Here is a 142,349-nt window from a genome sequence, read left to right as displayed (position 1 = left end):
GTTCCCTCTTCCAATGTAGGACCAACCAGAGAAAGCCGAACATGCCCCTAATCAATCACACAGGAGGCTCCATTTCTAGTTAGCCATCTGCAGCTCACCCACATCTACAGCCTCCGCACATGAAGCCTTCCCTTCGGTCTGCTATGAGGCTTTCTCCCCTGCCTACTTCTGAGTCTCTGCCAAGCAAGTGATGGTGGCCAACTCCCTTGTCAGAGCAAGCTCTGGATAAATAGTCTGCTTATTCTCGTTTGGGTGGTCTTTGTTTATTTCCACACCCTGCAGAGGGGAGAGTTGAAACCTTTACCCAAATTTAGGCATCTATCCATCTCTACAACACAGACCTCATCCCTCCCCCAGCCAACAGCCTGATGTTTTTCAGCAGGTGGGTTCCTCTTCCCCTGTCAGCCCCACCTGCGGTCTCAGCTTCCCAGAAGACTCGCAGTCAACTTGAGACCATTTTTTCTTAGACTTCATTTTCCCTAGTCATATTTGTCTCCTGGATTGGAGCCATAATTACCCTAAACACAGGCTAAACTGGAGCTGTTCCATGCCTCAGATTGCTATTTCATTGCATGGCATGGCCTTCATCAAATGATTCCATCTGATATTTTAAAGAGAAAATTGAAGCCAGCAGGTGGGCACAGCCTCACATTTACCACCAAACCTTCTGGCTGAATCATCTTGGCATCTGTCCCTTCTCCCTCCCTCTTGTTACACTTGGGGAGGTACCTCTTCTGTTCACAGACAGTTTCCGCTCTGGATTCTGAGTCCCAATCCTCTCAGCCTTCCCAGGACCTTTACACCATGTCCTTCTCTTCTGAATATTGGGTGCTCCTGTCTGAACTAGATCTTTCATGTAGAAATTTAAAGCTCAATGCTTTCTCATAGTTAAAAACAACACAACAACAATATTTCTTTACCTTTGTTCTTACCTGAGCTGTGGTCCTGGCTCCCTACCCCTTTTCAACCCAGGTGTGAAGAGTGGTTTCTGCTGTCTCAGTTCGTTGTTGCTGCTCACTACTGGCTTGCCCTGTGCCCTCCTTTTCACTTGCTCAGCCTTGGTGAGGGGAACCAGCTGAGGGAGAAGAAAAGGAAAAATCTGATAGGTAGACAGTTTAGGCTCGTTTTTGGAGAAGCAGCCTGCCTGAAAAATCGTAGCTACAGGCAAAGATAGAGCGGCCTGGGGAAAACTCAGGCCGCACCTGAATAGATAAGCAGCACCGAAGCCTCTTGTTCTTTGTGTGATTAGTGAGGTCCCAGAAAAAAGTTTCCTCCACTTCTCAGACGTGTACATAGTGGGCTCCATGGGAGCTTACACGGGGAGGGGATGGGGGCTTGCCTAAAACAAACCCAGTTATACAAACAAGAGAAGCTAACTTTATGCTTACCTGGAGACATCCTACAGCTGCATAGATAAGGGAGAGTTATACAGACAGTTTTACAGATAAGAGAAGTTACTCAAACAGCTACAGAGATGAGAGGAGTTTCTTATAAAAGCTTTTGGATTCAGCTGTCAAAGTGGTAACCCACTCAGGCTGCCCTCTTCGCTGCAGAGAGCCTTCTTCTTTCACTTATTAAACTTTTGCTTCAACCTCACCCTTTGTGTCCATGCTGCTTAATTTTCTTGGTTGTGAGACAATGTGTGCAGATAACATCTGAGACAATGAGACCATTGACTCTGACCTGTTTCACAGCCACTCTTTTTAGATACACACAGTGGATGTTTTCACATGGACATTCTAACATGACTCGACCTCCTGGCAGCATTTATAACAGATCTTCTCTCCCACTGAGCCCTGCCCTGGGCAGGCTGAGGGCCACTCTCCTGGCTTCCTTCCACCTTCTTTGGTAACTCCTTCATTTTCCTTGTCAGTCCATGGGCTGAGCCACTAAAGGGTGCAGCTTGTCCAGCTCAGTCCTGGGCATCTCTCCACTCTGTCCTTTGTTCCTAGGTAATTATATTCATGCTCTTTCTTAAATGATTATTTATAGGCTGTTGGCTCCCCTGTTTGAATCCTCATCAGTGCTTTTCTGAGTTCCAAACAGCCATATGATCTTCATAAAGCTCATTCTGGGAAGAACATGTTATTATTACACCCATTTTAAATTGAGAATTTACCTGCCCACAATCATACAGCTGGCAACATGGATTGCTGGCCAGGCTCTGTCCCTATCAGGGTCCTCTGGTCTCTGAGAAAGCCCCGAGGTGCTCGGCATGGAGGTTCTGTCTCCTTCTTGCTGCTGCTCCTCGCAGGTCGGGCAGGATCCTGATGTGAGACGGTACGAGGGCTGCTGTGCAGGTGGCACAGTCGGACTGGCTGGTGGCTGAATGAGGGAGGGAGTTTGGTAAGAGAAAGCTAAGAGAAAGATCAGTTGTATGAACTTGGAAATCATCAAATATGTATATTTTTCATTCATGGAAACAGAAGGAAAATCGGGAAGAATTGGAATATGTACTTTGCATTTTTAGCACCTCTAAAAGTGAGGTCTAAAATCACTGCATTCATTTGCAAACATAAAATATATTACCTATGAATTATAATAAGCAGAACATTTTAGGCTTTGGGCTGGTAGAAGCTACCAGCTTTCATTCTTTACAGTTGTTAAACTTCCCTGCAGATTCTACTTTTTTGAGAAAGTAAGCCTCATGTGTCTAACCTCCATTTTAAATCTCTTTTTGGGCAATATAACATTTATTTACGTTTATTTTTTTGCTCTCTGCCATTTCACTTAGTTTGTGAAATTTTAAGGTCACAAAAACCATGAGAATATTATTCTCACCTCTCAGCTTTAACTGTCAGTGTATTTTTAATAAAAGAAAGGAAACATTAAAAGGGTCTCTTCTGGCTCTCATCCTCTTTTCCATCTCTTGTCTCCTTCACCCTTCCCAGAAACAGCCACTATTATGAGTTTAACCAGTCCTTTCTGCTTGTTAAAACATCTAAATACATATTCAGTTGCATTTATGTATATAACTATGTGAGATTTTGAATATTTTAAAATGTATGTAGGCATATATTATTCTATAGTTTTGTTGATAAATAACTGGTGCACAATGAAATGCATATATTTAAAGTATTCAATTAGATGAGGTTTTATCTATATATACACCCATTAAACTATCACCACAATCAAGATGATAAATATATTTGTCATCCTTCCAATATCTTTATGCTATTTTGCAATCCGTCCTCTCCTCCCTTCTGCCCCATCCCTAGATAACCGCTAATCTGCTTTTCTGTGTATAGATTAGTTTGCCTTTTCTGTAATTTTATGTAGTTGTGATCATACAGTATGTAACTTTTGTGTGGCTGCTTTCACTTAACATCATTGTTTTCAGATTCATCCATGTTGTTTCATATATTGATAGCTCTTTCTTTTTTATTACTAAGTAGTGTTTCATTGTATCAATATACCACAATTTGTATGTTCCAGTCATCTGGTAATGGACATTTGGCTTGTTTCAACTTGGGGCTAGTATAATGAACGCTGCTATGAACATTTGTGTACACATCTTTGTGTAGACATGGCTTTTGTTTCTCTTGTTTGATTGTTGAGAAGTGGATCATACAGTTTGGGTATATTTGACTTGAAAAACTGCCAAATTATTTTCCAAAGTGGCTGTGCCATTTACACAGAAGCGCTTAAAAGATTTAGTTGTGTCATATCCTGATCAACGCTCAGTGTGGTCGATCTTTTAAATTTTAGCTGTTCTAGTGGGCATATAACACACATTCCAAAGTGCACGTTAGGTTCATTGCATGCTCCCAGTCTGAGTGAGTGTGGGTGTATAACTTCCTCCTGCAGTAGGATGGTGTCCTGTCCAGGGCTGTTTCCTGACTTGTGCATGAACTGCCAGGATAGGCTCTGGTCACCCGAGATCCTGAACTGGAACAAGTAGGTTGTAAAATGAATGAAGGAATGAATTATAATTATTGTGAAATAAAATTTTTAGTCAAGGTGCTGCTGGCTCATGTCTGAAATCCCAGCACTTTGGGAGGCTGAGGCAGGAGGATTGCGTGAGCCCAGGAGTTGAAGACTAGTCTGGGCAACAAAGCACAACCCCTGTCTCTACAAAAAAAAAAAAAAAAAAAAAAAAAAAAAAAAAAAAAAAGGGCATGGTGGCACACAACTGTAGTCCCAGTTACACTGGAGGCTGAGGTGGGAGGATCTCTTGAGTCCAGGAGGTTGAGACTGGCAGTGAGCTATGATTGCACCACTGCACTCCAGCCTGAGAAACAGAGTGAGACCCTGTCTCTAAAAAATATCATAAAACATTTACGATAATCATACAAATGCATAGGATATGATGTGGTACAAAAGTGCTTAGCGAGCCCACCATGTTTTCTTGTTTGATGTGTGGTGGTAGGAGAGGCTGTTTAAAATTTTTGTTTTGCAAACACTTATTTCTTGACTTAACCCACTTCCACTATTACCACCACGACTCACTGCTTACCGAAAATCCAGTAAATAATGAACTTACTTATTTTTATTAATCTTTCTTAAATTCAGTATAACTCATATTTATTTTGATATTTAATATTAGAAGTGTTTTGTGTCTTTATTTACAAGTTTGATGATGTTCTTGTGACCAGAAATATGCTGTAAAACCTAACTCTTCTTTATATTAATTAGCCTATGGTAAAATTGGTTTCATTGCACATCGTTTTGCTTCAAGTTTCTTTAAGTTCTTTCCAAGAACCTAATGACATTAAATCAGGACTTACTGTAATTTGATAACTTATATTTATGTGTGTGTGCATATATATGTGTCTGTAAAATCATTATGGCTGTATACTTATGATGGGCAATGAACTTGTCCATTACCTCCTAAGGAATTCTCATTTCTGTAATCTCTTCCTGTCTCCAGGCAGCCACTGATTTTCTTTCTGTCACTATAGAATAGCATGCAATTTATAGAGTTTTAAATAAACAGAATCATACAATATGTACTTTGTTTTGATCTGGTGTCTTTCACTCAAGAATAATTTTGAGTGTCATTCATGTTATCACGTGCATAAGTAGTTCTTCTTTTGTATTCTAAGTAGTAGTCTATCATATGGATATACCATGATTTGTTTATTCATTCACTTGTTGATGAAAATTACATGTTTGCCCATTAAGTTATCTGTTCTGGATCTTTTTATTTCTTTGTGGGAATCCAGATATTCACCCAATATCATTTTCTTTCTGTCTAAAGGACTTCCTTTAACATTTCTTGCCGTGACGAATGCTAGTGATTTTTTCAACTTTTGTATTCCTGAAAATAAGTTTTTATTTCACCTTTGTTTTGAAGGAAATTTTCACTAGATATAGAATTCTGCATTGATACTTTGTTTCTGTTGCTGCACTTGTGTTTTTTTCTATTTGTAAATCTGCTGTCATACTTATCTTTACTCCTGCTTATATAATGTATCTTTTGTTCTGGTTGCTTTTAAGATTTACTCTTTATCACTGATTTTGAACAATCTGATTCTGGTGTTCCTTCATGTAGTTTCATCGTGTTTCTTGTGCTTGGGTTCTTTGAGCTTCTTGGATCTGTGACTTCACAGTTTGTGTCAAAGTTGTATTGCTGGATGGCTCAGGAGGGTCTCTGGATGCTGGTGAATCCCCAGCCTCAGCCAGTGTCCAGGTTCTTGACACTATCATGAGAAAGAATTCAGAGACAAGTCAGAATGAAGTGAAAGGCAAAAAGTTTTTATTGCAAAGCAAAAGACACTTAGGAGAGAAGTGTTCTCTCTTTTTCGTTTGAAGTTCTGGGGTGCATGTGCAGGATGTGCAGGTTTGTTACACAGGTAAATGTGTGCCACGGTGGTTTGCTGCACCTATCAACCCATCACCTAGGTATTAAGCCCAGCATGCGTTAGCTGTTTTTCCTAATGCTCTCTCTCCCCCACCTCACCCCTGAGAGGCCCCAAATGTGTGTTGTTCCCCTCTCTGTGTCCATGTGTTCTCAGTGTAAAGCTCCCACTTATAAGTGAGAGCATGCAGTGTTTGGTTTTCTGTTCCTGCGTTAGTCTGCTGAGGATCATGGCTTCCAGCTCCATCCATGTCCCTTCAAAGGACATGGTCTCATTCCTTTTTATGGCTGCATAGTATTCCATGGTATATATGTACTGCATTTTCTTTATCCAGTCTATCATTGATGGACATTGAGGTTGATCCCATGTCTTTGATATTGTGAGTCTACAAGGAGCTTAAACAAATTTACAAGAAAAACAACCCATTAAAAAGTGGGGAAAGGACATGAACAGATACTTCTCAAAAAAAGACATTCATGTAGCCAACAAACATATGACAAAAAAAAGCTCAACATCACTGATCATTAGAGAAATGCACATCAAAGTCTCAATGAGATACCATCTCTCATGCTAGTCAGAATGATGATTATTAAAAAGTCAAGAAACAACAGATGCTGGTGAGGTTGCAGAGAAATAGGAATGCTTTCACACTGTTGGTAGAAATGTAAATTAGTTCAACCATTGTGGAAGACCGTGTGGGGATTCCTCAAAGATCTAGAACCAGAAATACCATTTGACCCAGCAATCCTATTACTGGGTATATACCTCCCAAAATATAAATCATTCTATTACAAAAATACATGCATCCGTATGTTCATTGCAGCATTATTTGCAATAGAAGTGCTCTCTCTTAAGAGAGAAGGGCATGCTTGTAAGAATGAGTCGCACACAAGAGAGTTTTGGTTTCTGGTTTTATAAGCGTTTCTTTAGTTAGGAAGTGAAATAGTCATAAGGTATTCTGGAAAAGGACAGGATTATAGGGACCTCCCAGTTACTCCCCCCCACCTTTGTTTGGATTTGCCCAAGAGTCATGGACACGTCTCCTGGATCAGCATTTTGGCTGTTTTCTCTCCCTTATTTTAGGTTTACTGTTATCCTGCAGTTTCTTTGCCTACTTCCTGTTTTAACTGCTGTTTGGGTCTTTCCAGCCTCCTGCGACTAGCCAGTGCTATTCCTATCTCAGTTGAAAATTTAAAAATTATGATTTCTTCAAACACTTCTTCTGCCCCTTATCCTCTGTTTAAAAACAAATAGAGGATAAGAGCCAAGTCTCTAAAGTTATTTTTTCTCTCTGTGTTTTTGTTTAAGCTAGTTTATACTGTGCTGTATTCAGGCTCATTTTTTTTTTATCTTATGCAATGTATAATCTACTATTAATCCCATCCAGTGTATTTTTATCTTAAATATTGTAGTTTTCAACTCTAAAAGTTCATTTCAGGTCTTCTTATATCTTATACATCTCTACTTAGTAGGTTCAACCTTTCACTTTTTGAACATATGGAGTAGTTAGTAAACTGTCATTTTCTGTTAATTATAGTATCTTTGCAAGTTTAGGTCAGTTTTGAAGTGTTGATTTATCTCCTCTTTATGGGTCACATATATATGTATTTTTTTGAGATGGAGTTTTGCTCTTGTTGCCCAGGCTGAAGTGCAATGGTGCGATCTCGGCTCACTGTAACCTCCTTCTCCCAGGTTCAAGTGATTCTCCTGCCTCAACCTCTTGAGTAGCTGGGATACAGGCACCCGCCACCATGCTGGGCTAATTTTTATATTTTTAGTAGAGATGAGGTTTCATCATGTTGACCAGGCTGGTCTTGAACTCTTGACCTCCGGGTGATCCACCCACCTCGGCCTCCCAAAGTGCTGGGATTACAGGCATGAGCCACTGTGCCTGGCCTTAGGAGTCATATTTTACTGCTTCTTTGATGGCCTAGAAAATTTCAGTTGAATGCTAGACATTGTGAATTTTACCTTGTTGGGTGCTAGGTATTATTTTTGTATTTCTAGATATTAATATTTTGTGTTTCTGTAACTAGCTGAGCTGTGTGCTAGGATGTGATTAGGTTACTTGAATACAGTTTGATCCTTTCAGGTTTTCTTTTAAGATGGGTTAGGTGAGAACAGAACAGCATTGATCCCTCTACTAAAGCAAGACACTGTGTACTCTACCAATGCTTCATGAAATATGAAGTTTTCCCACCTGACTGGTGAAAACAGGCACTGCTTCTGGCCCTGTGTGAGCACTGGGACTTTCCTGTCTCTCTTTAATATGCTTATGCTCTTCTCTACCTTCTTTAACATGTAAAATAATCATAACCCTTTAATGTCTGCTAATTTTATCACATGTATAATTTCTGAGCCTGTGTCTATTGATTGCTTTTTCTCTTCATTATGAATAATATTTTCCTGCCAATTTTCAAGCCTAGTAATTTTTTATAGGATGCCAGACATTGTGAATTTAACCTTGTTGGGTTTGTTAATATTTTAATATCTCTTTAAATATTCTTGACTTTTGTTCTGGGACACGGTTAAGTTACTTGGGCGCAGTTTCATTCTTTTGAGGCTTCCCTCAAAGCTTTGTTAGGCAGGTCCAGACAAAGCGGGCAGGCTTTAGTCTCAGTTAACTTGAACTTATTATTGAGGAAATATTCATTTGAATATTCCGTATGCATTACAAGGTTGTTCCACTCTGGCTGGTGGAAACATAAATGATTTCTGTCCTTGGGTGAGCTTTGGACATCATTCCTTCTGTTCTTTTCCACATATTGAGTAATATCCTTACATGTATGCGCTGATCAGTACTCAGCTAGTGACTTTAGGGGAATCTTCTGCAGGTCTCTGGAGCTCTCTCTCTCTCTCTTTCCCTCTCTCTCTGTAAACTCTTTTTCCCTGGAACTGTCTCCTCTCTGATACTCTTGCCTACATATCTAACTGTGTTAGTGTTCCTAAATTTTCAACTTGGTTTCCTCAATTCAGGTGAACGCCAGTCTCTGTTGGGTTCTGCTTTCCTTGTGCTGCAGCTATGCCCTTACTATGCCCCATGGTAAACCGGGGCAATTCTAAGACTCACCTCATTTCACCGCTTTCCTCAGACCCCACTATCTAGTGCTGTCTGTTATCCAATGTGTAACAAACAATGCTTTGTATATTTTGTCTGATTCCTAAGTTGTTTAATGTGAAAGGGCGTATCTGAATCATGTACTTCATCTTGGCTGGAAGTGGACAGAAGTCAATCTAGTGTTTGACTTTTGCCACCTATGTAAGAGTCCACAAATAATAGCATAGTGTTTAAGAGCACGGGCTCGGGTTACTAATTTGAGTATCATTCCTTTTTATTTATGTAACCTCTTCTTAATCTGTACCACGGAGCTAATATTTATATCTCTTCACATAATTATGACAGGGAGCATTTGAGCTAACTCCTAAAAACATAATTAGCCTAGTGCCAGGAAGTACCCACAGGAAGTACCCAACAAATGTTAGCTTTTATTAATGATTAAGCACTTTTACATGATTGCTCTGGATATTTTTCAAAAAGCGTCTTAATATTTGGCGGATTTCTAAAATGCCATTATTGGGCCAATGCTTGGCTGTTTTAAATTTTTTTCTAGTCTCTTGTCCTTGGATCTTTCAAATCTGTAGCTATTAATACATGGCAGGCAGCCCTGTACACCTATGGTCACGTTTCCACCTGTTGTCTTGAGCCAAGCAGAGGCCACATTAGTGCTTCCACTGACTGTGCCCCTGGTTAGGAGGGAAGGGGGCAGGTGATTCATGGAAGGACAGGGGCTAGAAAATCAAATGTGAAACTCAGAGCCTGAAGCGAGTTTGTCAGCTTGGTCATTGGAAGGTAATCCTCTGGTGGTTCTCAGCCCAGGCTGTACCTCAGAGTCACCCAGGGGGCATGCCATTGGACAGCAGTCCCATTCTAGGAAAGTCTGATTGAGCTGTAGGAGGCAGAATCCTAGGATCTGTACCCTTTAAGCATCCTAGATGACAGCCAGGTTTGCCTTCTAACAATTCCTCACACCTGGTAGCACCTTGGATCTCTGTCCCCCAAACCCCATCGCAGGATCACCGGGCAGACTTTGAGAAATAGCAGTCCTGAGGCTCCATTCTCAGGGATTCAGGTGTACAAGTGCTATAGGTGATTCTGAAGAGCAGCTTGAGTTGACATCCCTTTGTATAGGACAGAATTTCTCAGGCTTTAACTTGCTTCACAATCACCTGGAGGACCTGTTGAAATAGATTGCAGGGCCCCATTCCCAGAGTGTCTAATTCATCCATAGCTCTGCAGGACCTTATGATTTGCATTTCAAACAAGCTTCCAGTGATGCTGGTGTGCTGGACTGGTGGACGGCACTTTGAGAATGACTGGTCTGGAGTTTTAGAGTTCACAAGGCACTTGTACCTTCATTTTCTGGTTAACCCTGAAGTCAAGCCTGCAAGGAGCCATGAAGAGCTCTGACTTATGGGAGCAAGAGATAGAGGCTTAGGTGAAATCACTTACCCAAGCTCTTCAGTCCTTCAGTCAAGGACCTTCCCACACTGACTTGGCAGTGACAGCATCCTAGTGCAAGGAACTCAGCTTAAGGTGCTAACACCGCAGAGGGCTGTGGATGAACTCGGCCCTGTTACCAGAAATCTGCTTTCTCCCAGAAACTCAAGCTAGAAAATTCTCCAGATTATCCTGTTGGTGAATGTGGCTAAATCCTGGCCACTTTCCCAAGGAGTCTGTGCTGCCGCTCCTGGTAGGTTCCGCCCAAACCCTCCTGGGGCCCTTGAATCCCCTTCTCTGTCCCAGCCCATATCAGAGGCTCATTCATTCTTCCTGCAGTTAACAGGGTGCATTGGAGCCTCATTCTGGTCCAGGAATGTCTGTCCTGTGTGTGTACCTGGAGCCTTCAATGCGGTCAACACTGGCTCCACTCTGAGAGGTGAGAGAATCACTGCTGTGCCCCGACCCAAGTGCAAGAGGGTGGGGAAGGAAGGGCAGGACCCAGGGAGATTTCATGCAGTGGTGAACATTTAAATTTAATGATCCTCCTCGGTTTTGAAGCCCATTGGCCAGGAGTCTGTGTATTGTTTTTGTAAGTGCGTGTGCTATGTTGGAGGAGGAGGGAATATGATTTTCCTCAGAGTTTCAGTCTTGCTGCTGCTATCTGTCTTTGAAAATGGGGGCAAAATTCATTATTTTCTTTATCCTTGTTTGCATCAATCACCCAGGCCATCCTCATCTCTTGCACTGTAATTTTGATATGGCTTTTTGCATCTTCTGCTCCAATTCCATCCACTCCTCTCCACCTCCAGGGGCTCTTCCAGGATGTCTCTGGAATGCTTGGTTCATCCTCTGCATGTTTCTGTACCTCTTCTTTAACCCTTCCCTTCACCCTCCTGCTTTTACTGCAATCTGGTTCTGCCTGAGGGTACTGCTTTATCTCAGTCCTTTCCAGGGCTGGCTGTCTTTTTTCCTCCCTTAACTCTTATGTCACAGGGCCCAGGGATGGAGTAAGGTCCTCCTTGATGCTTCCAGATCATTCTTCCTCCTCCGATTCACTGTGGTAGCTCCAACTCCTGCCGCCCTCTAGTGTGTCCTCTTATGGCAGTCATTCACCATCTTCCTGTCCCTCGCCTTAATTTGTTGGAGGGTAACTGTCACTTGCTGCAGCAGAACCCTGTCCCAATCCTTGATGGTTCAATACACACATAGACATTCCTTCTAGTAGGGCAGCCTCTCAGATCTTTAATTTTCTTCCCTTCAATAACCTTGCAATGATCCCCCAGCTTAGCCACTTACTGCCAGATCGTTACCAATAACTCCAGCCCCTCCTTTTTTTTTTTTTTTTTTTTTTTTTTGAGACGGAGTCTCGCTCTGTCGCCTAGGCTGGAGTGCAGTGGCCGGATCTCAGCTCACTGCAAGCTCCGCCTCCCGGGTTCACGCCATTCTCCTGCCTCAGCCTCCCCAGTAGCTGGGACTACAGGCGCCCGCCATCACGCCCGGCTAGTTTTTTGTATTTTTTAGTAGAGGCGGGGTTTCACCGGGTTAGCCAGGATGGTCTCGATCTCCTGACCTCGTGATCCGCCCGTCTCTGCCTCCCAAAGTGCTGGGATTACAGGCTTGAGCCACCGCGCTCGGCCCACCCCTCCTTAATTCTAGTTTCTAATATCCTAATCTGTGACCTCTTCATTCTTATCCCGTGAGTCAAAAAATCCTTTGATCCATGCAATCCATTAAGTCATCTACCTTTTCACCATTATTCACCCCACTAGGGTTCTCATTCCTTTATTACCCAGATGAAATTCCAAGGCCTGTTGGAATCACTCCCTTGCAGCCACTGTCAACACTTCTGCCCCTTTTACTTCATCGTCCTTATGTGGAAAAACCACAGCCCTGGTTGAGTCTAGCCTTATCCCTGCTCTGTGCCGGCACCCGCACAGCACGGCTGATGGAGGTTGGAAAAATCCACACACGCACAAGGCACTATGTGTCCATATACTTGCATATGCCTCAGTGCTGCCTGGCAACACATTATGTGTTTTCCTTAGTTCCTTCAGTCTCCTGGGTTCCTAGGTGAGTATCTCATATGTTCTTCTCTCTCTGCAAACCTCCAACACCTCCACGTCATTTTCAGCTGATGACTTTGTTTCCTATTTCACTTGAAACACAGAAGCAAACATAAACAAATGCCACGCACTGCCACCACTCTGCCCATCTGCCAGCATGGCACCCCCCAACCTAGGCCTATCCTGCTGTCCCTTGGGGTGAGCTGACTACGCTCCATCCAAGTCCTTTTAACTTATACACTCATCCTGTACCCTCTCACTTGCTCAGGACGTGCCTCTAGCAAGTCACCTCATGCTCCAGCATCATCATGGTTCCTCTTCAGCAGACAAGTTATACTGGCACAAAGCATGCAGCTGTTTCTCCCATCTCCACCACTCTCTCCATCTCTCTTTCCATGTTGCTCTATTCCTAATTATAGCAAAACCCATAGAAAGTGTTATAGAGGCCCCCTTTCTGTAATTTCTCCTATTCTATTTTAAACTCGCTCCCAAAGTACACACCAAAGTGGCTGTAGTCTTTGCCACTGCACCTAAACTGCTTTTACTGAGGCCATCACCAGCCTGCACATGGCCAAACCCAGTGCTGTCTCTGCTCTCCTCTTATTTGACTTGTGAGTCATGTGAGCACATACATGATCCTAACTGCAATACTCCTAAGAAATGAAAGGAAGCATATTATTAGTTGTACCCGGACAAGAGGTATAAATTGGGGCCGTCTTAGAAAAGCAGAGGTACAGCCATCCTACCTTTAGGTACTCGCTGTTGGATGCAATCGGTCACTCTTTCTTCCTTAGGACCTTTCCTCCCTTGGCTGCACTATCCACACTCTCCTGGTTTCCTCCCCTCTGGCCGCTGTCTTTGGTCTCCTTTCTGATTTTGCTGCATCCTCTGTCCTCTGAATGATTGCTTCTCCAATCATTTTGGGGTGATTTTGCTCCCCAGGTGACATTTGGCAATGTCTGGACATTTGGCAATGGCTGGAGAGGTCTATGGTTGTGTTTGAGGGTGTTGCTACTGCCATCTAGTGGGGAGAGGCTGGAGATGCTGCTAATGCCCAGGACAGTCCTCGTAACAGAATTATTCAGCTCAAAATATCCATAGTTCCAAGATCAAGAAATCCTGCTTAAATATTAGCATGTGCTGAAGGCCCTTCTCTTTCCTTTATCAATATCTGCCTCCTTAGGGATCTTTTCTAGTCTCTGGTTTAACATTTAAAATCCCCAATTAGGCAATAAATTGGGTCCTAAACTTAGTTAGCATAAAATGTAGAATTGTGTTATTAGAAGGCATCTGCAGCTAGCCTGTAAGCAATTCTGGGGACCACGTTCAAGACAAGTCCATCTGTTCCCTTGGTGTAATGTGGCGCCGCCTTGTGGCAGTTTTTTCCTCGGGTTAAATATCTTTGAGGATGCAACTTGTCATGGTTAACGGCTGTGTGTCATGGTTAACAGCGCATGGTGATAAAGGAATTAATCAAGACAATAATGAATTTAGAAATGCAGATTTATTTAGAGAAAAGGAGAGATACGTTGCAAGGGAGCAACGGGCAATACAGCAGAGGGAAGGCTGTCTGCAAAGAGGCAAGGGCTACAGATGACGTAGGGCTGCTAAGGCTGAATGCTTGCAGATGGGATGCTTGCGTGCAGGTGGGCTGTGAGCTGAGTGCTCGTAACTGGAAGCTTGGGTGCGGATGAGCCATTGGCGGTTGACCCTATTTCTTGGAACATTCGCTCCCTGAAAACATTTTAATATTAAACCACCAGGTCAGTTTGAATTTTTTTTTTTTTTTGCCTTTAGTAGGACCTGCCATTGTGAGACTATCTGAGGTAAATTAGACACCGTCCTGGTTTAAGTCACTGCTCCAGTGACTAGGCAGGGAGCTCGTCCTCGGAGAGGGTGTGGGCAGTGTGCACTTCGCATGTTGTCCACACCAGGCGAGCTGCTGCTTTAAGGCCTTTGCGTTTGCTGTTTTCTTTGCCCCAAATGCACTTCTCCCAGTGTTCACATAATTTTTCTCCCTCTTCTCCTTTTAGTCTTTGCTTAAATATCACCTTCTAGGGAGGCCTTCCCACACCACCTCTTCGAGATTTGAGAGTATGTACCCCCACCCCTAGCCTTCTTATCCCTCTCCATTGCTTTCTTCTCAAAGCACTTGTTACTTTCGAATGAAATACATTAGTTACTTTCTAGTTCTAATTTTACTTTTTTTGTTTACTTCATATCCATACTCATATAATCTCTGGAAGGAGTGTTTCTTTTTGTAGTGCATTTCTAGCACCTAGAACAGTACTTGGCACATAGCAGGTGTTCAAAAGTATTTGTTGACTATATTCCCAAAGGGCATGGAGTCTTAGAAGTTTGAGAACACAGTTCTAAGCACAGCTGTTTAGAGACTGTGGATGATGCTAATGGCTGTATTCCCAGTAGGTGGGGCAATTTTCAAACTGACCTGGAATCCTTGAGATCTGGGGACAGTCACCAGGCACTGGGCTCTGTGGGGAGAGCTGTGCTGGTTTCTAGAGAGGAGAATGGCATCCTGTGGGACTTGGCCCCAGAGCTTTCCTGTCCCAGTCTCTTCCCAATTGAATCCCAGAGGCAGGAGGCCTTGTCTGTGGCTGGTCAGTCCTGTAACTGTTTCCCAACCGTCTACACAGATGCAAAGAAGCCTAAGAAAAGCAAGCTGTCAGGTGAGCAGGGGCCTTGACTCCTCCCAAGAAAGCACTAAGAACTTCCATAGGGCAACTGGAAAGAAGGTTCTACTTCCTCACCGGCAGCTGTTGCTGGGGAAAAAAACAGCCTCAGCCCCTACCCTGTGCTGAGGACCTTGCTGCCATTTTCCATATGCTACAAGGTTGCATCTGCAGTAATGTGTTGAGACAGCCATCCTCACCATTTTACAGATGAGAAAGTTGGAACTCAGAGGGGTTTAGTAATCTGCTCAAGGTCATAGGACCCGTAAGAATCAGACCCAGAGTTCAAATCCAGAAGTGCCTGATTCCAAGGCCTTAGCTCTTTCCAGGCCTCCTTGACTGTCGCTGGCACTGTGTCGGGCACTGTGAGTGTTCATTTCTTGTAGAGCCCTTTGGATGCTCCAGTACCCGCCCGGGGATGTGGAGACAGGGCTGCTGAAGCCTGGTCCTGAATGTAGAAGAGAGTAACAGCACAGTGTGGGCAGTGCCTTAACAGAAGGAGGGCCGAGCATGCAGGGCACAGCAAGCTGAGGAGATGGGCAGGACACCTTCCTTTGAGTCTGTGGCCTTACTCTGCTGGTTCACTGTGGCCCCCTGCAGTGGAGGCCAGCCTGCCTATGTGACATCAAAACCGGAGACCACATACAACACTGATTTTAATGTGGATATCATGGATTATTGAGCCCCTCTGGAGATGAGTGGGGTGGAGAGCTCATTCTAGTTTTGAACTCTCTACTTCTCAAAGTGCTTCCATGTATGTATCTCTCCATGTCACTGGCATGTCATTGCAGGCTGGCCTGACTTTGTTCTCTCTAATTTTAGAAGAAACAAAGACTTGTGTAATATTTGAGACATAAAGTCTGGGATGAGTATTGGGTGGGAGAATCTAATATCAGGTTCTCCAACAAACTTGGATCCAGCTGACCCTCCCAAGGGGTCAGAGGCAACTTTGTAGCATATGGAAAATGGCAGTAAGGTCCTTGTGTGGACTATGCCTAGAATCTAAATTAAGACAAGGCCTCAGAGGGGCTAATGACATGTGTCTCCAAAGTTTCACAGCTTGCATGTGGCTAAATCTTGACTCCACCCTCTCAGGTTTTAACCATAATCCCAAAAAGGTTGAAACAAGAAAAGTTATCTTTGGGCAATTACCTTTTTCTATTCCTTGCTTTACCTACTGACATTCTAGGCTCACCCTCTGGTCTGTAATCTCACTGAACTGACAGATCCCACACGGCCTAAATGATTCTCACACTGGGTTGACTAGGCTCTCCCATTGCCTGTCCTACTGTCTAAGCCACCTCCTGGGTAGGGTGCCCAGGGTCATTCTGATGCTGCCTGACTTTCTTTCCAGCTACTTTTGAAACTTGGTATCCATGGCAAAGGGCATGTTCCAGATACTTTTATTTCCAAATTCCCCAGTGGCATCAAGGAAATCAACGCCTCTGGATAGCTCTACTAATGCTTAGTTCTCATTGTCCGATCTAGCTCCTGGGTCATGGGAGGCATCTAGGAAATGTTTGAGTGTAAGAGTGAGTTGCTTTACCTCCAGAATATACTTCCAAGGGCTCTGAAGCAGGCTGTGGAGTCCTGCTGGCTGACCACAGTTCATAGGTGGTTCCCAAACCTGTGGTCTACATCCATCCTTTGTCAGTGTCACTGCCATTGTCCCAAAAATGTCATTTGGGCCTAGCCCCTGGGATAGTAATCAGTCTTTACATAGATATACATTGTGCTTTGCATTCACAGTAATTCTGAGTGGACCTTAAAATAAGTTCCATGTCAGGTCTCACAGCCCATGGGTTAGAGATGGGGTTACCTTTCAGCCTTGTAAAGTGCTCCGTCTTTGAGTGTGGATGTGGACTCACAACGAGTCCACTCCTGCTGTTCCTCTGCTCTTGCTAAGGCTGCTGCTACAGCTCTGCACAGGCTGGCCAGCTATGGTGCCTGAAGCACCTGTATCTTCACAGCACCTACTTGCATGGTGGCCAGGGTGTAGTTGGAAAGGGATTCTCAGATGGGAGGCCAATGGGAGCTGCTTCAGGAGGCAAATCCAAGTCACAGAGACCGAGTCACAGAGAGCATAGTAAACTCAAAGTCCCTTCTTTTGCTTAATAACTGAGATGCTGTCCCTGGGTTAACCTCCCCAAGCCTTGTTTTGTCTTCCCTTGGATTGATTTCTCTCTTAGAAGTCTCCTCACATCCTTCTGGGGAAGGTTTCTAGTCAGTCCACAGATAGCTGGACCAGGCATGTGCAGAAATAATCTGATTCTCACATTTGAGTGAGCCAGCGTTCCCAGCTGTATCCCCATTTTGTGTCTATATAAGTTACCAAAGCCCACAAAGATATTAGGTAGCTCCTTAGTTTGCTTTATGATTATGCCTTGTGTGTGCGTGTGCGTGCGTGCGCGCACGCCTATAAGGATTCCTTCTCTTCCGCTCTTGCCATGGCTTCTCTTCCCCACTGATGGGCTGGAGTCCCCTGTCCTTTTGACTCTGGGCTTACTCATGTGACTTTTTTGCCAAGGGAATGTGGGCAGAAGTGACTGGGAGCCAGTCCCAAGCTAAGGCCTTGGGAAGCATGGCGAGCCTATGGCAGCCTCCTCAGAACTCCTTCCCTTGGCCATCAAGAGAGAAACACCTGGATTGTACCTTCAGCCCATGTCCTAGAATACAAACATGGAGAATAATGAACTTGACTCAAAGGCTGAAGGGCAGCTGAGCCCACATGAGGTCAACTGAACTGCAGCTACCTACAGACCTGAGAGTGAAATAAACATGTATAAGTCTCTAACATTTGGGGTTTGTTTATGTAGCATTTTTGTAGCAGAAACTTAAATAATACTGGGGGCTAAATATAGTGGACTAGTAACAGCACAGAATGGTAAAATGGAGTGATGGCTACTTACATCACAACTCTTCATCTCTGTTGATGGACACTAAAATCAAAGCGGCAGTTACTGAGAGTTGGGAGTCGTTGAGTTGCATCATGGTTGTTTAGAATCATTGACACTTTGAGCTCTAAGTGATTACAGAGATGTTTCCCTCAGCTACAGGTAAATAAACAAAGGCACAGAGAAGTAAAGTGACTTCTAGAGGGCTTCATTGACATTTAGCAGCAGAATCCGAGCTACACAATGAGTCTGTCATCCCCAGCCTTTCTATTCTTGTTTCCTAGGTTGGGATTTGGGGAAATAGTGCAGACAGATTAGCAGCAGTGACATGGAACAACGTGAGCCTCAGCTTCCATCCCTGAGGCTGCCTTCATTTTCCAGGGAAATGTCTCCGTGTACAGCCTTGCCCTCTGCACACAGTGTATATGGCCACCTGAATACGTGTCCTTTCATAGCAACTAATGGATTAAAATGGATGCCAGAGCGGTGCTTCTAAAAGCTCCATGTATAAATCATGTAGGGTTCTTATTAAAAATGCATGCAGATTCTGATTCCGTAGGTCTAGGGTGGACTTGACGTTCTGCCCTTCTAACACACGGACCACACTTTGAGTAGCAATGTATTAGATCATTCCAGTGGAAACATGTATGAGTGACGGAATGGACAGATATAATTAATCCAGGTCAGGTAAGTGAAGTACTGATATGTGTTAAGTTGAAGTGAATTTCACATCAGAAATAATGGTTACACAGTGACTTTTACTGCCCCCAAATTCTTTCCTTCTGAGTGGTTTCAAAGTGAACCGAGCCTGCCAGGTTAACTCCCTGGTTTGTTGTGTGATTAGAAGATTTGATCCAGCTTTCTGCTTCTTCTAATTCTTTAAATATGCAATGGCCTTCTAGAAACTTGTCTCTCAGGCTCCCCATGAGCCTCCTGTCTTAATATCCTACCCCCAGGACATTTCCTGGGTCAAGGAAGGAATCAGGGACTAGGAAAAGTGGAAAGTTTGCCTGACAGTGAGAAAGTTTTGGCACTCCTATTTGTTCAGTTCTAAAATGTGGGTATTGTTGGGGCTTCTAATTTGAATCTAACCTGAGATTCAGGCATTTCTAGCTATAAATGACCAAGTAGTAGGATGAGTTCACTAGAAGCTTATTTTCAGGAGAGCAGTCACTTAAATTGAAGAAAAAACACGGGTTGGGGAGGTTACCTCATTAGTAAAAACAACGTTTTTTAATCAGAGGAGTGATTTGGAACACACTGTACATAGTTCAGTGTGTTTATCTTAGATTTATCTCTGGGTCAACTCTTGTTGGACCTGTATTAGAATCATTTAGTGAAGAAAAGGTGGGTGTCATTAGGAAAAGAGCCGTTTATTCAAATGTTCTGTTTGACATTAGGGCACTGGCAAGACTACAGTATCAAAAGATATTCAAAAACAGGCCAGGCGTGGTGGCTCACGCCTGTAATCCCAGCACTTTGGGAGGCTGAGGCAGATAGATTGCCTGAGCTCAGGAGTTCAAGACCAGCCTGGGCAACACGGTGAAACCTTATCTTTACTAAAATACAAAACATTAGCCGGGCATGGCGGTGTGTGCCTGTAATCCCAGCTACTCCGGAGGCTGAGACAGGAGAATTGCTTGAACCTGGGAGGCAGAGGTTTCTGTGAGCTGAGATTGCACCATTGCACTCCAGCCTGAGTGACAGAGGGAGACTCCATCTCAAAAACAAAACAAAACAAAAAACAAAACAAAACAAAAAACAAAAAAAAGAAGAAGAAGAAGAAGAAAAAAAGAAAAAGAAAAAAAGAGTATAGTGAAAAAATGCCCTAAAAAATTCGAAAACCTAAATGAAAGAGGCCAATACACATCAAATAAACCAAAATGGCATTCTAGAGTCTCCTTTTCCTAAAAGCCCTAGATGGTGATAATTTTGTGGATGATTATGATCAAACTTTCAAGGAACAGTTCATTTCTTCTATACACAAATTGTTCCAGAAAAAAAAGAACAAAAGTTGCCCAACTTACTGTATGAGGTAAGTATAATTTTGATTTCAGAACCAGAAAAAGATAATAGTAATAGACACTATAGTACCATTTCACTTATGATTTTGTCTAAAAAGTTCTAAATAAGGTGTTAATTCTTCAAATCTAACAATGTATTAAAAGTATTTTATAATCCTGTAGGATCTACCCTACAAATACAAGGAAGGGTTGGCATTAGAAAATTGTTCTAATTTATTACATTAATAGATAAATGTAAAAAGCCATATGATTATCTCTATAGATGCAGAAAAAGCATTTGATAATATTAAACATCTATTTATGATGATTTTTTTTTAAAATTAGGACTAGTAGGAAAGTATTTTTTTAACCTGTGAAAGGCTATATATATCACAAATGTGTATCAAGCATAAAACCTAATAGAGGAAATTTAAATTTATTCTCTTTAAGAACAGTAACAAGACAGAAATTCTTATTACTATTTAATATTATAGTAGAGATCCTGGAAAATACTTTGGGACAAAGAGGACTGAGAGATATAAGCATTGGAAATAAAGATATAAAATTGTCATTATTTGCAGATTATGTTATCAGAACAAAGAAAGATTAATTAAAAACTATGAGAACTAACAAGAGTTCATCAAGGTTGTTAGAAACAAGGTAACTTAGAAACACCAGCAACATTTCTCTCTGTCAGTAATAACCAACTAGAAAACGTGGTAAAGATATACTACTCATAATAGCAATAAATACTGCATATATCTAGGGATTAACAACCAAAAAGACACAAAACCTAAATGAACACATTAAAAAATCTTATGTCGATTTTCTGATATAAAAATGATATAGAAGAGCATCTGCACAAATGCAGATGTTGCAGGAGAACTGATTTCAGGACTGCCATGGATACCAAAATCTGAGGATGCTCAAGGCCCTCATATAAAGTAGCATAGTATTTACACATAACCTAAGCACATCCTCCTGTATATTTCAAATCTTCTCTAGATTACTTATAATACCTAATACAGGGTAAATGCTATGTAAATAGTTGTTATATTGTATTGCTTAGGGAATAATGACAAGAATAAAAGCACACACTTGTGCAGTACAGATGCAGCCATTCCTTTTTTTTCCCAAATATTTTTCATCTACAGTTAGTTGAATCCACAGATGTGAAACCCATGAATACAGAGGGCCAACTGTAGTATCAAGTACTTATATTTCTCCCAAATTAATTAATTTGTAAGTTCAATATGATCCTACAGTTGAATTCTTTAAGAACTCAATAAACTTATTCTAAAGATCTCCAAAAAGCTAAGTCAATTTTGAAAAGAAAGAGTAAGTAGAGAGACATATTAATTAAGTCATTAAGTGGGGGACTGATAGCCTTAGGGCTTCAGAATATAGTTTATTTTTTGAAAACATTGTCCAAAATTTTATTGTGTTTAAATCTTGTGAATAGTTTAGAAATTCTATTGTTGCATTAAATGTATTTTATATTTTAAGTTTTTCAAAGTTTTATGCGATTTGCTTTGAAACGTCCTTAAGAATAGAGAAATCCTAAATTTTTAGGAATTATCTGAAGCCATAAAGGCCTTTATGTATTTTATATGTAAATAGACATATTGTTTTATGGATATTTGTTTTCTGGCCAGTATAATAGATAACTTTCGATTAAAGTTGGGAGTCTCAGGTTTATAAGGTGACCACTGTTTGTTTTGTTTGGAGAAAACCAAGAAGAAATTAGGTGATATACTAAAGAATTTCTCAGTTTGGATCTGCTTATCCTGATAGTTCTTCTCCTCTTTAGCCTAAATATCTTGTTTGCATAGAAAATTATCAAAACAATCAATATGTCAAACCAAACACTCTAGCAGTTTACTATAATACATTCATTGTGTTTTCTTTTTTTAACTTTACTTTGAAATAATAGTTACTGAAAAAGCTGAATGAATATATGAAAAGGAGTTTACATATACCATTCTCCCAGATTTCTCTAATGTTAAAAACTTTACCATAGTATAATGATTAAATCCAGGAAATTAATATTGGCACAATACTATTAATTTAACTACAGAATGTATTAGAATTTCACCAGTTTTTCCTCCTAATGTCCATTTTGTGTTTCAGGATCTAGTCAAGGATCCCATGGTTCCATTTGTGCATTTAGTTGTTACATCTCCTTAGTCTCCTGCGATCTGTGACTCTCGTCTGATTTGTCATTATGACCTTGACAATTTTGAAAGTATTGGTTAATTGTTTTATAGAATGTTTCTCAGAATAGGTTTGTCTGACGTTTTCCTTAGTTACATTAGAAGTCTGTTTTTGGTAAGAATACTGCAGAAGTCATGTGTCCTTATCAATGTATCAGACTGGGGTCCAGCATGTCAACAAGTCCTATTACTGGTGACGTTAACCTTGATCACTTGGCTAAGGTAATGCTGCTGAGTTTCTTCACTCTACAGTTGTTATGTTTCCTTTTGTAATTTACAAATAGCTTGAGATATTTGGAGACTATGTTAATGTCCTGTATCTCCTCAAACTTTTGCCTACTGGTTTTGGAATTTATTGTTGGATGTTGCCTGTAATGATTATTACTGTGGTTGCTTAATGGTAACGTTGTATTTCCCTGATTCCTTCTTCATTTATTAATTGAAATTTTTCTGTAAGGAAGAGCCATTATTTCTCCCTCCATTTATTTATTTAACTATTTATTTATATCAGTATGGGCTCGTGGGTATTTCTTTCCTTCTATGGGTTCTATTACTCTCTTTTAATTTTAAAGTAGGAATAAAAGATTATAAGTTTAAAAAGTACCTGCAAGTACAAAATAAGAGACACATTTCTTTCATGAAATTGAGCTTAAGGTGCTAATTACGGAGTGCCACCATCAATAGCTAAAGGCACGTGGCAAAATTGCTGATTTCCCAGCCTATGTGATAGTTGTTAGTACCATGCTTGGGACCAACGAAGTAAAGGAACAAGAAACAGGTGCCATTTGGCAATAGTGCTATTGGTAGACACAAAGGCATCATGAAAGATGTTTATACAAACAGTAGAATTCCAAAGACTAATAAGTAAAAAAGCATTTCCTGTGAATTTATGAATAAACAGATATTAGTATTACTCAGTTAATAACACTGATTGAAATTATTGAAAAGAAATGCTTGGAAGCACATCATTTATTTTGTAAAGAAGTACCAAATAAAACTCCTGCACGTGAAGTATTGAAAGTGATAAAATATTGAAACTCTGAAACTAATAAAATATTACAGCTCTGTTGGGATCTGTGTTCTGGTTGTGTGGCTGCAATAACAGAAAAGTGTAACATTGTATTTGTCAATAAAAGAAAGGAAACAGGTATAGATTTAAGGGACAATTGTACTCTAGAAGCACAATTTAAATGTATCAAACCATCCAGACTAGTGGCAAGGAAGATTTCATCAGGAAAAAAACGATACACACCCTGCCATTTGCTACCACTTACCTGTGTGAACAGAGTTTCTTATTGATGGTGGCATCCAAAGAATTTGAAGAGATAGATCATGGTTTAAAAGGCTTGAGTAGACATTTTAAGTGTACAATCTGTTTTAAAATAAATATCTCATATATAAATTCAATATTTAGTGCTTCTCATAATACTTTGTATTTTAATTTAAAAAAATAATACATTTTCCCACAAAGCTTATATAGTCATTATAGAATCCCCTTGAGTTTGCCCCCATGTTGAAACAATGCAAAAAGTTGGGGAACATTGGCTTTCGAGTCTGGAACCCAGCCCTCTGGTCTTGAGAGCAGAGGTGAAGACCTCTGTTTGTGAATTTGTGAGTAACCTTGGACAGTCGCATCGAGTAGGAGAAAAAACAGATGCAATGATGTTAACCACTGTGGACTCTAGACCTTTCCTCAGTTTTCTAGTGGTAGAGAGAACCCCGGTGATGACTGAAATTTACCTTCCCTTTTATAGGTTGGTCACTGTGGGGGACTGAGTGAGCAGACTTAATTTGATTTAGGTAAATGAATGTGACATTTCTTACAGCTGACTGTAAAATGCAGTAACACTACACTGTCATGGTGGCATGAGAAAAAGTGCAGGTGGATTGCAGGGCACCAGGAAGTCAAGTGCTCTGGTGACAATGGTGATTTTACAGATGATGGAGCCAGCTGGCTTCTTTGGACAGGTATGAAGACCATGCAGGAGAGAAAGATAAATTGAAACTGTGAATATCTCATTGAGAACAAAGTGGACAATCAGCAAGACTTCATGGCAGAAGGAATCCCTCATTTCTTGCAGTTCCAGGGAAGAAATAAATGAAAATGGAGCTTAGTACTTCCTGCTTAAGTGCTACAGTTGTGCAGGATCAATTAATCACTTAACCTGCCAGGTTTGTTATGCCGAAGTCAGGGTGCTGATGGGGAAGGAGTCGACTCTGAGACACCACATGGGGACATTTGATCAGACATATATATATGAGTTGAGAACTTTGAACCTTCATATGTCCTTGAGGCTCCATTGACAACTGAGGTAGACAATCACTGTCCTTTCCCACTGCATGTGAAGCATTTCAGTGTCTGCACCTGAGCCAAGTTGCCTCACAGGCTAATGCGAGTTCTCCTCATGACCCCCGTAGAGCCCTGACAGGGAATTTGCAAGGCTACTGTGAAAGCAAATGGCCTAAACTCCAAAAATGTTAAAGAAACTTGTCAACTGGGTGTTGTTCACGGAAATATATTGTAAATGTGTTCAACCAAGATTGGACTGAATTTGTCAATAAGGGTGGGCCCATCTAGGATTTGGGATGCAATGAACTGATTTGAACACCTGGAGGTGATGTTAGTTTATTGTCTGCTAGGTTAACTAATGGAAGCTTAGATGTGGTGGTGGTTTACAATAAGTAAGGCTGAAATACTATCATTTCTTTGACATAATGTAATGATCCTTAAAGTTGGAGCTTTAAAAAACACTGATGCTTGAGTGACTCCCTGGAGATTCTTATTTAAGTGGTTTGTGTTGCCATGTGGGCAGAGGGATTTAAAGAATCCTCAGGTGATTTTCACATGTTGCTAAGGTTGAGTGATTTCTGTACAGGAAACTCAGGGATGAGGATGCTGGAGTACATCTATTATGTACAATCCACACAGCTGTCCATTAATCACACACCTCAGGATGACCATAGAAATGTATTGACAAGGGGCACACTGGCATCCAGGAGAGCTCACTGGACTTCCCTCTCTAGGCTGGAGGTGATGGTGTGGGTGCTGCAGCAGGTTTGCAGCTCTGATGGGAATGAACAGGATTGCAGAGTGGAAGAGGCCAGATGGTGGCACCTCTCATCAAAAGCAAGGTGAGTGAAATGATCACAGTTAACCACAGGGGCAGGATACTAACTAGAGTATTTGAACTTCAGGATCCTGTGGCAATGACAAATTCATCTCAGGGTCTGTAGAAATGAAATACATGGAAAAGCTTCTAAGGTGCTGCTTAACACATATGGGAGGAAGGTTTTTAGGTCTGGTGTACAGAAAAAAACTCAAATTGCTGTAGTGGAAATGAACGGCTTTTAACCCAATTTCCAGGTCTAAGGAAGATCGAAGCCCTGGATTCCTAAGATGAAGGTCAGGTCCGTTTGAGGGGGAGCTTTGCATAGTGGCATGTTATGGTCTGAATCGTGTCCCCTCTTAATTCATACATTGATGCCCTAACCCCCAATGTGACTACTTGGAAATAGGGCCTTTCAAGGGGTAATTAAGGTAAAATGAGGTTATAAGAGTGGATCCCTAATCCAATATGACTTCATAATGCGAGGAAGAGACACCAGGGATGCACACAGGATCATGTGACAACAGAGAGAAGGTGGCCACCTGTGAGCCAAGGAGAGAGCCCTTAGGAGATACCAAACCTGTCGACACCTTGATCTTGGACTTCCAGCCTCCAGAACAGTGAGGAATGAAGTTCTGTTCTTTAAGCCACCCAGCCTGTGACATTTTGTTATGGCAGCCTGGGCAGACTAATACACGGTGACTGGAATATAGTAAGAATCTTTCCCCAAGCCTTCCTCAGACATACCATTTATCAGGGCTGGGAGAGCAAAATAGTATCTGAGGGTTTCAGATACTGCTTCTGTATTGATGGAAATCTCCAGGGGCAAAAAAATGCCACAATGGTCCATCAATCACAGCAAAGGATTATAAAGCAGAGGAGACAGATAGATTTTGCCTGAAGAGGCAGCCTGAGATTATTTCTTTGGGCGCAAAATGTACAGCGCAACAAGATAAATTTAGTGACCGGCAGCATGTCCACACTGGGTTCCTTCTTATAAAGTGAAAGTTATGGAGAGAGGGTCAAGGGGAAGCCCGTAGAGTTTCTCCTGACCCTCTGCCAAGATGATAAACCAGAAACCCAAAGTAAAACTCCATCCCTGGGGGAGTGACTAGAGTTAGTGTCACCATCACAGACTTGAAAGATATTAGGGTATTAATTTCATATCTCCACTTAATTTGCCTTTTTGCTGCTACAGATACTACATAGGTTGTGGAGAATGCTAGTAAATCATTACAATTTTTTTCATTTTTTTTTTGTTATTTTATTTTATTTTAGATTCAAGGAGCACACGTGCAGGTTTGTTACCTGGGCCTATTGCATAATGGTGAGGCATGGCTTCTGGTGTATCCATCAGCCACACAGTGAACATTGTACCCCGTAGGTGATTTTTCAGTTTTTGCCCTTCTCCCACCCCACTCCACTGTGGAATTGTCAGTGTCTGTTATTTTCATCTTTATGTCCATAATGTACCCATTGTTTAGCTCCCATTTATAAATGAGAGCATGCAGTGTTTGATTTTATATAGAAGGGCAGAAAGGGATCACATTACTGGCTGGGCTGATTGATTCTAATTGCTCAGGGGGAAATTGGATTGCTGCTGCTCAATAGAGGTAAATAGGACGATGTCTGGAGCCCAGGAGATCCCCCGGAGCATGTCTTGTTACTCCAGGGAATCTCTTGCTTCTTTTATGTCTGGTAGTTTCAGTCAATGGAAAATTGAAGCACCCAATAAAGAAGAGCACTGAGGACCTGGATTGCGCAGAAATGGAGGCTTGACTCAACTGTAAAGTGAAGAACAGCATCCAGCAGAGGTGCTGGCAGAGGGTGAGGGGAACATGGGATGGGTGGTAGAACAAGGCAGCTGTGATTACCAAACTTGGCTTTGGTGAGTAACTATAGAAATCAAGGAGTCTTGATGTTCTATTTAACTGTTTCCTCCCTATCCCTGCCTTTTTCTCTAACCACCTTACATGAGTAACACTGGGAGTGGCTTTTAAAAGTTTCAGATAGGAGTATGATTACATTGACCTAATGTGATGATTCAGAATTTCACCATTTCACCTGTGAGAGGGAACACAAATGTCTTACCCCAGAAAGAAGAATATGGACCTGAAGGGCAAGAGGCATGGACTATGCTGGATAATTTCCAGTTACCTTTCCAAATCCACTCTCCATGCTTCTCTCCTGGCTGTCTGCCCAGGAAGCTGACCTGCATCTGTGTGGGCTTCCTTGCCTTCTGGCTTCTGGTTGCCCTTGGCTTCTGAGTTTGGCCAAGCGGGAGTAGTGAAAGGAACGTGGAGAATGGGAAGTGTCATGTCAGGTTCAAATCGGCGTACTTGTGCTAACTTGAATGGGAGTGGGGGTGAGGGAAAGAGGTTTCACAGTGACTCAGTGGCCAATTAGATGCTTACAAATTCATGGCTTATTGCAAGGCTTTCATATGCTAGCAATCATGCAAATATATTTTGCAGGGTGTCAGAGAGAGGTGGTTGTCGTTGCTCTTTTCCTGGTAGGGCTCCTGGTGGCGATGCCAGATAGAAAAGAGGACTGAGTTCTCATGAGCAGAGCTTCTACAGGCATCTCGCCATGGCCAGTTTCTTTGTCGTTTTTATGGCCCTGTGCAGGAGTGTCCGTAGTCATGATCTCAGCAGCTTTTGGCTTTGCTTTCTTTTTTTTTTTTTTTTTTGAGACGGAGTCTAGCTGTGTCGCCCAGGCTGGAGTGCAGTGGCCAGATCTCAGCTCACTGCAAGCTCCGCCTCCCGGGTTCACGCCATTCTCCTGGCTCAGCCTCCCGAGTAGCTGGGACTACAGGCGCCTGCCACCTCGCCCGGCTAGTTTTTTGTATTTTTTTAGTAGAGACGGGGTTTCACCGTGTTAACCAGGATGGTCTCGATCTCCTGACCTTGTGATCCGCCCGTCTCGGCCTCCCAAAGTGCTGGGATTACAGGCTTGAGCCACCGCGCCTGGCCTGGCTTTGCTTTCTTGTCCAGTCTTGGGAGTGCCTGACCACAGCAGGTATATATAACATTATCCCCTCAGATGTATATGTTTATCACTTTGAGGGGTCAGCAATTTCACTGCAGGCTGAGTCACTTGTCACAGGTGACTCCATTTTAAAACATCTAGGATCACAAAACGTTATACATTATTTATATATTAGGAAGAAAATGAGGTCAGGGTGTTTACAGTTAGGTGCTATGTCATGACATTTCAGTCTGCACAGGTGATGGTGGCTCCATAAGATTGTAACGCCATATTTTTACTATATTCTTTCTATGTTTAGATATGTTTAAATACACAAATCATTACTATTCTGTTACATTTGCCTAAAGTATTCAGTATAGTATCATGCTGCACAGGTTTGTACAGGAGCAATAGACTGTACAATATAGCCTAGGTGTGAAGTAGGCTGTGCCACCTAGATTTGCGTAAATTCACTCTATGGTGTTTGCACTATGAAACGTCATTAAGCCATGCATGACTGTATTCCCTGGTTCCTTTCCTATGGGGTCACTGCAGGCTATTTTTCTTGAGAAGGTCACAGCTCCTATTAGGTAGCCTTGTTCACAAAGTTCTCTCTCTCTCTGGGTTCTAATAACCTCCTCTTGTCCTTTCAGACCTAGGGATGGCCAGAGATATACCCCACTTTTAGTAGCCTGAGGTTCTGTACTATGCCTTGGGATTTCCCTGTACTCTACCCATATCTTTATAAGTAACTCCTTCATTACATCTACCTCCAATTACCACATTTGAACGTGTCATCTGTTTTTTGTTAGGACCCCAATTGACACAGCGTGGCTCCCAAGTTGGTCCAAACAGACTAGAAAGACTTTGATAGATGTCGGGGAGCCATTCCTTTTTTCTACAAGATGTGAATGACTGAGCACACAGTTCTGACTGACACGGGCAGCCCTCTTATGATCTTGGAGAAACCTGGCCTTAAGTTATGAATTAAATTTGAGGCCAGAGAGAATTTTTAAAAATGCTGGTCCTTGCTCACCTCATAGAATTATCAGGTCAGCAACTCTGATAATTAATAATTCTGGACTTCCAATTATGTAACCTAGTAAATATTTTTATTTTTTAAGCCACTTTGAATAGGATTTTTCAAGTTTTGAAGCTGAAAATAACTTAAATTGATAGACTCTTACAAGTATACATATGAGGTCAAGGTTAAACACATTAATATTTTTAATAACCCCTACAAAATTGCTTTCCAAAAAGTCTGCGGTGATTCACACAGACATTCATGTGGTGAGTGAATCTATTTTCTCACACTATGGCTTACCATCTTTTTAATTTGTGCCTTCCTGATGGGTGGAAACTGAATCTCAGTATTACTTTGATTTGCATCTTGCTAATTACCAGTGTGGTTTACTGTAATTACTTATATTTATTGGACATTTATATTTTCTACTCAGTGAAATACTTTTTACATCGATTGCTCATTTTCCTATGAAATTATTTGCACTTTTCCTGCTGCTTAGTAAGAATTATTTACAAACTATGGATATTAATTATTTGTTAGATGTGTTGCAGATATCTTATCTTGGGTAGTCTGTCTTTTAAAGTTCATTTCATGATGTGTTTTGTCCAAATTTCTAAAATTTGGGTGACATTCAATTTATCATCTTTTTTTTTTTTTTTCATGGATTTTGCACTTTGTGTGACTTGGGGCAAAGAAGGCTAAGGGTTCTCTGTCATTTGGTTCTTTGTCTAGGAGTTTTAAACTCTAGGCATTTAACCTAGACCCCTTCCTCAGGTCTGAGCATCAGTTAGGCAGAGAACCCGTCACCCCCAACTCATATCTGGAGATAAGTCCCGTAAAAGCCCTCCTTTGAGACCCTAGGTTCTTTTGTTCCCTTTTGTTTCCTTCCTGTAGTTGTTACTATCCAGGATACCACATCAATCCCTTAATCTTCTTTGGCCTTCCAACACATGTGTTTCTAGTTCCTTTTATTCAATTCCCTTTGTTTGCAATTCCTAGCATGGATTCTGCTTTCAGAGGGATCCCAATTGGAAACTCAGGCTTAAGGGATTTGGGGTGTCAAATGATGGGGATTTTGGATGCTGTTTTGTGATGAACATCCCAAGAAAGGAAATATGTTGACTGATGTGTAATGGAGGGGATCTTTAACAGGGCAGAGGAGACTCAAGTGATGTGGCATTGGCTCAGGTTGACTTCAAACATAAGTGCACTTGACATTACCATGCTCTCTCCTGGGGTCACAGAAACACTGGAAGCCATAAGTGATAGAATTGGGGCTATGGCAGGAAAGGATCGTGTTCTACCAAGGCCAAAAAGGAGATGAGGGTGAAAAGTAAGAGATATTGAGTCAGGAGACTCTGCAGGGCTGGGAAGAGGGGCTCATGGATGAGCTTATCTGGAAGTTCTGTCTCATTCTTTGTGCTTTTCTTCCTTACAGATGGGTAAACCTGAAGCTGTTAGTGCTTCAGGTCCGTCTCCTAAAACTCACTTCACTCTAGTAGTTAACTTGTATCTCAGTCAATGTTTAGGCTTGGCTACAGAAAATAGGATGGGGTATATAAACAAGATATAAAAATAACAATTACCACTGATCAGGAACCTAGAAATGTCCTGCATTAATAGGGCAGAGGGTGGGGGATAAGTTGGCATCTGGGGCACAGATTTGGGAGAAATCACTGCCCACCTCTTTACTTCCTTAGGCAGTTCTGGAGTCCACTGCATTTTGAGGGTGCCTGAGACCAGGACTGCCTCAGTTAAAAGACCAGTCTACATAGTCCCTGTGGCTCCCCATGTGGATGGAGCTGAAAGAGTGTTAGGTAGGGGAGCTCTACTGCCTGGCTCTCCATTCAGGTGTGGCCTTAGGTGGGGTAGTTGAGAAATGCCATAGGGACCTTGCCTGAGACGTGTGGCTAATTTGGCTCTTACAGGATGCCTTTAGCCTGACTGCAGAGGGCAAGGCTCCCGGTCCCAGGAGATGGAATCCCTGACATGAGAGTGCCTGGCATTTCCAGTTCTAGCTCCAGAATGACATGAAAGGAGAGCTGAACTCCAGGGAAGTCCCTTGGTTTCCTCTTTATGAGAAACCTAGGATCTGTCATCAACCTCATTTCCTTGTGGTTGATTTTGTGTGGGTTGGCTCAACACTTATTTCTCAGGGAGCCCGGATGGGTCATACTTGTGCTAATTCTGTGATTTCTTCCTCCGAGCCTCACAGGATCTTCTGGTAGGAGGAGCTGGTTTTCTTTCATGTCATACGTTTCTCATGTCCCACCCAGGAAGCTGGGGCCTCCCTCTCTGCTCATCCAGATAAATGATCCAGGCTCTGTTAGAGCCCATCACTGCCCTTGGAAGCTGCTGGAGCCACGTTTCGGTCCCCTGGACTGTAGATAAAGGCCCTTTCTTGCCAGGTATAGTCAATAGCTGGAAAGCCTCTTCTCCGGCCCTCTGGAGTCTTTCCTCTCGTCTGTGCTTTGGGGCTTAACGAAGGGAAGGGTCACATCAGGCTGGCTCTGTGCGCTTGTCCTGTGTGGGGCTGCTTGTCACTGGGGAGTTGCTGGGATCCTGGCAGATTGGCCCTGGCAGGACCCTCCCCTGCTCCTAGGCAAAAACAATGCCGAAGAAGGGGTGGAGGCTTCAGAGAAGAGGAGGCATGGGCATCAGGTGTCTGTGGGTTATTCAAAGTCAAATTATATGCCTGACCTTCAAACTCCTAGGGGAGACACTATCATACTCTCTGGATCTCCAGGTGGAGGAAAATTCTACCTGCCCTCCCTTTGCTGATGCTTCCTTCAAGTTTTGTCCCAGATGTGGCTCAGAACTTCTGACCAGAGCTTCATGTCAGGCTAGGTCTCCCAGCTCCCTGTCTAGAATGAGGGCCTGAGGAGCTAGTGTCCTGGAAGGTCTTGGAAACATCTCCATAGGAGAGGTTCAACTCTCCTATGTCTGCCTTCACAGGTGCTGAGACAACCACACCATGAGAGGCACTCCAGGAAACCCTGCTGGTGGAGGAAGGGCCGTCTATCAGTCAAGTGAATCATGTGCTGTTGGGATGGGGCTCTGGAGGCTTAGACCCTCTGCACTCACGCTATCTCCTGTGGAAGCCCCAGCCTTCTCTCTCCTCTCTGTGCACTGCCCTTCCCACGTGGTGCTGCTCACCTACCACTGGACCCTGGGCTTCTGGAGGGTGGGAGCTATTGCTTAGTCACTGCTCCAGCTCCAGTCCCCAGCATCGGACCAAGCACAGAATAGGCACAAAAGAGGGTAGCTGGGCCTTGGCACACAGGTTCTGTGAGATGGCCCATTGCCCTCTGTCTTGATAGTTTGCCCTCTTAACCCAGTGACTTCCCTTGGTAGCCCTTGCCTTCCTCACCAGAGCTCACAGCTTCACTAGAAAGAAAGGCTGGGCTGGTGGGTGAAGTGAGTGTTGCCAGTTTGGGGATGAAAACTCCACACCTTCCTTACATAATGGCCTGGGTTAGATACTTTTCTCCTGGGTCTAGTAAAGCAGCCTTGATTATAATATTTCTTCATTTTTTTCTCTATCCCAAAATCAGTGCGTACACCTATTACTGGGACTATTAATGATTTGAATCAGCAAGTGTGGACCCTTCAGGGTCAGATCCTTGTGGCAGTTCCACGAAGTGACAGTGTGACCCCAGGTGAGTGGTCACCCTGTGTCTGCCCCACTGTTTGCTCTGCTGTGACTGGGAAGCTGGCACCAGCCTTTTGTAAAAGTGTGACTTTACAATGGGGCCTACCTAGAGTGGGGAGAATTTCACACCTAATAGGGAAGAGAAGTCAGGGAGAACTTTGTGTTCCACTAAGATGAAGAAGCCAGAGATGGTGGAGGAGCCTCTTAGGGAATAGGAAAGCTGCTTTCAGTCATCTGAAGCCCTGTCTTATGGAAGAGGAGTAGCTTGTTCTCATGACTTCAAAGTGTCCTAAAATGACTAAATGGGTGAATACCACAGAAAGCCAGGTTTCAGCATCACATTGGGAAAAACTTGCAAAAAGGACAGAGCTCTCCAAGAATCAGAGGGGCTACTTGGTGTAGGAGCTCCCTATCTCCACGTGCTCAAGCAGAGGTGTGAGAATCTCAAGAGCATACTCTGCTGTCTGCTTAGCTCTCTGTGTTTGCTTATTTACTAGGGCACTGATTGGCACATGGTATGAATGAATGAATGAAAGAAGAATGAATATGGAGGTTGACCATTTGGTGGGTCTAGTTGGGATTACACTCTTCGGCTCTCTTCCAGATCCACTTGAGGATACTGCCTTGCTAAATCAAATAATCTTTTCTGACTTCAAAAGAAAACTGATACCATCTCTCCTCTTATCTTTACAGTCACTGTCGCTGTTATCACATGCAAGTATCCAGAGGCTCTTGACCAAAGCAGAGGGGATCCCATTTATTTGGGAATCCAGAATCCAGAAATGTGTTTGTGTTGTGAGGAGGTTGGAGGACAGCCCACGTTGCAGCTAAAAGTGAGTAACTAAGAAAATATTTAAAAAGCCTTTTCTTTTAGAAGTGTTTGGTTGAATACCTAATTTTAGTATTAAAAAAGAAATAGTCTCATTTTCCTAAGCATATTTATTCCCAGCCTCTTTTAAGTTATGTGCATGCAATACAGTTTTCTTTATATCCTGGCTGTCAGTAGTTGAGGTCCTCGTCTTGCCTTTTTTTTTTTTTCAAGCCAAACTGTATCTAGCTTTATTAAATATACTTTCCATAAACAATCATAGTATTTCAGGCAGGATATGGGCAGACAGTCATTAACAGTATACAGTAACCTTCAAACTCCCGTCTTCAATGGACTACCAAAAATCAGAAAGCCACTATAAAACTCGATGAAGTCTTCATCTGATGCTCTGAACAGGGAACGTTTAGAGTGAGGGTTGACATTTCACATTTAGCATGTTGTTTAACAACTTTTCACGAGCCAACCCTGACTTTCAGGAAGTGAAATGAAAATGGTTGCCTTTATCTGAAGATCCACAATCTAGAAACAGAACCACTGCTCTTTTGACAGGTGCCATCTCAGTGGCATCACTGGAAAGTCCAGAGTGCCTGACACACTGGTAACCAATGATTGAGGGTCAGGTCCTAACAGATGTCTGGGCTTAAGGGAGTTAAATCTATGCTGAAAGATGGAAAGGGAGAAGAGGACATAAAAACGAATTTGTTTTCTATACCACAAGGCTTTTGTGCCAAGGTGGCCGTGTGTGTCAAAGTCAGGGAATCCCTCCTCCTGGGATCCAAGAGGAACTCTCTCAAAACTAGAAGGGAAAAGCGTCTTCCCCACATCGATCCAGCTTTGGAGACATTCTATTAGTGACATATGCCCCTTCCCCCCAAAACTACAATGAAGTGTTCTGTGTGCTAACAGCATAGCTTAAAAAAAAGTAAAACAAAAAGCTGCATTTCTATAAAACTTGATAAAAAAAATAGTATTTCAAACTGTACAGTCACCAGAAGTACACAGTTATCCAAAATGCACACACTACGCTTGGCATCTGCAGCAGCTTCAGCTTTCTGTGCCTGCCCTGTTTTGGCGTCTCCATTTTCTGCAGGGTTATTCCCCTCCTTGCCAGCATCAGCTTTTCCCTTTTTCCCTTTGGGTACCTTCTCTCCCTTCTTTGCAGGGGCATTTTTAGGCTTGGGCTCTGGATTTGGAGGAGCAGGTTTAGCAGACAACTTTGCGGATCCTCTCTGTGGTTCATCCTTCACCTTGGCTTACCTCCTTTAGCATCCCCTTCAGCCTTTCTCTTGGGCATGGTGGCAGTGACCCTGAGGGGATGTAGGAACTGGGTGCGGGATGCAGCGGTGTGCGGGTTTTGGTCAGTCTGGGGGCCGTTCTCGCCTTTTCTTCACACTGCTCCGTCTTTCTTAACCTTTGATATATTCTTGGCCATCATTTCTTCGAGTATATTCTCACCCTTATTTTCCTTTTGGAATTCCTATTCATCCATCATTGAAAGTTATGGATCTCACTTCAGTATCTCACGATATCTCATCTAATTTTTTATACTTTCTATCCCTTCATTGCTTTTTAAAATTTTGGTGTTGCATCTGGAAGAATTTCTTGCTTTGCTCTGCCAGCTCATGGTTACATTTTCAGTGTTGTCCCTTCTGGAAATCATCCTTTTATAGCCTTTCCTGAAATTTCAATCTTTACTGTTTCATTCCCAAGCTCTCTGGTTTGTTCTTCTTCTATTTTTTTTTAATGACTGTTTGTCCTTGTTCCACAAACTTCAGTTTAATTCAATTTGATTCAACTCAAGCCAATTCAATTAAGCACATGAACAGGCACTTCCTGGCCTCCAGCACTGCGTAGATGCTTGAGATACAGCTGTGCACAGAATGCAAAGAACCCTGACCACATGGGGCTTGGATTCTAGTGAAAGGAGAGAAATGGCAAGCAATAAATGTAATAGTAGCTAAATTTGTGCTATGTTAGAGGTCTTTACCTCTCCTAGAAAAATAAAAATGGTTAAAGCAGGATAGATAGACCAGCAGTACCAGGAACACAGGCAGGGTCAGGATGCAGTGGTGAATAGTGCAATAGGCATCATTGCCTAGGTGAGATGTTAGCAGGGAGTAGAAAGAGCTAGAGAAGTTAGTCAGCAGCTGTCTAGTAAGGGCACGTCCCAGGACCAGTGAGGACAGGTGTGCAGGCGTGAACCGAGGAATGAGTCCAGAGAGACAAAGGCAGACATGAAAGGCTTGTCCTTTTCAAGGACTCAGCCTTGCAATCTGAGTGAAATGGGAAATACCAGAATGTTTTGAACAGAGGAATGGTGTGAAGGGGCTTAGGTCTATAAAGGATCTCTCTGGATGCTTGTTGATCTTAGACTGTGGCGGGAAAAGGTGAAAGTCCTTCGGGAGACTATGAGGTGATCTAGGTATGATTTGATGGGCCAGGACATAGCAGCAGAGGTGGGGAGAAGTGAGTCAGATTCTGGTAGTATTTTAAGTGGAGGAAACAGGACTGTGAGTGTGATCAATAAGGTCAGGACTGAGAAGGACATTTTCTACTTTGTCCTATCAGCTAAGTCACCCTTATGTTGTGCCTTTGTTCTCAGATGGGGACTAAGAATTGACCATTGCGTTTGGCAATGTGTAGGTCTTTGGGAACCTTGGCAGGAGCAGTGTTGGTGCTGTAGTGGGGGCACAAGCCTGGATGGAGTAAGTTTAGAGAGAGAAATTACAAGAAAGAAATCAGAGACCGCAGATATAGACAGCAATTGCAAGAAGTCTTCTGCAAAGGGGAACTGGCGGTGGTGGTGGGTAAGCAAAGTAGTTAATTTGTTTAAGATGGTAGAAATGACATCATATATGCTGATGGAAATGACTAAGAAGAGCAAGCAAAATTAATGGAGCACAAGAGAGCAGGGAGAACGGCTAGAGGGATGTCCTTAAGTTGCAAGTGCAGATGGGACCTTTCACCCAGTACTCCTAAAGCGGGGAGGTGCAGATGTGGGTGCCACGTGCCGGGAGCCCATGTTATGGGGTGGTTTGTACAAGTCTTCTTCTAATTACTTCAGTTTTCTCAGTGGGTAGGAAGTTGAAGGTGATGATGGAGGAGGTATGGGAGTTTCAAAGGAGAAAGCATTCTTCCATTTATTAAACAGCAAATCTCTGTTGAGTAGAATGCTGGGGGCTTTCCTCTGCGTTGAGGAATACAGTGATGAACAAGTCTAACAATCATTCTGGGATTGATAAATAAATATGCTAAGTTTAGATAGCAGTTGGTGCTAGTGAAGAAAATAATGCAGGAATGTGATCGCAATGAGTGGGAGTGGGGGATTCCAAACCGATTTTGGCTGGGATGGAATGTCCAATGAAGCTCTCCCCAAGGAGGAGACCCAGGTATTGGGGAGAAGCCAGTCATGGGAAGATGAGGGGCTGGTGTGAGGTGCAGGGAGAGTAAGTGCCAGGACCCTGGCTGGGAACAGCTTGGTGTCTTGGAAGGCAAAGAAGAAGACAGGTGTTGTGGGGGCAGAATGAGCATGCAGGAGAGTGGTAAGAGGGCAGGGCAGCAGGTAGGCAGGAGCTAGGTGGCGTAGACCCTGTGGGCTTTGCTGAGGAGTTTCACTGTAATAACAATAGAAAATCATGCAAAAGGGTATCATAACCTTATTTATTCACTTCAGTTTAAAGTTCACTTACCTGCCTTGTGGAGAATGATTATTAGAGAACGGAGTAGGTTCAAGGAGAACATTTAAAAGGTCACCCTAATTGTCCAGGTGAGAGAATGATGGCTGGGATTGGGGTTAATGTTGTATGTGGAGTGCAAGAAGTGACTCGATTCAGGAAATATTTTGGTATTTTGGAAATAGAGTCCACAGGCCTTGCTCCTGGGTTAGATGTTAGGGGGTGGGGAAAAAAAAAAGACATGTCAAGAATGACTCCTAGGTTTCTGGTCACTCAAAGAATCAGATTAACTGGAAGCCATTAATTGAGTAAATTAATGGCTCAATTTATGAGCCATTAGTTGGGAGAATTACTATTCTCCCTATGGGAGAAGAACTTCCCACTCAGAGTGGAATGTAGCTGAATTACAGATAATTTCTGTGTCTCTCTTGAGATCTTGAACACATGCAATTTACTTAGAAATACTTATTTTGCCTAAATATACAATGCACATACATACAAATATTCAGACATATAGAATATAGTTCCATATACAATACAGAAGGCATTTTCTGATTGCTCTATTTACTTTCTTTGTTTGATACAAATCCTTTGATTTGTTAGACCCTCTTGTGTCTTTATCATTGATATTTATCTTTCTCATGTATTTGGCAATTAGTCAGAAATTCATACCCTAACCTGGCTGTCCTTTGTCATACCAGTGGTTCTTGCAGGGTAGTGGCTCTCACTGTCGTGGTATTGGTAAGGGAGGTAATTTCCAGTTTCTTCCTTTTCCTAAGGGTCCCCTCAACCTCTTGTGTGAGAAGAGTTCTCACTTGCTGTTCAAGTGTGGCTGCTTGTTCATTAAACTCTCCCTTGTAAACTTCCTACACCATCTCTAGATTTGAGGGTGGGGGCCTGGAAGGTAAAATTTCATGTATGTTTACCCTGCTGCTCCTTCAAAATGTGTGTTTCTCCAGGCCTGCTCTAATAGATGGATAACATTTTCTGGAACATTGGAACACCTATTGAATTATTATGAATAACCTTGAATATCTCAAACAGCTTTTGTTTCTCCTCATGGGTACTTGTTCTCACATTTCAGGAGCAGAAGATCATGGATTTGTATGGCCAGCCCGAGCCTGTGAAACCCTTCCTTTTCTACCGTGTCAAGACCGGTAGGACCTCCACCCTTGAGTCTGTGGCCTTCCCAAACTGGTTCATTGCCTCTTCCACGAGAGACCAGCCCATCATCCTGACTTCAGAACTTGGGAAGTCATACAATACTGCCTTTGAATTAAATATAAAATAACTGAACTCAGCCTAGAGGTGGCAAGCTCGTCTTTGTCTTAAAGTTTCCGGTTCCCAGTGTGTTTTCGTCTACATTTTCTTACTGGTGCTGAGATGGGAGCAAGGCTGCTGTTATCATCTCATTTTATAAAGAAGAAGAAGCAATTACTTCATAGCAACTGAAGAATAGGATGTGGGCTCAGAAGCAGGAGAGCTGGGTGGTGTAAGGCTCTCCTCTCAAGCTGATGCTGTGTAGGCCACAAGACAACCGCATGAGTGACTTTAAGACTCAAAGACCAAACACTGAGCTTTCTCCTAGGGGTGGGTAGGAAGATGCTTCAGAACTCCTGTGTCTTACCCACGATGGCATGACTAGCATGGAGCTGATCTCTGTTTCTGTTTTGCTTTATTTCCTTTTGGGATGATATCATCCATAATCTTTATATGTTGCCAGTATACCTCATTGTGTGTAATAGAACCTTTTTAGCATTAAGACCTTGTAAACAAAAATAATTCTTGTGTTAAATCATTTTTGTCCTAATTGTAATGTGTGATCTCAAAGTTAAATAAATTTTGTGTATTTATATAATAATAAAGCTAAAACTGATATAAAATAAAGAGTATACTGAAATTAGCAAGAGTAGTTGAATAAAGCCATCGCAGTGGGTAAGCCTGGGACTGGGGCTTAGCTGGGGACAAACGGGCCTTCGTTGCTGGATAGTGATGATGATGGGGGTGAGAAATTCAGTATGTAACAGGGCTCCGCTGTTTGGCTCCTTTCTTTATGGTCGAATAGCCTTGGTTTTCCCTGCTTCCTCTAGTCTTTTCCTTTTAGAGCACCTCACCATTCACATACCTTTTTCAAAAACTTCAGTAAAGGTGTCTTTTTTTTTTCTTCTTGGAAGAGAAAGCCTTGCTTTCCCAACAGCCACCTTTAGAAGATATATTCTGACAAAATTAAATAACTGACTGATATAGTTTGTATGTTTGTCCTCGTCCAAATCTCATGTTGAAATGTAATCCCCAGTGTTGGAGGTGGAGCCTGGTGGGAGGTGTTTGGGTCACGGGGGTGGATCACTTGTGGCTTGATGCTTTCCTCACCATAGTTAGTGGGTTCTCACAAGATCTGGTTGTTTAAAAGTGTGTGGTACCTCCACCCTCACTCTCTGTGTTGCTCCCGCTTTTGCCATGTGACATACCTGCTCCCTCTTCACCCTCTGCCGTGATTGGAAGCTTCCTGAGGCCTCCCTAGAAGCCAAGCAGATACCAATTCCAAGCTTCGTGTAAAGCCCGCAGAACAGAACTGTGAGCTAATTAAAACTCTTTTCTTAATAAATTACCCAGTCTTGGGTATTTCTGTATAGCAATATAAGAACAACCTAACACACTGACTGTGGGTATACTTGTAGAAATATATACCTCAGATCTGATTCTGTATATAATAGATTTCTTTATTTTTACTCTAACACTGAAAATGCAGAGCATTCTGTTTGCTTAAGTCCATTCTTAAAATTGCATAGCAACTTACTTATTTTTCTACTTTTGGACAGTCAGACTGCATCCACGACTAACAATTACAGTAAGCAATCGGCAAGCATGGATTTAATGTGATATTTCTTTATTCTTTAACTTTTTCTTTTTGGGTGGTTAATTATTTTTAATTAAAAATTTAAAAATAATTTTTAAAGCTCAATTTTTATGTATCTTTTTAAATGTAAATTTTAAACATACACGGATAACAGTGTATGTTTTTATTGGGTACCACATGATGTTTTGAAGTACATATACATTTGTGGAATGGTTAAATCTAGTTAATTAACAAATGTATTACCTCACATGGTTATCCTTTTTTGTGGTGAGAGCACATAACATCCACTCTCTACATTTTTTGAGAGAATATATCATCATTTACTATAGCCTCCTTGCTGTACAATAGGTCTCTTGAAATGTATTTCTCCTACATAACTGTAATTATGTAGACCTTGGCTAACATCCCCCCGTCCCTCTTCCTGCCTAACTATACCAGCCTCTGGTAACTACCATCTTACTCTCTACCTCTATGAGATCAACTTTTTTTTTTTTTTTATTTCACATATGAGTGAGATCATGTGGTATTTGTCTTTCTGTGCCTAGCTTGTTTCATTTAGCATAATGTTCTCCAGGTTCATCCATGTCGTCACAAATGGTGGGATTTCAATCCCTTCCTGTGGCTAAATAGTATTCCATTATGTGTATGTACCACATTTTCTTTATCTTTTATCTACTCATCTGTTGATGGACACTTAGGTGAACTCAATATCTTGGCTATTGTGAATGGTCCTACAAAAAACATGGGAGTGCAGATATCTCTTTGACATAAGGATTTGAATTCCTTTGCATAGTGTGATTACTGGATCATATAGTAGTTCTATTTTTAATTTTCTGAGCTTCTATAATGTTTTTCAGAGTGGCTGCACTAATTTAAAATGCTCCCCAAGGGTATATAAGAGCTCCCTTTTCTCCACATCCTTGACAGCACTTATCTTTAGTCTTTTTGATAATGGCCATTCTAACTAGGGGGAAGTGATATGCCACTGAGATTTTGATTTGCACTTCTTTGATTAGGAATATTGAGCATTTTTCATATACATATTGGTCATTTGTGTGTTTTTTTCTGTGAAATGTCTATTCAGGTATTTTGACTATTTTTCAAACAGGTTATTTATTATTATTATTACAACTGAGTTGTTTAAGTTCGCTATGTATTTTTGATATTTACCCCTTGCCAGATGTATAGTTTGCAAATATTTTCTCCCATTCTGTAAGTTATCTCTTCACTCTGTTGATTGTTTCCTTTTCTGTACAGAAGCTCTCTCATTTGATATAATCACACTTGTTTATTTCTGATTTTGTTTTTTGCCTGTGATTTTGAGGTCTTATCCAAAAAATCCTTGCCCAGACAATGTTTCTTCTATGTTTTCTTCTAGTAGTTTGATAGTTTCAAGTCTTACGTTTAAGTATTTAATCCATTTTAAGTTAATTTTTGTATTTGGCAAGAGGTAAGAGTCTAATTTCATTCTTCTGCATGTGGACATCCAATTTTTTCAACATCATTTATTTATTATTTTTTGATAATAATAATGACAATTATAGCATTTACTATAATGACTTTTAATACTCTAAGGTGCATGTGTGTGTGTGTGTCTTAATATTTTACAAATTGTCACAAAGGCACTCTAACCCCATAGAAGATGCAGTATTTTTTAGTGTAAAGCAATTATTATAGTCTTGACAAAAATCATTTAAAATTCTGTCACAAAGCAAATTAATTTTCTATTTCATGAATTAAAAATTACAAGAGACTTACAAAAAACTTTATTTGTTTTAAATCATGTTTCCCTTCTTTTTTGGGGACAAAACAATATCTACTTTGATTAGGTAAATCTTCCTCAGACTTTGATGTTATATTATAGCATATGTCATAATCTTGCCCACTACATTTAGAGATCCTTTCTTTAATTATGTAATAATGCCCATACCTTTATTAACTCTGTTTAGCAGCATTAGTTATGATGATGCTAAAGTTTTTCATATTTCATTTTTTCTCAATGTCATTTCATCAAACCATTAAGACTTATGGTTAAAATATAATAAATATATAATAGAGGCATATATTTATTTAACACAAAGCTTGTTGTTAATATCATGTTCACAATGGTGGGAGCCATGACTAATTCATCAGTGTCCCCAGTGCCTTGGCAGTAGGTCTTCACCATTAAATCTCATGTCATAGAATTACTTGATCACTTGCTTTAAAAAGTGTCATTTGCTTAATAATTTGCTTAGAGTAGTGTTTGCTATTAGTGTATAAAAATGCTACTGCTTTTTGAGCAAAGACTTGGGACCAACCCAAATGCCCATAATGATAGACTAGATAAAGAAAATGTGGCACATATACACCATGGAATACTATGCAGCCATAAAAAGAATCAGTTCATGTCCTTTGCAGGGACATGGATGAAGCTGGAAACCATCATTCTCACAAACTAACACAGAACAGAGAAGCAAACAGCGCATGTTCTCACTCATAAGTGGGAGCTGAACAATGAGAACACATGGAAATGGGGAGGGGAATATCACACACTGGAGCCTGTCAGGGGACGGGGGGTAAAGGGAGGGAGAGCACTAGGACAAATACCGAATGTGGGGCTTAAAACTAGATGATGGGTTGACAGGTGTGGCAAACCACCATGGCACATGTGTGTAACAAACTTGCACGTTCTGCACGTGTATCCCAGAACTTAAAGTTGAAAAAAAAAAAGCTACTGTTTTTTGAATGTTCATTTTGTAACCTTTAACTTTATTGAATTAGTTTATTAGATACAACAGCTTTTTGTTCATGTTTAAGATTTTTAATATATAAGAGCGTGTCAAAAGCAAACATGGACAATTTAACTTTCTCCTTTTCAATTTGGATGTCCTTTATTTCTTTCTTTTGCCTGACTTGCTCTGGCTAGGCCTTCCAGTACTATGTTGAATAGAAGTGGTGAAAGTGGGCATTCTTTTTTTCTTCCAAATCTTAGAATAAAAGCTTCAAACTTTTCCCCATTCAGTATGATGTTAGCTGTGGGTTTGTTGTACATGGCCTTTATTATGTTCAGATACATTCCTTCTATACCTAATCCATTGAGAGTTTTTATCATGAAGAGATGTTGAATTTTGTCAAATGTTTTTTTCTGCATCTTTTGAAATGATTATATGTTTTCCATTCATTTTGTTAACATGGTATATTAGATTTATTGATTTGTGTGTATTGAACCATCCTTGCATACCTGGGATGATTGGCTATTGTGAATAACCTTTTTAATGTGCTGTTGAGTTTGGTTTGCTAGTAGTTTGTTAAGGAATTTTGCATCTATGTTCATTAGGGATATTGGTCTGTAGTTTTCTTTTCTGGTTGTGTTCATGTCTGGTTTTGGCATTGGGATGATGCTGGCCTTATGGAATGTGTTTGGAAGAATTCCATTCTCTTCAACTTTGTGAAATAGTTTGAAAAGGCTTGGTGTTAGTTCTTCACTAAATGTTTGATAGAATTAAGGAATGAAGCCATCAGGCCCTGAGATTGTCTTTGATGGGAGACTTTTAAACTACTGATTCAATCTCCTTTCCTATTCGTCTGTTCAGGCTTCTTATTTCTTCATATTTCAATAGTGGTAGGTTTTAAGTGTCCAAGAATTTATTTCTTCAAGGTTTTCCAATTTGTCGGCATATAATTGTTCATAATAGTCTCTATGATTCTTTGTATTTCAGTGGTATCAGCTGTAACATCTCCCTTTTCATCTCTGATTTTATTTATTTGAATATTCTCTTTTTTTTCTTAGTCTAGCTTACAGTTTGTTTATTTTATTTATCTTTTTTAAAAATCAGCTCTTCATTTTGTTGATCTTTTTTTAGTCTCTATTTTGTTGATTTATGCTCTGATTTTCATTATTTTTTTCTTCTACTAATTTTAGGTTTAGTTTGTTCTTGTTTTTCTATTTCCTTGAGATGCAACATTATGTTGTTTATTTGAGATCTTTCTTTTTAAATGTAGGCGTTTATCACTATAAACATTCCTCTTAGGACTGCTAATGCTGTATTCAATAAGTTTTGGTATATTGTGTTTCCATTTTCATTTTTCTCAAGACATTTAAAAATTTTCCTTTAAATTTCATTATTGGCCCATTGGTTGTTCAGTAACATGTTGTTTAATTTCCATGTATTTGCATATTTTACCAGGTTTCTCCTGTTAATTCTTTCTAGTTTTATACCATTGTGGTCAGAGAAGATGCATGATATGATTTCAATCTTTTAAAATGTGTTAATACTTGTTTTGTGGCCTAACATATATCCTATTCTGAAGAATGTTCCATGTGCAATTGAAAAGAATGTGTATTCTGTAGTGGTTAAAGGCAATCATTTTTGTAAATTTCTGTTAGGTCTATTTTGTCTAGAGTGTCGTTTAAATCTGATATTTGTTAATTTTCTGACTGTGTGATCTTTCCATTGCTGAAAGTGAGATGTTGAAACCCCTAACAATTATTGTATTGTAATCTATCACTTTCTGTAGATCTATTAATATTTTCGTTACTGAATTCACCCCTTTGTCATTATATAATGACCTCCTTTGTCTCACTTTTACTTAAATAAAAAATTAAGTTTTTAATTTAAAATCTATGTTATCCAATATAGCTATAGCTACTTCTGCTGTCTTTTGGTTTCCATTTATATAGAACATCTTTTCCATCTCTTCACTTTCATTGAACATGTATCCTTATAAATGAAGTGGGTCTCTTGTTGGCTGTGTAAGTTGGGCCTTGTTTTTTGTTTTTTGTTTTTTTAAATTCAACTACTCTATGTCTTTTCGTTGGATAATTTAGTTCATTTATATTCAAGGTAATTATTGATGGTAAGAACTTACTCCTGCCATTTTGTTACATGTTTTCTAGTTGTTTTGTGGATCCTTTATTCCTTTCTTTCTCTCTTCCTGTCTTCCTCTGTGGCTAATTTTCTTTAGTCATATGTTTTGATTCCTGATTTTTATTTTTGGTGTGTAGGTTTTTGCTTTGTGGTTACCGTGAGGCTTACAAAGGCTTTTTATGGTTGCAACAGATTATTTTAAACTGATGACAACTTAAATTTGATTGCAAAATTTCTACTGTTTAATTTCACTCCTCTTTCAATATTTTGAATTTTTGATATCACAGCTTATATCTTTTTATATTGCATATTCTTTAAGAATTTGTTGTAGTTATTATTTATAATAGTTTTGTCTTTTAACCTTTATACTAAAGATATAAGTGATTTACATACCACCATTATGTTAATAGAGTATTCAGAGTTTGACTATGTATCTACTTTTACCAATGAGTTATATTCTTTCAAATGTTTTCGTGTTACTCATTTGCATCTTTTTTTCATCTTGCAGAACTCCCTTTAGCATTTCTTGTAAGACAGGTTTGGTGGTGATGAATTCCCTTAGCTTTTGTATGTCTGAAAAATCTTTTATCTCTCCATCATATTTGAAAGACAGCCTTGCTGACTAGAATATTCTTGGTTGGCAGGCTTTTTTCCTTCAGCATTTTAAATATATCATTCTATTTTCTCTTGGCCTATGAGGTTTCTGTTGAGAAGTTTGCTATTGGGCATATAGAGACTCTATTATATGTTATTTCCTTCTTTTCCCTTGCTACTTTCAGGATAGTCTTTTTGTCTTTGACAGTTTGATGATTGTATGTTGTGGGGTAGTCTTATTTGGGTTGAGTTTGATTAGAGATCTTTGATCTTCCTGTACTTGGATATTTATATCTTTCTCCAGGTCTGGGAAGTTTTCCATTGTTATTCTTTTCCTTTCTCTTTCTTTACTCCCTCTTGAGTACCAGTAACCCATACATTTGCTCTTTTGATGTTACTCCCTAAATTTTATAAACTTTCTTCATTTATTTTTATTCCTTTTTCTCCACTGACTGTATATTTTGAATTACCCTGTCTTTGAATTCACAGATTCGTTTCCTCTTCTTGTTTAGTTCTGCTGTGGATGGTCTCTATTGTATTTTTAATTTTTTAAATTTTTTTCTCAGCTCCAGAATTTCTATTTGAGTTTTTGAAAGTTATTTCATTATCTCTGTTAAATTTCTCTGAAAAAATTTTCAATTGTTTTTCAGTATGTTCTTGAAGTTTGTTGAACTTCCTTAAAGCAGATATCTTGAATTCTTTGTCAGGCAGTTCTTCCATCTCCATTTCTTTAGGGTCAGTCACTGGTACCTTATTTTGCCCGCTTGGTGAAGTGATCATTATCTGATTTATCTTGATTCTTGTAGCCATTTGTAGATGTCTGTGCATTGATGTAGGTACCTTATCTAGTCTTTGCAATCTGGCTTTGTTTGAGAACTTTCTTTGGCAGTAAGCCTGTCCAGAGATTCAGAGAAGTTTGACTGGGGAGGTCCATAAGCCTGTGACCATTTCAGCAATTGCAGCACTAGGAGCTGCTCTAAGTCCAGGACCATGATGGCCAGAATCCTTTGGCAGCAGAGGCTGAGGCAGCACTGGGTCACATCCAAAGCTTAAAGTCTCTGAGACCAGCACAGCATTACAGAGGACATGCTCAAGACCATGGCCACTATGGCCTGCCCACTGCTGGCAGTGACTTGTGCCAAACTCAAGTCCATCTCACTGATGCCACAGGTTCCTGTCTGGTGCTAGGTAGATCTATAGGCTCCATCTACAGGTATAAGCCTGGTGGTAGGGATCAAGTAGTTCACCCAGTGGTGGTTTTACTGTGGCAGACCTGGTACTGAGTTCCAAGGTGAAGTCTTACTCTTAATTCCTTTTCCTTTTCCCAAGAGATAATGTCTCTCTCTGTACTGCACTGCCTGGGGTTAGGGAAGGGGTGATGTGGATAATGTAAAACTGTCCTTTCTATTGTCTTCAATGCATCTCTTAATATGATGATGCAGGCCGGGCGCGGTGGCTCAAGCCTGTAATCCCAGCACTTTGGGAGGCCGAGACGGGTGGATCACAAGGTCAGGAGATCGAGACCATCCTGGCTAACACAGTGAAACCTCGTCTCTACTAAAAAATACAAAAAACTAGCCGGGCGTGGTGGCGGCGCCTGTAGTCCCAGCTACTCGGGAGGCTGAGACAGGAGAATTCCGTAAACCCAGGAGGTGGAGCTTGCAGTGAGCTGAGATCCGGCCACTGCACTCCAGCCTGGGCGGCAGAGCGAGACTCCATCTCAAAAAAAAAAAAAAAAAAAAAAAAAAATATATATATATATATATATGATGATGCTAAAATCAAGTACTGTGATCTCTCACCTGGTTTCCTTTGCTCTTGTGATTTTTTTTTTTTTTTTTTTTGTGCATGGATAGTTGATCAAATTGATATTTCTGTGTGGGATGATTAATGCAAAGTCCTACTTTACCTCCTTGCTCTGCCACTCTCCTCTAAAGTTTTCTTCCTCAATTGAATATAATGTTGGCGTTGCAGTTTTATAAAAATCAACATTAAAATGAGTGTTAAAGTTAATTAATTCTGGAATATCCAATAGAAGAATTAGTCGTTGGATATTCACTCATATACTCATACCATGCTAATAAATGGTGGCAGGTTGTAACATCTGCCAATTTATATTATTAATTGGAAGCTGATGACACATTAGCTTGCAACATGATTATGGTTGTAAGTATTACAGCATCTCCATCCTGCTACAGGATGTGTGATGACTTGGTATTCCCACCTCTTTTCTCTACCGTGAAAAACTTTGTTTGTTCAGCCACTGATACCTTGGACTTTCACTTGGCACAAATGTGAGCTCAAACAAAAGCTCAAATATGAGTCCTGACATCATGTGGCTGGACTCAAGGGTAAGGTGTTCATTCTAGTGATACAGAAGAGGCTATGATGACAGAGTATAATCAAAATGAAAACACCAATTTATAGTAATCTCATAGAAAGCATGTGGAACCCAGAAAACATAGATTTCTCTGGGCTCCCTGCCTTACCCATCACATGTGAGAAATAGTATATTATGCCATAGTTTATGAAATCATGGAGGATCCCTGTAAGGAGTAATATCCTTATTTTCAGGTGAATAGTCTGGTCCACACCTGATTTTTACGCATTTGCTATAGCAAATACTTTTGCATTTGGGAAGCATAAGCTCTAGGCTAATACTCATTGAATAATTTGGTTTCTTTGGACCTTTAGCAATTGATGTTATAGAAGGTCTGATGCACTTGGAGAAGGGGATTCCAGCAGGGGGTGAATTAATAGTCTTGAAACCATGCCACCAAAGATCTGTAGATAAAACAGCTGAGTAGGATGTTTCTCTGTCAAGTCGCTTTGGGGCTGATATATTCTCATGTCAGTACTGCTGAAGGGTAATGGCTGTTTCCTGAATCTGGACAGAAAGACATTGTCTCATAATTCACGCACAACTGGGGATGGGGACTGAAGACGCTGCCCACAGTGTGCTGAAAACAATGGTCATAATTAATAATACATGTCAATAAAATATTGTTTTGTTTCTTATACTGTTGCTGTGAGAAATCAGCAAAAATCACCTTGAGCAAGATGGCAGAGCAAAGTCTGAAACATGTCATCATTAGGGCTGTCCCTATCTAGCAGGGCGTCAGCAAATGACCTACCCAGGGTGGAGTCACCCAAGGTGGAGCACCTGTGGCCACCCAAATGTCATTACGTAGTGACACAAGTACAGAAATTTTTAGCACACCTGTATTTCCCAAACTTGAAACTACATTAGAAACACCTGGATATTCACTGAAAAACTAGGGCGCTTGTGCTCACTCCATGCCTAGTAGATTAAAACCCCTACCTCTAGAAATTGCAACTTACCAAGTTTTTGGTGGGACCTAAAGAATATTTTACTGAAGACCATAGGGAGTGCTAATTATTAAGTAAACATGGGAAATACTCTTCTGGACCATCCAGTGGAATTTTGTGTGTAAAAAGACACAAATTAATCATGGTTGGAATGATCTATGTGCTTCTATAGAAATAAAGAGATATGTAAAAATACATACCTCCTGCTGTTTTTTGACATTTACTTTTGTAAATTTCTCTCTTGAGTGATTTAAAAGCAAATTGAAGGAAAATGACTTGTATAAAAAGTTCACATCCTCAAATAAAATTTTATAATATCCCCAAATTGGAAAGAACCTAAATTTCCATCAAGCAGTGAATAGATAAACAAGTTGTGGTGTATTCATTGCTACTCAGCAATAAAAAGAAATTAAGGATGTGGGTGGTGGCACAGTGATGGCAGCAGGCGGCAGCGATCCGCAGGCTGGCAATGTAGAGGAGGACACTTAACAGCTCATGTTTCCTGAAGAGTTTGAAACAGCGAAGACACTTCTAAATTCAGAAATTCATGTGCTTCTGGAACATCGAAAGCAATAGAACGAGAGTGCAGAGGATGAACAGGAACTCTCAGAAGTCTTTGTGTAAACAAAGAAACTACACAGGCTGTTTCAGTGGTTTCAAAAACAGAGAGACCATTGCCAGTATTTGTAGCTTGTTACTCCAGAAAAAGCTTCATAAATTTAAGTTGGTCTGTTTGGCCAACCTTTGCCCAGAGACTGCTGAGGAGTCCAAGGCTCCAATCCCAAGCTTGGAGAGGTGGTTTGAAGATGAGGAGCTGTAGCAGATTCTTGATGGTAGCCAGACAAAGGGCAGCTTTCAGTATTAATCTCTAAACATTACTGCTGCTTGGAGAAACTATGTCCCCACAGGGTCTGTGGCTGACTTGCACAGAAATTCTATTGCAGAAGGCAGTTGGGAATTCCTTTGGAGAAAACAGCCCAGCTTGGTGGTGGGTTAGGTTGCTGTTTCAAGTCACTCTTAGGTCCAGGTGACATGTAATCTTGGAGCAGCCTTGAGCAGTGGCTGCCAGTGGCTTCCTGAGTGTGCCTCTGGGAAGTATGAGGTGGCCGAGGTTGCGGGGTGGGGGGTCGTATAAGCCATACTGTTGACTCCCTCATTCATGGTTTTTGGCCCCTATGCCATCTTGTACTCTTAATACTTCATGTTTTAACTTCAGTGTGTTTATACTTTTTGAAACTAGACCAGAACAACATAGTAGACTTTATAGAGAAAGACCAGTTTTATTAGATGCCAAAGGAAGAATTAAACCACTATGAATGTTCGAGTTTTTTTTTTTTTTTTTTTTTTTTGAGACAGGGTCTTAACTCTGTTGCCCAGGCTGGAGGAGTGCAATGGTGCAATCATGGCTCACTGCAACTTTCTGGGCTCAAGAAATCCTCCTGCCTCAGTCTCCCAAATAGCTGGGGACACAGGTGTGCAACACAAATCTCGGCTATTTTTTTCTTTCTTTCTTTTTTTTTTTTTAATAGAGGGCGGGTCTCACTATGTTGCCCAGACTGGCCTTAAACTCCTGGCCTCAAGTGATCCTCCTGCTTTATCCTCCCAAACTACTGAGATTACAGGTGTGAGCCACTGCACCTGACCTAGTGGAGTATGTAAAGGTCCTGGGTCTCTGTGCATGCCTGAGCAGCTGCTGAGCAGAGACTTCAAGCAGCTCTGTGTCAGACCCCAGGTCCCGGTAATGTGTGCTCACTCCACCTCCTGATCTGAGGGTTGCAAAGATTCATGGGAGAAGTGTGATTTCCTGCTTCCCTTGGCAGGGGGATGGGGATTCCCTTGTCTCTGAGTCGCTAACAGGTGGACCGTCACCCCCCCCTGCTTTCCTTTGTTCTCTGTGGGTTGAGTTGTTTCCCTGATCAGTTCCAATATGAGTACTTGGATATTTCAGTTGAAGATGCTGTATTTACTCACCCCTTTTTGTTATTTTCCATAAGTGCCACACACTGTAGCTGCTTCCAATTGGTCATCTTGGCTCCCCCCAGCAGTTCTTAATTCTAGAGAAAACATTAAGTTATTCAGGAGACAAAATGTAATCGTAATTTACTATGTGGCCTAATTGTCAGTAATGTTTATATTGCAATAGTGTATACGCTATACAAAATCATGATATAAACATTTTGGAAGAATGCATGGATGAAAGAGTGTGTGTGTGTGTGTGTGTGTGTGTGTGTGTGTGTAGTAGTGAGTTAGATGAGCTGTGTATGATAATTAAAACCATTTTCCATGGAAGGATGTTAACACATAATGGCTCAGACCGAAAAATAAAAAGATAGCAACACGCCCATAGTACTTTGAAAAATGGAGGCAAGTATCAAAAACAATTAAAAGAGTAAAAACTGGTTTTCTCTGAGTAGCAGGAAATAATGACTACTCTGTTTTTTAACAAGACTTTGAAGCCTGAGAAAACAGACTACGTTTATGTGAAACATTTGTTTCTGGAGATGAAAATAGCAGAGCCAAGAGGATTGATGAAAAAATTCATTGTTGTACTATATGGAAAACTTAGGCTGTGTTCATGGTCTTTGAGTGAACTATTTTCAAGTAAGTTGTCTACCCCTTGATATTTGAAATTAAGATAGTTTCCTTTTGTTGTTAATACTCTTTCTGTTTTAAGCAAATTGTGATTGTCAATTTTACCAATGGGTTGGAGGCCAAAGCCTGAGAAAGCAACCGTCCTTTTCTGCACTGGAAGGATGCACCGTCATTCTGCCTGTGGGACCCTGCTCTGATGTTGCCTTGGATTGGAATCCAAGTCTATGCAGAGGGACTACATGTTTTCATTCTTTAAATTTTAATGTAGTATACTTACACTTAAAATGGTCATAAAGGATTTTATTTTAGTTTTTCTTTCTGTAAGATTTAGATAAAAGACTTTCTGGCTTTCTCATATAACTGACTTTATTTTTTCATCTTTATTACTGATGTCTGATTTATTTCTGTCTTTTAAATATTTATTATTTTATATTGTTTTTTTTTAGATTTACATATGGCTTTTTAAAAAGGTTCTATAGAAATTTAATGAAGTAATGAGATTATGTAAACACTCAATAAAGAATAGCAATAAACTCAAATAAATATGGAGGTAAATATCAAAAACAGTTAAAAGACAATAAACAATAATACTTATTGTTGTATTGTCCTGATCATCTCCAGGAAATCCAGGAAATTACTTTAGAACCCATTTTCTTTCTATGGTGTAAGATAAATATTGAGTAGGTAAGAAGGAATATTTGTAACAAATATATCCAAGGCCTGAATAAAAGGGACCTATATAAACTCATCCCTCAGCTGAATAAACAGAACTAGGAACTTTGGAAGAACTGTATGCCCATCCTCTATTCTATCCTCTTCTCTTCCTTCCCACAGATGTAATTGTCATCCTAAATTTGATGGCAACTATTCTCGTAAATTTCATTATAGTGTTAGCATCTATGTATATGTCCCTAAAATAGATATTCTTTAGTTGTATATGCTTTAAACTTTATGTAAATGAAATAATACTGTATGCATTCTTTTACATCTTGCTTATTCACATTCTTGGGATTCATGGTGATATGTCATGTCAGTTTGGGTGCTTTGATGAGAAGATGTTAAGAGATTTAATGGGGGACATGCCTGAAGGGCAAAAAAGGGATCAGGAGTAGGCAGGGAGAGCATTCAGACTGTGAGGCAGGGCGACACCAATGACAGAAAAGAGAAAAGGAAAGGCCAGGTGCGGTGGCTCACACCTGCAATCCCAGCACTTTGGGAGGCCAAGGCAGGCAGATCACTTGAGGTCAGGAGTTCGAGACCAGCCTGGCCAACACAGTGAAACCCCACCTCTACTAAAAATACAAAAATTAGCCAGCCATGGTGGCACGTGCCTATAGTTCCAACTACTTGGGAGTCTGAGGAAGGAGAATCACTTGAACCCAGGAAGCGGAGGCTGCAGTGAGCCGAGATCATGCTACTGCACTCCAGCCTGGGCAACAGAGCATCTCGAGAATCTGTCAGAGAGAGAGAGAGAGAGAGAGAGAGAGAGAGAGAGAGAGAGAAGGAAGGAGGAGTGGGTAGGAAGAGCATCAGACCGCAGTGTACCTGTGAAGCTCTGAGAAAGTCTCAGCCTGGCACATGGGGGAGCCCTAGAGCAAAAGCTTGTCTGTAAAGGCATTCCACATCAGTAGGAACGGCTGCCATCACTGGCTGGGAGCAGTCCAAGAAAAGAATGTTCTTGGCAGGAGCACTGCCATGAACCCAAAATTTTGGCAGCTTAGGTTGTCTTCCAGCTGTTCTCCTTGTAACAGGTTCTCTTAAAGGGAAGTCTTAGAGTCACACCTCCATGCTCACAATCCACTCTTACGCTGCATGGACCCCATCCTCTATATATGTTTGGGAGCAGATCCTCCATGCTTCCCATGGGTGTCTACCTGAAGGGAAACTTAGCAGAGGAATGTTAGTGAATGGACTACAGCACCCATTTCTATAGTGGGGCCAACAGTTTGTTCTTATCATCTTTTGTCTCCACTGTCTATTCTAAATTTCCTTTACCCTCAACTAATAGCTTGGCAGGTCTTAGTGGCTTTCCTGGGGATGTGATCAAACCCCTCACTCTGGCAGTCATATACTTTTTGAGCCGGGGTTACTGCATGTCTATTCACAGTTAGTTAGTCAAGGGAATACCAAGAGGTGTCCAAATGGATCACCTGGGTTCCACAAATATTACACACATATACCTCCCTGTTTTCATATGTAAAAGCAGCTATACCTCCTCTTACATATACTGCATCCTGATGGATGGCAGCCCATCCTTCCACAGTATTACCACTTACATGGTGTTCCAGGTATACCTCCAGGAGGCCATTCAATGTTCCATCATGTTTGCTGCTTTTGAGTTGACCAGTGAGTCCAGGGAAGTAGTGGAGCAGGCTTATACTGACTTTGAGGGGTCAATTACTACATTTTCAGGATTTTTTGAGTTGGTTGGCAGCTTGAAATTGCCCATTATAGAAGTATTTACATCAAGGAAATTGACAAATACTACAAATCAGGGCTTTTATTTTTTTTCTGGAGAGGCAGTTATTAAAAATGTACTAGTATACCATTAAGTTCACTTAATGATCATGGACCTGTTTCGGCTCTTCCTTCACTATAGGGTTTGTGTTTTGGTTAGATGCTATGTTGTTTTGGAGTCCCTGGTTGGATGTTGTATTGTATGGGATTCCACAGGCCCCTGGATAGTGGTTACAGCTGAGGTTCTGAGTGTAGGAGAGCAAACCCACACCGAGACTATGTATTCATCCCTGTAAGGACAAACTGCTTTCCTTCCAAGAGGGGAGGGGCCTGATATAGTTTCTGTCTCAGAACGTTCTTGATTTGCCCTTAATCTGAAAAACTTAAGAAATTTTGCAGCATATGAAATTCCATTGGAAGAGTTTCCTTTCTGCATTTTGAGATATCACTCTATTGTCTTTTGGCTTTCATCGTTGTAATTGAGAAGTCAGTTGTCAGTCTTTCGCTCCCTCGAAGGTAGTGAGTTTTTGTTATCGGCTACTTTTACATTTAATTTTTGCCTTTGGTTTTATAAAATTTCAATCTAATGTGTTTGGAAGTGAATCTTTAAAAAACTTATGTTATTTCAGATTTATTGTGGTTTTTGAAACTGTGAAATGGTGTCTTTATTGGTTTGAGAATATTCCCAGCCATTCTCTCTTTAAATAATTACTCTGCCTTATTTTATCTTTCCTCCTAGGACTCCAATCAATATCTTACATCTTCTCACCTTATTCTCCACATTTTCCCACCTTCCTCTGTATTTTTCTGCTTTCCTGTGTCTGTGCTGCAATCTTGATTTCTTCTCATTTGTCTTCAAATTTGCTAATTCTCTTTTCTGTTGTGTGATGCTTACTGCTAAATATAGCTATTGGCTTATTTAATTTAATTTACTTATCATATAGTCATAGAGGTTCTGCTTGACTCCTTCAAATATGTCACCTTCCATAGTTTTCTATTCTAGAAAAATATTTTCACGTTTGCCATTTGTTTCTTAAACATGGTTAGGATGGTTGCTTTAAGCTGTGTGTAAAAAAATTACAAAATCTGAAGTTTGTATAGATATGTTTCTGCTATCTTGTTTTGTTTACTTTGTTTCTTTTTTCTTGTTGTTCTTGTGACCTTGTTTACTCATATGCCTGGTAATCTTTAACTATGTGTGACTTGTGCCTTTGAAAATGTATGTAAGTGACTCTTCCCTCCTCTAGAGAGACTTTCTTTTTGCTTCTTGTGGAAAGAGTTTGACCTACATGAAATCAAATACAGTTTGAGTGTTTTTAGCTCAATGAAGCTATGAGTATTCAGTGTGAAAATCTTTGTGAGAGTCTGTTCCTGGCCACGACCCTCCAGAAATGGCTTCTTTTCTTTTTTCTTTCCCTCTTCTCCTTTGTTCAATGCCAAGACAGTCCTCCCCATGGTTCTCAGAGGTTGGAGAAAGGCAATCTAGATTTCATGAGCTTGTCACCTCCCCAGCCCCAACCCTATGCACTGACTTCCTTATTTTTGTGCTGGTGTGACTACAGTACTGAGCATAAGGTGTACTATATCAGCAGAGAGCATATTGTGGTTTTATTGTTCCTTTATTTTAGATCCTGATTCTGTAGGTCTCTGTAGGACGTGAGATTTTGAATTTTTGGCAAGCTTCAAAATAATGCCAGTGTATCATCCATAAAGTACACCTTGAGTATTAAAGATGTACACAACAAGGACAATTTTATCTAATGATTAGGCAATACATGAGTAATAGTAGCCAAAATAAAAGGTAGAAATTGTGCTATAAGATTTGGGAAAGATTTGCAGGGTAGAGGTGACTATATTAAACCTTGAAGTGAGTAATGAAGGATAGACAGGAATGGACAAAGGAATGAAATCCCAAGACAGGTCTAGTTCTGGATAACTGAAGAGAGAGATAAGGCTGCAACTCTAAGCTTTACTCCTGTGGAGTTCTTTTCTTGCAGAGCGAGAAGTTTCCTTCATCGTATTTGGCTCAGTGTCTTTTCTCAGGAGCATTCACCCTTTTGGCTATAAAGGATGTTTCCTCCATGCTAGAGAGAAATAAGTACAGGTCCTGAACAATCTGGTATCTCCACAGCACTCACCACCTCCATTGATGGCACTGTGGCCTAAGTACCCAGGCCATATAGAGCTCCAAGTATCTATGGGATGAAATAAGAATTTTAAAGGACCTACATCTTAGTTGTTGTCACAAATGAGTTTGCATTCATATGTGCAGCATCCAAACCAATATGTTTTGGCTGTTTACATCTTCATACCTGTGGAAGGACCTTGGGCTTCTTCCCCCAAAATATTCATGTGGGTTCTGTTCTGTGTAGAGAGAGTGGGGCTGATGTCATAGGCTCCGAACTTTCTTCTTTGAGTATGGAAATCATCTTATGCTAATGGAGACCTGAGGAAGCTCCTCTTTATAAACTCAGCTTGATTCCAAATTCTAATTTTGACTCAGGGATATCTGCTACACCTTTAAATTTGGGCTATACATGATTTCACACTCTTGAGGGGATGGCTGTGGGGCTACCTGGGATGAAATTTTAATGGCCTTTTATATCATACCATGTAGTAAGAATATCTGGGAAGGAGACAGGGTGTAAACAGGAGGAAATTCTCCTGCTGGCAGGTAAGTCATTGATGAAGTGGCATAAAAGCCAAGATCCGAGATGATCTATTGGTAGTCACAGCAAAAAACACTGACTGAGCTAAACAGGTCAATCTGGAGCTTGGTGACAGACAAAGGGGACTCATTAGGTCAGTTGCTCCAGGAAGCTGTCACTTATGGGGAGTTTTCATGCTCTTCTTTAACCCACATGACAGCCCAGCAAGGTGTAATGCATTTCACATGAGTCATCTGAGGATGAGGGATGTGATAGAATTTCTCCAAGGACACAGTTCCAAAAGTTGTGAAATCTGATTTTGAATGCACATCTTTTGAATACAAGTATTTTGCTTTTGAACACCGAACTACTGGGTTAGTTTGGGTTCTCCCCAAGGCAGACCCTGGATGCAGGGAACTCATTTAGGGGGTTATTCCAGGAAATCCAATAGAGAAAATGCTAGTGACCTTGTTACTATTATGGGGCAACTCTGAGAAACCTCAGTGTTATCGTATCAGAGGATGGGGAGGCTGAACGTTTGTCTACCAGTTTCTTTCCCCACTTACTGAAGTTGCCCCTGAGATGGAAGCTCTAGAGGTATGAAGCTGACAGATGCTAGGATCTCCAACAGCAGTTGTGAACTCAGGTTGTTGAAGGTGCGGAGCAGAGCATCAACAGTATTACTTCAGCTTCCTTTTGTTGAAGACCTAATGTCAGGTACTGTGAGCTCAGAGCACTGGGGCATCTGGCAGCCAGGCTTCCTTCCCTGCTGTATTAGTCAGGAGCCTCCAGAGAGACAGAATCAGTAGGATGTGTGTTTAGGCACACACACACAGACACACAGACACACACACACACACAGAGTTGGTGCTTTGTATCTGCAGGTTCAACCAACCAGCACTGAGAGATGTTGAACCTGTGGATAAAGAGGGCTGACTTTTTGTATAAGTGGGTTCTGCATGGTCAACTGACAAACCTGTGTAGAGACAGGATTTCACCATGTTGGCCAGGCTGGTCTCGAACTCCTGGCCTCAGGTAATCTGCCTGCCTCGGCCTCCCAAAGTTCTGGGATTAAAGGTGTGAGCCACCACCATGCTTCAACTTTAATTTTTTAGTTATAATTGTGTAGACTGAACCAATTGAGATGTCTATGATATGGGCTATTGTTTCTGCTGTTAATGTTCAGTCCTCTTCAATTAGGGCACAAAAAGACTAGTTTTTTCCTTGCAAAGTGATGTGGATGGTCTGCTGCTGCAGGTGCTAGTTTCAATACTGTCTCACTTCTTCTTAAAATGAGTTATCCATTGTAAACTGCTGATTTCTTTGGGGCATTGTTCCCATAAACTTTTCATAAGCCATCAATGATTTCACCATTTGTCCACCCAAATTTCACCATAAATTTGATTTTTGTTCTTGCTTCAGTTTTAGAAGAACTCATGTTGCTCTGAGAGGGGCTCTTTTCAAACTGATGTCTTACCTTTCTTAGTGCCTCAAACTAGATCCTGTTCAAACATCTTATAACAAGTTAGTACTAGTTTATTTTGGTGCAAAATAATTCAAAATCCACGCATAATTTTTTCATAATATACATTTTCCATGAACTTTTTCACGACCCCTTGTATGAAAGGGGATTTATTAGGAGAATAAGCTCATGCAATTTTGGAGGCTGAGGAATCCCATGACAGACCATCTGCAAGCTGGAGACCCTGGGATGCAGGTAACACGCTCAGTTCAAGTCCTAAAGCCTCAGAACTAGGAAGCCAATGTTGTAATTCTCACTTTGGGATAGAAAGTCTGAGAACCCAGGAAGATGCTGATATTAAGTCCTGGAGTCCAAAGTCTGGAGTTACAATGTCCAAGGGCAGGAGAGAATGTCCCAGCTCTAGGAGAGACAGAAAATCACCTTTTCTCTGTCTTTTTCACACCATCCAGGCCCCTGGCCAGTTGGATGGATCCCACTTACATTGAGGGTAGATGTTCCCCACTAGTACACTGACTTACACACCAATCTTCTTTGGAAACACCCTCATAGACACACCCCAAACTAACACATTACCAGTTCTTTAAGTATTCCTTAAACCAGTCAAATTGACACTTAAAATTAACCATCACGCTACCTATACTAGGGATAGTGATCGGGAGTCCATTGAGGTGACTAGGGTGCTCAGGAGCTGGCTTTGCTACAGTAAGACCTCCTTGGTGGAGAAGCAGCATGCACAGTGGCTCTGAGAAGCTGGAGGAGGGTCACTGGAGTCAATGTGCTTCTGGTCTGAAATTGACCAAGAATATAGTGTCTGTGGACCAGGACTGGTTAGAAGCTACAGAGGTCTTAAGAGACCCATCCCTCCTCAGTCTACCGTGCACTTACTGGGGGCTCCCACTCTTAGGAATAATTCCATTGTTTCATTTTGTGGCATCAGAGACGAGTCATTGGCCCTGAATAAGTCCCATAATGTTTCTCAACTCAGTATCTGTGACTATATTTCCTGCTCTTCAAAGCTTAGCATGTCCTCATTTTTCAGGGTGCTTGGATAAGTCTTAACCATGCTGTTCACATAAAGAGTCACTAAATCCTCTGGCATCAGGAACTAGAAAATATCCTGAGTGTTGGGCAGTCCCAGCCCTAGTGAGGCAGAACTTCCTTCCTTGCCCATGTGGATAAAAGGCCTGGGCCCTGTTACAGCCTGTCAGAAAACCATAGTTCATAATGCAGCAGAAGCCATAGTTCATAATGGTAGGGATACAGGGTCCTTCGTAACATTATCAGTGTGGCCTATGTTGGAAAGTCTGGTGACCTCTGATTTTGTCTTGCTTCTGGGTCTTTGACTTTGGCACTCTTTGCCATATTAGAGTTCCTGGGCCTAGGGCTGAGCAGGATCCATAGGTGCAGCTGCTTTTGCTGGAGGTAGACTGCATCCAAGAAAGGAAGTGTGCTGGGTGAGTTCTGGGAGTAGAGAGTCTGACTGGGGTCACCGCTGGGCTGGCCACCGGTCTTCCTTCTGACCCAGGGTTAAACTGTGGCTTGGGACTGACTCAGGTCCTCTCTTGGGGTCGGTCTGCACATAAAAGGACTCCTATCCTTGGCAGTTCTGAAGCAACACCACCACAATGCTAAAAGGTAAAGATCCTCATGCAAGGGCGAAAAATTGACAAGGGGGTGATACTCTGTGCTCTCATTCTTACTAATTTACATTTTGACTTTCTCAACAGTGTCGAAAAGTGAAATGCCTCAGCCGGTGAGCATTCAGGATATCAATCATCGGGTGTGGGTTCTTCAGGACCAGATCCTCATAGCAGTCCCGAGGAAGGACCGTGTGTCTCCAGGTGAGTAGCCACAGTCTGCCAAAGGCAGCTCCTTTGGCCAGTGCTGTTTTGTGTTTGGTGCTCAGACTTTATTCCACGGTGGGCCTTGTTAACTGGGCATATCTACAGAGAGGAGCATCTCACAGACAATAATGAACAGAGGGTGAGAATAAGGTTGTTCTGGGACTATGGTCATGAAGTCAGAGGAGAGAGAGAAGGCTTAAGGGAGACTGAAGGGTCAGCCTATGATAAACAGTGGAAGACATATTCTGAGATACTTCAAGGAGTAAGAGTAGGACAAAAGAGAGTAATCTATGGGAAGACCAGTTTTTGAATCCATGAAAGACTGACTTTTCTAATGGAAAGAGTTCCCCAGACATAGGATGGGTGTCTGGGTTAGGTGGTGGGTGGCGAGGTGACCACTCTGTGAGTGCACTGTGGGTGTCAGTTAGCAGATTCCCTTAAAACTGTAGCTCAGAGGTACCACCCTGGAAATGGCACCTGAACACCACTTTTCACGTCGCGTTCCCAGTCACTATTTCCTTAATCTCATGCCGACATGTGGAGACCCTTGAGAAAGACAGAGGGAACCCCATCTACCTGGGACTGAATGGGCTCAATCTCTGCTTGATGTGTGCTAAGGCCGGGGACCAACCCACACTGCAGCTGAAGGTGAGTGTGGAAGACAGGTCCTGCCATTTATTTGAAGGAAACTTAGATTTTAGGATCTTTTAAAAGACAATGTACTTATTATGCTCATGCATTTTTATTTTTGGTTTCCTTGGGGTTGTATATGTTATGAAAGACTAAGAAAAGTTGCAGGGATGTTTTGAAACAAACCTACTGAAATGACTTATAATTTTAATTTGCAAAAATACTATTAATTTGGCAAGGACGATGTCTAACTTCAATAGAACACACACACACAGAGTAAAATCAGCAAGGACATTTTAGCAGTTAATTATCACAAAGTAGATGAACTTATTAAAACATCTTTTTGGCAAAAAATACATTGCAACTTTAAGTGAGCAAGCATAATTCTCTGTAACAAACACTTTAATAATTGCAATTTTCTATTATTAAAAAGAGATAGTTATAGCAGGCCTCTGCGTACCACAGGAACTCTCTTGACCCTTTTCACTAAACAAGCATAGGCAGACACTCAATTTGATGACAAGATATAAAACAGTGTTTTTCAGCCAAGGGTGACTTTGCTCCATGGACATTTGTCAATGTCTGGAGATGTTTTGGTTGTGACAACCTGGGATGGGAGTGTGATACTTGCATTTAGTGGGTAGATGACAGGGATGCTGCTAAACATCCTATATTATACAGGACAGACCCTGACAACAAAGAATCATCTTGCCTAAAATGTCAATAGTGCTGAGGGTGCAGAACCCTGACAGAAAATAACTATGTTTTAATTTGAAATTTACAGTAATTGTTACATAAATATTCTTTGAGTTTCTGTTTCTGAACAACAAATATAATGGCTCAATCAATGCTTTGTATTCTCAAAAACTTTCATGTCAACACATTTTTCAGAGCCTCACATTAAGAGCCACTGAAATTTGTAGCCTGAGTTTCAACCACAATCTTAACATATAGAAAATACTTTAAGATGTGTGATTTTTAATCCCATAATATGAAACAGAGGCCTCCAAGCTGCTCCAATGAGTAGGGAATGCTATCCTTGGGCATGGAATATCAGTGTGTAAAGAATGTGAAACATTCAAATGGTATGTTTCTTGCTCGTGTCTCCTTCACACCCTTCAGGAAAAGGATATAATGGATTTGTACAACCAACCTGAGCCTGTGAAGTCCTTTCTCTTCTACCACAGCCAGAGTGGCAGGAACTCCACCTTCGAGTCTGTGGCCTTCCCTGGCTGGTTCATTGCTGTCAGCTCTGAAGGAGGCTGTCCTCTCATCCTTACCCAAGAACTGGGGAAAGCCAACACTACTGACTTTGGGTTAACTATGCTGTTTTAAGGTCAGTTGGGTTTGGAGGTTGGTCTCCATGCAGAGAAAATCTTAGTATAATCTTAGCCTGGAATGGGCAGAGAGAATTTGTTATTGGACTTGCCACCTAAGAATATCTTGCTGCCTCCCAATATATTCATGCAGTGACCTAAGTGCTGGACTTGGTCCCTCTCCCTGGGGCCATGTGGAAAATAGTCCAGGGAAATTGAGGGCCTTACCATGAGTAGGTGGCTGAAATATGGCACCATTACAAAAATAATAAAGAAAGCTCTACTTAACATACTTGCTAATAATGCTCCAAGTAAAAATGAGGGTGGTGACTCTTGAATTTTAAGTCCAGGTCTCTGGATTTTCAGATACATTCCTCTGTGATGGAGTATCAAGACCTTTTGGATTTTGACAAGGAGAAGCAGATATAAATGTTCCATCAGAAAGAGGAGACCAAAAAGAAAGCTGCGCCGCTCCTGGTCTTGGCTTACATCTCAGTGAAGTTACATATGCTGGTGCTGGCTTGGGTGAAGACCTGCTGTGGTTTATGAAGCTTTCATCTAAAGTGTTATCACTGGACTTCGAAAGCATTAAATTTGTGAAATAAAAATGTTGTCATCTCAGTGGCTCTTTTATGAATCAAATGGCTTTAATGGAATATTGTGGTTGTAATACCGACTCCTTGCATTTCTAAGGAGTTTTATAGTTTGTAAAGCAGGCTTACATGAAGGTTCTTGTTTCTAAGAAGAACCAGTGAGACTGTTGGGGAAGGTGGTATCTTCCTAAACTCGGGTTTCTCCAGGCCTCACTACTGGGGTGGGTGGGACAAATAGTGCTTCACTAATAGAAATTTCACTCCATATTTCAGTGCACAATGCAGGTGCACAGCGCAGGTGCACAGCTAGCTGAAAAACCCTCCCTGCCTCTTCCGGCAAGGATTTCTGAGAGTTTTTCCTGTGAACTCACAAACCATAAACTGACATGACTCCTACTCATCTAGAGAACATTGATTTTGAAGACTTGTTTTCAATCCTTTCTTATTTTGAAATAAGTATTCTTCTTACAGAATATTAGTTGAAATTTTATTTCTTGCCATATTATGATTCCAAAAATAGTTCATCTGTGTAGTCCTGTTGTAATGTTTACTTTCCTCTATATTTTTACTTGTCCCTAAGTGTTGTAGGAAGATGTGGAAATACTGTTTTCCTGAGCACACTGATGACTTCCAGGGCCGTGCAGGCATTGCCCCAACCTCCTTATCCTATCCTGATGTCTTCTTCCATTCAGCATTTGAGTGACCACATTGATGTTAGAGATTACATTTTTTCCTGGTGACAGCATAGCGCTCCCTGAGCTTTTCATTTCTCATGGTTCCTACAAAAAAGTAGAACTGTTTCTCCTCTGCCTTTCCCTGTCTTGGTAATTTCTCTAGACTTATGGGATGATCAAAACACTTAGGAGAGTGAAAGGGGTCTATTAATGCACTGGGTTAGCGGACATAAACCGGGATGTATGGAGCAGCTGTTAGACCAACTGGGGTATTTGGTCACCTAAACTCAGGGCTGGGGAGGAATCTGGCCATCTTTGATGTTGCCTGGATGTTTTCTGGAAGAAGCAATTCAACTACTTTAGAAATTTATGTCTACTCGTTTTTATTCTCCTTTATTTTCTTATAAATACATAAAACATTGCATTTTCTCTTAGTGTGCCTTGAGATACATGCTATAATTATTTGTATTATGGCTTAATATGAGATATACCTGCCTAATAAATTTTTAAATGTACAATATAATTAATAAAGTATACTATAGGCATACTCTTTTATAGAACTCTAGAACTTATTTCTCCTGCTTAAATGAAGATTGTATGCATTGAAGAGCATCCCTTCATTTCTCCTTCCCAAGTCCCTGGAAACCACCATTCTACTCTCTGTTTCTATGAATTTGACCATTTCAGATATCTTATCTGTAAATGGAATCATGCAGTATTTGTCCTTTTGTGACTGACTCATTTCACGTAGCATGATATACTCCAGGTTCTTCCATATTGTCCCAAATGGCTGGATTTTCTTTTTTTTAAAGGTTGAATAATATTCCATTGTGTGCATATGCCACATTTTCTTTGTCCATTTATCCATAAATGGGCATTTAGGTTGTTTTTATAACTTGGCTATTGTACATAATGCTGCAATGAACATGAGAGTGCAGAATAAATTAAAGATTTTAATGTAAGACCAGAAACAGCCCAAACTCCTGGAAGAACACATAGGGGAAAAGTTTCATAACATGAATCTAGGCAAGATTTCTTGGATATGACACCAAAGCACAAGGAACAAAAGTGAAAGTAGACAAGTGAGAAGATGTCAAACTGAAGAACTTATGCACAGCCAAAGAAACAATCCACAGAGTGAAAAGGCAACCTATGAAATGAAAGAAAATATTTGGAAACCATGTATCTGATAAGAAGTTAATATCCAAAATATGTAAGGAAGTCACACAACTCAATGGCAAAAAAACAAACAAACATCTGATTAAAAATGGGCAAAGGACTTGAATGGACATTTTTCCAAGACATACAAATGGCCAACAGGTATATGGAAAGATGTTCAGCAGTTACTAATAATCAGGGAAATACAAATTGAAAGCACAGTGATATCAGCTGTTAGAATGGCTATTACCAGAAAAACCAATGTGTTTGCGAGGATGTGGAGAAATTGGAACGCTCGTACAGTTTGGGTAGAAATTTGAAATAGTGCAGTCACTATAGAAAACAATATAAAGGTTCCTCAAAAAATTAAAAGTAGAACTACCATATGACCCAGAAATCTCACTTCTCATTAGACATCCCAAAGAATTAAAATCAGGATCTCAAAGAGATATCAGGACACATCCTATAATGTTGATGCAGTGTTTTCATTGTCTTTATTTCAACTTCAATCTGTTTTGGTTATTATTTTCCTTTAAAATGTGGATTATACATACAATTTCTAAATTCCCAAGTGGTTGGATTATTTGGGGGCTACCTTAGAATCGTCTATGTTTATTATTGCCTATGGTTAGATGGAATGGCCTTACATCAACTTTGATCGTTTTTTGATATTTCCTTTGTGACTTTGTGCACTAAAAATAAGTTTTCCACGCAAATCTAAGAAAAGTTAACACGGATCCCCAGGTATAAATTTAGACATACATAAATATACAATTTTATTTATATGTATTTCAAAATATGAACATATAATATTACATAGAATTACATATTTATATATTATGTATTTTAATATTTTAAGATTAATAGGTACATACAATATAACACATATGTATTTATATATTTATAAGTTGAATTTTGAATTTTGTTAACTATTTACTCTTCGTATTTTTAATTCTTACTTTTTTTTTGCTTGATCTATCAGTTGTTTACAGGGAGTATTAAATTACCTTACTATGACTGTATTTTTAATCAAATAATGTTATTATTTTATACCATTTGCTTAGATTACTTTAATTCTAAGTTTTTTGGTACCTAAAGGTTCATGTATGCCATATCTTCTTTTTGTTTCATACCTTTTATCCCAATGAAATATTCATCTTTGAACCATTATTGTTTTTCTTAACTTCTTCATTGGCTGTGCATACCATTACCTCACCACCTGAAAACACCTTTTTTTTTTTTTTTTTTTTTTTTTTTGCATTTTAACATCTCTGAAACCTAAATATATGTTACTACAATGGATGGCATCTTACTATATTGTCAGCCAAGTGGCAGTCATGACATAGTGGTCGTTGCCTATGCATTTGCAAATACAGTTGGTTTTTCCGATGCCATGGTTGGACAAATATTCCCCATCTGTTTCATTCAGTACATCATCAAGAAAAACCATTCCTTGAAGGAATATGATCCTGGTTGTTGGTGATGAACCTTCTATTGACGCATCCTGTAAATTAAAAAAGCAACAGCATCAAAAGTTGCTGAATGGAGGTCAGCAGCTTGGAATGATGTCTGGAGACAAGGGTTTATAACTTAAGAAATGTTGTATCACCAGTACTCTTGTTGGCACAGGAGAGTTTTATCGGAAACAAACATTGGTGATTCTGAGTCAGAAGTGATTAAGCAGAATCACATTCAAAACGTAAGAAGTTTTAGGGCTGGGTACAGTGGCTCATGCCTGTAACTCCAGCACTTTGGGAGGCCAAGGTGGGTGGATCACCTGAGGTCAGGAGTTCGAAATCAGCCTGGCCAACACATTGAAACCCCACCTCAACTAAAAATACAAAAATTAGCTGGGCGTGGTGGTGCGTGCCTGTAATCCCATCTACTCAAGACGGTGAGGCAGGAGAATTGATTGAACCCGGGGGGCGGAGGTTGCAGTGAGCCAAGATCACACCACTGCACTCCAGCCTGGGTAACAGAGTGAGACTCTGCCTCCAAAAAAGGAAAAAAAAAAGTAAGAAATTTTAGGAATACTTTAATTGACTAATTTCATTTATATTTACCTTTCTGTGAATGAAAAGAATACTAGATTATAAATATATGTCCTTAAAACAGCTCCATTTATGTGTATGATTCTAAGAAAGTATTGTATTATAATTGAGCAATTTTTTTTTCTTTTTTGGTAGTACATAAAATAATTGTACATCTTACAATCCATGGCATTTTAGAGTCAATGTAACATGATATTGTCAGCTGCTTTTTTTGTGTGTTAACATTTGCTTGACATATATCTTCATCAATTCCTACATTTTCAACCTGTTTGGATTATTTTCCTTTACACTTACCTCTTATCAACAGCATATAGCTAGACCTGTGTGCGTGTTTGGTTTAACAAGTCATCTGATAGTCTTTGTCTTTTTATTGAATTTGGCCCATTCACCTTTATTTTGATCATTGGCATACAGAATTAAATATGACATCTTTTCTGTCTTTTTCTGTTTGTCCTGTTTTATTTGGCTTTTCATTTTCTTCTGTAGTTGAATCTGATATACTTTGGAGTATTGCTGCAATCTACACATACCCACTAGTGAGTTCTTAGTTGTTGAGTAATTAGTTTAGTTTTTTAGTGCAGAAATTGTGATATATGACATGACATGTCATTACAGTACAGGAGTGTTTTGGTGATATATGGGGTATTAATTTGGATTTTTAGGTGAACTCGTTATTTTTTCAATTTGATGTAGTGAAATATATGCCACAGTAATTGAAAATTTGCTATCCAACATGGTTTCAGGATCAGATTAATCACTTGAGTTTCTGCTTTGTGAATTGCTTGTTCATTGCATTTGCCCATTTTCTTCTCTTGATGCTATCATATCTTTCCTTTTTATTGTTGGCTTGCAGAAAGTTATTACGTATTTTTAAGTCTTAATTCACTATTTGTTTTAGTTATTGCAACTATCTTATTTCAACTTGTCATCTGCTAACTTTTTCCCGTGGTGTCTTTAACAAAGAGAGAAATTCTTATTGTTTGCTCTCATCAAATCTTTTTTTTTTTTTTTTTTTGAGATGGAGTCTCGCTCTGTCATCCAGGCTGGAGTGCAGTGGGGCAGTCTCGGCTCACTGCAAGCTCCACCTCCTGGGTTCATGCCATTCTCCTGCCTCAGCCTCCCGAGTAGCTGGGACTACAGGCGCCCGCCACCACGCCCAGCTAATTTTTTTGTACTTTTAGTAGAGACGAGGTTTCACTGTGTTAGCCAGGATGATCTTGATCTCCTGACCTTGTGATCCACCCGCCTCAGACTCCCAAAGTGCTGGGATTACAGGCATAAGCCACCGCACCTGGCCAAATCTATCTTTTTTAAAACATAGGGTTTGAGCAATTGGATCTTTTTAGTTATCTTAAAAACAACGTTAAACCTTGCCAAATTATTAATATGTCTTCTATCTTATCTACTGAATCTTTTGAATAATCATCCTGGATTTATTCCTCTGCATTTGGAGTGCTTCCTTCAAGAGGGGTTTCAGAAGCACGCTGTGTGGGACAAAGCTTCTGAGCCTAGGAGGCTCCCTGAGAACAGCTTTTATGTTTTTCTGTATGTTGATAATTCCAGGAAAGGTGATTTTTAGGGGACTGGTAGGCTGAAGAGGGAACAAGGTCATCAAGAATTAAGGTAGTCTATAATAAAATTAAAGTTTGGAAAGAAAAAAAAATGTTGGGGAAAGGCCAGAGTGATCTAGGGCCTGAGAGAACTCAGTATCCAAGAGAAAAAGCAAGAGAGTGGAGAGATGCAAATGAATTTCAAGACAGAGGTAGTGTGACACTAATGTACTTGGTCTATGTGCATTTTTTCTGCTGAATGAATAATGTGCTGAGCATATTATACTTCTTAACCACAATATCCACCCTGAAAATTATTTTGATTTTATAGAAGGGAAATTGGGGACTCAGAGCTGTGAAGAGACTTGACTGAATCCATATAGCTAGAAGCGGGCAACTCCAAAGTTTGGACTCACAGGTGCTGAATATAAACCTTATACATTGTAGGCAATAGTAACCACAAGTGTCTTCCACTGAACCCCTCTTCATTTCCAGGCACTGGGAATTGGGAAAAGGGCACTGGGAAAAGCTGGGAGTTAATGCTTCAGGCTTCAGAAAGATGCCTCCCTCTTCTGGACTTCTGAAAGAGGGAATTTGATTCTATTATTAGGGACAAGGATGCCCACAGTAGTGGCCTGCCCTGGGCTTTGAGGTACAGAGGTTTGTTAGGTGGAGCCAACTTTGTTCAGCTCTAGGAGGTGCACTCTTGACCTCAGGGAGTGCTCATGTCCAGATAGAACAGCATCCAGGAAGCCGACTTGGGAGAGTCCCTCAAAATGTTGATGTAATTCCATTTCTTTATTTTTACTGTCTGGGGATTTCCCTCACCTTCTTTCCTTGAGTATCTCTAAGCAGTCTGACCTGTGCTACCATTGATATTTCCCCACTCAAAGTCTCAACAGGAAGCAGCTTTCTAAAGAGAGAAGGCTTCACATGCTTCTTTGGATAAAGGAGCACAGGGGCTATTAGAGAAACCACACGTCCATTGGAATATGGAGACCCCGATCCACACTGGTGTCTGGACTCCTTGGCCCAGCTCATGCTGGAAGCTGCTCTGATCCCAAGCTCACTGCTGGGTCTTTGGCCTTGTCCTGGCCATTGATGAGGGTCTTTGCTTGTGCTGGAATCAAAGGGACAGCTGCTTCTTGTTTGATAGTGAGTTGGTGGGACCCTGCTCTATGCTCCCCACTGGATACACTGTGTTTAGAAAGTAAAAACATGAGGCTGGAATAACAAGGCACAGATAAAGCCCACCACAAATTAACAAGCAATAATATCTCTCCCAATAATATGCTGCAGCTATAGTATCATAACATTCCTCTTCTTTGAGTGGCTACTATTTTTTTTTTTTATCACTAAGAGACTTTGTTCTTTACAATCATGGACAATTGGACATTTGACTTTTCAAGTTGTATGAACAAGAATGAAGTATCCCAGTTTTGCCTGAATAATATAAATCATGTTGACACAGAGAAGCAGCCTCAATCTCCAGCCTGTGAACAGAGCTTCAGATAAAAGGTTTCTGGTCACAACGTTCTACATGTATCTTAACTTTGCATTTTCCCAGGACACAGACCCTAGATCCTCTTTACACTTCTGACCTAATGCAGACCTCTCTCCATACAGCACTTTTTGCTTTGAGCCCATCTAAACATTGCTTCATTTAAATTTTGCCTAAATATTACTTTTACCCCCAATCCTATAATCATGTCTTCCTTGGTATGGCTCAGGTTCCTGATAGACAGTCTCTCTTACTGCAGTAATTCAATAAATCTGACTGTTGGACTACAGAGTTGTTCCTATTGATTTTAGGCTGATGGGGCTAGGACAATGTGATAGTCAGGCATAGGACCTTCCCAGATGGATCCTGAGGGCAGACCCAGTGCACATCATATTTTTATGAGTAACTCAAGTATGCATTGCTACCCCTATTAATGAGTCATCTTCCTTCACCAGCACTGCTATGCCACTTGGGCTTAGTCATCATTTCAGACTGAATCCCACTATTAGTCCTGTCTGGATTAGGAAGCATCCATTGATAACAATGACCTTGGGAGTAGATAAAGAATTTGTTTTTTGCCAAGTTAATTGCAGTGTTTGAGGGGAGGGGTAATAGGGGTAATCCCTCTCTCCCACTTGAGTTATGAACCTATTAAGAAGTAGGACAAATACTTTTTTTGTTTTTGATACATTTATTGTTGATAAAGCTGATATTAATTGGGGATTCTTTCTGCAAATGAATAAAGCACAGAATGAGACCATGAGAATTGCAGTCACGCATGTCATAGTCGGAACTACAGGGAGGGTGGCTCTCAAAAAAGTATAAATCATGGCTGAGCATAGTGGGTTTTGCCTGTACTCTCAGCACTCTCAGGCTGAGGTGGGAAGATTGCCTGAGTTCAGGAGTTTGAGACCAGCTGGGGTAACATAGTAGGACTCTGTCTCTTGGAGGAGGGAGAAGAAGAAGAGGAAGAAGAAGAAGAAGAAGAAGAAGAAGAAGAAGAAGAAGAAGAAGAAGAGAAAGAGGAGGAGGAGAAAGAGGAGGAAGGAGGAGGAGGAGAAGAAGAGTGAATCATGATAGAACAGATCAAAATGAAAACTTTCTTCAATTCTATTGGCTTTCAATGGAAAGTAGGTAGAGAGCAGTCAGGCCACACATGAAGGAACAGGAGGAGGAGAAGGAGAAAGATGGAGAAGGAGATGGAGAAGGAGATGGAGGAGGAGATGGAGGAGGAGGAGGAGGAGGGAGAAGAAGAAGAAGAAGAAGAAGAAGAAGAAGAAGAAGAAGAAGAAGAAGAAGAAGAAGAAGAAGAAGAAGGAGTAGTGAATCATAATGGAACAGAGCAGAATGAAAGCTTTCTTCAATTCTGTTGGCTTTCAGTGGAAAGTAGGTAGAGAGCAGTTGGGCCACTCATGAAGAGGAGGAGGAGGAGGAAGAAGAAGAAGAAGAAGAAGAAGAAGAAGAAGAAGAAGAAGAAGAAGAAGAAGAGTAGTAGTAGTGAATCATAATGGAACAGAGCAGAATGAAAGCTTTCTTCAATTCTGTTGGCTTTCAGTGGAAAGTAGGTAGAGAGCAGTTGGGCCACTCATGAAGAGGAGGAAGAAGAAGAAGAAGAAGAAGAAGAAGAAGAAGAAGAAGAAGAAGAAGAAGAAGAAGAAGAAGAAGAAGAAGGAGGAGGAGGAGGAGGAGGAGGAGGAGGAGGAGGAGGAGGAGGAAGAGGAGAAGGAGGAGGAGAAGGAGGGAGTAGGAGAAAGAAGAAGAATGAATCATGATGGAACAGAGCAAAATAAAAACTTTCTTCAATTCTATTGGTTTTCAGTGGAAAGTAGGTAGAGAGCAGTTGGGCCACACCTCTTAGTTTCTCATAAGTAGTATGACCACATAATTTCTATATAAGGTGTCACTTTTCAGAGGGGAAGGGATGATATCAGTAATGACAGCAGGACAATAGGTGTGCAGCAGGATGTATGGGTTTCTTTTCACTTGGCTGAGGTGAATGAGGGCAGGAAGAAAGCCAGGTATTTAATAGAAGGAAACATGAGGAAGAAAGAACTGTTCTTCCTTTGGGGATTTATGTCAATGGGAAAGGGGAGGCTAAAGGGGGCCGTGACAGCTGCCCTCACAAACTGAAGGACTTGAGTGGACCTGGGAGTCCCTTCATTCTCTGCGACATCAAGGTTGAGGAACAGGAAGACAGATTTTTTTCTGAGTGAGATAGCCTTGTTAAAGAAGGTGGACTGTCTGGGAAGGAAGTCAGTTCTTCATTTATCCATTTATTCAGTTTTTGATTTATTAATAATTAATTCAACAAAAATTATTAAACACAGACACAGTGCTAGGGACTGGGAATACAAAGGTAAACTAGAAAAATATCACTTTCCTGCAATCAAGGAGATTATAAGGTAATGGGGGAAGGAAAGAAAGATAAAGGCAAATAAATAACATGATTACAAACCCTTTGAAGGAAACAGTCGAAAGCTGACACAAGAGGTAAAGGAGGAAGATTACTTTAGACATGGTGACCAAAAAGTCACATATAGGAAGGTGACTTGAAGGAGCTAGAAAGGGAAAATATGAGAATAAACTAATACAGGTAAAAGGCTGTGCATGAACATAGCATACGCTAAGGTCCTGGGGCTGTGAAGAACTTGGCATGTTCAAAGAGCTGAAAGATTGGAATAACTGAAGGTAGTGATGGAAAGAAAGAGTTATCTGGAAGAGGGATTGGAGGCAGGGACCAGACCATCCAGGCAAGCCTGTAAATGATGGTAAGGACTTTGCATTTTCTTCCAAGTGCAAATGGAAACGTTGAAGGGGTCTAAACATTGGACTGACATGGTTAGGATTTCCATTGGTAGAGATAATCCTGGCCGTCTCATGGAGAATGAATTTAATGGGTGCAGCAATAGATGAAGGGCACCGGGCAGGAGGTGGATTCAGATTCAGATGAGCCTTGGTGGTGGTTGAGCATTCAGTGGTGGGTGACAAGGAAGTTGAAGACAGACAGGTAGATTCAAGACATATTTTGGAGGTAGTCTGCTTTAGAGACAGGCTTGTTCATAGGTTGGCTGTAGGACTTCAGCAAAAGGAGAAATCAAGGATCACTCCTAGGTTTCTGTTGTAATTGAGATGGAGATAACTGAGTATGGGAATGGGCCGGTTGTGGAAGGATCAAGCATTCTACTTAGGACGTATTCAATTTCCAAGTTCAGAGACCATCCACATTGGTAGCTACAAATGCATATCTGGAATTTAGAGGAGGGTTCTGGGCCAGGAATAAAATTGTCAACTGATACGGCTTGGCTGTGGTTCTATCCAAATCTCACCTTGAATTGTAATAATATGTCAAGGGCGGGACCTGGTGGAGATAACTGAATCATGGGGACAGTTTCCCCCATGTATTCTTGTGGTAGTGAATAAGTCTCACGAGAGCTGATGGTTTTATAAATGGGAGTTCCCCTGCACAAGCTCTCTTGCCTGTTGCCATGTAAGATGTGCCTTTGCTCTTCCTTTGCCTTCGGCCATGATTGTGAGGCCTCCCTAGCCATGTGGAACTGTGAGTCCATTAAACCTCTTTCCTTTATAAATTACCCAGTCTTGGGTAAGTCTTTATTAGCAGCATGATCTAATACATCCACGTACACCTGTTGAAGAAACAAATACTGTTACCCAGCGAAACAGTATAAAGGAGAAGAGGATTCAAGGATGAGTTCTCAGGAACTTCAACTACAAGTAGTCACATGATGGGGAGCCAGTAACTGAAAGTAAGAAGAAAATTTCAGTGAGTCTGAGGAAAGCCCAGAGAGATTTGTTGCAGAATCCTTGGTATGTGCAAGTAAAGATGTGGGGGAGCAGTGGAGTGTGCCTAGTGCTGACTGACATTAGGAGAGCAGAGTGCCCACGGCATCAGGAAACAGGCAGGGGTGTCACTGATGGTGCTCAGAAGAAAGGTTTTGGTGGAGAAGTCAGATGTCAGAGGTCAGACTGGACAGTGCAGAATACTGAAGGACTAATCAGTAATCAGGCATGCACAAATGAAAATAACAGTGAGAGATTATCTTTTATATCAGTGGTCCCTAAGTTTTGTGGCACCAGGGACTGGTTTCATGGAGGACGTTTTTTTTCCATGGACCGAGGATGTGGGTGTTCTTAGAAGATCATCAGGCATTAGATTCTCACAAGGAGTGCACACACAAATCCCTTGCACATGCACTTCAAAATAGGGTTCACGCTCCTCTGAGCATCTAATACCCCCTGCTGATCTAAAAGGAGGCAGAGCTCAGGCAGCAATGCTCGCTCGCCTGCCACTCACCTTCTGCTGTGCAGCCGGGTTCCTAACAGGCAATGGAGTATTAATGGTCCATGGGCCATGGCCTCGGGGTTGGAAACCCCTGCTTTATATGCTAGAACAACAATACTTTTTAAATTTTTAAAAAGTAAAAATGTATGGCAGGGAAGAATGAAAACACCACTGGAAGTGTAAGTTAGAAAAGCCACATCCAAGGGCAGATAGTATCTATGGAAAATAAAGAATACACTTACTCCATGGTCAAGCAATTAATTAATTTATTTTTTTTCCAGCTATCTTGTCTAAGATCACTTATCTATTCCACAGGCTGCAAAAGACTTCTTGCATGTCTGCACAGAAGGCATACACTAGAATGTTCACTGCCACATTGCTTGTAAAAAAAAAAAAAAAAAAAAAAGTAGCAAAGTGTGGAAACAGCCTAACTCTCCATCCATGAAGGAATGGTTAAACAAAGGATGGTAAAACCTTTCTGTTGGGTGCTTTGCAGCACCTGTAAAGGAACGAGACAGCCATCCATGCCAGTGTAGACAGATATTTGAACACATTGTTCAGTGAAAAAGTGAGTTGGTCTGGGCGCAGTAGCTCACACATGTAATCCCAGCACTTTGGGAGGCCGAGGCAGGTGGATCACTTGAGGTCAGGAGTTCAAGACCAGCCTGGCCAAAATGGTGAAACCCTGTCTCTAGTAGAAATATAAAAATGAGGCAGGCACCTGTAATCCCAGCTACTCGGGAGGCTGAGGCAGGATAATCACTTGAACCTGGGAGGCGGACTTTGCAGAAAGCTGAGATTGCACCCCTGTGCTCCAGCCTGGATGACAGAGTGAGACTGTCTCAAAAAAACAATAAGTTGGAGAAAAATATGTATTTTATTATTTCAGTTAGAGAAACACGCGCGCACACGGACACGTACATACAGATGCACAGGGGCACACATAAAACAACATTGCATGCTTCCAGTGGAGCCTATGAGTATGTAAATGCATAAGAAATAGCCAGAGTGACACCAACATATAACAGTGGTTACCACTGGGGTGGAGAAAGAGGAACTAGGATCTGGGGGGAAAGAATTTGGATTTATCTGGTATATTTTAACTTTATTTCAAGATGAATGTATTGACGTATTAATAACTGAAAAATTAACATTTTTAAAAGTGAAAAGTGTGAACAGCGTAGGAAGAAAGTAGTTTTAGCAGGGCCTATGTTTCTCAAACACTGTGGTCCCCATTACGTTCTGTATGCTTGAAAATTTTCTGATACAATAACTAGGTGTGGTGCTGAGCAAATCAATGGATGAAAGAGTGGATACCCAGGGTGGCTACTTGGTGGCTACAGTAGGAGGCCTAGACTGTTACTATTCCATTGTAAGAAACAACTGACTGTATTTTCCGTGGCTATAATCCCTAACTTTTTGTTGCTGCATCTTTTGGGAGAAAAAGACTCACTGGGATCCTATTACATAGCAATGGAAATACACGGTTCTGCCCATGGTAGATAAAGAGCAGCCCACATGGGAACTAAAGGCAAATGGATGAAGAAAAATAATATACTATAAAAATAATATCATATAGACTTGATTACATGGGAAAAACTAGTTTATTTTACCAACATAAGATTCTAGAAGTTTTAAGAAGAAATGTCTTTCAATTACTTTTAATCATATGTGTTTCTTTTAACTGATACATACTAAACAGAGCTTTTCTCTTCTCATGCTCTAGGGAATAATTGCATATTATGTAAATAATTTTGAATAATTCTGCTGTTTCTTCTACAGGACTTAACCCCTATACATCAAGAAAAGAAATAACAGACTGAGCTCTAGGAGCTTGTTGCTCTGTGGGAATTCAGGAGCCATACTGTCTGATCTTCCCATTTTTCATGAAAACCTTGACTTTACAATTTAAAAAAAAATACTCTAAGGACTGGACAAAACACATGTACAGGCTATGTAGTCCAAATTGACTTCTAAACAGACTCCGACCTTCTCTAGCTTTACAGGTATGATTTACCAACTCTTTAAAAATAGATGGTGTCTTTGTTTTACAAACTCTCCAGAACCCAATAAAAGAGAAAAAGTTCTGCAGCTTATTCCATTTGTAGCATTTCCTTGATACCAAACCCACTCAAAGACTGAAGAGATGGGAATCTTCCTCCTCTTATTTCTATGTCCTTCCTGGCATTCCTATGTTGGTCCACATGGATGGGAAGCCTTGTCCTTCTTTCTAAGATGGTGATGTTGAAGGGAACTCTTCCACTTCTCTCTACCTGCAGGAGAGAAGTATCTCCTAGGTTTAGCAAGATGTGGACATTTGCTAAACCACCAATTGGTTTAGGGGCTAAGAGGGCAGATTCTACACTGAGGCTGCATGGAGCAGCTTGGAGTTTGCCTTCCACTCAGCCTTACTCACTTGGATCTGCTGAAGAGTGACGGATTATTACTGTGGCTGGAGAAAATGAAATTAGAGTTGGTGGGCATGGTTTTGGCCCCAAAAGTCTAGACTGAGGCCCCAAAAGACTAGGAGGCACCTCTCACTTCCCTAACCCAGCTGTAGCAATAATAAAGACACAGCTATGATTTTGATTTTGGCATCAACATAGTTTCTAAATGTTTGAACGTGGATGGGGATTGGAAGGAGGCACTGTTACCTACAAACCTTCAAAATTTAATGTCAGTTGCATGAGGATGGCCATATTTTCCCCTTTTTGTTTACTACTATGTCCCCAGCACTAAGAACAGCATAGGTTCTCAAAACATATTTGTTGAATAATTCAAATTATTGATCCTGACACTTCCTTTGAGATAAACACAAGCTTTGTTGTTTGGGGTTCAAACTGCACGGTGAGTTCAGAGAAGCTTTTACTAGTGGATTTGGCCTTGGTCAGTTAGATGTGGCTTTTATTATGGCCATACTGCTATTATAGGCATAGATAAAACTGATTTTAGAGAACTAGAGCTGTAATCTGCAAAATTTAACCTGCTAAACTGTACAAGAAACAGAGAACATCAGTGTATGGTTTTTGATCTTTTGATGGTTGCTGTTAGATATTGTCAACTGCACAGTCTTTGCTAGTCTCTGTCTCCTTTTTAATTGCATCCTTAGTTAAGGAGAAATTCATTAACAGAATGACATTATGGGTTTCCATGTAGTTTACTCACTTATTTCTGGTGTTACTTCCCAACCATATGGCCTAGAATCTGAAGTATTCTTTTTATAATCAGAAATCTACTTGTAAGCTACTCAAACTAATAAGGTAGTTAACTGATCTGTTCTTTAACTGCATATTTATCTCCCCTTCTTTCTTATTGACAACCCAAGTTGTTGTTTTCTTGCCCCTAATTCACATTAGATCATCAACAACGTTAAAATAAACTTATTGACCTAAGTGAGAGACAAAGATTCTCAGTTGCAAGGTTATAGAGTTTTTTACATTTTCTCTTCTGAAGAATAAAGGAAACTGAAGTTGAGGGAAGGGCAGGGCAGATATGCATGCTGACGGAAATTGAAGAGAAAGGATGGGTGGAAGCGTGTAGGAATCTCTGAAATGGACTTGCATTCAGGTTTCTGAATGGAAGAGATTCAGGGGACAAACTGTCTTTGAGTGTCACAAGGGTACTCTACCACCCTGTGAAAAACCCACCATTCAATAGTCCTGGGCCTGAGGACCATGACTGTTGCTTAAGAAAGCAACAAAAGCATCAACATCTCTTTGAATATTAGAGTATCTCACAGGCTGGGGGAAAAAAAAAAAAGGTCACAGGAACTAGAACTTCAGAGACTGGAACAGGGGGAATAACACTGCTCATGCTCTTTCTCCATTTATCGATATTCTATTTCGTGTGTGTGTGTGTGTGTGTGTGTGTGTGTGTGTGTGTGTGTGTGTGTTGGCCTTATTTTTTCCATACTACAGACAGACAAGGAATTAGCCTACCTCCTTGCAAGGTTTAGGAAACCCACATTGTTTGGGTAGTGCCTTCTGATACAGATTGAACAGAAATCTGTTGTCCCGTGCCTTCTCCTGTGGTTCTTAGATTTAAGCAAAGAACATCATATCCCTGGATCCAGGAGAGCAAATAAAATATCTGAGGACACCTCTTGAGTCTTTCTGTGGTTTCTCCTCCTCTTCTTCCTCCTTCACCACCACAATGTTCTCACTCCTCTGGCAGAGGGCACAGGTGGTGCGATGTAAGGTGGGCTGGCTGTCTATCTCATCCTCATGTTCAGTACCCCGGGATAGCTGGGAAGCTGATATTTATAAGCACAGTCCAGGATTACGTTGTGTTTTTCATCACCATCTTCCTATAGATTCTTTCTATACATTTAGCTATTTACAGAACTCACATTCTTTGCAGCCCTTCTCAGAAAATCTATGTACTGTGTATCCAAGTATATTGTTGCAAGTCTCTCATGGCCATACTCGAGGCCATCTTGTGCTTAGTCCTGACCTTGTCAGAGAAAACATCTGCAATGGTGAAATTCCCCGGGCTCCTTCTCTTGTGCCCCTGTGCTGTTGTGCTTATGCATAAATACATAAGGGGAAAGGCTTGGACAAAGTGCAAACCCTCAGACTATGCACCGAGCCCTCCAAGAGGGAGGCACAGGATACTGGCTAGAAGCTCCTGGGGATACTCTCAGTTATGTTTCATTTCTGCAGCCATCTCCTCCCGAGTGGATGCCCTTGTATCATCGCATTCCCCTGGGGCCATATTGGCTTATGGGGAAAAGGAGGAAGAATTGAGACAGGGAAGTTTCTAAGCAGCCTTTCTATGTTTTTCCTCTCCATTTTCTTTGAGAAGCTTTCCAGTTCCTTGGACCCTTCTTGAAGTTGAGGGCTGCCCCGGCCGTGATAATGCAGATTCTCCCTGACGCACTTTGGTATTAATGGGAAGATGCTAATACATTAAATGAAAATTAATTTGCTTCAACAATATATTCTGAGAAACTGCTAAGAGGGAGGGAAGATTTGGTATATAAAGGGAGTTCATAAATTAAAGAGACAAATTTCTGCCTCTATGTACCTAGAATTTGGTTGAGGAGAAGAGAGCAAATGGGCCAAGGCAAGGAGAAGAAGCTATAGCACAAAGCCTGAGAAAATAAATGTCCCATGAGAAGGCAAAAATGCTACAGACCTCGCAGAAGATAAGATGTTGCCTTTGGTTGGGGAGATGAGGAGAGTCCGCTAAACAGCTGGAAGGGATTTAGGATGTTAGTAAGACATAGGTAGCAATGGAACTGTTTGAGATGTGTGCAAAGGCATGAGCAGGGACATAGAGGGAAGAAATTCAACGTGTTGGAGGAGTAGAGAAGAGAAGTTGGTTTTGATAGAATCTGTCTTAGCCTGGGTTTATACCAGAAAGCAGAGCCTGGGACAAGCGTTTGCATGCAAGAGGATGACAAGTGACCCTAGGAAACATGAGAAGGGGCTGGGGAAATTGAAGCAGGGAAATGAGGGAAGTCAATTCAGGATGTGTTCTTGAACTTAGCCCTGCCATGGGTGATTACGTCTCAATGCTGCTGGGAACCTCTGAGGAACCATGAAGAATGAATGCCTCTCAGAACTGTCCACCTGTGGAACGGATAAGAGAAGTTGCTCCTCACCCACTCCCATTCCCCATTGGTCAAGGGTTCCCATGCAGCAGCTCCCTCTCACATCCAGGTTTATGCATGTGTGAATTCCAACTAGGTTCCAGCAAGTGTCCTTCCCTACGTTATCTTGGGAGGCCTGAAGCTGGAAGAGAGAAATGTTCAATGTTGCTGAGATAATACACTGCCAGGTTACACTGTTTCAAAGTTGGTTGCACGGTAATGACTGGAGTAAAATGCTGCTAACAGCATGTAAGGTGGGGTTCAAGGAGTATCCCAAACAGAATGGGGGGGCACTGAAGAAATGAGAGATAATGCCAGAAGCATAGGTTTGGGGACAAATTATGCCTGGCTGAGAAATTTGAATTTATCAGTCGGTGCCCGTTGCAAGACCCAATATGCCTGCTTGTCATGTGCAAAGAAGGACAAGGTCTCATGAGAGAAGACAGCCTGTTATGCTCATGTTCATGCTCAGGGTATTATGGTATATTTATTGCAGTCTACATGTACTTCGTTAGTGAATTTGCAGATTATATTACAAACTTCAATTAAAATAAACCTCACAAAATGGACAACTGGCTTAAAAGTATCCCTATAAAAGAGCTGTAGATTGAATGTATACGAACAAAATTCCAGAAAACATGAATAATAACAAGAAAGTGTCATAGCTGATGCTTCTTCCAGCTACTTTATAAAGTAAAAACAAAAAAAAAATCCAGTTCTAGAAGTTGTCTGAAAGAAATTAAAACCAATATAAATGATTTTTAAAAATATGGATTGGTTTACATTCTCCATGGTTAGCAACTTATCTTAACCAAAGTACAGTTGACCCTTGAACAACATGGGGGTAGCAGTACAGTCAAAAATTCATGTGTAATTGTTGACTTCCTAAAAACTTAACTAATAACCTACTGTTGACCAGAAGCCTTGCCAATAATATAAACAATTAACATGTTTTGTATGTTTTATGTATTATATAACTTATTCTTACAACAAAGTAGGCTAGAGGAAAGAAAATGTTAATAAGAAACTCGTAAGGAAGAGAAAACATATTATTGTTATTCATTAAGTGGAAGTGAATCATCATAACAGCCTTTATCCTCATCATCTTCACATCGACTGAGGAGAAGAAACAGGAGGGGTTGTTTTTGCTGTCTCAGGGATGGAGAGGCAGAAGAGGTGGAGGAGTTAGAGTGAGAGGCGGAAGAAGCAGGGACATTTGGTGTAACTTTTATTGAAAAAAATCAGTGTTTCAGTGGACCTGTGCAGTTCAAAATCGTGTTGTTCAAGGGTTAAGTGTATACACTGTTAAATTATTAATGAATGACATTAAGAATTCATTACGATTATGAAGACATGCAAACTTTTAATTTCACATTCATCCCATTCTTTCACTTTATTTTTGGGGTAATATTAGAATGTTCATAATAAACACATAAAAAATTAATGCATCCTATTCTTTTATTGAAAAAGTTGTATGAACAAAAATGTCATGAATCCACATCTCTACATCATGGGTTGGCAAAAGGAATAGGAAAGGAGGGTTGCATGAAGCAGCATTTGGGTGGTTGATTGAACTGGGCATGGCAGCTGAGTGGATGGTGGGGTAAAAATCAAGAAAGAATGGAAAATGATTCTTAGGTTTCAATCTGGGATAGTGAAATTCAAGTGAGGGTGTTGGTACAGAAATGGATGTTTGGAGGAGGAGGTGGCTTTTGGATGGTAAGAATGAGGTAAGCTATGGATGGACTGAAGTGCTGGTGAACTCAGTCACATGATGGTCTGTTAAGATGACTCTGACAGCTTGATTCTCTATCCACAGCCTAGGCTGGATTTATTCCACAGAATCTAAGTAGAAGTTAGTGTTGTTAGTTATGCCCCTCTCCTGGGTGAGAAAGATGGGCTGTCCTGATGTGGAGGAGGTGGCTATGAACCAGCCAGGGTAAGAGACTGACTGAAAGACAGAACTGGAGCCTTCTTTATTGTGGAAAAAGAGAAAGGGCTTCTGTGCTTTCTTCTCCATGTACAGGTCCATGATGTTTTTCTCCTGGGGGTGGAAAAGAGGCTTGTTAGAGAGGAGGGTGGGAGGAGGAAGCTAAAGTAACTCAGCCCTGAGTGTATAACAGGAGAGGGACTGCTGCCCCCAAAGGAAGGGACAGAGGCTAGGGACAAAGGCAGATGAAGCAGGGCATTAGACTGTTAAAACAGGGAACTGGCTGGGTTCCCACAGCCTGGCTCCACTCCAGGATCCTCTGACACAAGGTACTCTGACTCTTTGAAGCATCATTGTCTTCCCTGGAACAGAGGGAGGCTTAAATCTCTCTCTTGGTGCTTTTGGTATGCATTTGTCTGCCGGTTCCTGCCAGTCTTGCTGCATCCTCAACCTCCAAGTGGGCTTACACATTACAACTTCCATCAATAGCAGAAGGATTAGCTTCATAACTACAATATTGCCTTGGTAAGATTTATGTGTTTATGATACACAGATCATAAACATGTAATCTTCAAAATTCACATTCACAATCTCTTTTTGTCTCCTCTGCTGTGCAGCGGCCTTTGCTGTAGTGAGAGCATCCCATCATCTTAGAGGATTTCCAGAAGGCAGTTAAGCAGGACTGAGAATGGAGAAACTACTGTTCTTTGGCTTTTCTGAAACATTCCTGTGAGTGTACTTGCTATCTTTCAGAGGATCTATGCTCTGACATTAAAAGAAGTGTTATATCCATTCCAAAGGCAGCATTTGTAGATTCGGGGATCAGCCAGGTCAGAATTATTTCCTTACATTGAGTAACCCAGGATTGCAAGAATCTTATTTTTATTCAGTAGCATATTAAATGAAATAAAAAGTCCATTTGACAGTACTTCTCTCATTAGCTGCACAATCACTCACCTTAAGCTGCAAAGTAGGTTTGCCCTGAATTTCTTCACAGAATAGACAGAGATCTTTTCCCCTGATTCCCAGGTAAACCAGATTACCCTTTTTCTTATCACTGAATTCTGTGTCTCTGCAGGTTATTAAATGAAGAGTGACTGGAAACACAAAGGAAAATGGAGAAGATGTTTCAATCTTTCTGGTCTGACACTCAGTTACTCCTCCCAGGCAGGGAATAGTGACAGGCTCCTCCCATCAGCCATGTGGCAGAGACCCTCCATCACCCCCTCAAACCTATTTTGTTTTCCCTCCTTAATAACAGAACCCCAGTTGTCACCAGGACACATCGCTTCCCAAAAAGAAAAGTAAAATTTCCTACCACCCTTGCAGCAAAATGTGGTCATACGCTTAAGATGTGGCCTGTGAGATAAAAGTGGGGAGCTTCTATCTCATGGGCCACAACATGAGATGGGATGGAGGCTACCCAAATAAAGTGAGAGGGGGATAGTGAGAATGTGATGGCAGTGGTCCCGGCAAGAGATGAAGTTATCTTAGAAATCAGGCATATTTTGCACGTAGACCTACCAATCTTTGCTAATAGATTGGATGGAGAGTGAGGGAAAGGAGGAATCAAGGATGTCTCCTGTATTTCTGGCTTGAGGAAATGGAGTGAACAGAAATGCCACTAACAGAGACCATTAGCAGTTTTGAGAAGACAGATCCATTGTTCTACTTGGGATACATGAAGTTAGAGGTATCTGAGAGGACCTCAAGAGGACGTGAGTAAACCATTGAGAGAGGAGTTCTGTGTTGCAAATGTCAACGGCAGAGTGAATGAGCGTAGCGGTGATTCATCATTCCAAAGGATCAGCTCGTTGCCCATTCACAGGGCCTGTAAGTGATGACTGGCTGAGCCCTGGGGAGCATCATCATTTGGAGATTTCAGAGACAAAGGAGAGTCATAAAGGAAAATGCAAAAGAGGAGCCAGCAAACCTCAGGAGAAGTAATGTTCTTATAGAAGGAGAAGATGGGCCAGGCGCGGTGGCTCACACCTGTAATCCCAGCACTTTGGGAGACCGAGGTGGGCGGATCATGAGGTCAGGAGTTTGAGACCAGCCTGACCAATATGGTGAAATCCCATCTCTATTAAGAATACAAAAATTAGCCAGGCACAGTGGTGGGCACCTGTAATCCCAGCTACTCCGGAGGCTGAGGCAGGAGAATTGCTTGAAACCTGGGAGGTGGAGGTTGCAGTGAGCTGAGATCACGCCATTGCACTCCAGCCTGGGTGACAGAGCGAGACTCCATTTAAAAAATAAAAAGGGAGAAGATGTAGAGTATTCAAGAAGGAAATGGTCCATTACACTAGTGAGCTGAGGGCCAAATAGCATGGGGACCAAGAAGTATCCTTTGGGTTTGAGTATTTGCAGGTCATGGGTGAAATAGGAGGTTGCGGGGAGTAGTCAGAGTAATCCAGATGTTAGAATGCAAACTATGCAGCCAGCTCTTGTTTTGCTATGATTGGCATAAGAAAAAGTGTTGGTAGGAGGAAAATGTGGGAATCAAGAGAGGGTTACAGCATGTCTGACAATGATAGAAAGGGTCCAGTAAACAAAGGTGGAATTTGCAGGTAAGTGAGGAATTAAACGTTGAAGTTCTGGATACAGGGAAAGAAACTGAGATGGACTGACTTTTGATGGGAGGAAGGAATGTTTCCCCATTATTAGAAAAGAGGATGCCAACTTAGAAAGCTGTATAGGTTTGGTGGTGGAAAGATGATGGAGTTTGAATCTGAGGACATAGGTAGCAATGGTTGGAACCTGAAGGAGAGAAACTCCAAGGAGAAGGCTAGCTGTTGTTTGAATGGATAAGCCCTTCTAATCTGAAGATATTTTCTTTTGGTAAGAGGAGCTATCAACCCTTAACACCCTCATTTCTAGATATGGGATTTCCTTTGTGGAAGGGAATCATAGTACCCTTTCTCACTTGACCTTCCCTGTGGCCACTGGGCTGGTGCCTAGACGTGGGCGAGGTCCAGGGCCAGGCTTGTGCAAGTTCAGCCTCATTCCTGGTGAAGCTGGCATCACCTCAAGAAGCAACACTGGGTTTGATTGTCACTCACCAGGCTTAACACTGTTGCTCAGAGGAGCTGCTATTAAAGAATTTCCACTCAGGACCCACACCATCTGGCGAGAATCACGAATAGCATAGGATTTGGGTGCTGCCTGCCCTGCCAGATGACAAAAATGCACAAAATACATGTGAGGTTATCAACTTCAAGACTCCAGTTGCATCCTGGTATTAATGGCTTTTGAGTTTCTGGAGAGAGTCTCATTGCTCTGAGAAGTAGTGGCTATAACGATAAATGGAGGGGAAATAGGGCAGGGGCTAGTTTGTGAATCAAAGCATCTGAAAGGATCTATGTGCAATCCCAGTCTCAAGATTCACCTTTTCCTAGGGCTATTAGTGACTTGTCTTTTTCTGAATGATAAAATGTCTAGGTGGTAACAAAACCTCGTAATATTTAAATTAGTTATCAGTATGTTGTTTTTAAAAATCCTCTTATCAAAATAAACAAGCAATTCTAAATACAGACAATAATAAAAGAGCTAGATGCCCTGAGATTTTCAAAGGCTGTTTTATGAACTGAGTGTTTTAGCAAGAGCAAATACATTGACAGCTTAGCAAATGATAGGGGTCCTTCCATCCTGTTGTCTTTGGTGAGGTCAGGTGGAGATATTTCCAAGCTGATTTGCAACTCACCACTTACATTGTGGGTTCATGATGTCTTCAGAGCCTGTTGTGAAGAGAACCAGATAGATCAGATGGTGGTGAGGAGGTTGTTAACAGTTGGCCATGTGAGAGAAGGAGAGAAGAAAAATGTTATGCTTTTTTCTCCTCTCCTCCTAAAATTTTACTGTAAAAATTCTTTAGAGAGAGCTGCCCTGAGAGCCTCTGCCAGATGCATATTTGAGAATAAGGATGGGTACAGCATATTTCAAGGCCACAAAACCCTGAATGGAAGCTCCCCTCTGTGCTGTGGCTGGCAGAGTCCTGCTTCTCCAGGCTGTGAAGGTCTTGGCATGCTTTCCATTCATTGCATCTGGGATTGTTAGGACGTTCCAACACATCGCCACAGGCACCTTCTAGTGCTCTGAGTCTCTGGGTTGAGAGGAAGGAGGGAGGGAGTGTGTGTGTGTGTGTGTGTGTGTGTGTGTATGTGTGTGTATTTCCATTTTAGCCCTCCACACAGCAGGTTAATCACCACTTTTCCTCACTTGAAGCTGAACACTCCTAAGTAATTGGTAGCTAACCTGCCTCACTGAGCCCATCTTCCTCCATTCCTCATCCAAAGAGACATCTGTAAGGATCCTGCACATGGCCACTGGTGGGCTCCACAAAGGGCTTTGACTATTAGGGGTCATCTGCCTCTGGTTTTCTAGTTAGGGCACCAGAACAGTCCCCAAGAATATCACAGACTCTCCACAATGAGAACCAGTTGTTCACAACCCTCCTTCCCTCAGGATCTTTGATGTCTGATTCAATAGTTGTCCACACAGTGGGTAAGCAGATCACCAACCTGCACGCTTGCAAGCAGCCTTGGCTCCTTCAGTACTCTGTACCTTTGACAAGACTCCCAGAGGCACCTTAAGGCTAAGCACAGAGACGTGAAAGAAGTTCCGCATACCTGGGTTCTGAGCAGTAGAAGTTACCTTTAGCAAGAGATGCCCTTGTCCCTGGTTTCAAAGTCAAGGCTCTAGCTGCATGTAAGTGTTTGAAAAGCTGGTCCAGGACTTCCAGGCCCCTTAATGACCAAGGAAAGAACATTCTCTCTTGCTCCTGGATGTGTTCATTTTGGCAAGAAAGTTGATATGGCCCAAAGGTCTTGTGAGGCTCTGGATGAGTGACAGTGGAGCAACACAAGCATGACTGGTCTGTGTTTCCGGATTAACAAGAGCAGAACCAACATCAGAAAACAGCAATGAGGAAATTGGGATTAGGCCAGTTGCTGAGTCTTCCTTTACTGGTCTTCCTTGGGAAATTGGGATTAGGCCAGTTGCTGAGTCTGCCTTTACTGGTCTTCCTTGGAGGCAGAGGTGCGTCTCCCTTGGAGGCAGAGGTGTGGCTCTCTTGACCCACTAAACTGCATGAAGCCATTGCTGTGTTTTCATCTGATGTCAGGCCAAGCACCGTACTCCCTGCAGGAGTTATACACACCCACTATGTCACGTTTATATTGTACAAATATTGAGAGCTTATTCTATTTCTGATAAAGTTGTAAGAGCTTTACCTGAGTAACCTTTTAATCTTCACACACAACTCTTCTTCTTTTTTGGAGATGGAGTCTCGCTCTCGCTCTGTCACCAGCCTGGAGTGCAGTGGTGCAATCTCGGCTCACTGCAACTTCTGCCTCTCAGGTTCAAGTGATTCTCCTGCCTCAGCATCCTGAGTAGCTGGGACTACAGGCACCCACCTCCACGCTGGGCTAATTTTTTGTATTTTATATTTTAGTAGAGAAGAGATTTCACCATGTTGCCCAGGCTGGTCTCGAGCTCCTGAGCTCAGGCAATGCCCCTGCTTCAGCCTCCCAAAGTGCTAGGATTACAGGCGGGAGTCAATGTGCCCACACACAACTATTTAGGGACTATTAATTTTATTTCTCATGTAAGAAAACAGAGGCTTTGAGAGATGACAGAATGTGCCCAAAGTCATACAGTTACTAAGAAATCTAGCCAAGTTAGAAGCCAAGTCTCTCTATTCTTAACCATTATGTGACATGCCTCCCCTGGGTCATAGTCTCCTGCATGCTGCACTAGCTGGAACATAGTCTTGCATTCAGTTGTGGATACTGAAAAATCTGTAATGTGCCCAGGAGAGGAGAGGAGAGGACTTGGAGGTCTCATGGTTTCCTAACTGTGAATTAGGAATCAGACTCGGCTTCAATGTTGGCTAGGAAAGAAAATCATTACTCTTGAAACCAAATATTGTTGGTCAGTCCTAATCCCAATCACTCTTTGTGGTTCGGCTCTCTGAAATCCACCATTGACTCTCTCTTCTGGAGCATTGTAATAGTCTCCTTGCTTCTGTTCTTACCTCCCTAGAGTCACAGGAAATTTAAGAGGGCTTATTCAGACCACACACCATGGCACCTTTTCTCTTTTCACTCTTGCGCAGAATCCTCTAATAGCTTTGCTTTACACCCCAAATAATAACCAAAGCACTCACCAAGCCCACATGATCTGGGTCCTCCTTATCTTTCTGCTGCCATCTATCCCTGCCCATCTGACTTCCCTGCTCCGGATGCACTGGGTTCTGCTGATTTTCTTGCCCTGCAAGCTTACCCTTGCCTTCAGGGAGCCTTTCCTGTTCCTCTGAAGGAATAGGCTTCCCCAGGTCAACAAGTGGTCCACTCTCTCGCTTCTTCCATGCATATGCAAAAAAGACTACTTCTCAAAAGATATTCCCCAGTCAGCCTATCTCCAAGAGTCCCTCACCCATGTCCTAGCCCCTTATTTTGCTCAATTATTTTCTTCATAGAATGTATGTTTCCATGGTTTTGGAAAATGTATGTATGCATGCATGTATTCATTTATTTATTTATTGTCTCCACTACCAAAATGCCAGTTCTGTGGGGCCAGGGAACCTGTTTTGTCATGAGACCAGAGAACTATGTGCTCAATGGCTAGAATGGTGCTGACCTCTTACAGGAACTAACAAATATCTTTTGGTAAACAAATAAGTGTATGTAATATCTCATGAATAAGAGGAAGACAGGGAAGAGAGAAAGGGAGTGGGATGCTTTGTAGGAAAGGCATCCCTTGTAGTGAGAGGCGAGTTCTTGACCTCTTCATGGAGAAGGGCCAGGGGATGCTCTCTTATGCCATAACCAGGATGGAGCCTCCCAAGTGAATCACTCAAACAGGCAGTCGGACTGGGGGCTTTGCCACACCTAGAGACCCACAGGCTCACCTTGGCTCCTTGGCCAGGGCAGCGTGTGGTGAGGGAGTTCAGGGAGACCCTGATGTGATTTTACTGAAGTGTGGTGTACTCTAGAGATATGTGAAGACAAGGTTCTAACCTTCCCAGCACCAGCAGAACCTAAAGAAACTATGTGGTCACATTCCTTGGAAGAACTTGTCAGAAACTCCCACCCCAACTCAGAACTTTTAGAGACTTAAAGTGTAGAAGACTTTTTTGCATGACTCCATGCAAAGAAGCCAGTGGTTGGCAGAAGGGTTGGAACCGTGAGATTTTCCCCAAGGGATTAATGTGTCAAGTGATGGGATGTCCAACCACGAAAAGAATTTGAACCTGGGAGCTATTCAGGTCCTGAGAGAGCTTCATGATGGAGACAGGCAGCGTGACACTGATGGTCAGTCACACTGTCCAAGAAACTACAACACACTATTTACTGCAACCAAAGGAAATCAGACTGTACCAGAAAGTGTGGGAACCCCTCCCTCTGCAAACCCAAAGCCAGTGCTGCCAGAACTCTGCCTTTCCTATCCTTTCCTATGCTTTTTCTTGGCCCCCAACATCTCAGCACTGGTAGGGGAACACGACCCATTCGCCTATGCCCACCATCTTGAGAAGCTCTTCTGAAAAAAATAAATAAATAACAAGAAAGTTGTGAAGTTTGATTGGTATGTTGCTAGAGGACCTGATATCCAGTGAGATAGAAAGCAAGTGAATACAGCAACATCGAAAGTAGAAATTAAAGAAGAAGAAAAGGAAAAAAGAGAGAAATATTTTGATGTTTATACCTAGATGACTTGATGGTAAATAAATGGGTTAGATAAGCAAATGAGTCAGAAACAGAAATAGACTAAGAATAGGGCAATCCCAAGAGTCATGGAATGGTGGCTTCACCCAGGGAGGGGGTGTGAAGATTCCCAGGATGAAGCTGTGTCTCTGGCATAGACAATGCCTTTCCTGACTGGATCAGAGGATTGGGATAAAAGAAGGGAAGTGGTTGCCTTAGGAGAGTGGGATTTGGTGGGGAAGAAATGGGAAGGGCTCTGTTGTTTGTAATTTCGCACTTTTCAATTCTTTTTTTGTTTTTCTTTTGCTCTATCGCCCAGGCTGGAATGCAGTGGTGTGATCTTGGCTCACAGAAACTGCCCCAGCCAGGTTCAAGCGATTCTCCTGCCTCAGCCTCCCAAGTAGCTGGGATTACAGGCACGTGCCACCACATCTGACTAATATTTTTTATTTTTTTGTAGATACGAGTTTTGCCATTTTGGCCAGCCTGGTCTTGAACTCCTGACCTCAAGTGATCTGCCTGCCTCCGCCTCCCAAAGTGCTGGAATTCAGGTGTGAGCCACCGCACCATGCCTGATTCTATATTATTTTTAAAGCAATATGCATGTGTTGTTATAAAAAAGGTTAAAACTAATTAGTCACGTTCTGTGCCCTCATTTTATTTATCTGAAAACATCTTGCTTTTTTTTTCATGAAGTGGGTGCTGAGCCTCCTTTAAGGAGATAAATATAGGAAATTTAGGAGGGCTTATTCAGACACACACCATGGCATCTTTTCTCTTTTTGCCCAGAGAGAAAAACCAAATATCTGATGAATGCAGCTGAGGGCACCCAACCCTTGATATGAAGCTCAGTTTTCATTTCCAGGTTGGAGATTCTGCCTTAGTCTCTGTCCTTCTTGGTGACAAAGTCAGTAATGAGCAGGAATTTCCTCTTCCTGCCCCCAGTAAGAACACATTTCTGTGGGTGCCGGAATAGCTCAATTCCTGGATAGGCCAAACTCAGGCTTTCAGAAGCCTATGAGCCATAGAATGAATAAGCATTTGATCCTGCCCAGAGTGCCTTATCCTGATTCTTTAAGCTGAGAGTCCAGATATTCCTTTCCTGGTGTGAAGGAGGTGGATGATGTCGGAGGCCCAGCCTTGGTGATTCAGCCAGTCAGAAGGGACTACATCTGGGCCAGACAAAATCTAGGACGGCACTGCCCTGTGTAGCCTGCCTATCTTGCCTGCATTCCACCTGCAGGGAATTTGCGCTGCTCCGATTCTCCAGTCTGGGTAACGTAATAAAGTGCTAAGATCCAGAGAAAACTATGGAGTTAAGGGAAACTTGGCTCTGAATTTCCTTTGACTCTTAGGTGTGCTCAGAAGTGCTTAAGAACCAGGTGTCTGCTCCCTCTGTACCTCCCCATGATGAGCGTGAGCATCTGTGTGGATCAGTGACCACAGATGAAGGTACCTATGGCTCTCAACGTCCACGAGGCTGTGTGTCCACCTGTCCATGTCCTTCCCTGTCACAGGCCCCAGGGGTGTTCCCAGCATAAAGTCACTTTCCTGTTACTTGGAGTTCCCTGATACTCCTTTGTGGGTTCTCTGGAACAGAGTAGAGAGTACAACCTTGTGTGTTTTTTTTTAGAAGAGCCAGCTCATTTAGAAAATCCAATTGAGGCTGGGCATGGTGGCTCCCACCTGTAATCCCAGAACTTTGGGAGATCAAGGCAGGTGGATCACCTGAGGTTGGGAGTTCGAGACCAGCCTGACCAACATGGAGAAACCCTATCTCTACTAAAAATACAAAATTAGCCCAGCGTGGTGGCACATGCCTGTAGTCCCAGCTAGTAGGGAGGCTGAGGCAGGAGAATTGCTTGAGCCCAGGAGGCGGAGGTTGAGGTGAGCTGAGATCACGCCATTGCACTCCAGCCTGGGCAACAAGAGCAAAACTCTATCTCAAAAAAAAAAAAAAAAAAAAAAAAAAAAAAAAATCCAATTGGTCTATACTACTTTCTGATTTTGTACAGTCTTTATATCATAATATGAATGATAGAGGAGTTTTCTATATCCTTATGATTGTCCTTTTATGTTTTCTGTCATTTTGTATACACGTAAGTACTTTTTAGGCAATTGACCTGAACCACCAGATTCTATGCCGTAGAGGTAAATTCTCATCAAATTATGTACTACATTTTATGTGTTGATTTGAAATTAGGTCAGATTAATTAAAGAAATGGGTGGCTGATACTACTAAATTTGCATAGATAATTTATGTGTCTTTCTTTAGTTTAATTGATGCTTCACAATTAGGGCAGATCTGAATAACAGGAGTTTTTGATGAGCATTTGATGCTGACATTTGAAGTCTGGTAGTACTGCTCCTCCTTAGGTTACATGATAGCTTCAAAGGTCCTTCCCTGGAATTTACAAAACCTTAAGTGGGACTGAGGTATTTCCAGAGAACAGATTGTACTGATAATTTGGGCCAGGAGGTAGTTTGGGATCTGGACTTTTCACTTTCCAGACAGGGATCATGCTTTTCTTCTTGCTACAAGTTGTTGAAAGAGAGGCCTTCTGAGAACAGGACCCCTGGACCAGATCCTCACTCCCAGTTCCAGAGTGCTCCTCACTGCTGACTGGGCTCAGATATCTGCCCAGTGCCTACTATGGTCATTCTGGACCAGACTTCATCCTGTACCACTTCTATTTCTGTGAAGATAGATGAGCCTTTATACTAGGAAATCTGAAACGGTTCTAGGTTTTCCCATTTGCTTTCAGCAAATCTCTCCTTCGTGCTTCCTCTTTAGAAGGTCCAGTTCCGAAAAGTAAGTCGTTTTCTGGTAGGAGATCTCAAGCACAGCTGTGATTGCTGGTTGCTCCACTGTGGTAGTTTGTGCAGAGTGAGATGATGTGTGGTTCTGGGTGACATCCCCAAGTCTCAGTCCAATTTGGCCACTCACTGAGGAGGTTGGTTAATGTAGGGGCAGATACAGAATAGTAATGACTTCAAGCCTGAGGCTCAGATGGGAGCCTGTGGGGTTAGTTATTTTTGGAAGGTATAATCCCACAGAGCTGAGAGAAGACGTAAACTTCATGGTTCCAAGAACTAGTGGTAGGACAGTGAGACAAAGAGACAGAGATGAGGACAAAAGATTGAGCTGCAGAGCCAATTATTAATTCAGAGACATCCTGGAGAGAGGCTGTCCTCTCATTGCCTTATCTCCATCAGGCACCCGCTTGTTGCAGGTGATGGATTCTACAATGAGAGTGACTCAGTGGGAGACTGTCAGTCGCAGACTGGATTAACCATGTTTTCCCATGTCCCCTTCTCACCAGAGTGAAGGCAAGTCGTCATGGGTTCTGTCCTTTACTTTTAAGGGATGAGAAGGAAGGAAAAGTAGGGTGGCCTTGGATTTCTGCATCCAACCTCCTCTCTCTAGATTGAGATATCAGCATAGTCCAGGTTGGTCCCTGGATATGAGACTCACTCTGGTCATCTTGAGAGTCCAAGGATGTAGTCGGTGTCTGCTGTGAGGGATGAGACAGGCACAGAGCATTTGAACCTGCTCTTGCTTGACCCCTCACTAAGATGATTATAAGATAAAAAGATCCCCAGTGTGTCCCAGTCACAAAACCCAGGGAACACCCAAAGAGGGAAAAACCAAATACTCCAGGAAGTGGCCACTATTCCACCCCTGCAACCACCCTCACCATGGCACAGTTCCCCGGCTTAGAGTACTGATGAACTTTGTGTTTAGTTAAGTCAACAAGAACTGATAAAATAGAATTTACAATATTACAATCTTAGGCTCACACAGATTTCTGATCTGAAGAGGCCTAGAAACAAATATACTAGCCATTATGTATCAAATTAATAGAGAGTATATAACTTACAAACTAGAAGGGAAGATGAACAAAGGAAAAACAAACAAAACCACCTTACTCAATCCAATTGAAGGCATAAAGGAAGGAGAAGCAGGAACAGAAAACGAGGTATCAGGAAATAAAGGAAAGAAAAAATGAAAGCATGGTAGGAATAAATCCACATGTTTCAGAAACCACAGTCTATTTAAATGAATTTAATTCTCCATTAAGACACCTTCTTAAAACAGAAAGGCATGAGTTTCTTTTTGTGTCACTGAGTTGGCTTGTATTGGATCAGGACTTTTACAAAAACACCTATAAGACCTGGATCAGACAGGGAAGCGGTGGGAAACTGCTGACATTGGTGAATAAGCACAAGACAAGGCATGCAGGCAGACGCTGGAGGGCGTAGTCACTTGGGGAAAATCATCTGCGTGGGTCAATTTCCCATTTTTGAAAGTTTCACAAGGTGGGCAGGCTGAAGTTGCACAATATAGAAAATCCAATAGTTTTTCTTGAAGAATAAGGGAACAGACGTGACTCTGCATCAAGAATAAAGATCATCAATAAAGACCAATGCTGAAATTGCCCAGACAAGAATTGTAAAGCAGAGCTATATTAATGGAATAAAGGAGAAATGCCACCTAAATCTTTTAATAGATAAAGTATTAGGCCAAAGGTAACATCTACTTAGGATATAAACTTCCAGCAAACTAGGAATAGAAGAAAACTTCAACATGTTAAAAGAGCGTCCACCAAAAAAAAAAAAAAAAAAAAAAAAAAAGTCTACAGCTCATACTTAATGGTGAAAGAATTGATTTTTTCTCTAAGATTCATAACAAGTCAAAAATGTTTGCTTTCTCTACTTTTGTTCAACATTGTACTGGAAGTCCTAGTCATTTCGAGAAGTCTGCTAAAAATACACAAGAAATCAAAATCAGAAAATAAGTAAAACTGTCCTCAAATAATATGATTGTTTATATAGAAAATCCAAAGAAATCCACGTAACAACTACTAGAACTAATAAGTGCAAGGCTGGAGGATATACTGTTTTTTATAGAAAAGTTAATTGTATTTTTATATACTGGTAGCAGGCTGTTACAAAATGAAAGAAAAAATCAAATCCATTTACATAGCATCAAAATCTTAAAATACTTAGGAATAAATTTAACGAAGTATATAAAAGACCTGTGCACCAAAAACTACAAAATGTTGCTGAGATTAAAGAATATCTAAATAATTGAAGTTATATATCATGTTTATGAATTAAAAGACTCAATAGTTTTAAGATGTCAGTTCTCCCCAAATTGGTCTATAGATTACATGAAATCTCTACCATAATAACACTAGGCTTTTTTTTTTTTTTTGGTTAAAATTGCCAAGCTGGCCAGACATAGTGGCTCACACCTGTAATTCTAGCACTTTGGGAGGCCAAGGCAGGAGGATGGCTTGAGCTCAGGAGTTTGAGACCAGCCTGGGTGGCTTGGCTACATCCTGTTCTCTAAGAAAACACAAAGATTAGCGGGGCATGATGGCTTGCGCCTGCGGTCCCAGCTACTTGGGAGGCTGAAGCAGAAGGATGACTTGAGTCTGCAAAGGTTGACGCTGCAGTGAGCCAAGATTGAGCCACTGCACTCCAGCCTGGGTGACAGAGCAAGACTCTGTCTCAAAAAAAAAAAAAAAAAAAAAAAAAAAAAAAAAAAAAAAAAAGAAGAAGAAAGAAGAAAATACCAAACAAGCTTGGAAAAAGATGATCCGAGAAATCACTAACTGTACCACAAAATGACAAAAATCAAGACAATGTCTTACTAGCAGCATAAGGAGTGATAAATAAAATAATCAAATTGAATAGAAAACCTAGATGCCAAAGTGATCCAGTGGGAGAAAGAGATACCTTTGAAACAAACTGTGCCAGAACAATTAAATATCCATGAAAAAAATGAATCTGAAACACTGCCTCACACATAATACTGAAAATTTAATCGAGGTGAATTATAGACCTAAACATGAAAGCTAGAACCTTAGCGCTTTTAGAGAAAAAAGGCTAATATTTCTTAAACTTGAGGGTGAGCAAAGGTTTCTTAGGCAGATCTTAGAAAGAAATAACCATGAAAGAAAATAAAGGTTAAACTAAACATTGTTCAGATAAAAACTTACTTACTAGGCTCATCAAATGACACTGTTAAGGAAACAAGTAGCAAGTCACAGACATATATCCGATAAACAACTGATATTCAACATATATAAAGAACTGGTATAACTGACAAATAAAAAGTTAAACAATCTAATTATTTTAGAGACAGGGTCTCACCTACGTTGCCTAGGCTGGAGTGCAGTGGTTATTCACAGGTGCAATCATAGTGCAAGGCAGCCTTGAACTCCTGGGCTCAAGAGATCCTCCTGCCTCAGCCTCTCAAGTTAACAATCTAATTTTTAAAATGGGTTGACTTCCTGGGATGGTGGTGAAGAGGTCTCAGTACCTGGAAAGGGGGTGACTTTGCCCTCAAGGATGCTGGGAGGCTTTTTCCAGGGAGCTGACAGCAGTGACAAAGGACCTCTGATGTGGAACATCAGGGGAAAGAGAGCAGGACTTCACCTCATAAGGACAACCACCAGGAGGTGCCTCTGACACCAGCCACGTGTTTCAGCGGCTGAAGTGTTTTGAGTGCTGTATCTGAGGCACCTGTTCATTTACCTGGCACCCTGTGTTGTTGTATCCAGAATGGAACCTCTATTAGGGCAGGAGTCTTCTTGCCTTTCCAGGGCTTCTCACTATTCAGTGACACATAATAGGTCATTCCTAGAATGCCTAAGCTAGCTACATCCCTTAATCCTGCACTCCAGGGTTTGAAAAAAAACAACTTTATTGAGGAATAATAGCATACAATAAATGGCACATATTTAAAGTATACAATTTGATAAGTTTTGACATATGTCTATGCTTGTGAAACCATCACCACAATTAAAATCATGAACATATTCACCATCCCCCAAAGAGTCTTCATGTCTCCTGGAATCTGTCCTTCCCTCCCATCCCCCCTCTTACTCACCAGGAATCTACAGATCTGCTTTCTGTCACTATAGGTTTGTTTTCCTTTGTTTCATAATTTTATATAAATGGAATCCCCCAGTATGTAATTGATTTTGTATGGCTTCTTTCACTCAGCATACTTTCCTTGAGATCCATTCAAGTTGTTCCAACAGTCATTCCTTTTAATTGTTGTCCATTCAGTTTTTAGTAGAAACTTGATTTCTTCCACTTTTTGGCTACTACAAATAGAGCTACTGTGAATATTGATGTACAAGTCTCAGTATGGACATATGCTTTCTTTTCTCTTAAATTAATACCTAGAAGTGGAATGCTGGATCATAGGGTTGGTATACGTCAACTTTAACAGAAACTATCTTTTATTTTTTTCATTTTACATTTTCATCACTATTATATGAGAGTTCTGGTTCTCTAATATTCTCACCAAGACTTGGTATAGCTAGTCTTTTAAATTTTAGCAATACTAATAGGTAAGCAATACTAATAGCTCATTGCTATTTTATTTGCAGTTTCCCAATGACTAATTATATTGAACATCTTTTTGTAGGCTTTTTTTATGGTCATCTGTATATATTATTTGACACAAATATCTGTTCTAAGTTTTTGCCCATTTTAAAAATTGTCTTTTTTGTTTTCTTTTTTTGTTGTTGTTTGAAAATTTCTTTTTATTATTATTATTATGCTTTAAGTTCTAGGGTACATGTGCACAACGTGCAGGTTTGTTACATATGTATACTTGTGCCATGTTGGTGTGCTGCACCCATTAATTCATCATTTACATTAGGTATATCTACTAATGCTATCCTTCCCCACTACCCCCTCACCACAATAGGACCCAGTGTGTGATGTTGCCCTTCCTGTGTCCTAGTGATCTCATTGTTCAATTCCCACCTATGAGTGAGAACATGCAGTATTTGGTTTTCTATTCTTGGGATAGTTTGCTGAGAATGATGGTTTCCAGCTGCATCCATGTCCCTACAAAGGACACGAACTCATCCTTTTTTATGGCTGCATTGTATTCCATGGTGTATATGTGCCACATTTTCTTAACCCAGTCTGTCACTGATGGACATTTGGGTTGATTCCAAGTCTTTGTTATTGTGAATAGTGCCGCAATAAACATACGTGTTCATGTGTCTTTATAGCAGCATGACTTATAATCCTTTGGGTATATACCCAGTAATGGGATGGCTGGGTCAAATGGTATTTCTAGTTCTAGATCCTTGAGGAATCGCCACACTGTTTTCCACAATAGTTGAACTAGTTTACAGTCCCACCAACAGTGTAAAATTGTTCCTATTTCTCCACATCCTCTCCAGCACCTGTTGTTTCCTGACTTTTTAATGATTGCCATTCTAACTGGTGTGAGATGGTATCTCATTGTGGTTTTAATTTGCATTTCTCTGATGGCCAGTGATGATGAGCATTTTTTCATGTATCTGTTAGCTGTATGAATGTCTTCTTTTGAGAAGTGTCTGTTCATATCCATTGCCCACTTTTTGATGGGGTTGTTTGTTTTTTTTCTTGTAAATTTGATTGAGTTCTTTGTAGGTTCTGGATATTAGCCCTTTGTCTGGTGAGTAGATTGCAAAAATTTTCTCCTATTCTGTGGGTTGCCTGTTCACTCTGATGGTAGTTTCTTTTGCTGTGCAGAAGCTCTTTAGTTTAATTAGATCCCATCTGTCAATTTTGGCTTTTGTTGCCATTACTTTTGGTGTTTTAGACATAAAGTCCTTGCTTTTTTGTTTTCTTGTTATTAAGTTTTGAGAGTTCTTTATGCACTGTGGATACAAGTCCTTTCTCAGATATATGCATTACAAGTATTTTTCCCAGTCAGTGATTTCTCTTTTCATTCTCTGAATAAAATTTTTCAAAAAGAAATTTTTATTTTTAATAAAGTCAAATTTAGCAATTTAAAAAAATCATACGTACCATAATTTCTCACTGTATCTAAGAAATCTTTGCTTAATAGAATGAAAAAGGTTTTCTTCTATGTTTAATTATGAAGCATTGTAGGTTAGGTTTTCCATTTTGATTTATGATGAGTTTTGCATTATTTTTCCATATGCTGCAAGAAATGGATCATAATTCACCTTTTTGTTGTCATTATATGAATATCTCCAACTTGCTTTTTATTGGTGTTAACATGGTATATCATTTTCCATCATGCTCCTTTTAGCATAATTGTGTCTTTATCTTTAAAGTGCACTTCCTGTTGGTAGCGTCTAGTAAGGTTTTGCTTTTTAATTCAATCTGACAATCTTTTAATTGGAGTGTTTACGCTATTTATATTTAATATTGCTATTGCTGTGGTTAGGTTTAAGTCTATCATATTGTTATTTGTTTTCCATATTTGTCATCTGTTCTTTGTTCCCCTTTTCCTTTTTTCTTGAGTCCTTTTGGATTACTTGAATATTTTCTGATTCAATTTTATCTCCTCTGTTAACTTACTAGTGATTACTAATTATTTTGTTGTTTGAGTAGTTGATTAGAATTATAGTATCTATCTTCAATTTGTCACAGTCTCCCATAGTAAAATAATATATTTTCATTTCTCCCCTCCTAAACTGTATCCTATTTTTGTCATTCATTTTACTTATACATATGTTATAATCCTAATTACACAGTGTTATTGTTTTTTAAACAATTATCTTTTAAAGGGATTTAAATATTAAGTTAAAAATCTCACATATGTGTAAATATAGTTATCATTTCTGGAGCTTACTTTCTGTATTAAAATTCTTATTTCCATACAGTATTATTTTCTTTCTGTGTGTGTCTGAAAAGACATTTATTTCATCTTAATTTTTAAAGATATTTTTGCTGGTTATAACTGCAAAAGCACAATTGACCACATTTTTTTCAGTAGTTCAAATATGTTGTTCTACTGCTTTCTTGCTTGTATTGTTTCTGACAAAAAATCTGTTGTCATCTTTATTTTTATTTATTTGTATGCATTGTGTCCTTTTACTTCCAGGTGCTCTTAAGATTTTCTCAGTATCACTGGTTTTGAGGAATTTGATTATGATTTTGCTGCTGTATTTTTTCTTCTCATTTCATGTGCATGGGGTCATTGATCTTCTGGAGCCTGTGTTTATGGTTTTCATCAAATTTAGAAAATATTTGGCTAAGATTTGAAAAAAAAATTTTTGTTCCCGCCATCCTCTTTTCCTTTAAGAATTCCGTGTATTAGGCTACTTGAAGTTGTCCCATATATCATTGATTTTCTTTTTTTATATGTGTCATATGTCCTTTTATTTTTATTTTTCACTTCGTAATTTATTTTGGACAGTTTCTATTTCTATGTCCTCAAATTCACTAATAATTTCTTCCATATGATAATTTCAGGTAGTGTATATTTCATTCCAGTCATTGTAGTTTTTCCATCTTGGAGTTTGACTTGAGTCTGTTTTAAAATCTTTCATGTCTCTGTTTAAATTATTAAATATAAATAATTTAGACATAACATTTTAACGTGTATTTGTTCATTTTAACATCTGTGTCAGTTCTGGGTTGGCTTTGATTAATTTTTCTCCTCATACTGTGTCTGAATTTCCTGTTTCTTTGCCTGTCTGGTAAGCTTTGGATGTCAGACACTGTAATTTTACTGTGTTAGCTGCTAGGTATTTTTTTAATGCATAATAATGCATTCTTACTTTGGAAATATTTCAAATTTACAGAAAAAGTGCAAAGATTGTGTATTAACATTTTACATTAGTTTTGCATATGTGTAACAATGAATACACCAATTTGACACATTATTATTATGTAAAGTTTATATTCTGGTTCCTTCAGTTTTTTTTTTTTTTTTTTTTTTTGAGAATGAGTCTCACTGTGTTGCCCAGGCCCCAGTGCAGTGGCACCATCTTGGCTCACTGCAACCTCCACTTCCTGGGTTCACGCCATTCTCCTGCCTCAGCCTCCTGAGTAACTGGTACTACAGGCTCCCACCACCACGCCCAGCTAATTTTTTGTAGTTTTAGTAGAGACGGGGTTTCACCGTGTTAGCCAGGATGGTCTTGATCTGCTGACCTCGTGATCCGCCCACCTCGGCCTCCTAAAGTGCTGGGATTACAGGCGTGAGCCACCGCACCCAGCCTCTTCGGTTTTTATCAAATATCCTTTTTTTGTTTCACCATTCCATCAAGGATAAGACACTTAGTCATCATGTCTCCTTAGACTCCTCTTTGCTATAAAAATTTCATAGACTGTTTGTTCTTAATGACAGTTTGAGGAGTACAGTAAATCGATTCGGATTTGTCTGATGTTTTTCTTACGATTAGACTGGGGTTATGGGTTTGGGGGAGGGAGATCACAGAGATAAAGTACTATTTTTATTACATATCATATCAAAGGTACATACTGTCAACGTAACTTATTACTGCTGATGTTAATCTTGATTACCTGGCTGAGATAGTGTTTATTAGGTTTCTCCACTGTAAAGTTACCCTTTCACCCCCATTTCCATACTATATTCATTAGAGGAAAGTTACTATGTGTAGCCCACACTTAAAGCCTGAGGGTTATGCGCAATTTCTTGAGAGTTGGATACCTAAATAAATTATTTGAAATTCTTTTGCATGTGAGATTAGTTATTATTTATTTATTTAGTCAGCTGGTGCTCACTGATACTTATTTTATATATTAAATTACAATCCAATGCTACTTTATTTATTTTGCTACTTAAATTGTTCCAGCTTTGGCCATTGGAAGCACTTTTATTTAGCTCCTGTGTTTCTTTGACATACCAAACATCGTGGATTTTTTTTTTTTAGTATTTCCTTACTTTTTGTTACAACAACATGCTCTAGGCTGCTGTTGTGTATTTTCTGTGCCAGTCCCAAAGTCAGCCATTTTGCCAAGGGTGCTGGGTGCTTTTGTATTACAGGTTGAGTATCCCTAATCCAAAAATTCAAAATTAGAAATGCTCCAATTAGCATTACCTTTGAGCCTGATTTTTTAGTGTCATGTTGGTGCTCAAAAAGTTTTGAATTTTGAAAGATTTCAGATTTTGAATTTTGAGACTAGGCAGGCTCAACTTGTACTATGAATATTCTTGAGCTTAATTCCAGAGTGTAATTAAGGCACTTAGCAAGAATTTGATCCATTTGGGACTTGATTTTAGGAATTGATAGGTTGAACCAAGGAAGCATTTAGTTTAGCTCTAGTGATTTTGCATTGCTTAAGCAAGGTCCTTCTGAATACTGTAACCAATGCCTTGGGAATGATAAGGTTTTCCATGCCAGACAGTGAGAACAGTATTGTGACCTTTGAAATGTTTTTATCCCCAGCCTTCTGGATAATGACAATGATAATGCAAAGTGTAGGAAGAAAGAATTGGAAATATATTGTTGTAAAGTCCTTGTGGTAAAGTGGTATAAAAAAATTAAAAGTAAACTTTAATTAAGAACATGTATTGGAAGCCCTGGGCTAACCAATAGAAATATATAATGGTATAATTAATAAGTCAATAAAAGAGATAAAATGGAATAATAAAAAATGTTAACTCAAGAGAAGACAGAAGAAGAAAAATAAATGTAAAACAGATGGAACACATAGAAAACAGCAAGATGGTAGATATTAATCCAACCATATCCATACTCAAATTAAATGTAAATGATAAAAACACACCAGGTAAAAGACGGAAATTGTAAGATTGGATAAAAATGCAAGACCTAAATATATAGTGTCTATAAGAAACCCTCTTGAAATATAAAGCTATAGATAGTTTAAAGGTAAGAAGGTGGAGAAAGATGTATCATGCAAATACCAAACAAAAAAAAAAGTTGCAGTAGCTATAACAATATCAGGCAAAGCAGATTTAATAAAAGGAAGAGTTTCAGGAATGAAAAGGAACATTCCATAATGATAAAGGGGTCAATTCTCCAAAAACACATAACGATCCTAAATGTGTATGCTTCTAACAAATACATGAAACAAAGCCTGTGAAATTGAAAGGAGAGATAGACATAACTCCAATTATTGTTAGATAATTCAACATTCTTCTTTCCACAATGTAAAACACGTAGGCAGAAAATCAGTAGGGATATAGACAACCTGAATAACAGGATCAGCCAACTAGCCCTGATTGACGTTTATACAACACTCCATCTTGACAACAGCAGCACATACTTTCTTTTTCAGAGCACACAGAGAATTCACCAAAATAGGTCATATGCAGGGCCATGAAGTAAATCTCAACAAAATTAAAAGAATCAACATCACAAAATATGCATTCTCAGGCCTTAAGTAAGTTAACTAGAAATCAGTAACAAAATGATCTCTGGAAAAATACTCAAAATATTTAGAAATTAAGCAAAACACTTCTAAGTAATCCATGGGCCAAAAAGAAAGCCTTAAGGAAAGTTAAAATATTTTGAACTAAATGAAAATAAAAATACATCATATTGGCCAGTCACGGTGGTTCACACCTGTAATCCCAGCACTTTGGGAGCATCTATACCTGAAAGTATATAGGAAATTGGGAGGGCGAGGCTGGTCAGGAGTTCAAGACCAGCCTGGTCAACATGGTGAAACCCCATCTCTACTAAAAATACAATTAGCCAGGCATGGTGGCAGGCGCCTGTAATCCCAGCTACTCAGGTGACTGAGGCAGGAGAATTGCTTGAACCTGGGAGGTGGAGCTAGCAGTGAACTGACATTGTGCCACTGCACTCCAACCTAGGTGACAGAGTGAGACTCTGTCTCAAAAAAACAAGAAAACAAAAAACACCCCCCAAAACACATTATAGCTAAATTTGTGGGATGCAACTAAAGCATGCTTAGCATAAATGTTTAGAAAAGAAGAAAGATGTCAAATTAATAATTTGAGATTCCACCTGAAGATACTAGAAAAAGAGGAGTAAAACAAGCTCAAAGCAAGGAGTGGGAAAGAAATTTAAAAGCTTAGAGCAAAAATCAATAGAATTGAATGCAGAAAGCAGTAGAGAATATTAATGAAGCTAAAATCTGATTATTAAAAAATCAAGAAAAATAAGAGGAGACTAATTACCGGTTTCATGAATAGAAGAGGGACATCACTACTGATTACACATGCTTTAGAAGAGTAATAAGTGGATACTACAAACAAATTTATGTCCATAAATTTGACAACTTAGATAAAATGGACCAACATTTGGAAAGTCAAACTACCAAAACCCACAGAAGAAGTAGGTAACGTGAGAAATCCCATTTCTATGAAAGCAATTGAATTTACTTTTAAAATGTTTAATATTTTAAAAATTTCAATATGCTAGCTACTGTTCTTCTTAATGATGATGAAGAGGAAGTGTCACACAATAACGATACTGATGATGATGGCAGTTGTGTTGGTGGGTGGCGATGGTGATGGTGGAGCAAGTGGTGTTGGTGCACATGTAAAAGAATGAAATTAGACCCTTGTCTTATACCACATAGAAACATCAACTCAAAGTGAATCAAAGACCTAAATGTAAGTTAAAGCTCTTAGAAGAAAACATAGGGGAAAGCTTTGGATTTGGCAATGATGGCTTGCATATAACACCAAAAAATAGGCAACAAAAGAAAAAATGGATACATTGGACTACGTCAAAGTTTAAAACTTCTGTATATCAAAGGACACTATCAATAGTGTGTTAAGGCAACTCAGAGAATGGGAGGAAATAGGTGCAAGTCATATATATGATAAGGGGTTGACATCTAGAATATATAAAGAACTCCTGTAACTCAACAACAAAACAGCAAACAACCCCGTTAAAACACAGTCATTTAACTTGAATAGACATTTCTCCAAATAATATACAGTAATAGCCAATAAGCACATGAAAGGGTGCTCAACATCCTCAGTAATTAGGAAAATGTAAATCAAAACCACAGTGATATACCACTATTTCACACCCATTAAGATGGCTGCTATTAGAAAAAAATCGACAATAACAAGTGCTGATGAGAATGTGGAGAAATTGGGTGCGGTGTGATGGATTATGCCTGTAATCCCAGCACTTTGGGAGGCTGAGGTGGGTGGATCACCTGAGGTCAGGGATTTGAGACCAGCTTGGTCAACATAGTGCCTGTCTCTACTAAAAATACAAAAATTAGCCAGGCATGGTGGCGAGCACCTGCCATCCCAGCTACTCAGGAGGCTGAGGCAGGAGAATCACTTGAACCTGAAAGGCAGAGGTTGAAGTGAGCTGAGATCACGCCACTGCACTCCAGCCTGGGTGACAAGAGTGAAACTCCGTTTCAAAAAAAAAAAAAAAAAGAATGTGGAGAGATTGGAACCCTCGTGCACTGTTGGTGGGAATGTAAAACAGTGCAACCACTGTGGAAAACGGTATGGTTGTTCCTCAAAAACTTAAACATAGAATTATCCATATGAACCAGCAATTCCACCTCTGGGTATATTCACAAAGAATTGAAAGCAGAGACTTGAAAAGCTATTTGAACACCCATGTTCATAGCAGCATTATTCACAATACCCAAAAGGTGATGGCAACCCAAGTGTCCATGGACAGATGAAGGAATAAAGAAAATGTGTGCACACACGATACAGCCTTAAAAGGAATGAAATTCTGATACATGCTACAACATGGACGAACCTTGAAAATAAAGTAAGTTAAGTGAAATAAATTAATAACAAAAGAAAAAAGTACTATGCAATTCCACGTATATGAGGCGCCTAAAGCAGTCAAATTCAGGGAGATGGAAAGTAAAATGGCGGCTGCCAGGGGCCGCTGGGGAGAGGGGAGTGAAGAGTTATTGTTTTGCAGGTACAAAGTTTCAATTTTGCAAAACGAGGAGAGTTCTGGAGATGGATGGTGGTGACGGTTGCACAACAATGTGAATGTCTTTAATGCCACTGAACTGTACACTTAAAAATGGTTAAAATGGTAATTTTTATATTATATGTATCTTATTACATTTAATAACAATTTAAAGATATATCAAAAGATGCAAATGTGCAGACATCTATCGAATAAATAAGTTATCAAAAACAGCAAAAAGGGACAGAGAATAATTTTTAAAAATTAGTTTCTGTTTTTGAGGAGCCCATGAAAGCCACACATCACTGAGAAAGCCAAGGAGAGCTGGGGCTTTCTCAGGGGTAGCCCTTGTGCAGCTCCCTTGCCCCGTCTAGTGCTGCTTTAGATGCTCGCTACTTGGGTGAGGGGCTGCAAATCCTTGTGGAGAGAGACAGAAAAAGATGAAGAGAGCTTCAATTGGAGGCCGTGCATCTCTGCGTGGCCTCCCGATCCAGCCTGGTGGTGAGCGCCCCCTGCCGGGAGATCCTAGCCTGGCACACTGAGAGTGACAGGCCCCGCCGGAGGGGCCAGCGCAGGATAAGGGAGAACGGAGCTAGGCCAGTGCGTCTTTTGACCTGTTGGCTTTTCCCTTACACACTGGGTTTATTTCCAATTTCCTGCTGGAGAGCAATGGTCAAACTACACAATCGGGGGGAGGTGAGTCCGCAGGCTCTGAAGGCCTCTGAGGCACAGACGAGGAAAGCGCCTGAATGTGGATCTAGGGTACGGAAGTTGCCGGTGGCTCTGGCTCTGTTTTTGGGACTCAGCAGAAACTGTGGGTGTGACACACACCCGGAGCCTCACCCGCCCTGTGGACTGCCCACACGCTCTCTCAAATTCCGGCCTGTGCACCTAGCCCTTCCCCAGCTTCCCAGGCAGAGGGTGCCACGGGGCTGAGTGCAGGCAACGAAGCCACTGGCCTCTGACTCAGCACCCAGCTGCAGCGCTGTGAACCCTGGCCTACAGCCTCCCCCTGACTTCACTGGCATCCAAGGTTTCTCGAAAGCGCTATGAGCCAAGTGGCACCCTTCCCCTCTGATGTGGCTGGGTTGGAGAGGGAGTCCTGGGTGCAGCTGAAGGTCCCCTTCTGCTCACAGCTCCCTGGAGGCTGTGTCTGTGCATGCACACCATCACTCCTACTCCGGGAAGGACTTTCACGGATGTCCTCAGCTACCAAAAGTCACTCCAGGAAGTGATAAATTCCGTCCAACCCGAAGTGTGCCACACTCTGCCATGGGGCAGCCCTTTGTCTCTGCACCAACTCTGTTGGTTTCTATTATCTTCTCTCTCTCTCTCCTTTTGTTTTGAGACAGAGTCTTGCTCTGTTGCCCAGGATAAAGTGCAGTGGCAAGATCTCAGCTCACTGCAACCTCCACCTCCTGGGGTTCAAGTGATTCTCCTGCCTCAGCCTTCCAAGTAGCTAGGATTACAGGTGTGCACCACTACGCCCGACTAGTTTTTGTATGTTTAGTAGAGACGGGGTTTCTACCTTTTTGCCAGGCTGGTCTTGAACTCCTGGTCTCAAGTGATCTGTCCACCTCTGCCTCCCAAGGTGCTGGGATTACAGGTGTGAGCCACCACGCCCGGCTGGTTTCTATTATCTTCTTAGAAAGCCTGTTGGTCCTTTGTGCATACTCCTTCATTCCCCCAGCCTCCAGCTCTGCCTTCTATTCCAAATGTGTGAATTTATAAGCATTACACAGGTTATTTTTTTTCATATTGGGGAATGGGTGTGAATCAGTATCAAATCAAGCTGCAAGAATACCAACACCAGGTCCATCTCTTACTAGTTTTGTGACCGTAGGTGACTTAGCCTCTCTAATTTTCACGTTGTCTTATCAGTTAAATGGGAATACGCACAGCACTTACGTTAGAGGACTGAGGTGACAATGAGGTGACATAATAGCTATATTGCTTTTAACACTGTGCCTGACACAGTGAACGTGTAACAAATGTTAACCTTTCTTGTCAGCAAATTTAAAACCTCACAGCATATTCTGCACTCGTTAGGCCAGGCTGTTGGAGCTGAGTCCATGCCTTTTTCTCTCTGGGTTGGGAAAGCCATGCTAGCTTTTTAGGTCTTGAACCAGCCTTAGATTTAAGTCAATGTAAATTTGGCCTTTGCTGTATTCTTAATGTCTTCTTTACATACCTAGGAAAAGTGAAGGAGAGGTGAGAAAGACAGAGTGGGAAGAACCAGTGTCTGGGTTTGTGCTGGATGCCAACCTGGCTCTTCACATCCTCTGTCTCACCCAGTCAAGCAGCCACACTGAGCCCCCCAGCATGTGAACAGCCTCCACAGACCAGGAGATTCTGGGTCTGAAATGAGGAGAGAGCTCCAGTCCCACCAGTGCCCCAGAGCATACCTCAGAATGTTCCTTTCTCCCTGTGGGATCCGTGGAGTCTGCCTGCTCTTCCAAGGATGCCTCAGCCTTTTAACTAAGGCCTAGGGAGGGGCCCTGAAACTACCAGGACCTGAGGAGAGGCAGGATTCTCAGCGTGATTTCACACCACCCTAAGCTGCCAGGAATGCTTGCTGCTCATTATCTCTTTATTGGAGTCTCGTAGAGCACATTGTGGGAAGTGCTATAGAATTCTAGGGACACAGTGGGCACCAAGTGAATATCAGTTATTTTAATTATTACTAAATTTTTCTCCCTAAAAGGAATTTACGATCTTACCATAATAAACTCTGCTTACATACTCATATGGGTGAATACACCTGCCCTAAGTCCTCATCTCTACAGCAAGAGCAGAGGCCACATCTACCTCCAGGGTTATTGCCATACTCACAAAGTGAGGATGGTCCCAAGTCACCATGGGGAACATTACTTCTCTGTAGGCTGTGACACTTTCCAGGGCATATAAAGCCCATGAAGAAGTGAGATATTTGCTTGGAAGAGAGCATACCCACGGAAGACAGTGGAAAAGAAAAAAACAACGGGTAGAAACTTGACAATAGTGATGTCAAGGTGTATTAGTTACTAATTGCTGTGTAACAAACTATCAGCAAACCTAGCAGCCTAAAACAAACAAACAAAAATATTATTTAACAAAGACAGAGTCAGGAATAAGAAAACTGGCTTGGCTGGAGAGTTCGACTCAGGGTGTCTGATTAGGTTGCAGGAAAGATGTCAGCCAAGGTTTTAGTCATCTGAAGGCTTGACTGGGGCTGGAAGATCTGCTTCTAAGATTGCTCACTCAGACCGTTGGCAGGAAACCAGTTTCTCAGCATGTGGGCCTCTCCACAGGGGTGCTTGAATATCTTTATCACATGGCAGCTGGCTTCAACCAAGTGAGTGTTCTAAGAGCAAGAAGGAAACTGCAATGCCTTTTATGACCTGGTCTCAGAAGTGTTCACCATGTAACATACTCATTAGAAAAAAGTCACTAAGTCCAGTCCATACTCAAGAGAAGGGTAATTAAACTGCCTCTCTGTATCAGTCTGTTCTCACACTGCTAATAAAGACATACTTGAGACTGGGTATTTATAAAGGAAAGAGATTGAATTGACTCACAGTTCTACATGGCTGAGGTGGCATCACAATCACGGTGGAAGATGAAGGAAGAGCCAAGTCACATATTACATGGCAGGAGGGAAGAGAGCTTGTGCAGGGGAATGCCCCTTTATAAAACCATCAGATCTCATGAGACTTATTCACTATAATGAGAATAGCACAGGAAAGACTTGCCCTCATGATTCAATTACCTGCCACTGGGTCCCTTCCATGACATATGGGAATTATGGGAGCAACAACTCAAGATGAGCTTTGGGTGGAGACACAGCCAAACTATATCATTCCACCCCTGGCTCCTTGCAAATCACATGTCCTCACATTTCAAAACCAATCACGCCTTCCCAACAGTCCCCCAAAGTCTTAACTCATTTCAGCATTAACTCAAAAGTCCACAGTCCAAAGTCTCATCTGAGCCAAGGCAAGTCTCTTCTGCCTATGAACTGTAAAATCAAAAGCAAGTTAGTTACTTCCTAAATACAAGGGGAGTACAGGCATTGGGTAAATACAGCTATTCCAAATGGGAGAAATTGGCCAAAACAAAGGGGCTACAGGCCCCACGCAAGTTCAAAATCCAGCAGGGCAGTCAAATCTTAATGCTTCAAAATCACCTCCTTTGAGTCCCTGTCTCACATCCAGGTCATGCTTATGCAAGAGGTGGGTTCCCATAGTCTTTGGCAGCTCCACTCCTGTGACTTTGCAGGGTACAGCCCTCCTCCTGGCTGTTTTCATGGGCTGGCATTGAGTGTCTGTGGCTTTGCCAGGCACACAGTGTAAGCTGTCGGTGGATCTACCATTCTGGGATCTCGACGACGGTGGCCCTCTTCTCACAGCTCCACTAGACAGCGCTCCAGTGGGGACATTGTGTGGGGGCTCCCACCCTACATTTCCCTTTTGCACTGCCCTAGCAGAGGTTCTCCACGAGGGCTCTGCCCGTGCAGCACACCTCTGCTTGGACATTTAGACATTTCCAAACATCCTATGGAATCTAGGTGGAGGCTCCCAAACCTCAGTTCTTGACTTCTGTGCACCCACAGGCAACACCATGTGGAAGCTGCCAAGGGTTGGGATTTACACCCTCTAAAGCCATGACCCAAGCTGTAGCCTTGCCCTTTTTAACCAAGGCTGGAGTGGCTGGGATGCAAGTCACCCCAAGTCCTGAGACTGCACAAAGCAGCAAGGCCCTGAGTCTGGCCCATGAAACCATGTTTTCCTCTTGGACCTCCAGGCCTGTGATATGCCCTGGAGACACTTTCCCCATTTTCTTGGTGAGTAACATTTGGCTCCTCTTTCCTTATGCAAATTTCTGCAGCCAGCTTCAATTTCTGTTCAGAAAATGGGTTTTTCTTTTCTATCTCACCTTCATGCTGCATGCTTTCCAAACTTTTATGCTCTGCTTCCCTTTTAAACATAAGTTCCAATTTCAAACCATATATTTGTGAATACATAAAACTGAATGTTATCAGCACCCAAGTCACCTCTTGAATGCTTTGCTGCTTAGAAATTTCTTCTGCCAGATGCCCTAAATCATCTCTTTCAAGTTCGAAGTTCCACAGGTCTCTAGGTCAGGGGCAAAATGCTGCCAGTCTCTTTGCTAAAGCATAACAAGGGTCACCTTTGCTTCAGTTCCCAACATGTTCCTCATCTCCATCTGAGACCACCTCAGCCTGGACCTTATTGTCCACATCACAATCAGCATTTTGGTCAAAGCCATTCAGTGAATCTCTAGTAAGTTCTGAACTTTCCCACCTCCTCTTATCTTCTTCTGAGCCCTCCAAACTGTTCCAACCTCTGCCTTTTACCCAGTTCCAAATTGCTGGGTAACAGGCAAATTGTTAAAGTGCCAAAGTGCCAATAGTGATGTCAAGGTGTGTTAGTTACCAATTGCTGTGTAACAAAGTATCAGCAAAGTTAGCAGCTTAAAACAAGAAAAAATTATTATTTAACAAAGGCTGAGAGTCAGGAATGAGAAAACTGGCTTGGCTGGAGGGTTTGGCTCAGGGTGTCTCATTAGGTTACAGGAAAGGTGTCAGCCAGGGTTTCAGTCATCTAAAGGCTTGACTGGGGCTGGAGGATCTGCATCTAAGATTGTGCATTCACAGACTGTTGGCAGGAAAAAACAGTTTCTCACCACGTGGGCCTCTCCATAGGGCTGCTTGAATGTCCTTATCACATAGCGGCTGGCTTTGTCCAGGTGAGTGATCTAAGAGCTAGGAGGAAACTGCAATGCCTTTATGATGCTGCCATGTTGATCATGTAACATAGCACCCCACTCCCAGTACCAATTTACTATATCAGTCTGTTCTCATGCCGCTAATAAAAACACAACCAAGACTGGGTAATTTATAAAGGAAAGGGGTTGAATTGACTCAGAGTTCCACATGGCTAGGGAGGCCTCACAATCACGGTGGAAGATGATGAAGGAAAAGCAAAGTCATGTCTTACATGATGGCAGGCAAGAGAACTTGTGTGGGGAAATTCCCCTTTATAAAACCATCAGATCTCGTGAGACTTATTCACTATCATGAGACCAGCACAAGAAAGACCTGCCCCCATGATTCAATGACCTCCCACTGGGTTCCTTCCATGACACATGGGAATTATGGAAGCTGTAATTCAAGATGAATTTTGGGTGGGAACAGAGCCAAACCATATCACCTTCTTAAAGATGAAGTTTCCAAGAATGCATGGATGTATTTTAAAACAGTCACACATGGTGTGTGAATTGGTAGCATTGTCTTTAGTAGTGCAAGTTTATTTTTCAAAAGTTCAAAACTTGACTCTCATACAAACATATAGTGAGCATGTGTCAAAGATTTACTATTTTTCATAAGTGAGGGAATCAGCAAGATTATAAAGCTAATTATCAAAAGATAGTTCAGGGAATGGAGGTTTATACCATCAGTCAATAAATAAAGGCTGAAATAGGTTGGCTAAGTTATGTTTTTAAAGACAGCTTTATGACTTGTCAGGCAATAAAAGTGCACCCTTTGGAGTTATCTTTTCTATCAGACAGGAATAATGTGTAATTTATCAATGTTCTCTTAGTTCCCAGCTAATTTCACAGAGTCTGGGACCTAATTAGTAAGTCAAGCAAAGGGATAGGTCCAGAGAGAACTTATTGTTGGTGAGGACTGTTTGATAATGTTTTCATATGATATTGACAGTGTACACAGTCATCCTGTCATTTTATTTATTTATTTATTTATTTATTTATTTATTTATTTATTGAGGCAGAGTCTTGCTCTGTCATCCAGGTTGGAGTACAGCGGCTTAATCTTGGCTCACTGCAACCTCCGCCTCCCGGGTTCAAGCGATTCTCATACCTCAGCCTCCTGAGTAGCTTGGATTACAAATGTGCACCACCACCCCGGCTAATTTTTACATTTTCAGTAGAGGTAGGGTTTCTCCATGTTGGCCAGGCTTGTCTCATTTCATCTTATTTCAACTGCCATTTCTATTTGGTCAATTTGTAATTTAATAATTTTGTACAAGGCAGTTTCTACATTAATTTTATTTTTTGAAAACTGTCTATCTTATTAGTGGCATTGTGAAAATCATAGATTATTTTCTGTCTTTTGAACAACTTGATATTTTATTTATTCTCAATCACCTGTAGGACCTCTTGGCTCATATGTCTGAATACCATTTCTTTAAAATGTATGCTTTAACAATAAATTATTAATAAATACTTATCCGTGTTATTCAAGATATAATTAAATTGTTTTTTGTGCACTGACTCTTACTTTTATTTCAGATCCATCACAGAGAGTGCATGGAGGTATTTAAACTGCATTAACTGTTTCACAATTACATATTATCTTATCAATTAGGTATTCAGGAAAGATCACTTACAGAATTATAGATGGCATGAGCTAGATTTTACTTCCTAAGGAAATAATCAGATACATGAGCAAAGATGTTAATACAAAGATGTTTGTCACAACATGATTTTCAATAGCAAAGAAAAGAGAAAAATATATGAAAGACAAATAACAGTGGATAAATTTCAATAAATAATGTTACAGTGATACAATTAAATACTATACAGCTATTCAAGCATGTCATCATTCATATTTAGTATGGAAAGATATTTTGCTTTTTTGCTACATGAAAAAATGAGGTTGGAAAAAGTACAGGTTTTGTGAATCTGTTGTATGAAAGCTGTCTATAGTTACACGTGTATGTGTGGGGAGGAAAAAGTGTTTCATTGGTTTTCTGATGGTGCACTCAGAAAAGACAAGTATTCACATTTTTCATTGTGGCTGATCTGGATTTTCAGGTTTTTCTACAATGAACATGTAGGTTGAACATTCCCTAAGCAGGAGAGTCCCACCTCCAGTATCTCCTGTAGGCCTGGCAATGGCAGGCAGGAAAGACAGAGGAAGGAAGGAGGGAGAAGGGAAGGAGTGAAGGAAGGAGTGAAAAAGGTAAGGAAGAAAGGGAATGAGGGAGGAAGGGAGGAAATGGGGAGGGAAAGAAGGAAAGGAAGGGAAGAGGGAGAGAGGGAGTGAATGAAAGGTGGAGAGAAGGAAGAAAGGGAGAGAGGCAGGGAGGAAAGAAAGTCATGCCTTCCTTGAGCTGCCATGGGCACTGACTCTTAGGGTCTGGAAGCTCCTGAGATGCAAAAGCCGAATGCTCACAAAGAGCTGGAAAGCCTCAAGGAAGTTCTTCAAAATTGCTGGAAGGAACTGTCTCCAGAAGCTTCCCTCCCCACGACAGATAATGAGGAGCAAGTGTGTCTGGTGACTTAGGGTGGTATGAAATCACGCTGGGAATCCTGCTCCTCCTCAGGTCCTGGCAGTTTCAGGGCCCCTCCCTAGGCCTTACTTAAAAGGCTGAGGCATCTTTGCAGGAACAAGCAGACTCCACAGTTCCTGCCGGGAGAAAGGAACATTCTGAGGTATGCTCTGGGGCGCTGGTGGGGCCGGAGCTGTCTCCTTATCCCAGACCCAGAATCTGCTCTGTGGAAGCTGTTCACATGCTGGGGGGCTTGGTGTGGCTTCTTGCTCCCCAGACCCCAGCCAACTCAGCCTCTCTCTCCATGATTTTCTGTTGTTTATTCCAAAATAGGGGAGTCTACACCCTGTGGAGCTCAAGATGGTCCTGAGTGGGGCGCTGTGCTTCCGGTGAGTGTATGAGGCCCTGGTTGGGAGGTCCTCTGGGGGAAGTGAGTTCTGGATAGACCCGTTGTCCAATTCTGAGCAGGAGGGAGGAAGGGAGGGACAGCCATTGCAGCGGGGAAATTGTGACCAGCACCTCACTACTCTTAGAGAAGTTTTCCCAGCCTTTTTCAAATAAGGCCAGGACTGGGGCAAGCCATCTCACAAGGGTTCCCTGACGCTGAGGGGGACAAGTGAACCACCCAGTCTAGAGCTGCAGCCAAGTCTATCCAAGGTGGGAAAGGGAGCCAGGATCCCAGCTCAAAGCTCTGCCATTGACCCCCAGCACAGCGAATTAATGTCAGCTCACCCACTCTTTGCCCCTCATGCCCTGCTGCTCTTTGGGGATAATAATAAAACAAAACCCATGACCATCAGTCAGTCTGTCCACCCACTGGCATGTACCAAGCCAGACACTCTGCCGTGCTCTGGGCTTTACAACAAAGGATGAGAGTGGTCCTTTCTCTCAGTCTAATAAAGCACTTCCCACAATGTGTTCTATGGGACTCTATTAGAGGAGGCCCATAGAGGCATCCAGGAGATGCTTTACACAGTAGAGCTCTCTGATCAAGTAAGTGCAGGGAATTCTCCTTTCTACATCCTCTCATAAGAGAACCACAGTACAGCTCAGCATATGAGTGACTCTGAGACTTTCTGAAGTAAGGCAACTTGTTGAATCACATTTAGCCACGCATTGACCCAGTTTTTATACTGCCTCCTTTTCCCCCATATAACTTTTGGAGAAACCCACTTTAGGATACATCTTCCTCCTCATAGGATGTCAGGAAATCAACTGAGTTCATAGATGAGAAACAACTTTGAAAAGTAAAATAAAAGAAATTTAAATTGAAAGAAACTCCTCACTTAGTAAGGAATATATGGCCAAATAGAAATACATGTATCTTGAAGAACTGAAGAATCAGGCTTTAATCTGGAAGAAGCTTGGGTGTTATCCAACCCATCATCTTAGTGTAGCAATGGGGAGGCTCCGGCCCAGAGTGGGCGAGAGAGTTGTCTGCTGCGACTCAGCAGCACTGGAGGCAGAGCTGGAGCAAGAACCTAGGGCTCTGACTCACCGTGCAGCTTTTCTTCCAATAGGAGATGGGTTGGGGCAGAAAAGGTGGAATAGGGTGAAGAAGCAAACCACAGACCCCAGTGGGAGACTGTGGGGTCATCCTCCTGGTAGGGCATGAGCCCAGCAGGGCTGGGAGAGAAGGCTGTGCTGTTACTTCTGGCACAGTAGGAAGAAAGAGAGACAAAATGCCTGAGATCAGGGTGTTCTCTGGACGGGAAGGCATGCTGGAGTGTACGCCCTCCCCCTAATGTAGTCCTCACCCCTTCCTGATGTTTCAGAATGAAGGACTCGGCATTGAAGGTTCTTTATCTGCATAATAACCAGCTTCTAGCTGGAGGGCTGCATGCAGGGAAGGTCATTAAAGGTTGGTGATGAAACATGACCCACTTTCCTTGGTCTCTATACACTCTGAGGGGAGGGGGCCTGAAGAGGGCTTAGAATAGTCATACAGGTGAGCACAGGCCTACAGAGCCCAGGCATTCGGGCAGCACAAACCAGCCTCTAAGCAAAGGCAAATAAAATACCACACCTCTCAGCAAAGGGAAGACACAGGCTCTGGGGCCACCTGAAGCTTCTATGCAGAAGTGGGAATGTTTTCCAAGAGGCTTGTCTTGTCATTCCCTTACAGGTGGATTTAGGTCAAGCATTGCATTCCCTGGGAGCCAGTACCAAGCAGAGAACTAAAGTAAACTCTCTACACCTTTTTTCCCATATGGGAGTCAGTTTCTGCCTCTCCACCCTGGGTCCCCTCTGCTCTCTGAAGATCCTCAGTCACTCAGAGTGGGAGGGACCCAGAGAACAGGTGGCATTGTTGGACCTCCTGCTTGCTCACTCTGCCCCACGCACTGCAACAGGTCCCTCTCTAAAATAGTTCACACCTGCCCACCTGGCGCACATTTGCTGAGCACGGATGCCAGGTAGATATTCAGCTAGGCCATATGTGTATGTGTGTGCTTACTGGTGTATGTACGTGTACATGGAGGCATATATGTGTAAGCATATGTGTGCATGAATGTATCTGTGCATAACCATGTATGTGTGAATGCAGGTATGAATGTGTGAGCATGTGTGTATATGTATATGTGTGCCTGCATGTATCTGTGTGTGTATTTGGGGTGTGCATATATGTGTCTGATGTATGTGGGTGGTGAGGGGATGTACAGAGAGGAATGAGACCCTCTTTTGCTCTCAGCAGCCTCACAGGGTGTAGAAAGTTGTCCAAACAACTCCAAAGGGGGGCTCATCAAGACAGGCTTCAGAAAAAGGCCTGAGACCCAACGGACCTTTTTAAAGGAGGGGGTTGCATCTATTTTGGGGTATAGAGGCTTGAAGATTTGACCCTGAACTAGAGGGTGGGGTGGAGGTGGTACAATGTGCTTCCATGCCTTGATGTCCGCTCTGGGCCAGTGGACAGGAGAGGCCATGTCATGACAGCTGCTGAGAGGCCTCCCTTCTGCCCAGCCTGGGGGCAGGCCGTCTCACAGCAGTCCTGTGCCCCAGAGCCCAGGCCAGTGGCAGAAGGAGGGAAAGGCATCCAGGGCCCTGATCTGGCCTCCTTCCCACAGGTGAAGAGATCAGCGTGGTCCCCAATCGGTGGCTGGATGCCAGCCTGTCCCCCGTCATCCTGGGCGTCCAGGGTGGAAGCCAATGCCTGTCATGTGGGGCGGGGCAGGAGCCGACTCTAACACTAGAGGTGAGACTTGGGGCATCCTCACTGGGGACTGAGCCACAGATGCTGAGCCCACTGAAGCTGGGCAGCCCACAGCCCTGGTGCTGTGGGACACCCTGGCGGGATTCTGTTGATGGCAGCTCTGCCTCCTCCCTAAGGACCCTGGCCAGCCCTCCCTCTGCCCCTGCTTCTGCCCTCACCTGCCCTGCCCTCCTCTGCCGGCAGCCAGTGAACATCATGGAGCTCTATCTTGGCGCCAAGGAATCCAAGAGCTTCACCTTCTACCGGCGGGACATGGGGCTCACCTCCAGCTTCGAGTCGGCCGCCTACCCGGGCTGGTTCCTGTGCACGGTGCCTGAAGCTGATCAGCCTGTCAGACTCACCCAGCTTCCCGACAATGCCGGCTGGAATGCCCCCATCACAGACTTCTACTTCCAGCAGTGTGACTAGGGCAATATGCCCCCCAGAACTCCCTGGGCAGACCAGCTCGGGTGAGGGGTGAGTGGAGGAGACCCATGGCGGACGATCACTCTCTCTGCTCTCAGGATCCCCACCTCTGACTTACTGGGCACCTGGCCACCTTCTCTTCTGGTTCCCAGTTTGGGTAAATTCTGAGATTTGGAGCTCAGTCCATGGTCCTCCCCTGCCGGATGGTGCTACTGCTGTGGAACCTTGTAAAAACCATGTGGGGTAAACTGGGAATAACATGAAAATATTTCTATGGGGGTTGGGTGGGGGAGTGGTGGGAATCATTCCTGCTTAATGGTAACTGACCAGTGTTACCCTGAGCCCCACAGGCCAATCTGTCCCCAGTTGAGCCTTACAGGATCAGTAGCTCTCCACATGAAGTCCTGTCACTCACCATTGTGCAGGAGAGGGAGGTGGTCATAGAGTTAGGGATCCATGGCCCTCGGCCCAGCCCCACCCCCTTCCCTTTAATCTTGACACTGTCATATGCTACCTTTTCTATCTCTACCCTCATCCTCTTGCTGTGGGCCTGAGGAGGTGGTGATGTCACAGGAAATGGCTCGAGCTCAGAAGATAAAAAATAAGCAGGGCATGCCGATCCTTTTCTAAAAACCCAAGATACAATCAAAATCCCAGATGCTGGTCTCTAGTCCCATGAAAAAGTGCTTGTGACATACTGAGAAGAGCAACTTACAAAGTGGCATATATTGCAATTTATTTTAATTTAAAAATACCTATTTATATATTGCTTCATAGTAAAAAGGTCTGGAAGAGTTTACTTCAATTGTAGCAATGCCAGGGTGGTGGCAGTATAGGTGATTTTTCTTTTAATTCTTTTAATTTATCTGCATTTCCTAATTTTTCTACGATGAAGATCAACTGCTTGTATAATAACAAGAAAAGAAATTAATCTTGAGGTAACCAGAGTAGACATCATCTCTGATTGCCCTCAGCCTCCACTTCCCCAGAGTTAAATTCAAACTGAATTGAGCTCTGCTGCTCTGGTTTGTTGTTGTAGTGATCAGGAAACAGATCTCAGCAAAGCCACTGAGGAGAAGGCTGTGATGAGTTTGTGTGGCTGGAATCTCCTGGGTAAGGAACTTAGAGAACAAAAATCATCTGGTAATTCTTTCCTAGAAGGATCACAGACCCTGGGATTGCAAGGCTTGGGATCCAGTCTCTAAGAAGACTGCTGTACTGATTGAAGAGTGTCCCCTGCAAATTCACATCCTTCTTGGAATCTCGGTCTGTGAGCTTATTTGGAGATAAAGTCTCTGCAGATGCAGTTAGTTAAGACGAGGTCATGCTGGATGAAGGTAAACCTAAATTCAATATGACTGGTATCCTTGTATGAAAAGGAGAGGACACAGAGACACAGAGGAGATGCAGGGAAGAAGACTATGTAAAGACGAAGGCAGAGATAGGAGTGATGCGGCCACAAGCCAAGAAACACCAAGGATTGTGGCAACCATCAGAAGCTTGGAAGAGGCAAAGAAGAATTCTTCCTTAGAGCTTTTAGAGGGATCACAGCTCTGCTGAAACCTTAATCTCAGACTTCTAGCCTCCTGAATGAAGAAAGAATAAATTTCGACTGTTTTAAGCCACCAAGGATAGTTGGTTTTGGCAGCTCTCGAAAATGAATACAGCTGCTAAAATGATCCCTGTCTCCTCGTGTTCACATTCTGTGTGTATCCCCTCCCACAATGTACCAGAGTTGTCTTCGTGACTAATAGAATATGGCAGAAGTGATGGCCTGCCACTTCCAAGATTAGGTTATAAAAGACACTGCAGCTTCTACTTGCGCTCTCTCTCTCTGCCACCCACTGCCCCCCAGTCTATCTTGGCTCACTCGCTCTGGGGGAAGCTAGCTGCCGTGCTATGAGTAGGCCTGTAAAGAGACTTATGTGGTAAAAAATGGAGTCTCCTGCCCACAGCCACATGAGTGAACCTAGGAGCAGAGGCTCTGTGAGATAATCAAAGTTCGTTGTTCTAAGTTGCTCAGTTTTGGTCTAATGTGTTATGCAGCAATAGATAACTAATATGCAGAGAAAGAGAAACAAATGCATTCGTTTTATTATTGCAATTTTTTCCAATACTTTTAATTTTCTTTCTCACAATGAACAACTATCCTTCATTCACCCAAATATTCTATTTAAAAGCCAATAATACAACATTTGTTGAATCACCTGGTTCTGCAAGGTTGAGATCCTCTAGTCTTATGTGCCAGGAATCGACTCCAGTGTCCCCACCCAAACCCTGGGGAATGGGAGCAGAAGCCAGAGGAGGAGCCCATATCTGAGCCCCAGGTATTCCACCTGCACCTCGCCTGTCGGACCAGCTTGGTAGGTTGAGAGTCCACTGAGGCACTAGCAAGGAGGTGGCCGGGACAGACGGGGCTGCCTCTATGGGCCTCGCCAGCTCCAGCCCAGATTCAACTGAAGTCCTCAGGCAACAGGCAGCACAGCTCCTACCCCAGGCCTCTCAGGGCTGCCAAGAACATGAGCTCTGGATGCCAGGCTGTGTTTCAGACCCTGTTCACACTCTGTTTGTCCATGGGCCCAGAACTTGTGTTGTTTTGCTTTTGGGTCCTCCATCCATCCTCTCTGCCTAGATAAATCTCTCATCTTTCAATACCCTGCTAAGATGTCACCTCCTCCAAGAAGCTTTTACTGAGTTGAGACCCCCCCAGCTCTCTGATCTGCCAATGTTTTGTGCACACCTCCCTGCACTGTAGTACCTTAACTTGGAGTCTGTGGACCCTGGGATGACCTTAAGGTTAGGGACGTATAAGTTTGTCTCTTAGCACCTTGCATAATGCTTGACACATAATGGAAACACAATGAGTATATAATGTGGAAACTATTTCTCCACCCTGGAATATTCTCTCCCTCTTCTCCACCCATCTAAACAGGCCCACCCTTAAGGGAGCAGCTTAAATTCCACCCCATTCTTGAAGGTTTCTCCAGCCTGAATTTGTTGCTTCCTCATTTGTAGAATGACAGAACTCAGAAGAGCTTTAGCCAGGATGAGCCGACAAAAGTCAGTAGTAAAAGGAGGAATATAAAATGCCTCCTTCAGGAATGTACGGGCTGGACATCATGACCATACAAGTGAAAAAGAGTTAGTGGCTTTGGATTTCTGCAATTTTGTTATAAATCACTGGTCTGGACCTGTATTTACAGAGATGCAATACTCACATCATGCGGGGTTTGTACAATTGCAGACACTGAGGAGCAGAGAATGTTCCAAGGTCAGGCTGTAGGGAAGAGGCTACAATGTGGGAGGTATTATCCTGAAAAAAGCAATGCACAGGGAGCCCTCTTCAAGCACTTAAAGGCTTTCCACTTAGAAGAATATGCTTGTTCTGTGTAATTCGAGAACACACAAGCAGAACCAATGGGTGCAAATTATGTGGAGGCTGTTTTTCCTATATGATCCCCATATTTTAACCACAAAGACCACAAACATTGGTAGTGCTTCTTCAAGAGGTTGTGTGGTCCCTGACCCTGGAGGTGTTGAGGCAGAGCCTAATTAACCAATTTCTCAGGGATGCCATAGCACAGATTTCTCCAATTGGAGGGAGACTATGATTCCATGTCTATGAGATGGAGTTTCACTCTGTCGCCCGGGCTGGAGTACAGTGGTGCAATCTTGGCCCACTGCAACCTCTGCCTCCCAGGTTCAAGTGGTTCTCCTGCCTCAGCCTCCTGAGTAGCTGGGCCTACAGGTGCATGCCACCATGTCTGGCTAATTTTTGTATTTTTAGTAGACACGAGGTTTCACCATGTTGGCCAGGCTGGTCTTGAGCTCCTGACCTTAAGTGATCTGCCTGCCTTGGCCTACCAAAGTGTTGGGATACAGGCGTGAACCACCACGCCCGGCCTAAAGTCCTTTCAATTCTAAGATTTTTTTTGCCCAAGGAGCTTCTCTGACACTATTGTTTCCAACATGCCCTTGGCCCACAGCTTAGAGAGTCTGGTCTTCTTAATTATCCTTCCAAGTGTTTATGACTTAGTTCCTCAGCTAGACTGTAAAACTACTTAACAACCGGGACTGTGTATTGAATGTCTTTGTCACACAGCAGTGTAAATGCTGGGTAAACACTCATTGGTTGCCTGACATAGTAACTCATGCTTTAATTCTTCCTATAGAAGGGTAAGAGATTGGGAGAGTGGAAGAAGAATGATCACTGGCCTCAGAAAGCAGACATCTGGTCCCATTTCTGCCCATCTTTTCTCATTTCTCATACTGTAGGCATCTGAGTCTTAGACCCACCTATCCTACTTCCTCAAGAAGTCCTTGGTGGAACTTTGCAAATGACCAAAGAGGAAGAATTACAATAAGGTTGTTAGTTTCCAGAGAACATTACACCTAAGCTTCTCCACCCTTGTGATGGAAGGATGGATGGATGGACGGATGGATGGATAGATGGATGGATGGATGGATGGATGGATGGATGGACAGAAGGACAGAAGGGTGGATGGATGGATGGATGGATGGATGGATGGATGGAAGAATGGACAGATGGGCAGATAGATGGACAGATGGGTGGCCGGGTGGGTAGATGGATGGATGAATTGAGTCAAGTAATGTCAATTAGAGACCTGAGTGTTCTTTCCTGTGTGCTCTGCTCACACTGCCATATTTCCCATGGCACATGATGGCTGCTCAGTCTCAGGGTGAATCTGAGGTCAGTATCTTTGCAGTTGGGTTTCCTTAGATGTTCTGTCCCATTAAGCCGGTGCCAACTAATTAAACCCACTGAAAAGCAGAGACTCCCTTCTCATCTTTCCAAACAGAGCCACACTCACAGTGCTATCAGCCCCTTCTCTTACTCTGGTTGTCTGGCCACAGCCTGGATTCAGCCATCAGAGTTCATTCTGTCCTTGGGTTTGCCAGACATACTCTCTCTTGCATTCACCAGCTCTTCAAGCCTAGGATGGAGCCTCGCGGGGCACCAAAGATGTCTGACCCCAGCACTGTTTATCTGGCTGCAAACCCACTAATAACATAGTCAATGACAGTAGGTACAGAGCAGGGGCCCCATACCTTGTTTCTGCCAAGGCTTTATGGATGACTCTCTCCCCCTTCAACAAGTGCTCATTAATATTCCCACCATCTTATTATTCATACTGTATCAAAGACGTTGTGAAATCCCCAGGCTCTTCTTCCTTCATGTCCTGCAGCCAATTATAGAGATTGGTGCAGGCCTGACCCACCCTTACCAGAGAGTATAAACACAGTGCAATGCCCTGGAGAAATCAGTTGGAGTCTCCAGGGATAAGGGTTCCAGGCACCCAGGATCTGCAGGTCAGTGATGGACAGGCAGTATTCTCTCTCTCTTTTCTTTCTTTTCTGCTCTCTCCTGTCAATATCTCTGATAGGCCCTCTATCCCTTCACTCCTCCTGGCAAGCTGTCTAGGTAAAAAGATATTCCCCTCATAGAACATGGTGGGACATCAAAAACATTTAGGAGCACATAAAGGGATTTGAGGAGAAGGAATAGGTTAAGCCAAATCAAGATTTTTTAACTACTTAGAACTACTGACTTTAGAAAGTCATCTCAAAAGAAACCATCTGGGCCAGTGGTATTCAAACTGTGGTGGAAGCTTAAGAGTTGTTTTTTCTTTAATTTTTAAAATTTATATATATATATATATATATATATATATATATTTATTTATTTATTTATTTTTTGCTCCTTCGGAGCTCCTCAGTGTCTTCTTTGTAGGCAAGAGAAATACTAGCAGGTCTCCATTGCTTCCTGTGTCAGCAAAGCAGGTGCCCTTTATCCTTTATACAATCATTAGAATTCTGCATAAAATTGTATTGTGCAACTTAACACAGTTTTGAAAGATAGCTTACTCAATCTTTCCATCCAATGATAATAAGTTGAAGGCCCAGGGATAAAAGGTGGCAAGATAAATTGGTAGCAGAGCTAGGTCTAGGACTCAGCCTTTCTAGTCAATGTCTGCTGTGTGTGTTTCTATGTCCTGGCCGTAAGGACCAGGGTATTTCAATTAGGGTGGTTGGAGAGAGCTTCAAGTGAGTTGTAAGCCATGCTTCATGACTTCAAGATCTTATTAACTTTTATAAGGGAAACGAATGTCTTTATGTACAACAATAAATAATACAGTAAAATTTAATAGGAGCTCAGAGTAGAGTTACAATAGTAAGGGAAAGATTCATTAAACTCTGACTCATGGAATTATAAATAGTTTGGCCTAGAAAGAACCTTCATAACCACATAATCTAATCCCATGAATTTATAGATGCTGAAACTGAGGGTTGGAGGTTAAAAGACATAACCCCGTATGTCTAAACTGTAACTCCGCACTGGTAATTAATTTGATAGAACTAGATACTGAACCCATCTATATTGATATCATCTCCAGTGATCTTAATATCAAAAGATCTGAATGGATGACAATGAGAGGGGGTGACTTTTGAGGCAGGGAGAACAATGGGACACCTGTGAGTATCTCCACTGAGAAGATAAGAAAGGAATTATGTTGCCAGGAGGCATGGTTTGGTGTCCATGGAGAAGTGAGATGCTATCACACAAGAAAATCAGCGTCAAATGGTAGCAAAATAGTCAATCACTGTAGATTCTAGAGCTGGGCAGGGATGTGGTGAAAAAAGCCTTTAGAATGTGGGTGCAGATTCCTCACATAGGTTGGAATGAATGAAAGGTAGAAAAACCAGGAATACAAGTACAGTAGTAATGGTGATTAAGAACACAAAGTTGTATTTTAAAGAAAGAACCTATAGGGACTTGATAAGTTAGACATTGAGTCAGGAGAAGTGGGAGATATTGTCAATGAGTCTCAGGTTTTGAATATCACTGGTGAGAAGAATATTATGACAATGAAATAGATGAAATTGGGAGGAATGTGTGGGCTGGGAGAAGATAATTAACTTAATCTTAAATATATTTGGTTGGATGTCAGCAGGATGTCCAAAGTGAGCTGTCCTGTAGGCTGCAGGAGGTAAAGTGGAATGTGCAGTCTGCATTTGGGAGGCAGTAGCCCAAGATGATCATTGCAGCTGTAGAAGTCAATGAATTGCAGCTTCATATGATGTGAAATAGAAGTGCTTAGGACCTTGTTAGCCTTAGGGGTGGTCCCAGAAGGAGGTGAAATCTACAATGGGAGAAAGAGGTGTGAAGGGAGTCATTCAATGTCAAGGGTTCCAAGGAGGCAATGACCAAATATCAAAGGAATCAAAAGAATCTTTGGATCTAGCTCCACAGAAGTTAATATTGGTCTTGGAGAGAACATGCCACATAGATACTGTGCAGGAGAATGAGGGGAGGATAGGACAGTGTGCTGTGCAAAAGAACGTGGGGAAAGCCCAAGTTTAGTTGGTAGGGGTACTTGAGCCAGGACAGGTGAATTGAGGAGGTCTGAGAGCCAGATGTCATGTCCAGGGAGAAATGAGAGGAAGAAAAGAGGGACACAGACTGAAGTTCAGTGAAAAGTCACTTGAGGACAATAGGGAGGGGAAGCTTTGGGGATGAGGCATGTGGCACATTAGGAAGGACTTGGCACACAGCAGAGGCTCAGCACCAAGACCCAGGCTCTCTAATGGACCAGACACTAGCTTCCTACTCCTACTCACTTCATCACAATCTATCAGAACCCAGGCAGAGGGAGCTGAATAGGGGAGCCTTTGGGAGAGACACTGTACATTCTGACTGTTGCCAGAATGGGAGGTTTCTAGGGCCCATGGGATCCAGCCGGACTGGACCAGCACTGAATTTCTTCCAGCTCTTTGAGCTGACACTGACCCAGAGTGGGAGTCATCAGCTTGCTGTCCAGCTTCACCCAGGGCCCTCCACTTAGTCTGCCCCACCTAGATCTGGGCACAGCTACCACACTGCCCACTGTCCTACTGCCACAACCAAAGAAGCCCCAGCGGTTTGGCCAAGGGGAGCCCATCACCAAGTGGGCTTACATTGAGACCATGATGCTGTTGAGTTATCTGCACTGGGGGACTGTCTGGTCCTTTAGGACTCAAAGTGCTGGCCAGCAGGAACCAGCAGCATTTGACATCACCTGGTTGCATATTTGAAATGTACAGTCTCAGGCCCCAGCCCAGGTCTGAAAAATCAGAATCTGTATTTTAACAAGAAAGGCTTGTTATGTATTAATGAGTGTGAAGAATGAAAGTACACCAGTTCCCAAGCAGCCTGGCTCATTGCTGGAATCACTCTAAGTCCTACTGAATTAGAACCTTCAGCCCAGGAAACAGTAATTATACAGAGTCCCCCAGGTGATGCGGATGGGCAGGTACATTTAGGAGCAAATGACTTTAACTGAACACTTCATTTAAAAAATGTTGAAACTGACTTGATACTACAAAGGAAATTTATGTTCATTACAGGAAAATTGTTGATATGTTTAAAAAATTAGTCATGAAGCCATAGGTAAGTGGTGTAACAACACGAGTAACATTTCTATGTATGTGTCTCTATGTGTGGATTTAAATGGAATTATAATGCACATTGGATTTATAATCTGCATTTTTCACCTAATATATTTTGAAAAATTTTATGTGATAAAACAGGCTTCTACAATATCTTTAACAAACACATACATCCTTATTTATTGAATTTTATCATAATTTCTTAGCCAATTACCTATTACTGAAAATTTAGATTTTTTCAACTTCTCACTACTGTAAAAAATTATGCAGTGAACATTTTTGTAAGTAAACATTTGGGCAATCCATTATTTTCCCTAAGAGTAAGGGAAACACATGCAATCACAAAGTATACAGAATGCTTTAAGACTTTGATTCACAGTGTCAATGTCCCTCCAGAATTTGCACTTGTCAGTCCCTATTATCCTTCACTCTAAGTCTCAAAGTCATACCCCAAAGACTGGGGAGAGAAAATGACTTGTCCAAAGTGACAGTGGCAGACCCAGTACTAAAAGCCACCTTGGCTATAGTCCTGTTTCTGGAACTTGAGTGCTGAGGTGGTTGGAAGCTGTGCCCTCAGCACCCACCTGTTCCTCCTCACCTGCCCCCGCAAGGTCCCCCAGCATTACTCTATTCCTCCCTGATCCCTATTACTTTCTTCCACCTGCCTTCTTCCTTTCTCTTCTCTCATTTTCTGCTTTCTTATATTTTTTCTTCTCTATTCCCTTCTTATTTGGTAAGAATCAGATCCACTCGGTAAACCTCAGCCCTGGTCGTACTTGCATTACTTTCCTGAGCTAATTTCCAGCTTCTGATTAGCTCTGGGTTTAATTCCATGCTAAATTCTGGACTGGCCTTTCCAATGGGTGATCATTTTAGGGAAGAGCTCTAGGACAGGATAACCCATTGGGAAGGAGCAGAGTCATGTGAAGCTGTGTGGCCTGGCATTTACACAGGGCCACTATCTTCACTTTAGATTGTTCGCCCTCAAAAACACAAGTGCCATTTTTCATCTGGAACAGAATGGGGGAGTTCGGACGGGCTGTTTTCAGCAGTCTTGGCCAAGCACTTCTAGTCGCTAGGAATGATGCTTTCCAACTCTCTGGGGGGACCCCACCAGCCTCACTGCTGCTGGAGACCCCTTCTAGTTGTGCTCTCTTCTTTCACTCTGGGCTCTAGTTATCTAACCCTTGACTAGTTATAGGGGCGGGGGTGTGTTGCCCCGTTGACCCAAAGGGCAGTGGGACTAGGTTTGAGCTGGGCTTATCCTCCAACTGTGAGGGAGGCTACAGCACACTCCACCCCACTCTCAGGGCTGGGAAGTGTTGTGGCTCAGCTATTTGGGGAAACTGTTTTCCGGTTTCTCAGAACCAGCTCAAGCACACACGTTCCAGGCTCACACCCCTGGTGGCTGGACTTGCTCCCGGATAACCTCAGTCAGGGAGAAGCAGAGCTGCCTGGAGCCTGCTGGGTTGGTGGAAGCCTTGGTGGATTCTGGCAGGCCAATTATAGGTGAATGACCTGGGGGACCCGTGCAGCCTGTGGCTGAGTAGTTCTGAGCCCCAGCATGTCTGCCCCTGGCTTCACCCAGCCTCCTTTTGTAACTGCCCTTCTCTCCTCCCCATCAGTGAGGACCAGACACCACTGATTGCAGGAATGTGTTCTCTCCCCATGGCAAGATACTACATGTAAGTTGTCCTGGCATGTCCCTGCCTTCCCAACCAGGGGGTCTGGGGATCACGTGGGAAGAGGAAAGGAATGCTGAGTCAGAGGATGAGGCTCCTTCTCACCTTAGAAATTGCAAGTGCCCCATAATTAAGCTTCATCATCACCACAGTAGCAACAGCTCTTTCCTGAATGTCTGCAAGATGCCAGCCAATCTACTGCCTCATCTCGGTCCCAAAAAGTCTATAAGGGAAGTGTTATTAACCCCATTTTACAGAGCTGGAAGCTGAGGCTCAAAGAGGGTAAATAACTTCCCCATGTCACATAGCTACCAAAAAGCAGAGCCAGGAATCAGACTGCATGTCCTCTGTGCTGCTCCATCGCCTTTCTGAAATCTCAGAAACAGTTCTGAATCTCAATGACAGCATCTTGATGGTGGTCCCTGTGGCCTTTACTCTCAGTTTGGGCTTCTAACACTTACTTACATTTCATCTCATTTGAGATTTGCATCTTTCCTTATATTTTACTACTTTGTTGTCTGTGATTTTGTCATAAGCTCCTTTGAGGAAGGAGGTGAGGCATAAGAAAAACAAAGTAGGACTCTGGGATGCATTTTCTCTGCTCCTCCCATGGACCCTGTAATGTCCAGTGTTGTGTCCTGGACAAGGTGGGTGGGGAGCAGTCCTGGTCTCAAGGAGATGACAGCCCAGCTGCGAAGCAAGACACATACATAGGAAGCACACAAATGACAAAACAGATGTCAGCGCTTCAAGACAACTAGCCTGGGTTCTGGTCTCCAAACAGAATGCTGCTGGCGTGTGAGTTGTCACATCTGGGTTGTCAAGGTGGGAGGGGAAATGCCAGTTAGCAAGCCCAGGATCTTTTTGGAAGTTTATTTTTATTGTGCAAGTGAACCTGCTTTAAACATGTACAGTCATTAGCTAAGGGTACTATCATGAGCTGCTATTGAGCTAGAAAAAATCTCCTGGAGGTGGTGGAATTGGTCCAGAGATTCCGCCCTAAAAGGTTAATGAGAGCTCTCCAGCCCTGACAGCGGCTGACAGGCATCTTTGAAATCAGCCAGGTGACTGAGTTAATAACCTGCATGACTTTAAAGTCTTTAAAATACCTGAAAAGCAACTCACACTTCAGTATACACTCAATTAATCCCCGTACTAAAGAGAATAAACATTTATAAACAATTAGGGCAGGCCCAAAAAATTTAAGATAAGGTTCACTGTATCCTAAAGTCGTCTGAGCCGCACTAAGAAATTTCTCAGGAAGCCAGGAACATTTTCTCTACCCCTCTGTCAGAGGGCATTGGCTCTCCATTCTCCTCTGAAGGCCTCCCCAAACCATGACAAGGCAAGAAGCACAGCCTCTGAAAAGCACGAACACGGGAGACCTTCCTTGCTTTAAGGCTGGCCTGGCCTTTACCTGCTCTTGGGAGTGATCGTTCCCCTCTTACCACCTGTGAAGGAGAGAAAATCCCCCAAATGCTCAAGTTGGTGATTCAGAGCATGGAGGTGGCAGGGCTTGGGGGCCAGTGGTGCATAAAGGGAGTGGGCCATCAGCACTGTCATACTGTTTCAGAATTAAATATGCAGACCAGAAGGCTCTATACATGAGAGATGGCCAGCTCCTGGTGGGAGATCCTGTTGCAGACAACTGCTGTGCAGGTGAGTGAGCTCCACCCCATGCTCCATCTGCCATAGGCTCTCCCTTCTCTTCTTCCTTTTCCTCTCTAGCAGAGGGTCAGCAGCTGCCCCCAGTGACAGTGAGAAGGGCCAGAGAGCAGCTGTGGCCTCTAATAGTTAGGGGGCATGACTCCTGCAGACGTCCTGGCTCACCCTCCAGTCTGCATGCAGGGCCAGGCCAGGTGTGCCCATGCTCAGTTCCTTCCTGCCTGAGCCTTTACCTGCCAAGAGCCTGCAACTTGGGGCTCCCTTGTCCCTTGCCTCTTCTCTCTCTTCCCTCCTAGAGAAGATCTGCATACTTCCTAACAGAGGCCTGGACCGCACCAAGGTCCCCATCTTCCTGGGGATCCAGGGAGGGAGCTGCTGCCTGGCATGTGTGGAGACAGGAGAGGGGCCTTCCGTACAGCTGGAGGTGAGAAGCCTCTCCCCATTCTAGCGGACACTGCAGACCTGGCCTGGCCCCTGGGATGCTCTGGCATCTTTGTGCCTATCTGTGGATTCCCAGCCAGGTCCACATGTCCTCCTCCCTCAGGTTTCCACTGTCTCCCTCTGCACCTAGCGCCAAGAGTCTTGCCCTCTAGAATCTGCAGAAGGCAGTCCCTTGGGTAAAAACCAGCCCTGTCAGGTCCTTCTTTGGCCAAGCCCCAGAAGCCCCCAGGGCTAACACCTCCATCAGCGCCCTCATTCTGCAGCCATCCACCTTGCCCCCACAGGATGTGAACATTGAGGAACTGTACAAAGGTGGTGAAGAGGCCACACGCTTCACCTTCTTCCAGAGCAGCTCAGGCTCCGCCTTCAGGCTCGAGGCTGCTGCCCGGCCTGGCTGGTTCCTGTGTGGCCCGGCAGAGCCCCAGCAGCCAGTACAGCTCACCAAGGAGAGTGAGCCCTCGGCCTGTACTGAGTTCTACTTTGAACAGAGCCGGTAGGGAGACAGGAGGCTGTGTTTCAGCCTGGGGCCCCCAAATCAAGCTCATTCCGCTCAGGGTCTATGGTAGGCAGAATAATGTCCCCCCATATTTGTCCACATCCTACTCCCAAAATCTGTGCATATGTTACCGTACATGGCCAAAGGAGTTTTGCAAATGTGATTATGTTAAGGATCTCGAGATGAGGAGACAATCCTGGGTTATCCTGGTGGTCTCAGTACAATCGCAAGGGTCCTTGTGAGATGGAGTCAGGAAGGGAGAGTCAGAGAGAGACTGAAAGATACCATGCTTCTAATTTTGAAGACGGAGTCAGGGGCTTTGAGCCAACAAATGCAGGGGTTTTTAGAATGTGGACAAGCCACGGGAAAGGGTTCTCCTCTAGGGGCTGCAGAAGTAACACAGCTCTGCTGACACCCGGATTTCAGCTCAGCAACACCTATTTCAGACTTCTGACCTCCACAACTGTAAAATAATAAACTTGTGTTATTGTAAGCCACTAAGTTTGTGGTAATTTGTTGTAGCAGCCATAGAAAACTACTACAGAGCCTCATTCGATCCTGTGTCCAGTGTTTGATGCAAGAGACTTGGTGAGTTCTGAGAAGGCTACCCGCAGCTTCTTCTCCAGTCCGTCTGCTACGGAGCCTCTAGAAACAACCAAGAAGCCCCAGGCAGAACTCAGTGTCCTCTGCGCAGGGACAAAGCCTTGGGCTGCTTACAATTTAAATTCTAGCTCAAGTCTTGTGATTTTCTACTAGATACTTCACAGTGAATCTATAATTCCGTTGTTGACTGTTGGTATTGTCCGCTATCTGCCAGTTGCTTTGAGTGTGCCAAGCAAGGAGTAGCAAGGGCCAGGCAATGTGTGTGTCCTGGATGTGTTGGGTTGAAGGTTACAGTGGAGTCCCTAAATTGAGGTGACTTGATATAGCTGGGAGTACGGGGCTGGAATTCAGCTGAGAGTTTGCAGTTGGAATTCATATCATCCTCAGAGCTTAAACACTTCTCTATTTCATGGAGAATATTTGGTTGGGCTCAAGCTAGAGCAGAAAGTCTGTGGTATCAGGACTCAGAGAAGGCATGGGCTGCTGGTGCTCTCCCTCTGGTGTATAACTACTCAACATTCACCTAGCATGTTCTGAGTTCCGATCACAGGACAGCAATTTTAAGAACCATCTGTCGTCATCCTCAGAATGACTCTTCAAGGCAAGCATTGTCACCTGCATTTGACAGATGAGGAAACTGGACTAAGAGAAGTGAAATAACTTGCTGAAGGTCATATGAACTATCGGTGTTGGAACTCAAGATAAAACTTGGTACAGCTGACCTCAATGCCATTTTGCAAACTTTTATTCCACTTAAGGAGCTCAGGATAGAATGGTGAATAGAACCAAACTTCCTTGTAACTGATAATTGAATGGGAGAAACACTAAACAAGCAAATAAACGAACAAGAAAACAGAAAGGGCACTTTTCACCATCAGAAGGTGAGGGCAGCAGGTATTCAAAGGAAATATTAGATAGGGGGGTCAGGAAAGGTTTGTTTGTTTGTTTACTTTTTTGAAGAGGTAACCTTTGCACTGAGGCTACAGACAGGAAGGAACTGTGACTAGAAATAATCAAGGCAAAGAAGTAGCAAATATGTTGGTCCTGAGACAGAAAGGAGCTAGTGTGTTCAAGTAACAGTAGAAGGCTGGGATGGGGCCTGGAGCCTGAAGAGCAAGGGAGGAGTTTAGGCAGTGAGCAAGACCAGCAGGGTTGGGTCATGTGTGGCCTTGAAGGCAAAGTAGAGGCTTCCAAGTATTAAGTGTGAAGGGAGCTACACGACAGGCTCTGATATGTTTTGGTTCTTTCTCTGAGCTGCCTCTCCACAGCCTGTGTGTGCCCCGGGAACTTCATCAGCTGGCTAGCCCACTGTAACTGTGTGTTTACATGGTGGGACTCTGTGTTTTTTTCAGCACATATTCTGTTCAATTTTGTGGCAGCCATGGCCAGAACAGCTGCTGGTAAATGCAGAAGAGGCTGAGTAAATGCAAAAATCTTAAACAAGTTAATGGATAATCATTCTTCTTCTTCCCCTTCCCCTTCCTCCTCTTCCTCCTCCTCCTCTTCTTCTTCTTTTTCTTCTCCTTCTCCTTCTTCTTCTTCCTCTTCTCCTCCTTCTCCTTCTTCTTTTTGTTCCTCCTCTTTCTTCTTCTCCTTCTCCTTCTCCTTCTTCTCCTTCTCTTCTCCTTCTCCTCCTCCTCCTCCTTGTCCTCCTCCTCCTCCTTCTCCTCCTCCTCCTTCTCCTTCTCCTTCTCCTTCTCCTTCTCCTTTTTCTTCTTCTCCTCCTCCTCCTCCTCCTTCTCAGGACAGTGTCTTGCTCTATCACCCAGGCTAAAGTACAATGGTGGAATCATGGCTCACGGCAGCCTCGACCTCCTGGGCTCAAGCCTTTCTCTGCCTCAGCCTCTTGAGTAGCTGGGATCACAGGCATGCGCCACGATGCCCAGCTAAGTTTTTAAAAAATTTTTTGTAGAGACAGGCTGTCATCATGTTGCCCAGGCTGGTCTTGAACTCCTGGGCTCAGGTGATCTTCCCACCTCAGCCTCCCAAAGTGTTGGGATTACAGGTGTGAGCCGCCACATCTGGCCAATCACTTGGTTCTTGTTGGGCATTCATGATACCGTGTGAGAAGAGCTATGGTACCAGGTAGAGAGACACTATTGTAGCCTAGAGGTGGAGCTGGCAGGGAGTGCTGGGCAGGGCTTCCCAGAAGAAAGAGCATTTAATCTGGGCCTCAAAGAAAAAGCAGGTGTTTTCCAGGCAGAGAACACGGGGATGGGCATCCCAGGCAGAAAAAGCCGCTCAGGAAGGTGTGATGATGGAGAAGAGCTCCCAGCACATCTGAGGTGAGTCATCAATGTGTCTGGGACACAGGGCTTGGACTGAGGAGTTGCTTCAAATTCAGATAAGAAGATGGGTGGCTCCTGATTGCAAATTCCTTGTGAAAGAGATTTTTTCAGGGAGGCTCCAAGGAATCATCCAGGTATTTCAGGCAGGACCCAAATTTTCATCCCGAGTTCCCCAGATCAACATTGGGCCAACACAGATGCTACTGGGTCCTCAGCTCTTCCCAGCCACGCCCTCCCTCCCCTTCTCCCTCCCTGATTTCTGTTTAGCGCAGCACCATGCTGTGGTTTCACAGTCAGCCTGACCCCTGCTTCATCTTCCCTGACCAGTTCATCTCCTTCATGCATGTGTTGAAAGACAAACTTTGGCATATTAAAATTTTAAGGAGTTTATTTGAGCAGAGAATGATTCATGAATCACAATGTGCCAAATTGCAAGCAACTCAGGGCTCCACCCAGGGGGCACCGGAAAAACTTTTATAAGTTGTTCAGGAAGCGAGAGGAAGAAAAAAATTAATTGGTTAAGTGGAAAGTCTCTAGTTACAGGATAGTCGGCGGTTCCCGATTGGCTAAGTTTAAGTTTCATTTTCTTAGTCAATGACCATTCACTCTGGGTTGGGTTTTAGTTTACTTAGGCAGGAACCCAACATGCTGGAGTCATCTCAGCCTAATACCTTCCCAATTAATTATTTGAACACATGGTAACTCATTTCTGCTGGCCCTTCCCTTGTGAACTGTGCCCACGGGCCACCCAGGCAAATGCAGGCTTCCTCCTACTTACTAGTGGTACTGTCCCAAGTTGAATCATGTTCTTATATAATTAAAAAAAAAATTTCAGCATGTAAAATATGCCAATTCTGTATCAGGACACAGAAGAGGACGAGGACATGAAGACTTAGAAGGCACGTCTCTATGACTGAAGGACACACAGTGCAGATGGGAAGACCAGACTTTGTGAATAAAAGCTCATATTTATTGACTGCAAGACACCCCAAATAGCACTTAGAATCAAATTCTGCAGGACTCTGGTAGAAACAGTGATGGGACTTTCTGGCATTAGGGATTTGAAAGTAAGGAATGGAGGCAACTTCCGACAGGTGCAGTTCAGAGATGCCAAGAGTTTTCTTCTCCCACGCCCCAAGGCTCATCCCTTAAATTCCTTCTCCTCCCTGGAAACCACACCAAAGTCTTCACTGCAAAATCTAACCAGGCTAGAGGGTTATTATTATGTGAATTCTAGGGAGAGGTACACTTTAGGTCTTATCCACTCTTTACATCTGAGAATGAACTGGTAGGTCCGGAGAGAGAGTAAACAGACAATTAGAACACAGTGTGGCCAGCTTTCGGTCAGGCAGCACCAGGGAGCAGGGTGGGTGGGGAGGGAGAATGTGCATGCCTGTATGTGAATGATGTGTCCATGTATGTGCATGTGTGTGCTGTGTGTGCATACATGTTTACAAGAGACTCCAGATGTAGGCAGCGGTTGATTCATAGAGGGCCTAGTCTTTGTTCCAAGAAGCTATGGAACAACTTCACACAAGAGGGCGATGAATCCAGGGGTCTCCTATAACCTGTATGTCCTGAGTCATACCACCAGGATTCAAAAATCTAGTCACTCTTCCCTTTGGCCCAAATTTTCATCTCGCAATCCTAGGCCCTCATCTCGCATCACAACAGCCCCTACAAATACCTGCTCAAAATGTTGTACAGAAAACTCCGCAGGACACACAATGCTTGTCAGTTTTAGGGAAATCTAAACTCAGATTTAGTGAAGAATAATGAAGACAACTTTAATGGATACTAACTTTACCTTGATACCATTCTCTAAAATATACAACTATTTCATAAATGAACTTGACAGAAACGAGTGTAATGAACATAAACAATAAAGTTAACATCTTGGACTGAAGCACTGGCATTCGGGTTACCTGACTTTATTTCCACTTGGATTTTACATTTGCATAACCAAAAGGGTTCACCAGAATTCTACCAAAACTGAGTCTATCTATCCCCAGAGCAGATTCCAATCTCCGCCCTCAAAGGCACAGACTCCAAGCTGTCTGGAGACGTGATCCCCGCGCCCATTTCTGAGGCTGGGAGCCTGCAGTGTGGCCTTTGGGCTAAAGATGGCGACAGAGATCAATGTTGGCACTGCCTTTTAGGGGCTAGGTTCTGAATGAGCTCTAACATTTAATTCTTCAAGTACTTAGCAGCTACTCTGTGTCAGCCCTTGTGCCTCAAATCGCTACCTCACTTACAGTAGATATATCCTTCCACGCAATGCGTGAGAGTAGAACTGGATCCTGTGAAGACTTCAGCAAGTCTGGGTGCCCATTCTTTTGGGTAACAATTTTGTTAGCTCCCGCTTGTCACGAGGGACACAGCCCCTGCTCTCTAGGAGTTTAGAGCTCAGGAAGGAAGGCAGATATTAGACACATACGCACTTTGACATTTTTCCCACCTGTGTGAAGGAGCACCACACGAATGCTTGATCCCTTCTCCCCGTGACGGAGACATTGCTGTGAATCTGTCTCGGGTACGCTCATCCCCTCCAACTCCCTTGGAAGTCCTTGCCCAAGCTCTGGTCACAGAATTGGGTGACAAAGGATGCTGGGAGCCTTGAGTTCTAGCAGAAGCTCTTCCACACTGGAATATTTCTTATAGACATTTTCAGAAGGTTCATAGTCATAGGACCCATGATACAAAAAAATAGCACTGGTTATGTAAGTTTGTCTGAATAAAGGACAGCAGACTTAGGTATCAGCTAGTTATGCATTTTGTAGACTGGTTCCAGTGCACACATTCCAATGAGCGCTCATAAGCTTATGCGAGAAAATGTGTTTGTTTTGATACCCTCTTCCACATGCCTCTCCCTGTTCACACCCTCTGCTTCAGACACTGGTCTCCTCACGGTTCTCCAAAGACACACTCCAGGCACGATGCTACTCCAGAGCTTCAGCAGTAGCTTTGTGTTTTGAACACTTGTTCCCCAATTACCTGCCTGGCTTGTTTCCTCAGTGAAGCCTACACTGGTTACCCCAATTAAAACTGCAATATGCACCCCAATATGCACCCCCTCGAATCTCAGCACCCTTAGATTACCTATGGTACTATCACTATTCTAATACACTCTATAATTTATTTTTTATTTACAGTACTTTTTTTCCTTCATCCTCCACCAGGGTGCAAGATCCACAGGGCAAAAGATTTTCTTTTTGCCTTGTTTATGTATCACCAGCATGCACAAGCATTTATGATGTGTCAGGCACTCAGCAACATTTGCTGAATGAAGAAAAGAACCCAAATAGGATCCCCAAAAGGGTCCTACTTAGAGGTCATGCTCTGTGGAGAATAGCACCAGGATCCCTATCTAGATTTATCAGGAAAGACTGTGGCAGCGGGTAGGAGTAGTGGGAAAAGGGTCTAGTCCCTAGAAGGAGGGCTGGTGAGGGGTGGACAGAATCTCAGGGCTCCCAGTCAATGTCTGAAGCACTTTGCATGGTGTCTCAATTATCTATTGCTGAGTAACAAACCAACCCACAATGCAGCGATTTAAAACATCAATGATTTATTATTCCTTCTGATTCTGTGAGTTGACTACGTGGTTCCTCTGCTGATCTTCCCAGGTCTCTGCTGCATTCAGCTGGAGGCTCAGCTCAACTGGAAAGTCCAAGATAGTCTCTCCCATGTCTGGCTGTTGGTGCTGATTGTTGGTTGGGGGCCTTGGCTCTTCATGTGTCCTCCCATCCTCCAGTAAACTGGAATGACTTTCTTACATGGCTATCTTAGTGCTGCTTCTCAAAAAGGGAAAGGTAGAAGCTGCAAATGCTCTTGAGGCGTAGGGTCCAAAACTCACATTTGTTAGGAAGGACTGTGACAGCGGGTGGGAGTAGTGGAGAAAGGGTCTAGTCCCCAGAAGGGGGACTGGTGAGGGTGGATGGGATACTGGAGCTCCCAACCAGTGTCGGAAGCACTTTGTCATATCCTGCCTCATGTTATTCCCTCCTGCTATAGCCTATTGGTCTAAGGAAGTACCAAGGCCAGCCCTGATTTATGGAGATGTGGATAGAGAAATGGATTCTTCCTCTCAAAGGGAAGATCTGCAAAGAATCTGTGCCCAAAGTCATTGTAAACAAATGGAAGAGGAGGGGGTAAAGCACAGGTTGACTGATTCCTGAATGTACACTCTTGACCATCATGCTATATGCTGCCTCCATGAGAAACTGACATGATTGTGTAGCTAGCAATTCTTTCTTTCTTTCTTTCTTTCTTTCTTTCTTTCTTTCTTTCTTTCTTTCTTTCTTTCTTTCTTTCTTTCTTTCTTTCTTTCTTTCCTCAAATGTTACTGACCACTTGCAATGTTCAAGTGCAGAGCTGAGCATGGGTCATATAGAATTGAATGGGGTCCAGGACTTGGTGCTCCTAAGGAAGATGAGAAAGCCAGCCTTACCCAAGCTCTCTCAAATCTTCTTCATCTTGCTCAGTGGTTTCAATGCTAGCTAGGAGCCCAAGGGAAAGGGTCAGTCCTTGGAAGGACTTCCAGAGGAAGGCGAAGTCCAGCTGGAGTCCCAGTCTGTAGGAAGTAAACTGGGAGAAGCAAGGACAGGCTTAAGGCTTAGCTTCTGCACCAGGGGCTATGTGTAAGGTTTGACTTCTTAGCTTTCTCAGGTTCGCACACTACTCCTCATTCCTTCATGCCCTCCCAAGCCCTGAATTTGATGTTGAGCAACAGTGAGAGCTTAATCAATGACTTTGAATGATTCGTATGCAAGCTGAGAGGAATATCAACAAATGTTTTGTCAGATATTCCCAAGAGTAGCTTGACCCAAATCCAAGATTATCTCTATGGTCTGCCCTTTACATCAACTCAGGATATTGTTGACATTATATATTTGCATGCTTACTATGTTAAAAATGCACTATCAGGAAACCAGAGGCTCTCAAATGATCTTAACCACTTATATCAGGATCAGCTGAAATGCTAGTTAAAAATGAAGATTTCTGGGCCTCTACCCCTTACTGGCTAACAAAATTGTGGAGCTGAGCCTAGAAAGCTGAATTTCTAGGCAGCCTGTGGATTATTCTTACGAAGATTCTGAGGATCTCCAGCCTCTACGGAACGTCACTTCTTCCATGACCGTTTCTGCCACTGATGCTGAATAGACAGAATCCCTCCTTACTACCACCACCGGTAACATGTGCTTGTCACATAATTTAAAAATAAAGCCCCCTGCTGAAAGTCACAAGTCAGCCCCACAGAAGTTAGATCCCAATCAGGGAACGTGACGCTCGGTACGTTTATGTTCCTATGACGAAAAAGGGAATAACTAAAACAGGAAGTTGAAAATCAAACTTTAACTTTCCTGTATGGAACCATGTGCCAAATTCTGACCCTCTTTGTTGCTCTCTGCTCGTGTGCGTTAGTCATAGGAGGTCATGGAAAATCATCCTCATTATGAGAGGCTGCTCATCAGTCATTACCTCCACACCCTGCCGGGGAGGCAAAGTAGGTGACCGAGCACGCAAATTCAGGGATGTTTGGCTCAGAGAGTTCACATCTCCTCCTAACACAAGAGACAGAGACACCAAGGGTTTGAAATCCAGTAGGGGTGGGAAGTGCTTTGCCTAGGGCTGTCTAGTGTGGAGTTAGGAATGTTTTCTGGGGGTGAGTGTTCAAGTTAGATGATGCCTCCTTCCCTGTTCTGGAGGTTGGGTCCTCTTCAATAAGGTATTGTCCTTTGGTACAGCTTTGTTGTACCATCTAGATGGTACCTTCCAGGCGTGGCCAATCACTTGACCAAAGGGATGGGAGCTTTTGCTCTGAAGAGATCCTGACAAGAGAATATAGGTGTGGCAGAGCCCATTCCTACTCCCCACACACCCTGCTGGCAGTAGGTAGACATTTATCCCTTTATCAGTGTCCTTATGTGGCACCAGATGGTGAGCTCCTAAGGGATAGGGGCCTTGGTATTTTTATTTCTAGATAGAGTCTTGCTTCACAAAACAACAGAGATACAGTCTGAGAAATGTGTCATTAGGCGATTTTGTTGTGTGAATATCACAGAGTGTACTTACACAAACCTAGATGGTACAGCTTACTTACTACACATCTAGACTATACCGTATAACCTCTTGCTCCTAGACTCGTACAGCATGTGACTGTACTGAATACTGTAGGCAATTGTAACATGATGGTAAGTATGTGTGTATTTAAACATATGCAAGCATAGAAAAATGTAGCAAAATATGATATTGTAATCTTATGGGACCACCGTTGTGTAGACAGTTCATCCTTGAGTGAAACTTCATTATGTAGCACATGGTTGTTCTCATAAATGAACATGAAGTGATTGGGCCACCTTATATAGAAATGCGGGGTTTCCACTGTGTAACTCTAGAGGGCGCCACTCACATGTTGATATCATAGAATTGAATCTTTACTGTAACAATATTATGACAGTTGGCTATAAAGTGCTTTGTACTAAAACAATAAAAACCATCATTTCTAATAACTTTCTAGCTGATGGGAATAAAATCAGAATAGGCAGCCTGCTGCTAATTCACTCCAAGGAGCCACAAGTTGTTAAAGCAAAGAGCACAGCCAGATCAGGAAATCCATTAAGGCAAGCTACAAACCTGGTGTTTATTAGGAGGGCAATATGGAGTCACCATGGATTATTTCAAGCAGGAGAGTGACATGATCAGACTGACCTCCTAAAATAGTTGCTTCTGGCTGCCGACTGGAGCACGGATTATTGGCATGGCCACTCAAGTGGTTTCCTGCAAGAATTGTTAGACACTCATCATCTTTCAATTCTTGCAGGGATTTAAGGCATCTTTGGGAGGTAGAGTTGATAGATTTTGGCGATTTATTGTAGGCACAGTGAGAGAGTCATTGTGAAAGTTTCTTGTTTTGGTGTCTATTGGTAGATGTCTCTACTAATGAATGGTGATTCTATTGATGGATGGTGATTCTACTCACTGACATAAGCAATGCTGGAGAAGAAAGTGGTAGTTTGGGGGCAGAGAGTGTGGAAATGATAAGCTCTGCTTTTGCCTATGTTGAATTTTGAGATGTATATGAGCATCCAGGTAGAGGATTTCAGTGGGCAATTACATGTGCAGACATGGACGGCAGGAGAGAAATTTGGAATGGAGATATAAATTTCAAAGTTTTCAGCACAGGATGAACTTATGAGGTGAATGAAATGAAGAGAGAGATTAGTTTAAGAGAGGACGTGGCCCAGGAGAGAGAGATATTTGAGAGGCAGGCAGAAGATGAAAAGCCTTCAACGGAGGCTTAGAAGGAGAAGTCTGGGAAGGCAGAAGGAAAATCAGGAGAAGTGGAATCATGGAAGTCTATATAAGAGGGCTTTAGGGCGAGAGCCAGCAGTGTCAAATACTAACAGTAGATCAAGTCTGGAAAAGTTTAAAAAGTGTCCATTGGATCTAGGAGCTAAAAACTCCAGAGTGCTTTCAGGAGAGTGATTGAGCAAAAGTGAAGATGAAGCGTCTTCAGGAGTGAGTAGAAAGTGAGAACACAGCGACAGTAAGAAGGGAGAATTCTTTTAATAACTTTGGCTGTGAAGGGAGAAAGAGAAGGGTGTAGCTAGAGGGAGTCATGGGGCTAAGGGAAGAAACTGTCAAGATGTGGCAGGTTCAAACAAGTGTGAAAGCTGATAGGAAGGAGCCAGTGGAGAAGGACAGGTTGGAAAAAACAGGGCGAGGTTACAGTATGAGTACATGCATGAGCTCTCAAGCAAACCTGCCTGAATTCACATTTTCACTCTGTTATTTCTCATCAGAGAAAACTGAATGAAATTGATGTACTCAAATTACTTTAAAAATTTTAAGTGTAGGAGAGTCATGCTTTTGTTATTTTCTAGTGAATCTGGGAGCAAAGAAAAATGTCAGTGACTGGCTGGGTGTGGTGGCTCACGCCTGTAATCCCAGCACTTTGGGAGGCTGAGGCAGGCCGGTCACCTGAGGTTAGGAGTTCGAGACCAGCCTGGCCATGCTGGTGAAACCCCGTCTCTATTAAAAATAAAAAGTTAACTGGGTGTGGTGGCATGCGCCTGTAGTCCCAGCTACTAGGGAGGCAGAGGCAGGAGAATTGCTTGAACCCGTGAGGCGGAGGTTGCAGTGAGCTGAGATCATGCCACTGCACCCCAGCCTGGGTGACAGAGCAAGACACCATCTTAAAAAAAAAAATGCCCGGGCATGGTGGCTCACACCTGTAATGCCAGCACTTTGGGAGGCCGAGGTGGGCAGATCATCTGAGGTGGGGAGTTCGAGACCAGCCTGACCAACATGGAGAAACCCCGTCTCTACTAAAAATACAAAATTAGCTGGGCATGGTGGTGCATGCCTGTAATCCCAGCTACTCGGGAGGCTGAGGCAGGAGAATCGCTTGAGCTGGGGAGGTGGAGGTTGCAGTGAGCCGAGATCATGTCATTGCACTCCAACCTGGGCAACAAGAGCAAAACTCTGTCTCAAAAAAAAAAAAAAAAAAAAGTCAGTGACCTTCCTTAGAAGTAGCAATAAATCTTTTCAATATTTATACCATTAAAAATTTATATCATTAAAAATATGAAAATACTTTTTCAGTATTATTTCCATTTATCTATTTATCTATGTTTCATGTAGCTATTGCGGTGGAATAAACCACCCTTAAACTTAGTGGCTTAAAAATAGAAATCATTTATTCTGTGCTTGCTTTGGCAGCACATGTACTAAAATTGGAACAATACAGAGAAGTTTAGCATGGCCCCTGTATAAGGATGGCATGCAAATTCATAAAGCGCTCCATAAGAAATTTTTTTTAAGAGAATATTTATTCTCCTTTGTGAATCTGTAATTGGGCAGGACTCACTAGGGACGTAGGGACACCTTGTGTTCACTCCACTCAACATCAGCTGAGAGGAGTCCAAGGGTGGGAACTGGACTGGTCAGATGACTGCCTTACTCACAGGTCTGGTGAGGCTGGATCTCTGCTGGGAACTCAGCAGGACTGTTGGCCAAACCACCTTTGCTTGGCTTCTTCATGACACCTGGGCTTCCCCACAATATGGTGAGTGGGTTTCGAGAGTAAGGGCTAGGAGAGAGAGAGTCAGGCAGAAACTGTATAACTTTTGATGACCTATCTTCAAAAGTCATTCAGCATAACTTTTGCTTCATTCTATTCACTAATGTCAGTCCGCACTCAAAGGGAGGAAAATCATACTTCAAAGGGAGGAGTAACATACACTCAAAGAGAGGAAAATCATACACCTCTTAATGAGAAAAGTCTCAAAGAATTCATGGGCATGTTTTAAAATCAGAACAGTAACAAGTTGCCAATTAGGACAAGAAATTACAGGTTTCATTTTCAGGGTTGTTTCTACAGTACGTTGAAACATTTTCCGAAACTTCAGTGTCTTACGCTGATTAGTAAACATAAGGAATTTATGTTCATAACAGATCCCCCTGTTGTTCAAATATTTGCAATGACATATTTATTTTAACTAGGAACAGAAAAGTTGGAGATGGCAGCCGGGTGTGGTGGCTCATGCCTGTAATCCCAACACTTTGGGAGGCCGAGGCAGGCAGATCATGAGGTCAAGAGTTTGAGACTAGCCTGGCCAACATGGCAAAACCCTGTCTCTACTAAATATACAAAAATTGGCTGGACTTGGTGTCTTGTTCTTGTAATCCCAGCTACTTGGGAGGCTGAGGCGTGATAATCACCTGAACCTGGGAGGCGAAGTTTGAGCCGAGATGGTGCCACTGCACTCCAACTGGGCAATAGGATGAGACTCCATCTCAAAAAAAAGAAAAAAGAAAGAAAAAGAAAAAGAAAAAGAAAAACAGAAAAGTTGGTGATAGCAATAAATATTTATACAGGTTTTTATAATGCACAGAAAAAAAAAGTGTTAGTCTTGCGGCTGTTCTCAGTTTAATGCCTCTCAGATGAATTCTTTGAACAAGTTTATGTTGCAGAACCACTGAAGCTGTGAAGGAGTGGGGGTCACCTGTATCAGAGACCTTTTTGCTTGTATGTTAATTCTGAAGACTAGAAGCACTATAAGTGATATTATTTGTATGATAAGCAACAACTCAGGCCTTTGGGC

The 142,349-nt window shown here is 42.1% G+C and overlaps 5 protein-coding genes, 1 non-coding gene and 1 pseudogene across 16 annotated transcripts; 6 read left to right on the top strand and 1 right to left on the bottom strand.

Moving 5' to 3' along the window:
* Positions 1–22,276: 22,276 nt before the first annotated feature.
* LOC105471783 (interleukin 36 gamma) lies at positions 22,277–38,718 on the top strand. 7 transcript variants are annotated; one of them, XM_071077052.1, is made up of 8 exons: positions 22,277–22,387; positions 25,190–25,297; positions 26,975–27,086; positions 31,540–31,671; positions 32,219–32,301; positions 32,818–32,922; positions 33,609–33,748; positions 38,503–38,718. In XM_071077052.1, the coding sequence occupies exons 5-8, from the start codon at positions 32,238–32,240 to the stop codon at positions 38,707–38,709; spliced, it is 516 nt and encodes a 171-aa protein (XP_070933153.1). In that variant the 5' UTR covers positions 22,277–22,387; positions 25,190–25,297; positions 26,975–27,086; positions 31,540–31,671; positions 32,219–32,237; the 3' UTR covers positions 38,710–38,718. The 7 variants fall into 7 exon arrangements, with proteins under 7 accessions (XP_070933153.1, XP_011722807.2, XP_070933152.1 ...); XM_011724505.3 differs by having other exon boundaries at positions 26,975–27,099; XM_071077051.1 differs by having other exon boundaries at positions 26,975–27,099; positions 31,479–31,671.
* A 1,165-nt stretch (positions 38,719–39,883) lies between these two features.
* On the top strand, positions 39,884–62,632 carry LOC105471782 (interleukin 36 alpha). Of its 2 annotated transcripts, none has more exons than XM_011724503.2 (5): positions 39,884–39,992; positions 59,957–60,070; positions 60,582–60,721; positions 61,826–62,039; positions 62,386–62,632. In XM_011724503.2, the coding sequence occupies exons 2-4, from the start codon at positions 59,971–59,973 to the stop codon at positions 62,036–62,038; spliced, it is 453 nt and encodes a 150-aa protein (XP_011722805.1). In that variant the 5' UTR covers positions 39,884–39,992; positions 59,957–59,970; the 3' UTR covers position 62,039; positions 62,386–62,632. The 2 variants fall into 2 exon arrangements, with proteins under 2 accessions (XP_011722805.1, XP_011722804.1); XM_011724502.2 differs by lacking the exon at positions 39,884–39,992 and adding an exon at positions 59,027–59,864.
* Positions 49,485–49,914, top strand: LOC112424928 (DNA-directed RNA polymerase II subunit RPB4 pseudogene; annotated as a pseudogene).
* Positions 62,633–76,036: 13,404 nt separating the features above from the next.
* LOC105471781 (interleukin 36 beta) lies at positions 76,037–85,092 on the bottom strand. 2 transcript variants are annotated; one of them, XM_011724499.2, is made up of 5 exons: positions 85,080–85,092; positions 84,432–84,539; positions 82,327–82,466; positions 79,452–79,581; positions 76,037–76,119 (listed from the first exon to the last, which is right to left on the bottom strand). In XM_011724499.2, the coding sequence occupies exons 1-5, from the start codon at positions 85,090–85,092 to the stop codon at positions 76,037–76,039; spliced, it is 474 nt and encodes a 157-aa protein (XP_011722801.2). The 2 variants fall into 2 exon arrangements, with proteins under 2 accessions (XP_011722801.2, XP_011722802.2); XM_011724500.3 differs by lacking the exons at positions 76,037–76,119; positions 79,452–79,581 and adding an exon at positions 81,271–81,483.
* A 27,499-nt stretch (positions 85,093–112,591) lies between these two features.
* On the top strand, positions 112,592–118,698 carry LOC105471780 (interleukin 36 receptor antagonist). 2 transcript variants are annotated; one of them, XM_011724498.2, is made up of 5 exons: positions 112,592–112,697; positions 113,341–113,396; positions 114,783–114,868; positions 116,070–116,197; positions 116,399–118,698. In XM_011724498.2, exons 2-5 carry the CDS (start codon positions 113,368–113,370, stop codon positions 116,621–116,623), a joined length of 468 nt encoding a protein of 155 aa, XP_011722800.1. In that variant the 5' UTR covers positions 112,592–112,697; positions 113,341–113,367; the 3' UTR covers positions 116,624–118,698. The 2 variants fall into 2 exon arrangements, with proteins under 2 accessions (XP_011722800.1, XP_011722798.1); XM_011724496.2 differs by lacking the exon at positions 112,592–112,697 and adding an exon at positions 112,947–113,170.
* Positions 118,699–121,904: 3,206 nt separating this feature from the next.
* Positions 121,905–129,845, top strand: LOC105471779 (interleukin 1 family member 10). 2 transcript variants are annotated; one of them, XM_011724494.2, is made up of 5 exons: positions 121,905–121,951; positions 126,694–126,753; positions 128,324–128,409; positions 128,712–128,839; positions 129,141–129,845. In XM_011724494.2, the coding sequence occupies exons 2-5, from the start codon at positions 126,722–126,724 to the stop codon at positions 129,351–129,353; spliced, it is 459 nt and encodes a 152-aa protein (XP_011722796.2). In that variant the 5' UTR covers positions 121,905–121,951; positions 126,694–126,721; the 3' UTR covers positions 129,354–129,845. The 2 variants fall into 2 exon arrangements, with proteins under 2 accessions (XP_011722796.2, XP_011722797.2); XM_011724495.2 differs by lacking the exon at positions 121,905–121,951 and having other exon boundaries at positions 126,302–126,753.
* Positions 129,846–140,948: 11,103 nt separating this feature from the next.
* LOC112424962 (U6 spliceosomal RNA) lies at positions 140,949–141,060 on the top strand. The gene has a single exon (XR_003015921.1). It is a non-coding gene; the product is annotated as a U6 spliceosomal RNA (small nuclear RNA).
* The last annotated feature ends 1,289 nt before the right edge of the window (positions 141,061–142,349 follow it).

Source organism: Macaca nemestrina, chromosome 13 (genome assembly GCF_043159975.1).
Source record: "Macaca nemestrina isolate mMacNem1 chromosome 13, mMacNem.hap1, whole genome shotgun sequence".
Taxonomy (NCBI): Eukaryota; Metazoa; Chordata; class Mammalia; order Primates; family Cercopithecidae; genus Macaca; species Macaca nemestrina.
Note: the sequence above shows the minus strand (reverse complement) of the source record. Positions and strands in the feature narration are given on the sequence as shown.

What these genes read in the sequence shown, in the direction of transcription:
- LOC105471782 (XM_011724502.2), top strand. An exon ending in GAAGGACCGTGTGTCTCCAG is followed by an intron (nt 60,071 to 60,581) that starts GTGAGTAGCCAC and finishes TCGCGTTCCCAG; the next exon opens with TCACTATTTCCTTAATCTCA. An exon ending in AACCCACACTGCAGCTGAAG is followed by an intron (nt 60,722 to 61,825) that starts GTGAGTGTGGAA and finishes CACACCCTTCAG; the next exon opens with GAAAAGGATATAATGGATTT.
- LOC105471779 (XM_011724494.2), top strand. Translation starts at nt 126,722, where the DNA reads ATGTGTTCTCTCCCCATGGCAAGATACTACAT. An exon ending in TGCAGACAACTGCTGTGCAG is followed by an intron (nt 128,410 to 128,711) that starts GTGAGTGAGCTC and finishes CTTCCCTCCTAG; the next exon opens with AGAAGATCTGCATACTTCCT. An exon ending in GGCCTTCCGTACAGCTGGAG is followed by an intron (nt 128,840 to 129,140) that starts GTGAGAAGCCTC and finishes TTGCCCCCACAG; the next exon opens with GATGTGAACATTGAGGAACT.
- LOC105471783 (XM_071077052.1), top strand. Translation starts at nt 32,238, where the DNA reads ATGAGAGGCACTCCAGGAAACCCTGCTGGTGGAGGAAGGGCCGTCTAT. An exon ending in CTATCAGTCAAGTGAATCAT is followed by an intron (nt 32,302 to 32,817) that starts GTGCTGTTGGGA and finishes TCCCAAAATCAG; the next exon opens with TGCGTACACCTATTACTGGG. An exon ending in AAGTGACAGTGTGACCCCAG is followed by an intron (nt 32,923 to 33,608) that starts GTGAGTGGTCAC and finishes TTATCTTTACAG; the next exon opens with TCACTGTCGCTGTTATCACA.
- LOC105471781 (XM_011724499.2), bottom strand. An exon ending in GAGCAACAGTGTTAAGCCTG is followed by an intron (nt 82,467 to 84,431) that starts GTGAGTGACAAT and finishes TTGTGTTTCCAG; the next exon opens with TCACTCTTCATTTAATAACC. An exon ending in AACCTACTTTGCAGCTTAAG is followed by an intron (nt 79,582 to 82,326) that starts GTGAGTGATTGT and finishes TCTCTCTTCCAG; the next exon opens with CTTCAGGCCTCCCAAGATAA.
- LOC105471780 (XM_011724498.2), top strand. Translation starts at nt 113,368, where the DNA reads ATGGTCCTGAGTGGGGCGCTGTGCTTCCG. An exon ending in TGCAGGGAAGGTCATTAAAG is followed by an intron (nt 114,869 to 116,069) that starts GTTGGTGATGAA and finishes TCCTTCCCACAG; the next exon opens with GTGAAGAGATCAGCGTGGTC. An exon ending in AGCCGACTCTAACACTAGAG is followed by an intron (nt 116,198 to 116,398) that starts GTGAGACTTGGG and finishes CTCTGCCGGCAG; the next exon opens with CCAGTGAACATCATGGAGCT.